At 35.8% G+C, this 135503-nt stretch overlaps 1 protein-coding gene across 1 annotated transcript; it reads right to left on the bottom strand.

Annotated features, from left to right (window-relative positions):
• Window positions 1-17983: 17983 nt before the first annotated feature.
• On the bottom strand, window positions 17984-85856 carry LOC120767758. Its single transcript, XM_040093988.1, has 4 exons — window positions 85708-85856; window positions 72934-73576; window positions 25073-25281; window positions 17984-18127 (listed from the first exon to the last, which is right to left on the bottom strand). Exons 2-4 carry the CDS (start codon window positions 73190-73192, stop codon window positions 17984-17986), a joined length of 612 nt encoding a protein of 203 aa, XP_039949922.1. The 5' UTR covers window positions 73193-73576; window positions 85708-85856.
• Window positions 85857-135503: the final 49647 nt, after the last annotated feature.

Genomic DNA, 135503 nt, shown 5'->3' with positions numbered 1-135503 from the left:
TATCGATGAAAAATAATGCGAATAATTAAGGCATTCGTATGATAATTATACTGCCCCACATCGAAAAAATTAACAAACAATATCACAGTCGACCAAAAATAATTTGCCAGCGATTGTAATCCGCGGTGGTATGCATTTGTTTTTAAAATTTAAATATTCAAAAATCTCAACAGCAGTAACAATAACAAATAAATTATTTCATAAAATCAGTTATGGATATAAAACAATAAAATTATTAAAATCTTTTGAACTAAATAAAGGGCTAGCTTATTTTCATACACGAGTATACTAATTATGTATTTGTATACCCTGAACAGGGTATATTAAGCTTGTCACAAAGTTTGTAACACCCAGAAGGAATCGTCGGAGACCCTATAAAGTATATATATAAATGATCAGTATGTCGAGCTGAGTCGATTTAGCCATGTTCATCTCTCTGTCCGTCTGTCTGCCTGTATATATACGAACTAGTCCCTCAGTTTTTAAGATATCGTTTTGAAATTTTGCAAACGTCATTTTCTCTTCAAGAAGCTGCTCATTTGTCGGAACGGCTGATATCGGACCACTATAACATATAGCTGCCATACAAACTGAACGATCGGAATCAAATGCTTGTATGGAAAACTTTCACATTTGACAAGATATATTCACGAAATTTGGTATATATTATTTTCTAAAGCAACAATGTAATCTCCGAAGAAATTGTTTGTTTTAATAATACGAGTGTATATGATGAATATTACAAAAAATAAAATAGACTGCACTAAAGCTTTTTAATTTAAATTTCGCGAGAAAACCCATTTGTCGAGCTATTTTTTTTCTAAGTTGGTATTACTGTCAGTGAAAGCTGTGCCAAATGTCATATCAAAATAATCATTGGTGTTTAGTGTATGCTTTTCTTCTGAAGTACATAAAGTGCATTCGGCGATTTTTATGATGAGTGAAATTATTCAACAAAGAAGTTCCAGAAAATTTTGTGTGCGGAAACAAATTTCTTGGTTTTGATTAGTACAAATTATTCAGAGAGGACGCATTGACGACAAAGCACATACAGGACGTCCTTCAATATTCACTGATGATCAACACGTCAATAAAATAATTGAATTGGTGATTGAGAACACTGATAGACACATAATTTGTGCATTGAAAATTCTTAGATGTTTCTAATGCAGTTTGATACCCTGAAGGCAAATCTGAAAACAGAATTTCTCTATCACCCACAGATATTCTGTTACCTGCGGCTTTAGATTTTACAATACATAAAATTTCATTAAATTGCATCGTCTCATATTTTCATACGATTAGGAATTCATCCGGTTTAGACCGATTCTGCGTTACTAGTGAACCTCTAGTTGATCCCAAAACCTTTGCATCTTAAATTGGGTTTAATGAAGAATTTAGTTAAGGCAATGAACAGAAATGGAAGAGGGTTCTTGTATCTGAAACAAAAATTTCTAAGAGTCAGTAAAGCAAAAATTAAGGAGGGCATATTTGTGGGTCCGCCAATTAGAGAACTAATGAAAGATAAAAACAATTGAGGAAATGCTCAATGAAAGTGGAATTCCTTTAAAATCGTTGTTAAAAATTTTCTTGGAAACTATAAGCTGACAAGTACAAAGATCTTGTGACTGAACTACTTACTGTCTATAAAAAAATCGGTTGCAGCATGTCCCTTAAATTCACTTTCTGAACTCCCATCCGAAATTTTTTCCCCGAAAATTTAGGGGCCGAAAGTGACGAACATGGGGAGCGGTTCCACCAAGACATTTCTGCTCTGGAGAAACGGTTTCAAGGCAAGTGGAGTGCCAGTTTGCTTGTCGATTACTGCTGGACATTGTTAAGGGATACTCCGAAAACAAAATATCGCCGAAAAACATCGACGTAACATTTTAAGGTACTCATTGGTTAATAAAATAATATAAAAATTATATATCTATCGCTGTTTTTTTTTAAACCGAAAAAAACAATAGGTGATAGAAGAAATCTGTAGATTTTTATTTACCAGTAGAATCGTCGATTAAAAACCAGAAATCCTATTGGCATCGTTGGATTATCGAAAAGATCATTTGGGCTTAAGAAAAATCACAATTACAATTAACGACAGCTAAAGGGCGAGATTTAATTCAGGCAGCTCAAAAATAGGGGTGTGCATTTTTTTTATAGATGTAATAGACCTCTTTATAACATGGATGATATCTCGAAATTTCATCGAAATAGAAGGTGGATTAGATCTAAGCTCTGATCACTCCCCATAATATTTAACGCAAAGTGAAACAGTTATTAAAAGAGATCTTAGTTTGAAGCTATACAATAAAAATACGGACTGGACTTCTTTCAAACAAATACTTCATATTAAAATTAAATATCCGAAAATCATCACAATTGAACACCTAGAATGAGAAGCTGACACATTTACGAAAGAAATTCATCAAGCAGCTTGGTATAATACTCCGGAGATAAAGCGGAAAATTATAGGTTCAAATTACCCTAAAGAAATAAAAATTATACTAATTAAGATAGGAAAGTTACGACGGAAATGGCAACAAACATGCTCACCACTTTACAAACCCAACCTTATTAAGGAAACAACAGAATTAAAACGAGAAGTTGCACATGTTGAGAATGAGTCAATTAATAAATGTTTATCTTAACTATCCACTGAAAAAAAGATGATTACTCATTTTGGAAAAGTATAAATTATGAAACGTCCAACAAACCGTGATAAAGCTAATGCATTTGCTAAACATCTAGCTGAAACCTTTCATCCAAACGAGAATAGTGAATTCGCGTTCTTCAGTAGTATTCAACAGGATCATGCAACAACCCCAGCAATTAACATTTGCGAACTTAAAAGTGAAATAAAAAGCGTAAAGTTAAGAAAGCAGATGAATTCGATCTCATAACAGCTGAAGTGTTCAATCAGTTACCATACAAATGTTTACTAAAGCTTAGTTATCTTTTCACCACAGCAATCCGTCTAACACATTTTTCAAGCCATTGAAAAGTTGCTGAAGTTGTTATGGTTCCTCAGCCTTCCTTTTAGTAACTATGTGTTCAGTTTGTATGGAAGCTATGCGCTATAGTAATTCGATCTGAACAATTTTTTCGGAGATTATGTTAACACCTTAAGCAGTAATCCATGTCAAATTTCGTGAAGATACCACGTCAAATGCGAAAGTTTTCCATACAAGCCCTTGATTCCCATCGTTCGGTTTGTAATGGCAGGTATATGCTATAGTGAGCCGATCTGAACAATTTCTTCCGATATTACCTTATTTCTATGAACAATAACTCATACCAAGTTTCGTGAAGATATATCGTCAAATGAGGAAGTTTCCCATGCAAGCATTTGATTCCGATCCTGTAGTTTGTATGGCAGCTATATGCTATAGTTAACCGATCTGAACAATTTTTCGGAGATTACACTGTTGCTTTAGAAAATAATCTTCATTAAACTTCGTGAAGATACATTGTCAAATGCAAAAGTTTTCCATACCAGCACTAGATTCCGATCGTTCAGTTTGTATGGCAGCTATATGTTATAGTGGTCTGATTTCGGCAGTTCCGGCAAGTGAGCAGCTTCTTGAAGAGAAAATGAAGTTTACAAAATTTCAAAACGATATCTTAAAAAGTGAGGGACTAGTTCGAATATATACAGACGGACAGACAGACGGACATTGCTAAATCGACTCAGATCAACATATGTACTGATCATTTATATAATGGGTTGTCAAAAAAGTCTTGCGGTATTTTTATTGAATTTTTTTTTTTATTGAAATTGAAATGAATTTTTGATGACTCATGCCCAGCTCTTGACCGATGCTACGGCTGCTACTATGCCGGTTTCTTTCGACCAATTCAGCGATTTTTTCGCAATTTTCGACGACAGGTCTTCCGGAGCGTGGCACATCTTCGACCACCTCTACACCAGAACGAAAACGTTGAAACCATCGTTGTGCGGTGGAAATGGAAACTGTATCGGGTCCATAAACTGCAAAATTTTATTGGCGGCTTGAGATGCATTTTTGCCTTTATCGTAGTAGTACTGTAAAATATGGCGTATTTTCTCTTAACGACTTAAAAGAAACGACAATCAATCAAACACGTGTTAGCGCGTGAAATGTGCTTTCCAAAAAGGTATAGCGACGAATAAAACTAGAACTACGCGCTTTCAGCGCAAATACCGCAAGACTGTTTTAACAACCCATTATATACTATATAGGGTCTCCGACGCTTCCTTCTGGGTAATACAAACTTCGTGATAAACTTAGTATATCCTGTTCAGGGTATAAAAACTACGCCAAACCTGCAACATGCAATCAACTCTGTAATAAGTTGGACTAAAAAATGGAGAACAAAACTAAACGGTGGCAAATCGGTTCATGTAAATTTTACAAACAAAAACATCACTTATCAACCTATAAATATTTTAGATGTCTGCACACCATATGCAAATACAGCCAAATATCTTGGCATCACACTCAATGCTAGACTACGTTGGAAAGAGCTAATTATAATAAGAGGGATTGAACTTAATCTGAAATTGTCGAAAATGAAATGGCTAATTGATGGTCAAACCTGTCCATACACAACAAATTACTTCTTTATAAACAAATAATCAAGCTGGAAAGGTCATATGGTGCGCAACTATGGGTATGTGACAATGATTGCAGTATTAACATACAAGGTTTTCAAAACAAGGTGCTAAGAGGTATTTTGAATGCTCCTTGATACTACAAAAATGGTGGTATTAATCGAGACCTAAGGGTAAATACAGTCACCGAAGAAATAAGAAGTCAGGCAGATGCCCTCTAAAAAAGGCTTAATGCACATATGAACGAGGAGGCAAGAAATCTTCTCTCAGATACATGTCTCTCTAGTCGATTATTTTGAAAAAAATAATTGGAAGCAAAAATTTAAAGGAATTAATTATATACCATGTTTATAAGAATTTAATAACTATTTTCAATGTAATTTGTTTTTAAGTTATTCAAATTAAACTGCTCGTTAGTTTTTAAAACTGAAGTTGTAGTGATATCAAACATTGTTAAAGTCTTAAAAATGTTTGTAATAAAAAAATGTAGAAAGTTTTCGTCGATTATCGAGGTGTGTTGCACTCCAAAGCCTTTCCGACCGGCCAAACTGTCAGCAAGGACTACTATTTGAGTGCTATGCGTCATTTGAGCGAAGATAATCAATGATTTTTCCAGAAATATGGGCTGACAACTTTTGGTTTTTGCTCCACGGTAATGTCGCATACCGCATTGATTCTTCGTGAGTTTATCGCCAAATTTTTCAACCAATATCGTGCCGCAACCTCCGCAATCCCTCCTGATTTAGCTAAGTAGAATTTCTGGCTATTCAGCAGACTCAAACGACCGCTGCGGGGAAACCGTTTTGAGTCAATTGATGACATTAAGCTTTGAGGAGAACGACTCGGAGAATAAATTAAGAATTTTAAATTATGAACAAAGTGGTAATATATAAGTTTATAAGTCAATATATGAGTTTAGAGGAATTAGAGCGAAAATCATAAAATATATACAGATAGACGGGTTGACGGACCGACATGGCTAAATTGACTCAGCTCATCACGCCGATCATTTATATGTACATATATATATTAAAGAATCTTCGATGTTTCCTTCTGGATGTTATAAACTTTGTGAATAACATAAGAAAGTAACGAGTAAACTTGCTAAGTTCTTTCAAACTGAACTATAATGATAGGAAGACTACAATTGATTAACTTATGACATTGTTTGAAATATTGTAAGGCAAAATGGGAAGATAAGAAGCTCTTAATCCTCGGTGAGAACAACAGACAAACGTTAATACTGTCTGTCCTACAAGAGATACTTTAGATTCGGTCGAAATTAATAAAAAGTACTGTTTTCGAGAATAAGAGTACTACTAGTATAAATATGTACATATGTTTTCATGCTTGTCGCTTGATATGGTGCAGTTATATTATTGGTGGTGACATTGAACTACCCTTTAGCGGATATTATTATGGTTTAAAAGTTAATAAATATAAATGTCAGCCTCTCAGTGTTTGACGAGGCTCGCCGAAAAATATATAAATATATTCGCCAAAGATTTGAAGACGAATTGTAGTAGTAACAGATTCCCTTAATAAAGAGTGATCTCAAATAATGAAGTATTCCATCAAGAGTTTATTTTGTTTTCAAATGTAAAACTGGGCACCAGATATGGCGAAAGCTTAATATAATAAAGTTAAGTACTTTAACTTAAACTTTTGGTATAACATGTTTCTGCAAATGCCGCAGGGTTATTCTATATTATTTGGGAATGAAAAGTTTGACAAGTGTGCACAACGAGTTTTATTATTTATATGTTACCAATAAATTAGATATTTATTAGCATACAAATTTGTCCAAAATATCAGAAAGTTAAATTGAAAATTTCTTACATTTCCGAAACTTTCCGCGAAATTTTCATAAAAAGTAAAATTATTCTTTTCACTCACTTCAAATTTTACGCCTAAAAGCATGCAATGCAGAGTATACTCAGAAGCAAGTAAATTCCTCGAATTATAACGGTTCAATAACAAATGCACACATACTCATTTTCGGATACAAGTGACAGGCGGTTGAGTAAAAGGTATTTATTTTCAAGTACATCATGCATATATATTTGTAGCTTTAGGCTATTTATATTAGACATGCAAAATCAATCGAAGAAAGGACTAGCAATTTATGAAGAAGCCGAAGACAGAGCTGGGGGACATATCCATCATTTCTATGTGGCATTCCATTAAAAACCAAAACCCTTTTCCTTCACTTTTATTATGTATTTGTATCTTATGAAAATTGGACAAATATGCAAATCAGACGGACAAATGCCTAAAATATAGGAACAGCTTTTTTACTTACAAAAACAAATTACAAGCAAAAAGTTTTTGTTTTTCTATCTTAGAAAAATATGGAAATAGCAAAACAATGAATTTTACATATACCCAGCAAAGGTTGCTCGCCCATATTTGTGAATAAATATGACAACCTACTCTTTTTTATGATTGGCCTCGAGGATATTAAACCACTTTATACTTTCATACGTAGACGTGCATATACTCACCGAAAGGATAAAGTTCTTTATATGGGAATGCAGGAGGCAAATGCTGTAGTATAAAATATGCAAAGGCAAAAATTATCCGAAACAAAAGTCGTCAATTGCAGCAGTAAAGTAGCTTGAAACGACAAACAACCAAGAGTTAGGTAAGTCAACGAGTTTTTTTTGGCAAATTTTGTGTTACTTGCTTCTAGCTGGTGGTGCAAAATTAATAATTAATGATTGTAAAACTTTTGGAATCCAGCAGTATTACCCTTTTGATTGAAATGAACATTTTAGTATTCAATTTTCATAGCAAATAATGAAAATTTCCTGCAGCATCTTAAAAACTGTGCTTCCAGTGGAGTATGATGAAGTATAATAATAATACATAATTATAATAATGACAATGCTAGCAGTTAGAATATTGTTCTATGAGAGGTAGATACTAATATCGGACTAAAAATGTCAATAATTAACATTATCAATGGACTCATCATGATCTTCAATCTGAACAGTAACTTCTTGTTTCTCAAATGCTAAATAGTCTGATTAATGTAAAAGAAATTTTTAATTTCTGATTGGAAATGAACTTAGGTGCTTATATCTTGAACAAAGTACAAAATTTGTTACACCCAAAGTGAGACGTCGGAGATCCTGCGATATAGTATGTATATAAATTATCAGCATACGAGCTGAGTCGATTTAGCCATATCCGTATATCCGGACCAGTCCAACCCTTTTTGAGACATGAATCTGAAATTTTGAACACGTCGGTTTCTACATGAGCTGAGCATTTGCCTAAGCCGTCGATATGTCATACAAACAGAACAATCATTATTAATGTCCTTTCATTAATGAAGCCTATATATTATACTTGTAGTTCCTGGAGAACTGAAGTTAATGTGTTTTCTTTTTTTACTTCAAACTCTCTTGAAAATGTATTCAAGTCAATAAGTCCAATTTTCGATCACTTTTAGCAGAAATTGGGGTCATTTGCTTGGGTGTATCTGCGTTTTCACATAACAGCACCAGCGTTTCTAAATAAGAAGATCTTAGGTTTCACGCCAAAAGCTCATGAAGCTAAGTAATGCTCCCCAAAAGTTTTCTTCAATAAATTGACTGTTTCGTTGGCTACATCAACATTCTCTAATAACTCCCTATACTCATAGAAAGCACCAAACTTTTTGAGTATGTAACGGCGCCTCGACAACTTTGTTGTATAAAACAGAATTTGGGTTCAAAATTCAGATGAGTTGTTGAAAAAAAGAATGAGCGAATTCCTGGAATTTCTCAACTAAAAGAAGAAACTATAGTCAAATAAGCTTACAAAGAATGTTAATACAGTAAATCTTAATATAAGAACTAAGCGAACTAACCGAGAATGTTAGTACAATTAGCTTAACGATTAGGACTAAGAAAACTGACAAGCAATGTTAATATAGTCAGTCTTAAGATTCGATTCAATAAATGAAGAAGTAATAGTTCAAGCTCTCTATTTCAACGCCGTTTCTGGCGCAGTCAATGGAACTTTGTTTTAAGACAAAGCGCACTTTAAGCAAAATTAAATAATTTTTTTTGTAACAAAATTACGATAGTTGTAGTGAATAAAAAAGTTAGTGAAACTTTTTGTATAGTGCGTTCAAGAAAATAATGTCCAAAATTGGAAAAAAAAGTTAAACATGGGCAAAGTTAACTTGTAAATAGTTGACAAAAGTGATTCCATAGAAACCAGAACATAATGGGTTCAGCGGAGTTTGCCCAAATCATAATGGGATAGGAGGTGATTAATAACATGCAGCAGCAGCAGGTACAGTTGCAGCAGCAAATGCAACAACAACAAGAGCAGCTACACAGCCAGTAGCTACTTAACCAGCAGTCGCAACAGCTCATTCTTATTGACGATAAAGGTATACGAGTAAGGCAGTAAATTAAAAACTAAGTGGCGATGCAGAAAGATGCATCCAACAACTGACATACAACAGCAACTGGGCGAAGGTAAAGCAGTGTTTAAAACTTAGGTACCGACCGGAGGAAAGTTATCGTAATCAATTAAACGAAGGTGGTACCTTATCCTAAATGTATAATAGCTTTTCAAAAAAGAAGTTATAAGGCTATTTCATATTATCATAGGAGAATATACTATATAATCAAATAATATGAAAGAAAGAAATAATCAAATTACTCAAACCAATAATAATTATAGTAGCTATAACCATCAGAACTCAGTCAGAGTAGACGCTATCGAAACCAAAGTATTAGAGAAAAAAGTAATAAAGTTTCCATCTATACAATAATTGTCACACTAGGCCAATTCACACATGAGTGTTGCTCATAGATACAGGTTCGGATACGAGTTTAATTAAGCCAAATATTTTAAATAAATATTTTCCTAAACAAAAGCTTTCAACACTCCTTTGGTACAAAACAATACGGATAAATGTTATCAATCGAGTGACGCATAGAATAATTACTCCCATATCTGAGGAAGTTAATGCTTCAAGTGTCTTATCGTGGAAGGTAATGGACTTTGACAGCAAAAACTACGAAACTATAAAAGTCCAACATTATCTAATTCCTCTTAAAGCTAAGATTTATGCAGAGAATATGTTTATTAATATATTAGGAATTGAGAGAGTTAGTTCGAAGAAAAAGTAGGAAATTCGAGCAATCGAATTCAGGAACATGGAATTTAACACACGAAATTAAACATACAATTATTTCGACACATTATAGACCTATCTTTTCGAAGATATTTATAAGAATTAAGCGAACTAGCACAGAATTTTAGTACAGGTAGCTTTACGATTAGGAGTAAGAAAACTAACAAACAATACCTATTAATATAGTCAGTCATAAGATTTCATTCAATAAATGAATAAGTAAAAGCTCAAGTTTTCTATTTCAACACCGTTTCTCGCGCAAAACATCGCCTGAACTTGGGTAATAAATTTGCATGATTTGCAAACGTTCTTTCGGCGTTAGTCCGTTCTTTTTAAAATTGCAACTTGAACCGAGTATGAATCACAGTAACAGTAATAGGTATCCTATCAAGGACCGACTCCGAAAAAAGCACTGTTTCATGGAAAACCATGCCTATTGAAAATCAACATATATTTATAAACATAAGAGGCATGGCTAACTAAACACGGTGATCTACATATATAATTAAGATAAATTAACCCAATAGATAAATGTGTTGTTTATTTGGAAGTTATGTTATTTATAAAGTGGGCTGAAAAGTCTGTGCCATTTCAATAAGAGATGTACAAATGAAGCCCTATAGTTTGTAGTTACACCGAACCTCTAAAAGACACGCATGTAAATTAATTGCTACCCGCTCAATATACAGTGAGTTATAGCATCTTGAGTCATTTTGGATGATTGAAAAATAAGGGTTGCTATTGAAAAGTTGGAAATTAGCGTTCCTGCGTCAGATCCATTATAATTGACAGGATATTTAGCCGACCCACGTCCACTTTCTAAACTATGGAGACTAGCTTTTTCCAGTCTCCAAATGGTATGTATATAGTGGTATGACTATTTAAACTTAGTTGAAATTAAAATACATATTTCCTAATTTTTCCGCAACTAAATTTCAGACATACATACACATATACATACACAAAACAATAACCGATCATCGATGTAACAAAACTTCAGCATGTAGGTGTTCATTGTTATTAAACATTTTGCATATTAGGTGAACCAAGCACCAACTGACTGTAGATTTTTTCACTCCTCAACTGTTTTCGACTCACTTTTAGCATAGTACACTTGCTTCCGTTCTCATCCTAACACATATAGAATAGGAGCGTATAAAAATGTATACTATGTACATATATAAATGCATAATTTGGTTTGGGTGAGAGGGGAAAACAGATTAAAGCGTTGAACTTTATGGCCAATATGCATAGTTGTTGGATGTTGTCACCGCAGCAGCGTTTGTCTGCGGAGAATGTGAATATCATACCTTGCGAATCGGTGGAAAAGATAAACAAAAAGAAAAACACAGCTCGAAGGGTGTTTAGAGGAGTCCACTTATCTTGCGTCACGCTGAGTTTGCGGTTAAATCGCAGCCCTCAATTCGGGAAAAGCAGAGAAGTTGTTGCTAAATAATACTGAGGCAGTGGCTGTAAAGCATCCAAGCACGAGCACCGTCGAAAAAGTATTTATACGAATGCATATGTATATATAGTATAGTTGGAAATGTGATATGTTATATTATCCTGTGGTATTTTAAATATTGCCTTACTTAAGCTTAACGCTCTCCACGCACACCGAATATTGACGCTCCGGGGCGCACACTTTATTCCACTTGCAATTGTATTCATAATATACTGGAGATACGCGAGATGTATAGAAGTGATTCCACTCTCTGATATACTTGTACAAACAAATATGCGCTACTGTGGTATGTTTTAAAGGTGGCGAAATGTATGGATATCGCCTCAGTGTGAATTTTAAAAATGTGGAGGTGAAATTTTGCGCAAAAACGACAGTCCCTTTGAGAAACAAATTCATTATTATTTTTTTGATCACTATATAGATTACTTACAATGCCAGCAGCTTAATAAAGATAATACTTATTTTCGAAGTTCTAAGACAAAAATAAAAAAAAGATTGGTCATGGTTTCAAATATTTGTCAGAAAATCATTATGCGTTGCGATATTCCTAAATTCTTAACTTATGGAACGCAATACTTACAAAAGCTCCAAAAAAGGATTTAAGCGATATAATACTGTCAGTGATATAATCGAAGGTCGGTAACAAGTACTTTTCCTTTCCTTTGTTCAAATGATATTCCTTTCATCAAATCCGAAGAATTTATTCAAAATATAAAATCATTATATCTTCTCTAGAGTCTAGATTTTAGTCAAGTCTTGTATTGGATTTTAAGTGGGCATCCTTTTAAAATATATCTACATTATTTTCTCAGATATTCACCAACTGTTTACCTTATCAATTCGATATTGGTACGAATTGAGTTCAGGTGGCAACCGTCGTTTTCCCTACTGGTAAGCTTATAAACAAAACCAACTTCACTTATAAGTGCTATGTATTGGTGAGCACAAACATATGCACTCATATTTTTGCTAATGCATGGGAGCGGGCAAACACAGATGTGTACTTGTATATTTGTTAATATTTGATAATTTATGAGGTCAAATAAGTGCAATTTGGCTGCGTTTATACGAAGGAACATACTCACAGCATAACAAACAAAAAATACCAAACATGAGAATGAGTAAACATACAAAGAAGATTGCATTAAAGTAATCTGCACAAAAATTATATGCAGTATAAATTTTAGGAATGTCAAGCTGTTTAATAAAAGCGTTTTATTCTCTTAATTTTGTAATTGTGAAAACGTTCAGTTTTACATGAAAACCAAGGCTTTTGAAACTTCAGGTATGCTGCTGCAGTTTTAATTCCGGCTTTCAAGGTTACTTAGTATGCTACTGTATCTTAATATATAATCTTTATATATGAAAATCACGTAGCACGTTGTTTGTCCGCGGTGGACGCCTTAACTACTGAACCGATTTTAAATTTTGACTGCTCAGCATGTGCAATTTGATCCAACTTGAGAGACAGGATAGCTTACATCTCAACTTATAATCACAATATTATATTATTGCAAATTATTTGTATATTATTTGTCTATTATTTGACAGTCACTGTTATTTGTTAGCGCCAAAAGATTCTAACAGATGGCGCTATGTTAAAAATGCAAACGTTTTATATAAGCTAAAATTTAATAGCATAATCACTAATTATTTCAATATTTAAATACAAAATAAATTTAGGTTATACCTCAGTTTCAGCAATACGTAGTTATTATGCTATTAAATTTGTGTTTTTAACTTAGTGCCATCTATTGAATACTTACTCAATCCAGCCAACAGTTAACGTCATCTGTTAGAATATTTTGGAGCTAACGGATAATTGTGACTGACAAATAATAGACAAAGAATTTGAAATAAAATAATATTGCGATTATAAATTGAGATGTGAGCTATCCTATCAATAGAAAATTAATTTGGAATAAAATATTCAATTATTCTTACTTTTTCAATTTTTAGTGTTAGCATAACCGGGCATAAGTACCACAAGACTGAAGTATAAATTAAATTCTTTTATAGTGAAGATAATACAGTGAAATTATACTAGCTTTTGAATTATTAGTGCTTGATTGTTTAATTAAAATATGTACATGTAAGTATTATCATATAGTTATATTACAAAATTTGCTATGCATCAAATCACAATGTATGATATATGTATTGTGAATGTAACTAAGGCTCCAGGACATATGTAACTGAATTTGGTTATCGAGCTATTTATTTTCCGCTTGCTTCTCATGTTATTGATTTATTTATTAATGATAGTTATTTGATTTACAAAAATTTATTTACCAATTTGCAGATAATGTAACGAGAAATTAATGATGCTATCTCCAAAAATTGATTAATATACTACTGTGATCAAACTGAAAGCGGAATTTGGTCCATTCCAACGAATTTCGAGTACCTATGCACTTGGAAAAGTCCTCCGTCGTGATGGCCATCAGAGGCTGCTTCAAATCAGCTTTTATATCCTCAATTGAGTCAAAACGGTGTCCTCGGAGTAGTCATGTGAATTAGCTGAATAGCCAGAAGTTACACGAAGGAAAATCAGGCGAATGCGGTGACGTGACGGTGACGGCACGATATTAGTTGAAAATGTGGCGAAATGATCACGAATACCCAATACAGTATGAGATGGTGCATCTTTGTTCAATAAATTCAGACATAGTAAAAATCGAAGAATTCACTTTTAGAGCCTTACAAAACGACGGGTATCTCAAGTACGAATGAATATTTTGACGTGAAATTTAGCATAGGTGTCATTAACAGTACTACCAACTTACCGATTCAAAAAACAGGCGAAGTAAAAATTTAAAATTCACCTTCAATTTGATCACAGTAATATATATGAAAAAATTATAAAAAGCTCCCATAATTTTTTAATAATTGTGCAAATATTTTTATTTTCATTATTTTTATTCAACTTATATTAAAATTTATTTTGCACTCCTCATTTCAATGTGTTTTAATAGCATGTTTTCGAGTTTTTTAATATTTAAGTGTTGTAATTATTATTTTTAGTCGAATGCCCCCGAAAAAATGTAACCTCAACAACGCGCGAAGCAGAGAGGCACGACGCAAGCGTGTTGAAAGAGCATTAAACTGCCAAATAATTGATGCACTGTTCTTGAGGAAAAAAATGAATTGAGTCAGAGTATTTTTCCGAATATAGAGAGTAATTACTTGAATCATAACTGGCTCAGTGGGCTGGCTATTTTGGCAGCAAAAAATGTTGAAGTTGACGAAAGTAACTTCCAAATACAACAGATGTTACCAGGCGATCTGATATCTTTTAAATCAATTTATACTGTTCTTAATGAAAATAAAAGTGTAAGTTTTCCAATTGAATTTTTAAATTCACTAGATATACTCGGAATGCAAAAACATAATTTTCTATTAAAGAATGGTTCACCTATTTTTCTCCTGCGTAATTTGAGTAGACTTCGTTTATGCAATGGTGCGAGTTTGGCTATCAAAAAGATCACCTGCTATCAAAAAGATCTTGAAGGAACCATATTATCTGGAAAGTTTAAAGGTGAAGTGGTCCTGTTGCCACGTATTCCAATGATACCACCGGATTTTGTGATACCCTTTAGAAGGATACAATTTCCAGTTCGTTTAGCTTTTGCAATGACGATAAATAAATCTCAAGGCTAAACAATGTCCATTTGTGGTTTAGATTTGGAAAATCCATATTTTTCTCATGGTCAACTATATGTTGCATGTTCACGTGTAGGAAAGCCGTTGAATCTCTTCTTGTTAGCTAAATACGGATTAACCAAAAATATTGTGCCTCAATTAGAGCTAAATTAAATTGAGACTAAATATATTGATAATTCAATATTGTTCTTAAAGATTTAAAACTATTTGTTAGAAATTTAAATAAAAAAAATTTTATTAAATTAATTATTTTGTATTAACTCTTGCCAGATTCAATAGTATGAACATTTTGTTCAATCTTATTAAAAGTACTTCCCTTTCAAATTCCAATCCAGTGGATTCATATACCAGCTTTAACGCTTCCGTCTTCGTTCGTACATAATAATTTCATTACAATGGTTGTCAAAAAAGTCTTGCGGTATTTTCGCTAGTTGGCGCTGAAAGCGCGTAGTTCTAGTTTTATTCGTCGCATCGGGTCATGCTATACCTTTTTGAAAAGCTCGTTTCACGCGCTAACACGTGTTTGATTGATTGTCGTTTTTTTCAGACGTTCGTGAGTTATAGCGTGGCAAACATGGAGCAAAATAAAGAGAAAATACGGCATATTTTACAGTACTACTACGATAAAGGCAAAAATGCATCTCAAGCCGCCAATAAAATTTGTGCAGTTTATGGACCCGATACAGTTTCCATTTCCACCGCACAACGATGGTTTCAACGTTTTCGTTCTGGTGTAGAGGTGGTCGAAGATGCGCCACTCTCCGGAAGGAAAATTGCGATAAAATCGCTGAATTGGTCGAAAGAGACCGGCAGTAGCAGCCGTAGCATCGGTCAAGAGCTGGGCATGAGTCATCAAAAATTCATTTCAATTTCAATAAAAAAAAAAAAAATTCAATAAAAATACCGCAAGACTTTTTTGACAACCCAATATTAAGGGGGTAACTGTTCCCCGTGAAGAGTTAACTACAATGTAATATAACAAAAAATTTAGCCACAGCAACACGTGGCCGGGTCTGCTAGTAAGTCTATAAATCTTAATATTTGTTTAGTTGAGGTAATTTAAAAGATGTCAGAAATAATTGAATAAGCGCCTTTAGTAGTAATTTGAGAAAGATACAGTTTTATACATCGTTTTAAAAGCTCCAGTCTTAAAATCTTACATAATATCAGTCTAATCTACAAACACTACGTTTAAAGGAAAGCAAAATGTGAATGAAAACTTTTTTTTGCTAACAGAAATAAGATCTTAGTGACTCTCATTAATCACTTCGTATTATTTATGATTCATGTGTATAAATAATCTTACGAAATGGTTCTCAAGTGCTACGAAAGTCACGTCTTTGTAATATTAACACTGATCTACAGTGGTTTTGTTGTCCTAGATTTATGATCGCTTTCAGATATTATTGATTTAAATCTTTACTTTCATTATGAACTACAAAACTCAGAAAATAAAAAAACAGAATCCCATATATTTCTACTCGTAATAGTTTTCTTATGAAAAATATAAATGCATAGAAGTACACAGAGAAACAGATATTGAAAACATGTGTTATATCTAATTAAACGCTTTTTATTAGCTTTTTCTATATGTTTCCTGTTAATAATCTCTTTCTAAGGATCGGCAATAATCGGCAATAACGAACGATCTCATCAGGCCTCTTACTTCCCTTCCCACACATTTAGTTTCATATATATTGACAGTTTCTTCAAAGTTTGGTGCTCTATGGTTATCTAGGAAAATTTTGGCTAACAACACTAAACTTTTCCAAGCTTCATTGTTATTGATGGCATGCAAACTACATACTTTTGAAATGCACAAAGGGATTTTCATTGAATGAAATTTGAATTTTAGTAAACTTTAGGTTCGATATTTCTAAGTCTGCTTTAATATACCTTCCGCATAATTTTTCACACATCTTTGGTTAATAGTCTGAGGGTAAGGATCACGCATTTGTATTCGCGAAAAAGGAGTGCAGAACTCTAATCATGACTGCGCAATACATTTTATTACTAATAATCCGATAACTGATTCATGTAATGTATAAGAAACGCAAATATCAATAATTCAATATTGTCATGAATAAATTCTGAATCTTAACACTTGAAACCACTAAGATTTGCTAAGACATCCAGGGAAACAAAAGCAACTTTTTTTTTGTTTTTTGAATTGTGTAATATGCTGTTAATTGCCCGAGCTACACGGCATTCTCTGATCGGGAAGTTGCATTACTGAATATTCATTAAACCAGTTTGTAAAAAGTAAAAGTAATATCACTTTGTTTACGTGACCTTATCATTATATCTGTTTACACTTTACGAATTTTTTTTTGAAGTTTATTAGAGAGTAATAAAGTTAAAGTAATAATCAAGTTTGACCACGAAATTACCAAATCGAGAAGTTAAGTTAGAATAATAAAAAAGTTCCACTACATTTAAATTACTGAAAAATTGTTTCTTAACACTTTTGCGGTTTTCGTTTACGAATATGAAATGTAGAAATTCTCTTCGGTTGCATGCTGTTCTGCTCAGACGCTTATTTGAGTTCTACCTCTGCGCTGCGTCTTTATAAATAATTTTGACGCTTAATTAACATTTAAATAGACTTTAGCTGCCTTATTAGTGCATGCGCTCAATTTTCTCCCTACAGCTTTAAAACGCTGAGCGAGTGGAAATTCTACTAACTCTTAATTGGTCACATTTCTGGTTGAATGTTATTTTAGTTGGACGGGTTCGCTGTGGCCGCCATTGTTTCGTCGCGTTGCTGCTGCATTTTTGTATGCAAACGGTGCAGAATGCAGTACTTATATACATATATACGAAGAGTATATATCTTCTCCTAAAATTTAAAATAACATAAGATCACTTTTCATAAACATTCAGGCGAAGATAGAATCCATTTAAAATAAAAACTATTCTCATTTAAACAAAATTTAAATTTTCTTTCTAACTTCGTTATATCGATTCAAGGGGCTTTAAAATCTGGTAAATATATATATGTAATAATAATAATAATAGTGAATCGTAATAAAAAAAATCAATTTTGAATTTTTGAAGATACGTTATTTTGCATTTCAGCTGACGCGGTTTCAGTAGTCAATATAAAATGATAAGCAGCCTGCTACTTACTGACAACGGTCATCGTCTCGGATTCGGAAACAGTGTTGAATGCTGGTGCTTCACCGGAAACTTCGCATTTGTAGACTCCTGTCGACATTAGTGTGACGCGCCGCAGTGTCACTTTTGTATCTGTTGAATTGCGAACCTTAAAAGAACCAAATCAAAGCAGACAATGTTAAAACAATGTTATTAGTGTACTTTTTAAAGAACAAAGATTTAGCCAGTTTTCTAAACGGCATTGCCCGTGAATACATTTTCGTTGTCAGTGCTATCGGAAAGGTAGAGAATGCCTATTATGTTTCCGTGCATAATGAGGGAGTCACTGTAGAAATATGTTTAGAATTATCTTCTTAACTCTGATTACTTTCAGAAATGGGAGATTTATCTTTGCAATATTCAGGGCGCTCTTTTAAGAGATGACTGGGATCAGGCATACATACTTTATGCTTCATAAGATGAGGGATGAGCATGTAGAAACTAATATCCGCAAATTGGAAGTTTGCTTACGGCCGGATTACAAGAGGGCAGAAATCACATTGGGATTATCTAAATTAAAATTATAAATAGCTTTCGCAATTTATAGTACCAACTGATTAGATATAAACGAGTATAATGGTCAAACAAATCGAGAAGATTTTAGTACATAGAGTACATCGGGTATTGATTGCTAGATTTAGCTAAGAATTTTATTAAAAAATAACTGATTAGGTTTAAGTACTATTTTTACAGCAAAAAAAAAATTAAATTTTTTGGTTGCGGTAAACAATAGGCTTACAGTTTTCAAGTTCCTCTAAGAACGCTCCTCGAAGGCAGGAGCCAAAATGAGGATGGGCCAAACATCCAACATATAATTGGTATTTATTTTGGAAAAATTATGTTTTCTTCTATATTTGACTTAGCTTGGATTTTCACCCACACTACAAGTGGCTAAACTACAGTGAAAGAGACTAACACAACCCCTTATACAAACAAGAGCTAATGAGATAAAAACGGTTGAACTTTTTTATTTCATCGACTATTTTCGCGCTCTTGGAGTAATTTCAAACCTGGAGAATGCTGACGCAGCATGACTTGGCATCGAAATAATTTGTTTACTTCGTTGTGCACAAACTTTGGTTGAAAACGGTGGAGGAAAAAGTTGGTCATGCTAAGAAAAAGTTTGAAGTGGCAGAGCAGCAAAGTGAATGTTTGCAAAAAGAAAGCGAGTCAGTCATGCAATTAAATTTGCGTTAGTGAAATAAAGATTAATGTATTTTGAATTTTCCACTAAAATTTCATTATTCAATCGGATGTGGAAAAACGCGTTGCCACCAAAAAATACTAGCGATGGTGAAAGAACTCAACCAACTGTTGTGGCATTGAAATAGGTGGGAGTAGCAATGGGAGTGAGAAAAAGTTTACTTTCAAAGAATTATCGGTGCGTACTTTTAAGTAGCGTTATTGAATAAAGAAGTTTGTCATAAGAATTAAGTTATTGATGGTTTGTCATTTCAAAAAAAAGTTCTATATATTTTAGATAGAAAGCTTATCGAAAAATAAACAAAATTCGATAAACTATTCTTGACGCCGTTCAGGATAATCGCCGAAACATCTATTTTGTTTTGTTTTTGTTCGTAAAACCTCTAACATGACTACTTAACTGTACCTATTTCTTAAGAAGCATACAAGCATGTGAGTGCGAAATTATGCAAAGGCAAGGAGTTGTCGTTTGTATGCGTTGCCTCCTCCATATTTTTTGCCATTCTGCATCGCGAACTGCACTTACAGACTTAGAGATGCATTCATGCATATACATACATATGTATGTGATCAGATTTCTTCGCTTAGAAATTATTGTAATTGCAAAAGTTTGTGACTGTGGGGATTTAGTGTACGTAATGCCTGTTTGTGGCATTGGTGATCGCCTTTCCAAAGCTGTTAGTCAACCTCTCATTTCTTGCTTCTTTAAGCCAGATGTCTTCACATTTACTAGTGTATGTTTGCTCCATTTTCGTGCAACTGTTTGCAAAGAAACATTTAGAAATAATAAGTATTACTAAATGATGCATTTCCTCTACTCTCTTTAACATTAGCTTTTAAAGAACATTTCAGACATGAAAAGGCTTCTTATGAGTGCCATCACGCGGTCGAATGCCTTCTAATATTTGTAGGAAGCTTCATTTGTTAGATAACATCAAATCGCACTTTACATTTTCGGCGAAGTGTATACCTACATACTTTTTATATTACATAATATATATTTGCTCGGCAGGGCTTATTTTGACTATAATAGCTGTAATCGCTGGCAAAACAAACCTATTTCATTTTAGTTATTGTTAAAATTATTTCAAATTTTTAAAATGCCAGAAAAGATTTTCTTTTCAATTTAAAAACGAACGGTTTAATGACTAAAGCCATCAGTTTACTTGTCCTCAGGATTATAAATTACCGAAAAATGCCGTAATTGTACTATTCAAGTTATACTACTCGATCTGTAATGATTATAGCCTACAATTGTACCTAATTTGCATATCCAAGATCTAATACCTCTTTTGTCTATTGAATGCTTCGGTATATCCTTGGTAATCGATGAGCTTAATTCCACTTGAACCCCAAAAATACTGACTAAAATTTTGCTGTTTGGCCTTGAATCACTTTTAGTGGACAACCACCATTAAGTAAGCCACCGATTCCACTCAGGAGGGATTTCTACTACTTGACGCAGAAAATGATTAGTACCAGAATGCTTACTGAAAGTTTGATATGCGTCGCCTGCCAAACCTTTTGCTGTTAAAAATTCGTGAATGAGGTCCTATTGTTCTTTTGAGATATTTTTGATGGTAACAAATGAACCTAATTAAAAATTGCGGTGATTGAAAAAAATCGTGATTTTTCGAGTAGTATCTTTAATATTGTTAAAATCGGGCCATAACAATACGAAACATGTGGACCCAAATGCTGTATACAATCCTCGTATTCATACCGGTAGACCGCATATATCTAATATAAAAATTTCAAACCTCCGGTAGCCCTTTTGGTGAATATATCGGACAATATCTGAGATACCTTGCGAAATAAATTAACGTATAGCACTGGAGACTATAGTATATTGCCGAAAATGTATGAATATGTCCATGAATTATCCCAACTCCCATATACTACCTACATACATGATTAAATAATCATAAATAATGAGACAGTAGGCGGAGCAAAAGGCCTTTATAAGACAATTGGTTAGGTACCGACCACGTTTGAGTGAAATTATACATGTATTCTATCGTGTATATAATCATGTATAGTATCATGAATTACCTAAGCAATTTCTTTTAAATTTGGAGCGTAACATTATCCTAAAATACCAACGTTAAATCTCGAAAGCGGGTGAAGTTGGACGCATCCACGCCTACTTCTCATAAATAAAAAAATTTGAACTGAACTTTTTTTGTTATATCAAAATAATAATTTGATTAGAATCGGGTGAATACATATCCTAGCTTCCATGTATATAAATATAGTTACATCTGTAAATCTATGAGATATCTGAACCATCTCTATGCCTGCCCATATACTTGTACATATCTGATATAACAATTTCAAATATCCGGTATATCCGGTTGTCTTTATACAGCATATATCAAAATCAGGCATAGTGGAAGGAAATTAAAACTAAATAAATTGCCGTAATGAGTTAGTCTATTTTCAGATGCTTGCTAATTTGTGATTCCATACTTTTAACTGAGCGCTGTGTCTATGCGTTCGGGCATATTATATTACCATCACATCCCGCAATTACTCTATCTATGAGCTGTCATATAAATATATTATTATTATTATTGCCACGAAGCTTGTAACACCTAGAAGGAAGCGTCGGAGATCCTATAAAGTATATATATAAATGATCAGTATGTTGAGCTGAGTCGATTTAGCAATGCCCGTCTGTCTGTCTGTCCGTCTGTTTGTATACAAGTATATACGAACTAGTCCCTCAGTTTTTAAGACATCGTTTTGAAATTTTGCAAACGTCAATTTCTCTTCAAGAAACTGCTCATTTGTCGGAACTGCCGATATCGGATCACTATAACATATAGCTGCTAAACAAACTGAATGATAGGAATCAAATGCTTTCATGGTTAACTTTTGCATTTGACAAGATATATTCACGAAATTTGGTATAGATTACTTACTAAGGCAACAATATAATATCCGAAGAAATTGTTCAGATCGGTTAACTATAGCATATAGCTGCCAAACAAACTGAATGATCGGAATCAAATGCTTGCATGGGAAACTTCCTCATTTGACGTGGTATGTTCACGAAATTTTACATGGATTACTTCTTAAGGTAATAATATAATCTCCGAAAAATTGTTCAGAATTAATTACTAAAACATATAGCTTCCATACAAACTCAGCACATAATTCTGAAAGAAATGCACCTGTGAAGGCTATATTAGCTTCGGTGCAGCCGAAATTAACGTTTTTTCTTGTTACTCATACGTTTTGTCACCTGAACTCGCGGGTTTCTATTTTCCTTTTTAGAGGTGTTCGTGGTATGCCTGCTGTTGTTGAAGAATGATTTCCTGTAATTTCTTTCTTTTAATTCTTCAGCTATCTTGGTATCCAAGCTGACAAATGATATTGTAATGCTAGGCGCTCATCCGTCCTTGAATTCGCAACACCTTTCCAATTTCCAATCTTGAAGATGTCTTCAAAATTTAGTGCCAAGTATATATTTTCATACTCTTGAAATAATTTGCCGTGATGAGTTAATCTATATATGTATATGTATGTGTATATAATATAGTATAGACGAGTTCAAATCTGTTCGTCCCCGCCCACTCTCTAAATAACGGCACTGTTAAAAACTACTAAAAGCGCTTTAAATCAGATAAATTAAATATTACTAATGAGTTGGAATGAGAGGAAAGAGCCTTAGACCAATACGTGACATTGCTCTCAGATTCCAAACAGTGACAAAATGGGCGCATTCGCACTACAACCACGCTTACTTCCCATATAATACAATTTTAAAGTACTTTTGATTCTTTCACTTTCCTGTGTACAAATCATGAAGCAAATATTATAACGGAATGAAACTTTGTACGAATAATGCTTTTAAGAATGTCATCTTATACGTGTATTTCAGTATCTGTAGTTGACAAGTTGTAGTTGTATGGGATTCACAATTAAACTTCAGAGAAAATTCTGCATCTCTGTATGCAAAAAATGGGGATTTACCCCTTATATACCTAATATAAAGAACTTTTGAAATTCCGTATATTACTCATAAAAGTGTAACTTTCTGCCTAACATGAATACAATTGGGTGAAAACTTGTATGTGAGGTACTTTATGAAACCCATGGACAATTTTGATTGAATGTACTCGTATGACTGGCAACAATAGATAAAACGGGTCAATATTCCCTCAACTTCCATATTTTTGTAAAGGCATTGCTCTCACTTTGATTCTTGCAAGTTGCAAGAGTATTAAATATTCTGTTTACCCGAACTTATCCGTTTCTTACTTGTTCTAAAAACGATTTATCTTTGTGGCTAAAATGCATAAAATCGGGTGAAAATTTGCCCATGACCTCGTATAACTTACAAACTCTATGCACCTAGAGGTATTTCCGTGGCTTTGCGCCTGGCAGGTTGAAAGACCATGGAATGTTCGGTTGCAACCGATTTTAGCCCTCATTATCAGCGTATTACTACTTGTGAAAAATGTTTATATTAAACTCATAAAACTCATAGTAAAGAAGTATTTGTACAGTAAAATTCTACGTTAAATGGAACGAGAACAGAAAAACATATTAACTAAGCCATTCTAAATAAACCGAACTCCTTTATTTTTTAGGAAAAAGTACAATTGTACATATAAGTATATTAGTTTATTTCATCTTTATCTATATGTATTACCGAAGCGTCGATTTTTCTTGTTCACTGCACTAAAATATATTAAGGAAACTTTTCGCTTTTACTGCCACGAACTGTTGCACTTTTTTAAGAAATCATCATTAACATAATCATTATTGTGTGGCAACATTAATCATTGTCGGACGGACGGTGCGAAAAAATGGCAGCAGAAAAATTACCAAAGAACTTGTTTATGTAAGTGCCTGGAACCCACTTTGGTATGCACATATATTATATGTGAAAATGTGTGTTTCGCCTTTCGAGTGGCACGTACACTTTCAGCAGACCGCAAAAAGCAAAAAGGTACCGCAATATTCTCCCCCTAGAGTTTATGAGCTGACTGCCTGCACGGCTGTCGGCCGCTCGTGGTGGCGCAAAAGTCATGTTTCTTATTGGTCATTATTATAGCGGTGTGTAAAACCATTGCAATAAATTGCAATAAAACTGAAATTAAATTTTTTATTAACCTACTATTTGCAGTATGTGGAATATGGAATGCGGCTGAGTGTTCGATTATTTGATTCTCCGTGTGGTGCATGTTCCATTCATGCTTTATTCAGCTAGCTAAAGGCAATCGCTAAGGACACCGGGGACCGAAAGCACAACAGGCACGTTCCTTACTGCCATCGATTTAAATTGCCAAAGCGCAATGTGAGAAAACTTTTCTGCAGCAATATTAAACGAATACAAATGACATAGACAGGGTTGGTGCCTTAAATAAGTGTACATATAAGAAAATGAAATTAAGAAGATTCAAATGACGCTGCTACGAAAGTTAGCTAGTAACTCGCGAAAGTGGTTATAAATATCTTGGAGCTTTCATGTGACAGATAATATAATTTTGACTCATGTACTTGAAGAGTAGCCTTAGAATAATAAAGAAAATGTGTTATTATAAGAAACCATTCAAATCAATTTTGTATTTTAATTAGTTTGGTCCTAAGCTAATAATTTTGAAAGGAAATTTCTGTTGAATGTATTTTAAAACAGTAGTATTTACCCAATCTTCAAAAGCATGCTTTACTTAATTTTGCTCTTACAATAAATAAGCGCGCTTTCATGCATACATACACTTATTCATATATGTATGTATACTACATGTATTTTACAAGTGTATACAACTTCTTTAAATATTTATATTCCCTTTTCTTCAGTTTTTCAGTATCAATATCCTTCAAGTGAGTGAGTACTTACATCCACATTGACACCGGGCAATGGAAATGCTTGTCCTGGCGGTTTATCGCGCGGCACATAACGGTAGAACTCATGCCCATCCTTGTACCACTTCACCGAGTACAATGACTCGCCGTCCAAATTGTAGCGGCAGCCGAGTACCGCGCTTTTGAAACGCATTATATGATTGGGTATTTTCACTTCCGTCATTGTGAGCGAGTTGGATATGTCTGGAAGAAAGAAAAATATTAAAATATTAATTGTATCCAAGATATTTTTAAGAAGATTTCATTCCTTACATTACTTCTGTAATTAAATAGGAAAGTGTAAGTAAATATATATTTTATGTAGAAAATAAAAGCGTTAAAAGGATGACAAATTACAAAGAAAAAAATATGTATCTGTTTTCTCGCTAGCGTTTTTGATGAGCTGCATCCAAATGCTTCAAAAGCGGCTACCACCGAAAACAATGTTACAAAAATACACGCTCTCATATTGATAGACAGTTGATAGAAGAAACATTAGGCATCAGATACCGACTGCTTCATTTATAACGAAATAGGCTACGAACTGGTGTTCCAGTTTATGGTGGGTCTATAAGAATTTTGTCTTTCGATAAAATTCAAAATCGTAATTTGCGAATTTGGTTTGCTCAAAATCTTAGGAGATCTCTTTAATGAGCGCCGACAAACAAATGTTAGATTCAAATATTTTCCACAATTAGATCAGATCAATGGCTGTCTCCGGATCGAAAAACTACCAACCAGATCGATCATGTTGTGATAGACGGAAGACACGTCTCAAGTGTTCTACAGGTGCGTACGCTCCGAGGTCCTAACATCGACTCGGACCACTACCTTGTTGCAGTCAAGATTCGCATCCGCTTCTGTGCAGCAAAAAGAACACGTCAACAAACACAAGGAAGATTCGACGTCGAGAAGCTGCATTCACAACAGACGGCCGAACGGTTTTCTACTCGGCTTGCACTCCTGCTCTCTGAGAGAACTCGTCAACAACTCAGTAAATGGGAACTGTGGGACGGCATTTCAAACTCCTTACGTACAGCTGCTACCGAAACCATTGGTTTTCGCAAAAGTGCAAAAGAACAGCTGGTACGACGAGGAGTGCCGTGTCGCAGCGGAGAGAAAACAGGCTGCCTACCTCGCAACGTTACGATCGACCACAACACGTGCGGGATGGGGGTAGATACCGAGAGTTGAAGAAGGAAGCGATTACGCATTTGTGAGACAGAAGAAGAAAGAGGCCGAAATGCGTGAGTACGAAGAGCGATAAGCTGGCCGACAGGGGTAATGCTCGAAAATTCTACGAAAAAATGCGGCGGCTTACAGAAGGTTTCAAGACCGGAGCATACTCTTGTAGAACCCGCAAAGGTGATTTAGTCACTGATGCCCAGAGCATACTTAAATTATGGAGGGAACACTTCTCCAGCCTGCTGAATGGCAGTGAACGCACAACGACAGGAGAAGGAGAACCCGATTCCCCATTCGATGACGATGGAGCAGACGTTCCATTACCCGACCATGAAGAAGTTCGAATAGCAATTCCCCGCCTGAAGAACAACAAAGCGGCAGGGGCCGACGGATTGCTGGCCGAGCTATTCAAACACGGCGGCGAAGAACTGATAAGGAGCATGCATCAGCTTCTTTGTAAAATATGGTCGGACGAAAGCATGCCCAACGATTGGAATTTAAGTGTGCTATGCCCAATCCATAAGAAAGGTGACCCCACAATCTGCGCCAACTACCGTGGGATTAGTCTCCTCAACATCGCATATAAGGTTCTATCGAGCGTATTGTGTGAAAGATTAAAGCCCACCGTCAACAAACTGATTGGACCTTATCAGTGTGGCTTCAGACCTGGAAAATCAACAACCGACCAGATATTCACCATGCGCCAAATCTTGGAAAAGACCCGTGAAAGGAGAATCGACACACACCACCTCTTCGTCGATTTCAAAGCTGCTTTCGAGAGCACGAAAAGGAGCTGCCTTTATGCCGCGATGTCTGAATTTGGTATCCCCCCGCAAAACTAATACGGCTGTGTAAACTGACGTTGAGCAACACCAAAAGCTCCGTCAGAATCGGGAAGGACCTCTCCTAGCCGTTCGATACCAAACGAGGTTTCAGACAAGGCGATTCCCTATCGTGTGACTTCTTCAACCTGCTTCTGGAGAAAATAGTTCGAGCTGCAGAACTTAATAGAGAAGGTACCATCTTTTATAAGAGTGTACAGCTGCTGGCGTATGCCGATGATATTGATATTGATATAGCATAGAAGAAAATGGGTCTGGCAGTGAACGAGGGCAAGACGAAATATCTCCTGTCATCAAACAAACAGTCGTCGCACTCGCGACTTGGCACTCACGTCACTGTTGACAGTCATAACTTTGAAGTTGTAGATAATTTCGTCTATCTTGGAACCAGCGTAAACACCACCAACAATGTCAGCCTAGAAATCCAACGCAGGATAACTCTTGCCAACAGGTGCTACTTCGGACTGAGTAGGTAATTGAGAAGCAAAGTCCTCTCTTGACAAACAAAAACCAAACTCTATAAGTCACTCGTAATTCCCGTCCTGCTGTATGATGCAGAGTCTTGGACGATGTCAATAACGGATGAGTCGACGTTACGAGTTTTCGAGAGAAAAGTTCTGCGAAAGATTTATGGTCCTTTGCGCGTTAGCCACGGCGAATACCGCATTCGATGGAACGATGAGCTGTATGAGATATACGACGACATCGACATAGTTCAGCGAATTAAAAGACAGCGGCTACGCTGGCTAGGTCATGTTGTCCGGATGGACGAAAACACTCCAGCTCTGAAAGTATTCGACGCTGTACCCGCCGGGGGAAGCAGAGGAAGAGGAAGACGTCCACTCCGTTGGAAGGACCAAGTGGAGAAGGACCTGGCTTCGCTTGGAATACCCAATTTGCGCCACGTAGCGAAAAGAAGAAACGACTGGCGCGCTGTTGTTAACTCGGCTATAATCGCTTAAGCGGTTTCTACGCCAATTAAGAAGAAGATCATTTTATACTTGAGACCTAAACGATGCGATGAACGCTCTGTATAATTAGACATTGACACCTAGAAGACACCAGGTAATCTTACCTTCACTAGAAACACCAGAAATTTTATGGCACCTTTACTCATTTACAAAAATTATATGGTATTTGTTGTCATAAACAAAGCTTTCAAGCTAAGCAGAGTTGCATATTCATGACTGCAGTTTGCCACATTTTCAAGCTTTCAAGCTTAGCGTATATTTCAGCAAACCAGAGTAAAGGAACCAGGGTGTCGGCTTTTATTTACACCAACACACTATAAGCGACGACGCAGCTACAAAGTAGGCACCCAGATGCATAATTCAGCAAGATTGCGACAATGCTTAGACAAAGCAAATAAGTCGTCACACCTCTAGACACGAGCGCCGGACTTGCAAGTTTCAAAAAAAGAAGGCCAAATGGAAAGGTTGCAGAAACTACCAAACTGCGACGAAGTCTAAGCGCACATCCGTCGCAAACACACACATGCAAACGCGCTTGTAGAGATACACACCCATGTACACATACATCTTTAATGCTGTATTGACTGTCAGCCAGAGTGCAATAACAAAAGGTCATTAGTAGTAGTGGTGGTAAACGGGGCGGCTGCACAAACAATGGACATTTAAGCCCGGATGAAATATCATTAACTCTAGCAGAGCCTTGCCATTGTGCCACAGCCAAGCTGAGATGAATGAAGTATGCCTACAACTCTATCAACGCCGCCGAAGCTTACATGGCAGCAGTCACTGCAGCACAAAAATAAAAGTGTAGAATAGCAAAGCGTTTGCTCAGCAAGGCGAAATTACATGGAAGAGTACCGCGATAGAAGGTGAATTCAGTGCACATGTCGTAGGGATAAACCCACACACACACACGCATGAACTTGAATGCAAATAAGTGTTTGCATGTACTGCGTCAACTTCGTAATTGCGTGAGTTGTTGTTGTTGCTGCATCCGTGTGCGAACGTATGACATCAAAAGATAAACTTATGCCGGTGCGCACCTTTCGCTGGCAAAACAAATTATGCCCGCCAGTGTGGCATATTTCAGCAGAAGACAGTGCGACGTACAATCATATGCGAGTGTGTAGTGCACATCTAAGACACGTTGTTTATTTGAACTTTACAAGCAGTGTAAGTTATGTGACAGCCGATGTGTCATTTGCGTGCATTAGCGTGCGCTTGAAAGTTTATCCTTTCGTCCTCTTTAAAAGCAGCACAAAAGCAACAATCTGATTCTGCAGCTGCAGTAGGAACAACGTAGGACTTAGTGCTGGTGGCACAGAAGAATAGAGATTAACTATTGCAGCTGTTATCTGTAATGTAATCGTGTGCGCACATAAGAGCATGTAAAGTTAAGAAAGATTATACAGAAATTTGAAAAATTGGTTGAGAGATAAAATTTTTTAAATTTTTACCTACATACTTTTCGATTATTTGTAAAGTCTATAAATAATGGAGATAGTCAATTTCCGGATTTCCGACTTTTTCAAACATCCGGTCTTACAAAATGACGATCTTGAAAAATATAAGGTTTTAAAACCTAATTAGCATCATTGTAACAGTTGAAGCATAGGGGAATAAAAATAGCTCAGCAAACTTTTAGTTAAATTAGCATCTATTTAAGTGATGTGAACAAAGCTCGGCCCTAAACATACATACTTAGCTACAGTTTAACAAAGTCGCACTCGGAAAACAACCACGTTTGTTGCTGATAGAACGCAATATTGATTATCGTCACTTTTAGTTTCATAATAAAAAAAGAATCATCGAAGTTAACTATGCTGACTATATATTTGACAACTCTCGTCAGAAAATGTTCGAAATATATCCGTACCCATGGAGTTGATTTTCTACCGAAAGTTTCGATCGTATGCATGATATTAAATGATTTCCTTGTCACAATTGAATATAAAAATGAATAAAGGTGATAATGCCTTCTCTGAGTCTAGTTGTAACATAGTATGTTCATAACCATTTTCATCTTTATATTAGGTTGTCAAATATCTCCCTTCCGCTTTTTTGTTCTTTATTCAATGCTTTCTAAAAAGTGTTATAGTGATCGGATTAAGTTCGAATATGCGCCGTTTCGTTCAATAATCTGTTTCCATCTAGATGGCAACTTCAAAATACCCCCCTGATAGAAGCCCCCTCCTTATTTGCGAAGAACTCGGACAGCCACTTTTCACAAGCCTCATTTGAGTTCAACTTTACACAATGGCGTTCGCCATGGACAGGAACAGGAGGTAATCACTTGGCGCTATGTCCGGGCCATCCGAACTCACGTAGCTTCTGACGAGTCACCAACGAAGTTTGTGGTCTGGCGTTGTCCCGGTGGAACACTACACCCTTCCTATTGGCCAGTTCTGGACGCTTCTGGTCGATCGCCTGCTTTAAGCGGTCCAGTTGTTCACAGCAGATGGTAGAATTAAGCCTCTGCCCATATGGGAGCAGCCCATAGCATATGATTCCCTTCCAATCCCATCAAATATACAGCAAAACCTTCCTGACTGTCAATCCCGGCTTGGCCACTGCTTAGGACGATTCACCGGCTTTCGACCACGACCGTTTTCGCCTGATATTGTCGCATGTGTTCCATTTTTCATCGCCAGTCACCATCCGCTTCAAAAATGCGTCGAGTTCGTTCCATTTCAGTAGCATACCGCAGGCGTTGATTCGGTCCAGAAAGTTTTTTTGCGTCAAATCGTGCGTATCCAGCCTTCTGCTGATGGCTTAAAATGGTTTGGTGATTAACTCCCATCTTCTGGGCGATATCACGAGATGCCACATGCCGGTCTAACTCGATGTTTTCCATGATTTGATCGGTATTCGTCGTCACAGGTCTTCCGCCGACTGGCTTATCCATGGTGTCGTTTTCACCTGCTCTGAACCGTCGAAACCATTTCTCCGCAGTTCGAAGTGATAGAGTACCATCCCTAACCATTAATCTCACGGAACGTTTCTTTTAACTTTAAAATAGCGCGAATTTCGGCGTTAGTGAAATCTATTCTTACACGTCTATAGCTGTTGAACGCAATATCCAAACTAATCATTCATAGCGGCGTTTTGTAGATTATGTCAAGACATTTCAAAGATGAGTAGTGTTGCCAAATACGAGCTCTGTAGCGCTTTATACATAACCGCGAAATTCAAAAGACAAAAAGGCGGAAGGGAGATATTTGACAACCTAATATTTGACTTTACACTATATATATAGGTATCACTCAGTGTAAAATATGTCTTAACCCGATTATAGCAGCAATTAATTATCTCCCTCGCCCGCTTATACGTAATGTAAAATTTTCGAACTTCCGATTAGCTAATTGAAATTAGAAATAATCTTTTCCTAAGGAATGGATAAAATCGGGTGTATGCAGATGGTAGAGAGATTGCAATAGAGCTCAATATCTCTCGTGAGACACGTTCTTGCTCGTCCCGATAAAGCTGCATTTTTTCAATAAGAGTACGGTAAACATGACTCTTTTGACATGATTGATTATGCGAATCCCGATCCCATCCACGGTATTCCCCAGATTAGGTTCGGTGTGATTTATTATTTTTCCTTGAACTGAAATTACCGCTCCGTGGGACTCATTTTCAGACAATCGAAGAGATAAAACAAAATTCGCTGAAAGAACTGACCATCCCAAATGCTTATGAAAAGTATTTCGAGGACTGGAAAAATAGTTGGCATAAGTATATTACATCTACTGGGGATTATTTTGAAGGCGACCAAATAAGTATTGCTGAAAAATTAAATATTTGGCGTTATATGTACAATTTCCAAGCATTTTTATGATGTCGGATAGTATAAGTGCACATGCAAACTTGTTATCGAGTATACTTAAGTAATGCCAAAAGTTAATGCAATCAGTCCAGACCAGCTTTTGGTTGAAATCGTCCTCATATATCAGACATATTATATTTGACCTTATTCGTTGAGTTTATTTCACATAATGAAATCGGTTCATGCATTATCTTATCTATCATTTATTCAACCGCTCAATAAAATTAGGCATGAAGGAGAGAATTGTCAGGCTCGAGTTGCTGGATTCGAGTTATCCACGAGAAGCAACACTAAAATATGGTGAAAGCTTCGCTGTTTTGCTGTCACAAGATCCCTATAACTCAAAGTATATCTCGAGAACTCTTCGACCTCAGCAACCTTTCCTTGCCTTTTCCTAGTTGTAGGGGTAATTTCAGACCACTGCTTTATCTTATGATTTGATTGATCACCTTTACAGCAGTTGGGGTCTCACGAAGAACTTCACTTAGCAACTCAAATGCAATCACTATCTTGAAGAATGGAGATAAGATTTCTTTTTTATCGATTTTCAATGTCCTTTTGAAACTCGGCTTTAAATGTTATGTTATTACTATAAGATACATACCTAGTTGCCTGTTTACACGATTCCTTGTCTTTACGTTTTTTACTGCAAATAATGAGCATGCTAAAGGCTTTATCTAAAAAGTATGCAGAAAATTTCGCGTACAAAAACCGTAAATTATTTCAGACGCTTGGATATTTAAAAACTTGTATTTCTACAGTGATTGCTTACACAAGACTCGTAGCTTCATAAATTCAACTTAAACATTCCTTTTCAATGTGTATGGAATTCGCATCAATGCATGTGTGGAACAAGCACTTATTTGTATATGAGTGTGTGGTTATGTGGCTTCTTAGTACTTTCACTTTTTTACTAGTATGACGGCGTCAACACTTTGCCCGCCTTGTCTACCGTTTATTTGTTCGGTTGCCTTTTGCTTGCGCTTTTCACCGTCTTTACTGACGTGCATGGCGTGCGGGTGTTTGTACTGCCGCGGGGCAATCATGGCGGCAAAACTGTTGAACAATGAAGTCAAGGGAAGAAAACAAGCCAACGATCTAGCATTATTTCCCCTACATATTTATGAAGAACGACGCGTATGTGTGCTGCAGCAGCGCCCTGTGGCAGCAACTATGTAGAAAATCAATTTCGTTCTTCATTTGCAGCTGGCAATTTGCATAATAAGGTCGTTTGGCGCAATTTACATGTGAATGTAATAAATTCTCTCTGCGTGCGGGTGTGCATGCATGAAACAGTGAGTGCATGTGGGTGTGTATGCCTCAAAACACCGGTTGCAATCACGCAGTTGTTGCACACAAACATAGTGGAATTTGTGTTATTGTTATTATTTTATAATTGCACACATATGCATTTGTATATGTAGATCTATATGTGAAAAGGAGAATGTACACACAATATATACCTATGTACATATATGTATGTATAAGTAAGTACATACATATGTATGTGCATGGGTGATAAGATTGGCTTTCCGTCGCCTTCGAAGTTCGCTTTCGCATAAATGATTCGTTTGCATTTGTTGCTACAATTTCGGATCTGATAAAACGATCAGACGATCTCGGGGCTAAATTAATTAAAATGTTCAACTCTTTTTCTCTTTGATTTACTTTTAATATTTCCTTAATATCATTACATATTACACTTCACATATGCCACCTTTTCGACAGAGTTTGCTTTACAGGGTCCAGCACTCGAAGTGTAACCAATTAAATAATCCATAAATTCGGTCTGGAAAATTATTTTTATTTATTTTAAAGTACAAAATGTGTGAAAATAATCATAAATTCAGGACCAATTCACTTTTGTTCGATATGACCATTTTTTGCCTTAACTATGGCTTTGAGACGGTCAAAAAACGAATCGCAAGCTGCTCGAATGTGACTTGGCGGTGTTTTGTCCCACTCACGGACAATGGCTTTCTTTAGCATCTCGAGACTGGTGTATTTTTTACTTCGGACTTTGCTCTCCAAAATGGCCCAGACAGAATAGTCCATTGGATTCGCATCTGGTGAATTCGAGAGCCATTGTGTGGTCGTAATGAAGTTCGGAAAGTTTTTTTTCAGCTAATCTTGGTTCACTCGCGCTTTGTGAGACGGTTCTGAGTCTTGTTGAAACGTCCATGGCTTGCGACCGAAATGTTTGTTTGCCCACGTCGTCAAAACAGCCTCCAGAACACTTTCCCGATAATATTTCGTATTCATTTTGACGCCAGGCTCGATGAAAACAATTGGAGAGCACCAATCTGCGGTGACAGCGGCCCAAACCATTATTTGTGGCGGGTGCTGCCTCCTGGTGGCCAACCGATGACTTAGATTCTCATATGAACGGTCGGTAAAGTAAACCCTATCGATTTGAGAGTTTACGAATTACTCAATTGGAAAAATTTTTTCGTCAGTAAACACAATGTTCGGAATTTGACCGCTTTCGGCCAAGCGAAGTAATTGCTTCGCTCTCTCAAGTCTTACTTGTTGCTGCTTCGGTGTGAGATCATGGGCCTTTTGGAACTTGTAAGGCTTGACCTTGAGCTAATTTTTCAATATGCGTCGGATGCTGCGGTCGGATATTTTCAGTTCTTTAGCCATTTGATTGAAACTTCGTCGTGGATTTCGCTCAAGTCGCTTCTTCACTTTCCGAACCATCTCACGTGACTTTACAGTCGTTTGATGACCACCTCCATGGAGTTTTGCGATGCTACCAGTATCATTGTAACGAGTGATGGTGCGATAAACAAAAACTTTATTCACATTAAGGTGTTTGAGCTCACGAACAATTGCTGGCTTTGAGTTTTCAGCTAAATATAAAGCAATCACACTATTACGTTTGAATTCCAAACGCTTTTGTACACTTGTGAATAATACTCCGAACTGTCATTTAGCAAATTTATAAACAGCTCATTCCAGTGCGACAGCTGCGCGAACGGTCTGAAGTCGGTTACACTTCGAGTGCCAGTACTATTAGGCTTTGAATGTGTCAAAAACAAATAAATACTTTTAGAAACAACCTTTCGAAAGTTGTAACCGACTTCTTGAAAGTTGCTTCGTATTAATGGTGACACTACTCCGGGACTCACTTGTTTATTTCTTATGGTTTGGCGGCAAATTAAGATTCTCTGTATCTTCGTAACACAGCATTACTAACATTTCCGCTTCATCAACTTTTGATTAGTAATTTATAACAGTATCACTCCGAACTCATGGATAGGTAGGTTAGGTTAAAAGGTCCACACTGTTAAAACCGTCAAAAAGCTACAATACTTGGACAGTTGAAAAAAGCGTCATATGATGAAATGTAAAACTGCTTTAGGTACATATACTCGTATTAATCATTAACCATAGTTCGGCAAAGCGCTTCGAGCCTACTCCCAAAATTTATTGAAGTAATCGTAATGTTTCAGATTCAGAAGTGGTTTAGCGGCTCCTCTAATGGTTTTAGTGGGATAGACAATTGGAACATCCTTCGCTTTCTTCTGTCTAGGGCTGCTATGCAGACTCTGTGTTCCTCTGTTTTTTTACATATCACGGCACTCGCGGAAACAGTTCAAAGTGAAAAAGTGAATTGGAGAAAAAAACAAACAAATCTGCAAATAAATAATTAAGAATAAGAAATGTAAAAAGTCAGACAAGAGTAATGAAAAATTCCTTTACAAAGAACATAACTGTGAAGAAAAGAGTTGTTGGCACAAGATAAGTAAAGTCTGTGCTCCGGCTGCAAGTTGGTTGTGCAGGAGTTTTGTAGAAGAAGCAATTTCATGCATCGTTTGATTTTCATTCGGGTTTAATTTGTGCTGTTTTGCGCTTTTGCCTTCATTACTTTAGTTTTCTACAAAATGCCGCCTTGCCATCTGCTCATCTTCTATGTCTCTCCTCAAATATACTATACATCTACATACATACATATATAGTACATACATATTAGAGCTCCCACTCCCGGGCTCCCGAAATCCCGGGATCCCGGACTTAAAACTCCTCCTGGGATTTAAAATTAATTTCCCGGGATATTCGGGATTTTTGTTTAAACATTATTTTTTCATAAACAAAGTTGTGTTTACAATAGATGAACATTGCCAAAAAACAATTAGTAAGAATTTAGTACTTTACAACACTGTTTGATCAAAGTTACAGCACTGGTTTTTGTTGAGAATCGCGATATCGATTTAAAAATAATCGAAAATGAAAAGGAAAAAACGTTGAAGGAAAGGTTGCAAGAAACTGTCAAAGAATCTCGCGTTTTAAAAAGAGATGTCTCATTATCAGTAGAGGAAGCGGTACCAAAGGAAATAAATTTACTTCTTGGGGGTGGCGGGCTTGGCAGCAATCTGGAGGTTGCTTGTAATTTTTTAAAGACAATACCACCAACTAGTGTCGAATGCGAGCGTTGTTTTTCAGTGTCTGGAAGCCTTTGCACTAAAATCAGATCTAGTTTAAACGATGAAACAATGGATGCGCTTGTATTTTTAAAATACTATTTAAAATTAGTTCCTACAGAAATCGATCTGTGATTTTTATTATTTGTTTTTTGACAAAAAAATATATGTATATATAATACCAAATACATAGGTATATTTTTAATTTAATTCATGTAACTGATTCGAAATAAAAAGTGAATTATATATTTTTTTCAATTTATAAGAAATAATAATTATTATTAAATAATAATTTTTTTATTATAAAGAACCCAAGAACATGGGCATACTTAATTGAATCTATGTAACTGATTGAAAATAAAAAAAAAATAATTTAATTTTTTTAAATTTATAAGCAATAAATAGCAATTTTTATTTTCTCCCGTTTTTCCCGGGAATCCCGGGAAATGAAATTTCGATATCCCGAAATCCCGGGAATTCGAAAACATTCCGGGAGTGGGAGCTCTAATACATATACATGGTGGCGTGTAAACCCATTATGTTCTTATGACTTTGCAAATTGTATTATAATATGTATGTTTGTGTGTTGTGCAATACTCCTTTCCCAGCTGGCATTTGAATATATTTAATTCTTCTTTGCCATAGCAAACTATTTCACTACTACTTTATTTGTTTGACACACACGTATACATTTTTATTAGTGAATTTGTTTTGGAATATTTCTTCATAGCGCCTTTGAAAATGGAAATATTTATTTTTTTCTTGACTGCCTTGGCAAAAATTGCCAAGAAGTTAGAATTGATGAAAATTTACAAAATAAAATTATATGAAGCGCATGGTAATGTGTACGCTCCTTCACCTAATAAAATCCGGTGTTTTGTGATTTCTTCTCCATGTACATGCACGTACATATGTATATAAATGTATGTTTAGCGCAATTGTTGGTGCTGTTCATGTGTTGCTTTTGCCTACAGCTGCTGAAGTCGTTGGTATGTATGTATGTACATATTTATACAATGTTGCTAGCTTGTGTGGTGCTTGAATCCTTGAATTCTTGTTGTGTTCATTGTTGGTGTCAAAGCCGGTGTTTATTTGTTTTAAATTGCTTCAACTGCTGCACACACTCCCGCAATTGTATACTTCAGCATTCGTCGGTCTATTCATTGTTTTTGTTCAGTTTCAGCAACACAACTTTGGTTACATACAGTTTGTAATATGTATGTGTATATGATACGGGCATCTATTGTATTTACATATTTCTCCTCCGTTTTGTTCTCTGGTCTGCCTAAGCCTTTTTGTCAAATTGCCTGGAATTTTATGAACTTAATTCTTTATTTTTGCAATGGTAATTTTTCGAGTTGGTAATGCCGGCTTAAGTGCCACTTTAAAATGCTATGAAATAGTAGTGAAATAGCAAAAAAGTATTCATTTCAGCCATAACATAAAACCTAATGAACGGAAAATAAGAGCAAACTTGTGTATTGGCGAAATTGTTAACTTTAAAATCTTCTTCGAGGCTTAAAATCAAATTTTTTCACTTTTCTAAGTGATATTTTTTGTAAAGCTATAAACTAGCCTCTCAGCATTTATTAATAATTAATTACTTTGTTAAAAATTCAAATAACAAAAAATTCAGTTTAATAGCAATAAATGTTTAAGTGTTCTGGCCGATCTGGTCGTCTGACATTCAAATCGTATTTTAAAAATATTCAAACATTTCGCCAACCCTTAATGGTGGAGCATATTTCTGGGTGAGAAACAATATGCTTCATCGAGAACAACAATGGACAAATTCAGTCGTCGTAACCTATGATGATTGAAGAACCACGAAAATGGTAGTGAAAGTGCTATGGAAAATGGACAATATATAGTAATGGACCCTCGCTCCGATATGTGTAAATAAATGAATTCCGTTCCTTACTGTGGTGAAAAAAGTAAGACTTTTTAATTAAAAATTCGTGCGAAAACACACTCGTCGCAATATTTTTTTTTAGGTTGGTATGAATGTCATTGACATCTGCACCAAATATCACATCAAAACAATCATTAGTGTTTAGAATTCTCCTTGTATTTCTGAAGTACATAATACGATTTTTACGATAAGTGAAACTTTTCAATAAGGACGTTCCATTCAATTTTGTGTCCCGAAACATATTTCTCGTGCTTAAACATTCAGAATTTTGGAAAAGACCTTCCGTGACAATTGTTTGCCACGAGCAAGTGTTTTTGATTAGTACAAATTATTCAAAGAGGATCGAGAACGCTTTGGCTACAACCACGTCTAGGACGGCCATCAACATGAACTGATGATCAACACGTAACTAAAATAAAGTAATTGGTACTTCAGAATCGACGATTAGCAGTCAAGGATCCTACTGGCATTTTTGAAATATCGGAAAGATCAGTGAAAACCATTTTGAAAGATCAACTGGGCATAAAAAAGTGAAATCACGATTAATTAAAAAAATCTTAGGACCGGGAAACAGAAGATTAATTGGTCGAGTATCGTGGCAAAAGTGAGCCGAAGCCGAAAGAACCACGTCAAAGCAAGTAAAAAGGTTAAGCTCACAGTTTTATAAGATTATTGAAATGTCGTGCACTCCGAATTCCTTCCGGCCGGCCAAACTCTGGACAAGGAATACTATTTGGGTGTTATTCGTCGTATGCACTAATCTGTTTGTAAAAACAAGCTGGCAACTCTTGGTTTTGCATCATGATAATGCACCGTCGCATACCTCATTGATTTTTGAGTGAGTTTTTCGCCAAATTTTCAATCAATATCGTCCTACAACCACTGTATTCGCCTTATTTAGCTCCGTGTGATTTCTGGCTGTTCAACAAACTCAAATGGACGCTACGGAAATTGTCTTTAACCACGATTTCGAGGATGAGAAAAAACGTTGGCACAAGTGTATTGGTGCCAAGAGGTTATTTTTTTGAGGGAGACGGCATAGATTTTGAGGAATGAATAAAGAATTTTAAAAATATGACCAATGTCTCACTATTTGTTGCTCATAGTAGTATAACCTTAAACCGGTCAGTTCGCTTAGAGAGAGGAATATCTCAATAAAGAAGAGGATATATTTTGAGATTATAAAATTCTAAAATGAATTATTTAGTTCTACTTTATTTTAGTAAAATGGGTGGGTTACTAGCAAAGTTCGAAAACGGTGTTACTAGAGAGAAGCAGGTCTATTGCAATGTATGATATTAATACATGTAGTTTTAGTACTGTGCGGTGAGTTCTAATCCATGAGTGGTAATAAAACTTTATTCCTTTGCACTTTCTCAAAATCTTACTGGCATTTTATCATTCAATGATTTAAAATCTACTCCGCTTTAAATTTGAACTTGTTCATACTTTTCATATATTTCCAACTCGCATTATTTTATAATCTTATGATGTTTCAATCCTCAAGACAGATTTTTAACAGACTAAGTGAATAATTTAAGTCTCAGTTACTCTCTATTCGCCTCATCTGGTTAACAGTTCTTAAAGTCAACTAAGAAGCCTTAGTAAAATGCTTGAAATAAAGAAGAACTTTTTTAGCCTCCTATTTTTTTACAATATTCTAGAAAAGGTTTACTTTTCTGAATGCCCATTTATTTCAACATTCATAAAATTTGCCTCTGGAATCATTTGTCGTATCCGCTTGTTCTGTTGTTAGATCTCTCAAGATTAAAGAAAAAATTATAATTGATTTAATTATCCTTCAAAATTCCGCTTAAACAAAGCACCATTTGAAACGAAAAATATGGCTTGTTTGTTAACTCGCTTAAAATTTGGGCAAACCTTCTTTAATTGCGTTAAAACACAGTTCCATTAAACGTTTAGCAAATCTGTATAGCAATAAAAGAGCAGCGCCAAAATATGCTAGAAGTGTTGAGCAAATATGTGTACATCCAGGCATGTCCAGGTATACACACATACAAATATGCATTGTAATTACCGTAAACTGGCAGTATCAACTAGCGGGGAAACAGCGCAACACTAAATAACTGTATACACACGACACCACAAAGAGTTTTAACGATTTTCGGTGCCACTTCGGGCGCTAACTACAACAGCAACAACACCGCGCTGAAGGTGCATATACAACCAAATGGTAAAAGTGGAAAAGGGGGTGGAGGGAACAGAAGAACACACACGGCAAGAAGCTTTCACCACTACCTAAAGACTAGAAAATAATGCAACCGTTTTGTTAGCTACAAATAACTGGCACAGAACGGCAGCAACAACGCGTGGCAAAGCCTGAAACAACGGAAGCAAAATAATAACAACAATAATAATGAGAATTTATGATGATGTTCGTGGAGTATGTAGGTGACTAAGGGCGTTATGTATGCGGATGGAGGAATAAGGAGCGAAGTGTGTCGCCCGCGTCGTGTGTAGATGTATGTGTGTGGTGCGACAACAGCTCAGTTACGCTCATAAAACGGCAAAACTGAAAAGTTGGCGACATGTGTGGCTTATATTGCCAAAGTGGCACGCTGGGTAGCTGCGCTAGTTGCACTACTAAATGTCAGTCAACATGTGGAAAAGTGTCATTACACGCCAACAACGCCGGGCGATTTGATCAGCTGTGCATGATGTAGTTACCACCGCACACACCCACACACAGCGCGTCAAGCTGACTGACTGGCCGCCTCATGTTCCACATGTTGCTGCATGAGTATAAAGGAGTTGCGTTGTTGTATGGCAACAAGCGTGACGCTGGGCGGAGTTGACTTGCATATTTTCATAGCAAAAATTTATTACCTTCATACGTTATCGACTGCATATGTAAATTTGTACTTACGCTTGTTGCTAAGTGTTTATTGCATGTTGTTATATGCAGTTTTTATGTAAATAAACTATTTTACTGTTGTAAAAAGTATGTATAGAGCAATATTTTGTATGGTAAAATTTAACTGGGAAACAGGGCTCTATTTAATACAGTTCAGGTGATGAACACACTTGGTTAAAGTAAACCTTGCTGTAAAATTAAAAAGATATCAGGCAAATATATAGAATTGCAATAGTGTGCCTTAGTGCAAATTGGAGATTTTAATTCCTGACAATATATTTTGGTTAACAAACAGAATAAATATTTGTGAGCCCTCAAATAATCACAGTTGAATACACCCCTCTGTTGAGATGACCAATACTCCTAGTTATGGATCAAGAACATAGTTGCATATTGAAAAAGAGCTTGGAGTCTACCAAAAGTTTATTAAGATGCCTAATATCAACTCTATTCTATTAAATAAGTTCTTTGAAAGTATGGCAATAGAGATGCTTCAACCTAAATCTGGCAAAAACTATACAGTGAAGGAGAAAATGGCAAGATGGTCATGTCTATCTTCCCCCTGCCTCAACCAAAATCTTTCGTGTGAGTGCCAATAGGACAGTGTCTAGTTAGGACATATATAATTGCAGCGATGTAAGCCTTGCTCGTATTAAAAAGTCTTTTTACGCTTCACTTTGAGGGAAAAAGTTTTTGCAACCCATCAGTGCTGGTTGCGGACCAACGCCAGAACGCACGATGACAGAGGATGCCGGCTTATTCCCTTCGCGTTGGGATTTGGGTAAGGGTTCAATTTCTTCCAAGCTCACTGTTTTTATAGTTTCTAATGATGCTGTGGCAAAAAAATCTATTATGTTAGTAGCTTGATGCTACTGCTAGTGAGGAAATGCATTCCCTGACTCGATCTAACCTTACTGTCAGCGACCTCAAGGCCTGTATAGAAACTCTGCTACCGGAATGCACGGTCACCTCCATGAAAGAAGTCGCACTTCGGAAAAGTACATATATTGCTACCTTAACAGCAGCCACTTCCGCTTGAAATACACCACAGTAGTCTGGCGGTGAGATGCCCGAGTTCATTAAGAGCTCCAGACAGATGATCAATTATTTTCAATTTCTAAATGTGTATACCTTATATAAATTTCTCAAGTGTTTATTTAAGTGTACTATTTGTACACAACGCGGCAAACGTTTCTTTCCGGGTCGAAAAAAGTTATACTAATATACAAAATCGCTGATTTACTTACTAAGTACTAAGAGTTTATTACCTTTGAAAATATATCCCTAAAGTTTTTATTTGAAGCTGCTCACCCCTTATTGATGTTATGATGATTTGAGATAACAATTTCTTAAATGTTTTTAGTGTTGTGCACTTATTAGGAGAACCATCCTAATATTCACAGCATACTTTTAGGTACCAAACTTACCTTCCGGATTAAGGAGACTACTGGAAACGCCATTACAATAGCTTCAATACAAACTGGCTTTTCTGTATTATTCTCGTTCAGACTTCTATCTTTAACAACTATGTATATAACTCTTGAATTTTGCTTGGGTATGTTACAGCTAGGTAAACAGTAAGCAGGCAACATTTACAGTCAACTGAAAAGTTAAATGCTTAAAAATATTTTTTTACATTTCTTTATTCAATTTTTCCTAATTAAGAAATTTTCTGTTTTTGTAGATGATTGCCGTCCTTTCGTTACGATGAAAAAATAGTTTTTGACTTAAACATCATTACATTTTTCAAATATATATTTATGTTATAGAGAACTTGTAATTTGTTTTTTATAATCCTTGCGAATAAAATTTTTATTTAATTAGATCAAAGATAGTCCTTTATATAAAACTACCTCAAGCATAAAAAGTAAAATACATTTGAATGCTGTAGTAACAATTTGGCAAACCATTGCTAATGTATACCCCTTGCTGAATAATGAAGTCAAGTTTTCAAATGTGACATTATTTACGATTCTCTTCGATGAAAATGTTGCTGACAGTGCCAAGTAAAATGCTTTCTTAAGCTAACGCAAATATGCCGGAAGCTTGTAAATAAACATAAGAGTCGATAAGTTGCAACAAGATTATGTAATTTTATTTTTTTCTTGTGGATTACACAATAAGGACACGTGTATAATATATTGTGTATATACATACATACGCTGTATGTCTACGAACGCTTCGGTATGGCTGTGTTTGGCGAAAAAATTGTGCTGATACGAAAGTAGTGAAAGTTGGCAACGACATTCAATAAAATAACTGAAAAGTTGCGACATATTTCTTGGCAGCAGCTTGGTACCTTTTCTTCACAAACAACTTTCGACATATTATTTTCAATTCAGCGCTACTGTAGCTACCAGTTGACCTTTGGTAAAAATAACGTTTGGGAAAAATAAGAAAATTAACGAAGCTTTTGTCAGCAAAAAAATATGTTAAGTGTAAGTAATTGCATAAGTAAGTTTATTGCTACAAAAGCGTAAAATTAAAAACTACTTAAATAATTAAAAACCAAGAAAAACAATTTATTTATTTTTTATATTTTTTTTTAACTATATTATCTATACACGCCTCATGTAAAAGATAAATAATATTTAAGCTAAATTAAAACCTTGAAAATTTTTAAATTTACGAACCATTTTACTTCTTAAGCTCTATGCATAAACAAAAGGATACCAATAAAATATTCGTAGCATCAGAATGGATAACAAAAACCGAATGCGAAAATAAAATCGCTTGCAGAAGCAAATGCAGCAGCTGCGTTTATAGCTCATCAATTTTAAGTATTTATGAAAGCAGACATACGTCTATCCCACACACACACCTACAGCTTTCAATATTTATGCAACATCAACACAGAAGCACGCACCCTTCTCTAGTTGAGTTGGAGTCCTGAGTGAAACGACTGTAAGTCTATAAGTCAAACATAGTAATGCCTGTTTTCAATATTTATTTTTTCTTTTTGCCAGAAAAATGGGCGAAACGAAATCACTGTGGGTGGAGCACAAACCAAACACCACCTCACGCCTTCACCAAATCAGTACAGAATTGATCAATGCAGATGCTCATAAAACGTAATAAAAAGCAAATGCGAAAAAAAATATGACAAACAAACCGAAAAACAAAAGAAAGTACAAATAAATCGGACGCCTCTGATGAAGCATATAAAATACACTGATATGCATATAAATATAAAAGCGCCAAAATGGAATTATTAACACCGAGCTGTGCAGCGGTGCAAACGGTCACGGCTATATTTGGGGTCGTTGTAAATAAAACAAAATTTATGCCAGCGTTGATTTGGTCATAAAAAGCAAAACAATAGTAGTTTCCTGCTCTCATTCCAGCGGTGCTGGTCTTTAAGCAGCAAAGCTAAGTAAATTGTGGACCTACATTGCGTATACGAAACCTTCATTGCATGGAAAGCATCATTGCCTTGATATCCAGGCGATTTCAGGAAACTTTGTTTGGTTCTATACATAAGTACTCCGTGCTATGTTTGTACATTAAAGTATAAAAAACATTATATCGTATATAATATGTTGATTTTTATACTCTCACTTGAGCCGGAAGCTGACTGGCGTGTGCATAATATCTGTAAGTTCAGCCACAACATTCTCTTTAAGCTTAGTGTTTCTCTACTGGCGTTGACAATAATTTGCACCGATAAAAGAACCCATTGCTTTTTATGCACTGAAAGAAGTGCCTCATGTACTCTTATAGCTTTTGCACAACTACGTCATAGTCGCAATTCAAAAAAATATTCGTTAAGTTGGAAAAAATAAAAGACAAGAGCATAGTGCAGTTCTTATTAAAAATACACAAGTGGGTATAAGTTTTATGTTCGCTGACATCAAACGAAATCATATCATTAATACACTAGTAGCTTGTGGGAGCCAATGAAATATATACTGTAAATATAGTTCTGTATATATCACTCTTTTCAACCTATTTCATATCTAGCAAAACAGTTATTCATTACACAACAAAAAAGCTGTTTGGATTTTTTCAACTGATTTTTGTGTATTTAGATATTCTGAGGACTCAAAAATTTTTTAAAAAATTCCAGAACGTCAGGTTTTTTTGCAAAACGCAAATTTCATTATAAAAAGGCCTTTTTGGGCTAACTTGAAGTCATAAATAAATGAATACAATTTTATTTTGATTACTGTTTTTAAATGTATACAGGTCATAATTATCATTACTTTTTAAATAAAGAACAACTTGTTCCAGGTAAATTAACAAACATAAACATGTTATAACCTAAAAGTAGGCGCTCCGAAAGTATTGAAAGTGGCGCGGTAAAAACGTGTAAACTCATCATTGCTTTATACATAGATCTTCAATATAGTGTCTGTGCGGAAGTGTGTGAATTCGTCTGACAGTTTAATATTACGGACTTTGTAAAAAAAGTATACTTCCCGTATTTTGGCTTTAAATTTGGATATCAGAATAAAGTTTGGGCACCTCATTAAGTCTGCAAATGATGTGTTGAAGGCCTTTGAAATTGGTTAAAGGGCAAGAAAAAAGCTTTCCGATATGCAACTCCTATGGTATGGCGTGAACAGAAGAACCATAGTGATGACTTTTACTTTTGGTCGTGTAATGTGAAAGGGTATAATTTAAAACAGAAGCAGTCAATTTCATATCCCAATATTCAATCAGCTATTCGTCCTATCCCTCATGGTGACAATCACCATCTACCTTGGAAGTGATTCTATCCCAGTAACAAGGCCCCTTCTACCTTGGAAGAGATTCTAAATTCTGACGAAGACGGTGCTGTACTTGAACCCGATGACAAGTCCAGTTTTGAATTTGAAGATGACAGCAGTTCGGAATTGTTTTCCCAGGGCGAGCTAAATGATTTGGTAAGAGACTTGAATCTTCCCAAAAACGCTACCGAGCTTCTTGTATCAAGGCTAAAAGGCAAGGACCTACTTTTGCCGGGTATGTCTTCATCATGGAAAAGACACCGAAGAGACTGTGTTGGTTTATTATACCAATGTTGAAGGTTTGATGAATGTATTTAAGATCTCATACGACCCATCATAGTGACGTATTTTCATATGGCAAGTGTACGGTGATTTCAAAATATTGAGCATGTTGCTCGGACAACAATCTGGGCTTACCAAATTCACTTGCTTTGTGTGTGGGATAGTAGAGATCGAGCAAATCACTATATCAAAAAGTGTTGGTCTCCAAGGGAGCTTAAAGTTGGCGAAAAAAATATCCTGCACTAAGCGTTAGTGCCTCCTCATAGAGTGCTTCTACCACAACTTCACATAAAGTCGGGATTGATGAAGCAAATTGTAAAGTCACTTTCAAGAGATCGAAATTCCTTCAAATACCCTAAGTACCTTAGTTTCCAGGTCTCTCAGAGGCATAGTTGAAGTAATGTGCTTTCTAAAGCTTATGGCTGATCAACAGTTCATCACAACCATGACTGATCCTAAGAGAGAAGGGTGGATTGCTTTTAAAGAGGTCAAAAGAAATTTTGAGGCAATAAAAAAGACCGTAACTACAGACAAATCGCCAAAGGAATGTTAAAAGAATTTTCAGCTTTAGATTGCTTAATGAGATCAAAAGTACATTTTTTTTCAATACCGCCTTGATTACTTTCCAGAAAATTTAGGAGATGTGACTGAAGCGCAAGGTGAACGATTTTACCAAGATATTAAGGAAAAGGAAAAAAGATAACAGGGAAAATGGAGCGTCTCAATGATGGCAGACTACTGTTGGACGCTTAGGAGAGACCTTGCAGATGGAAAAATAAATGTGGAAGGTGTTTAGTAATCTATGTAATTTAAATAAAAAAACAAGAAAAATATATGTTATAGTGGACCGATATCAGTAGTTCCGACAAATGGGCAGCTTCTTGAAGAGAAAATGACGTTTGCAAAATTTCAAAATGATATCTTAAAAACTAAAGTACTAGTTCGTATATATACAGACAGACAGACGGACAGACAGACGGATATGGCTAAATCGACTCAGCTCGACATACTGACATTTATATATATACTTTAAAGGGTCTCCGATCCTTATTTCTGGGTGTTACAAACTTCGTGACAAACTTAATATACCCTGTTCAGGGTATAATAAATTTCGTTATGCAATTATCTTTTATCTTTTATATTAAGATGTCATTTTCAGATTCAACACACGCAAAAATAAGAATTATGCAAAAAACAGCTTTAAATTTTTTTTTTTCAGATTGGTATTATTATTGACTAAGGTTTAATGTTTATTTTAGGTTTAAGTAAGAAAAGTTAAGCTTAGCTCAAATATGCACAGATGTTTTCAAAACTTGTGGCCTTCCTGTGGAACAATTTCAAGGATAAGAAATAAGTAATTGAAGGCGAAGAAAAAACTAAGATGATACTTTTGGAAATCAAGTAAATTGAAATTTATCACGCAATTTGTTGATTGGTTGATGCAAATAGACGCTGCATAAATGTTTGTTGAGTACAAAATAAAAACAAGAAAAATTTATTAAAATTAAATATAAATAAATTTCGTTGAGTAATGAAGAGCCATCCTAGCTGAAAAACAGCTTAATTCTAATGACCCTTTAGTGCACTGCAAAATATTTGAATCAAACTTGAAAAACTACAAAACATACTTATACAGGCTTGTAAAGGCACCTTTCGAGGTTTCCTACTGATTTAAGGAAAAAACACACTTCAAACTCAATGGGGAATGTTTATAATCATTCGAAAGAACAGTCTTTGACATTTATTTCTTTAAGATTATCTCTTTCAAATATTATCACTACGTCTCAGATAGTCTATCCATTCGATGACTCGTTCGAGCATTTTGACTGATAACTGGCGAATGGCACACGTGATGTTTTGCTGCAAGGTCTGAATCGAAGCGAGATTTTCCTCTTGAAACTTTGACTTTACACTGAGAAAAAAAGTGCGCTTTACAATTAAATGTGAACACTTTTAAATTTTATTTAAAGAGTCTCAGTCTATAGGTTCTTTATGGGGAGCACAAAAAAAAATATTTTGTAAAAGTGCTAATTTTAAGTTTTTTAATTGTTTACTTTTAATTTAAAAGTTAAAATTTTTGTTTTTAATGTAAAATTCTTAAATTTAAAAATGTTAACTTTATTTTATAATGACAAACTTTATATTTTAAAGTAAAATATATTATTTATAATGTAATCACTTTTAAAATTGTATTAAAAGTGAATCCATTTAATTTAAAAATTTTGAAAGTTTAAAAATAAAATTATAACGTTTATTTTGAAAGTGTTAAATTTAAAATGTAAAGTGATCAATTTGCAGAAAAGTGTTAACGTTTAAAGTGTTCATTTTATAAATCAAAGTGGCACTTTCTATTTAAAAGTGTTCACTTTGACATTTAAGAATTTAGAAGTGTAAACAAGATACAAGAATGATCAGTCAGGGTAAAATTACACCGGAAAACGACTTGCTGCGAATTTTTGGCAACGATAGCCAAACTAATGAGCAGGGTGATTTAACGTACACGTGTGTTGAGGAAGATACGGATCTCATTAATATGCTAAAGGAGTTTGATCTGGAAACACTTTTTCTTGGCCTAAAAAGTAAGTAAAAATTCTTCGGCAATAAGTGTTAATATTGCATTATTATTAGAGTTCCTTAGATGCTGGAATAACTTTTCGAAGCTTAAAATATTTGTCGGAAGAAGACATTGCGGAAGCAGTAAAAAATATTGGTCTTCGAGCAGAGTTTAGAGTAAAGTTGTTTTTCTGTCAAGTCAAAGGTAAATACATATAATATTAATTTTGAAGCTTATTTGCGACGTTAAGCACGTAATAGATACATGTACCATTTCAATATTACTACGTTTATAATTTAGCAAACTTATTTTTTCAGTTTGGAATAGAAGACGAAACGTTGAGCCAGATTTCAAAAGTTGTTGGTTGGCTAGAAAAAAACCATCACAAAGATTCACCTTGATCTTCAAATAATTCAATAAGAAACGCATTTGGATCACTGGTAAGAATATACAGTAAAAGGTTTTGTATTAAATTTTATGATAAATTTCATTGCAGCCCCTTTCAACATTTTTAAACGATAACTCAGCCGGAAAACAACTTATTCAATATTATGAGGAATGGGCATGTTTTACGATTATGCAACGCGATGCCCTCATTAAAACAATTTTAGAAGATGTCATGTTAACAAAGACAAAACTTAGACCAGAACACTTTGCTAGTGTTGTGGAAGAAATAATTGGTTTATTTCCAAATGAAAAAGAGTCCCAGGTATTATTAAAAACGATATATTTAAAAGAACATATTGTAAACTGATTTCTTTCAGTATTATTACTACATTCCTCGTCAAAGAAAAAAAACCATCACGCAAGCTCTATTCCAAATATTTTAATTTAAAGACAAAGATTAGAAAGAGTAGTCCATCTGCGCAAGGATCTCTTTCGAGTGAAGTATGTGATCCATTAGTAGACGAAAATGTTGAGGTTGACGAAACGCTGTCGTTATGTTTAAAAACTTCGCTTCAAAAAGATGTCAATAATTGGGATGAGGTTATTGACAAATGCCAAAAAACATTTACATTTCGGAAGAAGGATTTGGCAAAACTTTCGAATTCTGATTTTCTGCAGGAGTGGCCAATTTTAAAAGATTCCAGAGCACCATTTCTGGTATTTAAAAAGAACTTTAACACAAAATTCAAGGATATAAAAATTTTTATATTTTTTTAGATTCATCTAGATTTCAATTTGATTTATCCACCAAAAGATAATCTTTTAAAAACAAAGTGGGATAATTTTAAAACCAAGATAGTGAACTACTACTATGCCAACATACGGAATCAGCAATCAATAGATCTTTTGAACCAAGCAAAAACGACGAAAAAAATTGGTAAGTTGTTGTTAAATTAATAAAATAACACTAAATAATTTTTTTTTTAGATTTTCAAGAATACATTTTTACAATTCTTCTCAATTCAGTTCTGCTGCCTTCAGCAAGATTTAGTGTAGATGGAAATAAAAAAAAGAAAGTCACCATTAAAGATGCTAATGAAAGCTTCGTATTGCAGTTAACAACAATTAGCGATTACTCAATACGAATAAAAGAAATTATCGGTAAATATTTTTATAATAAATTGACTGTACAGCCGATTATAATTGTGGTAGGAGACTCTGAGGACGATCTTAAAACCTTTTTCATTTACTTTGACAAAACTTTGTACAAACTAAATTCTTTTATTGAAAGTTTGGATATATATTTAAAATCTTTCACGTGTTTAATCTTAAATATCCTAAGATCTGCAAAATGCCATGGATGTTTATCCAAAAGATTTTTATGAATTAGATTCAAAATTTGATTTAAAAAGTTCAAATCTTACTTCATTGTCAACACACATGAATGAAAAAAATTAAATTTTGTAAATTTTTCGATTGTAATAGTGTATAAATGTTTCAGATGTTTTCAGTTATTTAAAAGTGTTGATGTGCTAATAAGACATTTACAACACATGCATTTATTGTCAAATAGAGATAAACTTTAATGCGAACAAAATAAATGTAAGCAAATTTTTTCTAACTTTAGTTCTCTAAAGTGACATCTGTTAACACATAAGAATATAATTTACACTTTACAAACACCAACAGAGTTACCCGCCACATCCTCCGGAATTAGGTTAGATGAACCCATTTTATCAGATGAACCTATCATAGTAACAACGCCAGACACAAGTTCACAATTTCATATAAGAGAACAAACCATAACGGATTTAAAAAATAAGCTTTTAGTAAGCTTTATGTCTGCAACTATATTCAAAAAGTGCCATGCCAAGAAAAGATGTTTTAAATACACAAAGCATGGTATCAGATTTACTAGGAACAGTTTCTGCTACAATCAGAAATGTTATTTCAAATTCAAACAGTAACTTATTACCCGAACTACAAAACGATATTGACTGTATTCTACGTTCTATGTTATCCTATTGAAATTATTAAATTTGATGCACATTTTCAAACTTACGAAACTGGTATAAAACAAAATTGCCTTAAACTGATTAACATATCACATTTCACAAGCCTGCCTATGAATTTACATCAAATTAACAATGGAAAGACATATGCAAGATTAAAAAAAGATATATTAATATAATGGTTTATTTTTTAATTTTAAATTAAATTATTTTATTTAATGAATTTTAAATGAGTTATAAATAAGTTATTTCATAGATATAAAATAAATTTAAATTTAAATATGTTGGAATAAAAAAAATGTGAATTAAAAACAATTAAAATAGTGTGTTTTCTTTAAAGTTTATAGTGAAAGCTTTTAAATTGCATTTGAAAGTGTTCACTCTCAAAATAAAAGCTAAAGCTTTTAATTTGAGGTTGAATGTGTTAACTTTTAATTTAAATACAAACATTTTTAAATTGGGTTAAAAGTGTGAACTTTAAAATCAAAAGTGTTTATATTGTATTCGAGAATGCGCATATTAAAATGTAAAGTTTTCACTTTAATATTCAAAGTGCTAACATTAATAATTTACATTTTAAAGTGTTAACTTTAAGATTAAGTATTTTTCAATACGGCTGGTTTTAATACATAAACATTTTTAATTTTAAAGTTTCTTGTACTGGATTTAAAGTGACTTTAAAGTGTTTCTTTTCTGAGTGTACATATCCCCACAGGAAGAAGTCTAATCGGACGACTTAAAACGTGAAATTACCTGCTCACTGTCTTCCCCAAAAATCTATTGATTGATGCGATGTGTGTGAAGTGGTTACGAGTTTCAATTTCAGGCATCTAATAGTCGATCATCATGGCGCGATAACATTGACAATTACGTTCTTACCGGCATCATTCTTGAAGAAATATATATCGATGATTCCACCGGCCCACAAACCACAACAAACCTTTTTTTTCTGGATGAAATGACAGCTCTTGAATCTTTTTAGTTTACTCTTCGTCCCAAATGCGGCAATATTGTTTACATACCCATTGAGCCAGAACTCATTGAACAAAAAAAAAACGTCGGATCTTCTTGGAACTTTTCAAGAGCCTATAGAGCGAAGCGATGGCGCTGGGAAAGTCTAGCGGCTTAATTTCTTGCACAAGCTGTATTTTTGTTTCTATATGTCAGTCCGAGTTGCTGCGGCGCTGAATCGCTCTACGCGCTCTCGGTGTACACTCTCAGCTACGACTCAAGATAGGTGATGGTGTTGCGAATAGTACACTCAGTAGGCCGATTATGTTGACCATACGTTGAGCGAACCTCGCAAAGCATATTCTTTATAGAAGGTGAATTATCATAATTAAGTTGTAAACGGTGTTTAGGCGTAAGTCTTTAAATTATGAAATGTCAAACAATACTGAACAAAAATAGCGTCAGAGCTTGACATGACTCAGGCGTGATATGTCAAAAAATTCTATTGGAAAAAGTACCTCTACTTAGATCAACCGTTAGTACAGATTCTGCAATCCTTATTAATTAAAAGTGTATGAAAGTAACGTTTATGCGAGTCACCGAGTTTTCTAATGCAATCCTCGAGAGCATATTATCTCATATCTAATATTTTTCATAATCGGTGGCGACTTCCTCGATTGAGATTTTATATTTCTACCAACTAAAGATTTTGTCATTTTAGTCACACTAGAGCAGTATCGATAAGAACTGTTAATCAACCTCCGTTCTACTTAAAATCATGTGCAGTGCCTTATAAGTATGTAGTATAAGTGATATATATGTATATATATATATATATATGTATACTTCATGCAGACATACAGTAATTGTTGGAATGGGAGTGTTTTCGTCTTCGTACGCCTTTAATAGAAATTCAATGAAATATTTATGCGCACCATTTACGTTCATTGTAGAGTCATTTATCTAAATTAATCCTAATAACTCATCGCACTTGAGCACAATTACACCAATACCAACGTGGCCATACAAATGTGCAAATGCCTAGCTAAGCTACAAAAGAAAGCGAAACGGCAGAACAAACGCTTGAATAAGATTTGCAAGTAAGCAGGCAAGTGTATGTGTGTGTGCGTGTAACACACACTCATGTCTGCTTAGGCATATATACACAAGTTACATAGTATGAGTGTATGTGCATTTGCTCAATTACACATAATGCTGAAGAACATAAAATTTGCGCAAAACACACGCAGACACACCACCACACACACAAAACGCGCAAAAAAGGCGAACAAAGTAGAAAAACAATCAGTGAGTTTGATTGATTGGAATCAATTTCCCGCCAAAGCCAGATGAATGGGTTTGCGCGCATGCTGGGAGGTCGCAGCGTCTGGGTGTGAGCTTAGAAACGGGCGTGAACGCGGTAAAAAGTATGCTTTATTGTACTCATAACGCAACGGCGTGAAGCGGGGAATTTCGAAAATGAGTGCAGTATACGAAATGAAAGAAAGAGGGGCATCAGAAGCATTTGCAAGCAGAGCAAATGAATATAAACAACGGCTACTGCAAACAAAACATACACGCACCTACAAATGGTTATGTAAGCATTTATGCTGCATAAACATTTACACACACTTATATGAGGCGATGTGAGCCCTTGAAACCGTGACGTATCGCTCGGTGAAAGTGATGTTGCTGTCTGTATTGAAGCGCATCAGAAGTAGATACCAATTTTTTGTCAGCGTGTGAAGGGCTTGGAAAATGTGTAATAAAATCGTGCAGCAAACAGAATCTGTACGCATACAAATTACGCTTAAAATGTGTGCAAAAGCTGAATAAATGACTTTTTGTACGTTTGTGATTTTTATCAGTTGATCAAACATGTAATAGATATGCTTGTGTGCGTGCTGCAAATATGTGCACACATACAAGCGAAATACTTTCACTGAGTTTCAATGGCAATACCCGCAAACACAATACTATACAACGCGCATGAGTAACTAGCTGTCGTACGTGGCGTATACGCAATAAATATTCATATTATTATTCCGAAAAGAAGCAGCGACAGTGCGCAAACCGTTTTTTCGCACGATGCCTCAGATTTCGTGTTTATTGAAAACAGTCCAATTTAATGCTTACACGTTTTCACGTCTTTCATGAACTCTTATTTCAAATAAAATTATATAAGTGTACTTTAAAGTCTTACGCAGCTCATGATCAACACCTCATCACTGGCAATGACGGCAACACCATCGGTAGCAGCAACAAACCGATGCTTATCACACACTTGTAAATTACACTAAAAACCTATTAAGTGGGATTATCGGTTAAATGACGTATATATGTGTATATATGTATATGCATGGGCATGGGCAACCGCACACATCGCACGCATTTTGCCTGCGAGTGCTCGCATGAGCAAATACAAATATTGGTTTTGGGTTTAGGGTTATTGTAAAATCATCTCATCGATTATCGCTCGAATCCAGCAACCTTGGCAAGTGGACTTAGGAAGGTTTTTTTTACTGCTCATTGCCTTTCCTCGATGGGCTTAGGAGGGCGTAAGGTCAAGAAAACTACTGGCGTTAACGCTTAGCTTGGGATGTATGTGTGTGCGGGTTGTGTGTAAACTTTTGAAATGTATGAGTAGATGTGTACATCAGTATGAAATTATATATATAACCACTTACTTTTATTAGTGTATATTTATACGTAAATATGTCACAATAACTATAAGTATATGTCTATGCATATAAGAAAAGCAATATTAGCATCAGTTGCCTTTATGTTTGGTTACTATTTCTCAATTCAACAAACTTTTCTTGTTTAAATACTCATATGTATCTATATCCTTACAACTCGCTCATGCACTTATGAGGAATTAAGGAATTATCCCTTTCTCTCTTCTGTATATCTTCTTTAGCGTTCGCCAGCCACCGCACGTCATCAGTTCGCCACAAACCACTAAAATGGACATAGAGCCAATCAAATGTCAAACATATGGTACATTCAAAACTATACACACATTTATTAATATTCTTGAAGGCAAAGGTCTGTAGATAGTACTTGTGCTCTAAATGTGGTTACCGTGTGGAGAAATTATCGGTTTGATACGAATTGTGGCTGCGTGGTAGCTTGTAACGAAAGCGAACCAATGGGAAATGAACTAGGAACTAGTTAAAGAGAGACAAACAATTATAAAAATATTTCATTTTATAATTATATTTAAATGTTTTAGATATTTGGTTATTCACAGAGGATGTGTCCTCTATTAAGTCGGCCGATTGAGTTTGTTATAGAAAATTAAATTAACCCTAATTAGTAAATTCTAACCATGAATAACTTCACTTAGAAAAATATACCCAAATAGTGGACATCTGTGTTTGAAGTAGTCGTTTAGTTCAATACATTAAATTGCATATCGTTGAACCCTTCATTACTAATCAGAAAAGTTTTCGTATTTGGGGAACTGAAAATTCATTCGAGACCCACATAAGATTATCGCATGTTCAAAGCATTACTACAATCATAATTAGTTTAGTATATTGGTTTCTGTTTTCAAAAAGAAAATGCGGCATTTCAGAAGGCGAATTAAACTATTTAGTGTACAAAGGTTGCAGAAACAACTTATGTCAAAAAGTGGTGAAATTGCCTCTTCTAAAGATCTGCACAGTTGACTTCTGTGAAAATGAAGGGTATAAGCCGAAATTATTATGAGTATTCGGACCAACTCAATTTGCAATATATATAGTATAACATACAATATGGGCCGAGAAAGTTCTGCTACAACAACGCCGTCTAGAGTAGTATATTTGAAATATTTATACTTGGAGCTTTAGCTCACATATTAGTAGCCTAAAAATCAGCTCCACTATATAAGTAAAGCTGAGTTGTAGGCATTGCATATTTACTCTGCTTTGACTGCCAGATCAAATGGAGTAGAGATTTGTGGTCAATCAAAAGCTCTTCTTACTTAAAATTCTCAGGCCCGTATATAATATCTAAGAAGATATATGGAATAAAATTTCTTTTTCATTAAAACAAATTGCTTTTCGCCATATCTTATCTAATATGAATTCCTGATACCTATCTACATGTATATCTGGTACACAATAAGTTCATATACTTATTTAAGATTTCAACGTCGGTATGAATTCACCAAACAACTCCACCTTACAAAGTATGAACGCATTCACCAAAAATTTCTGTGGACTGAAGTAAAGAAAATAACATACAAAAGAAAAATAAATACAAAGACTTAATAGAGGAATATGTTGTAAACGTCGTTGGAATTTGAAGTATGCCAAAGCAGATGACAGTAGTGAAAATATTTTTGTATACGAAGAAGAGCCACCACATATCGACAAAAACACAACATACCATATATGTATATACATATGTACATAATTCAGTGTCCAAGCATATCTTCGTACATGTAAAACCACACAAAAGCACGCATTCCTTCATTTGCACACACACGCCCATTGCATGTGGTAAATATGTATGTTTAAAAGTTTTCCGTTTGTATTGGGTGGTTGGAATATGTGTGTTTAAGAATGTGACGGAAACACAGATTATCCGACACTGTTGGCTGTTGTGGAACAATGGTGTATTAAAATATAGAATTGCTGTTTGGTCGAATAAAAAAATAAAGTGAGACAAGGAGGACAGTTTGACCGGCAAATAAGTTTAATAATTATGTACGAAAGGAATGATTCAATTAAAACTTTTAAAATACGTAAAAAGAATTATATGAAAAAGTTTTAGGTTCAATATCAGAAGTTTGACAGTGTATATTTAGTTCAATTAATCTAAAACTTGAATTACAGAGGCTTTCTTCATTACAGCAAAATTACTTTGAATTCAGTTCAAAAATATTCAGTCTCTAATATATCCTTAAATATAAAAAAAATGCCCTGACCCGGAAGGAAACATCATATGCCCTGGAAAGTACAGAAAATGCTGAAATGCAAAAAACGCACCTGTGAAGAATATACATATTTGGTGCAGCCGAAGTTAATTTTTTTCTTTTTTCTTAAGCATCTTAATTTTTCTGAAATTTTTGCCAAATTTTAACTGAAGCATGATTTATGGTTCGTCAATTTAATTTTCAACAATTTACCATACGAAAATTCCGAAATTCAATACTCAGTGCTAGCGAAGCATTAGTTCTGTGCAAGCTTACTCACTGAGTAGTCATTGGAAACTATAAATTACATCAATATTTACGTTTTTGACTATTTACCTTTCCTATTGTCCTTGCAGCAGCTGCTTGCAGCATGCACATGGAAAATATCATTTATCATATTTCAAATATCCTGCTCATTTTTCAAAGATACCAAATGATGCTATTGTCACTTCCAGTTACTAGAGTCATCATTTTACCAACCATATGTACATATTAATAAACCCTTTCTTGATATATATGTTTTCTTATGGCCGTCACTAGAGGGCGTCACTGAGTAAGTGTGATGGTGATGGCCCCGAAAGTGAATATGAAACTGATCAAAATCACACTTAAATCGATTTATCTTTTGTAAGGGCATGAAAATCTAACTGATTGATGGGCCATATCCGCGTAGCTACACACACCCCCAAAAACCAGCCATCCATTGTTGTTTACATTTCATGCCACTAGCGCAGATAGTACGGGGCGTATACGTAACGTCTCAATAAGCGCACTTACTACTCTTTGTACATACATATGTATATACAAACATATAAGGATGGCGGCGAGTGAGCAGCAAAGGTTCGACAGTTTGCCGTCATTTTGATGGAGTATTTTACTAATTTTGTAATTTGTTTATTAAATCTAGCGCAAACACTTACGACGGGGCAGATACGAAATATTTTCTTTGCGACCTGTAAGCCAAGTGGCCAATATAAAACACTCGAGGTTAAAGGAAGTGACGATCTAAGCAAATAAATAAGTGTGTCAGCGCAGTGCTGCTGCAAACAGCAGAAGCAGCAACAACAGCCACACCGACACCAGCACGTACAGAAGAAACAATAAAATCTATCAGCAAACACTTAAGGCGTCTTGTTAGACAACCAACCAACCAAAGAACCAGCCAAACAAGCAAGTGGGCAGCACATTCAGCAACCCACAACTACATGCCTCTTGTACTAGCAGGAGAGAGGGAACGCACACACGTGTCCCTAAGTATTTGTAGTAAGCATTGAAGATTACGGGAGCGTAGTTTTGCATGGTTGTGTTCGTAGTAAATGCTGAAGATAACGGAAGCGTTGTTGCGTTTGCCGTTGTTGCCTTTCACACGCAAGCTCTCGTGGCAACTATCGGGCTGTCAGTACGGCTGGTAGACAACGAGTCAACAGTGTAGGCTTCTCTTTGTTTGTTCGTCATTCCGGGCCTAACCCAATTTCAAGTGAGGATTATTTTTATAATCTAATAAAGGGCCCCACACCGACATGTGAATGAAGCAAACAAAGCGTACTCCCTTTAAGATATAAGGCAACTGGTATATGATAAAAAAGTGTTAAATGTTTTGTTGCACACATACAAGTATATAGCAATGTGTTTACATGGAACCGCATAAATGTTTGTACAATACCGAATAGTTAAGGTAGTGAGGAAAACAAATATACGCACAACCCTAGCATTATGAAAAATTTGAAAACGGAATCTGGTTTATATAGAGTGCCCACCACTCTTCATTCTTGACTACTCACGTGTGCCTAGCATTTACATTGTTTATACCTCTGTGAGCGTAAACCTATGGATATCTTTGGATGAAAATATTAAAATTAACCGCCAATTACTTAACTAACAGTTAAATTATTGTAAAATTGCTGTGTTTTCAATTCAGCGTATTAAGTTTTATGATTAATAAATTATTCTTCATAGCAGATATTGCCTACTCAAAGTTTTGACAATTTTGTTGCAACGAATTCTTGTTTAAAGAATTTTATAAATCATCAGCGTAACAAGCTGAGTTGATATAGCCATGTCCGCCCATCTATCCGTTCCTCTGCCCGTCTGTATGTATACAAGCGAAGTTGTCTCTAAGTTTTGGAAATATCGATCTGAAATTTTGCATTCCTCATCGCACCAAATCGAAGCAGTGATATCGGACCACTATAATATATAACCAACATACAATCTGACGGATCGGAATCAAGTTTCTGTAGGGAAGACTTTGTAATTTGACAAGATATTTTTTGTATTTGTGCAAGGAAATGAGGAGCAACCGAAATGAACGATTTTCCTTCTTTTTAAAACTTTTCTATGATTGCAATTGCTCATGGTTTTAAATAAATATTTATGGTTAAAATCTTCGGAAGTCGATCTTTATTGTATATTTTTGATCAGTTCAAATTTTCAAAGTGTAAAATAAATATTTCAGAAGTAGCGATCAAAGACAAAATGTCATTCGAGTTGAATGCAGTGGGTAACACCAAAAAAGAAGACAACAAAAGTTTTCATCTTTTAACTCAGACCTATAGATCAGCTGTTGCTTGACGAAAAAAAGTTTAGTCACTTCAGCTGAGATCATTTTAAACGATTTTTTCAGAGATTGCACCATTCTCTAAGACAATATTCCATGCCTAACTTCTTTTAGATACAGTATGGTAGTAGACATGAGACAATCGTGACAAGCAGAATACAGGCATAAGATAGTACCTCTTCAGATGAAAAGCTTGTCCATACAGGATTCCGAACGTTTAGTTTTTGGCAAATGGTCCAATACCGGCGATTCCGAATGATGAGCACTTTTTTGGGGAGAAAAGGACGTGTGCAAAATTGAAATCAGTACATTGTTGAGCTGGGTTATCAGGATTCGAGACGTCGTCGCCAGGTTTCTATATAAGGAGAAATACTTAATTTACCTTTGAGCCTTGGCATTCGTGGTTGTATACGAAGATTGGGATAACACCAACGCAAACACAATCTCTATCCATTAGTCAGCCGTAGGATCAGATCCACGTCTCGGTAAATTTTATAGTAATTGTATGATAGTTTTTCATATTAATCGGAAAGTATTTTACTGCTCAGCATGCAAAAACTCATAATTTCTGTTATGCAAAATTTGTATTCCGTTGTAGAAATTCATTAAAACACATATTGTTTGGAAGTGGTTGGGAAGTTTTGGCTTGCTGGGTAAGAGAAGGTAACCTATCACTTCACTCATCAATGAAACTGCTTACCTGTTTTACACAATTGAGTGCTGAGCATGTTATCGAACTACATATATGTATATACTAAATATTTCGCACATAGACAGTAAAGTTGCACTTCGAGAGACACCAGCTCCTGCTAAGATATGTAGTATGTGATCTTATAGTAAGTTATCTGTGTGCGTGTGTGTGTAACTACCTTTACTACAAGTAAATATAATATTACTAAGGGTGTGTACGCCGCAAAGCCAACTGTAAATGCTACAGTAGTCAAGAGCTCGGAGGAAAATGAACACACAAAATAACGGAAAATGCGAGCATCTAAGTAATAGAACCATGCTCATGAAGTTATTGGCAGCGACAAACCGAGCGGCAGGGTATGGAGTATAGGTTTGCGAAAGGATAAATAAGAAGTGTCATCGCATTATCGGCTCTTATCAATCACCGCAAATTCCTTACGTGCACGGCAATAACAGACAGATAACTGAATATCAGGGTGAGACGAAGAGGGGCCAACTTTTTCGTTTTGCACCACACTGCCGCTGTAGTGCTTGTCATTCTCATATACATACCTTGCAGGGCAGTAGTTTTTGTCTTTACTTTTCTTTACTTTTTTTCGAAAATGCTGTACCCGCATTTCGAGTGTGAAATTGCAAGAGTGCTTTGTAATGGAAGTGTTTTGCGATGTACTTGTTAACAGGTGCAGAATTGAGATCTGCGCATGTTGGTAAGTTCTTGAAAATGGTCGAGAGCAATTTCATTGATTGACATATTTTTCCTTTGTAAAACACAGAACCAGAAAACAGTACTTAATTTATTGTTTGTGATCCATGTCGTTGTGATGGAGTTGGCAGTTTTGCAGATTTAGGTTTGATTAAGGTTATCATAACATGAAACAAAAATTCCAAAAAAGTATAGCTAAAATGGAAACAACCTTTTAAGCAAGCAAATAAGGAAAAATACTAAAAAGTGTGTGTTTTTAATTATGCTAAGTAGGACTTAGAGGTTAAGATATGGAAATAACATAAATCGAGTAGATAAAGATTTATTTGCAGCTGATTTATATTATATACTATAGTAAATTATATAATTTTCTAGTACTTAAAAGAACAGCCAATGTTCCAAGTTCAAGTTGTTCCTGATCATATTTCCGATTGTGATTTTCAACTCATCATTCAAAATGGACTCTGCTCATCAATACTGAAATGTTTTCTCAGAAGTGAAACACTTTTAACCAGCCCTTGACAGATATAAATATTTGGAGATATTTACTTCAAAAAACAGAAAGAAAACATTTTTTCACGGCTAACATAATTTGGACCTTTAGCAGAACTTTTGTTCATTTGAGTTATTTGTTTGACTCGATTATTTTCTATGCTGCAAAGAAAAACATTTTTCCCATAGACTTAAATTTTCGAAATACGAAAACTCAGAAGTACGTAAAATCACAAGTAAATATAAATTATGACCATAATCAATATAAAATGTTTTTTATTTTTTTATTGTTGTACAAAGTTGCCGCAATTAGTGAGTCCATATTTATTTAACTTAGCAGTTGTTGTTTGCAATTTACATGCAGCTGTGCAGAACAGAAAGAAAACGTCCTTCTTAGAACATACATTATTTGGATAAACAGTATAAAAAGACACGCTCGAAGAGGTACACATTTCTTTCTAATTTGAGAGTTGTAGGTCATTGAGTTGCCCTCAAAAGGTGGCAACGGCAAATGCTTAAGTGAAGCGTGTAAAGCGTGGGCGATTTTCTTCGTTGCTTATGCTCGGCTGATTTTTGAGACACTACGTAGAGTGGGCCACTAATAACTTTACGAACTCCACTTGCATGCTGGAGAAGAATCTGTTAAGGTGTGTATGAAGTATTTCAATTGCTATTGTGTAATTTTTCCGAAAATATTCCCCCTCGCTTTTCCTTCTTTTGTTTAAAACACAATAAGCAAGTGCGCGTGTGTAGTCGCGTTGGTGTGGGTAGTGAATACATTTCCATTTTTTATTTTGCTTTGATTAAAATGCGCGTGTTTAATGGATCGTGTAGCTTTCATGATTGATAGATGTCGGCAAATTTGTTGTGGCAGTCACAGTGACGCATTGTTGGCATGCTTGGTGCCATGCTTTGCTTAGCTGTTCGAAATAATTGTAAGCTACAGTAAAATTTGAAGCCATTCAATTTCACTTTTCCTCGTTCCACCTTTTACCTTGGTCCACTTGTTGTTTTGGCTTTTCGATTCGTTGTTTTCGGCATTATCTTTCTGCACCGAACGGTTTCTTTAATGTGTTCGTAATGATTTATAAAAATTCAACGCTAATGGAGAGCACTCTAAGGCGCTTGAGTTTTTCTTTCATTTAGCTAACGTTCGAATGTAGCGGTTCACTTTCCTTTGCTTTTGTGTTTATTTTATTGATTCTGACAAATATTTGTAAAGTGTGCCACTCATTTGTCATGCAATTATGTTAATTGAAGGGATTTTGACCGCAGCTAACAGTATGAAGGATGAGCCGCTTGTGTCTTTAGTTGAATGATGCAGACCAACGAGTTCGGCCGGGTTATCGAGAGGAACCGGAGAAAGAAAACAACATTTACTTAAGTGTACGTATGTACTTAAAAACTCACGACTCACTTGGCGCGTCGGCGAGGAAATGGGGTCCGTGTATGAATTATTGAGCAATAGTAATTATACTCTCGCAACAAAGTTGCTAAGGAGAGTATTATATGTAGTTTTGTTCACATAACGGTTGTTTGTAAGTCCTAAAACTAAAAGAGTCAGATATAGGGTTATATATACCAAAGTGATCAGGGTGACGAGTACAGTTGAAATCCGGATGTCTGTCTGTCCGTCTGTCCGTCCGTCCGTGCAAGCTGTAACTTGAGTAAAAATTGAGATATCATGATGAAACTTGGTACACGTATTTCTTGGCTCCATAAGAAGGTTAAGTTCGAAAATGGGCAAAATCGGACTATAAAGTGTCATAACTAAGCCATAAATAAAGATATTAAAGTGAAATTTGGCACAAAGGATCGCATTAGGGAGATGCATATTTGGGCGTAATTTGTTTGGAAAAGTGGGCGTGGCCCCGCCCTCTACTAAGTTTTTTGTACATATCTCGGAAACTACTATAGCTATGTCAACCTATAGAGTCGTTTCCTTCAGGCATTTCCATATACAGTTCAAAAATGGAAGAAATCGGATAATAACCTCGCCCACCTCCCATACAAAGGTTATGTTGAAAATCACTAAAAGTGTGTTAACCGACTAACAAAAAACGTCAAAAACACTAAATTTTACGGAAGAATTTGCAGAAGGAAGCTGCACCCAGGCTTTGTTTAAAAATTAAAAATGGGCGTGGCGTTGCCCACTTATAGACCAAAAACCATATCTCAGGAATTACTATACCGATTTCAATGGAATTCGGTATATAATATTTTCTTAACACCTTGATGACATGTACGAAATATGGGTGAAATCGGTTCACAACCACGCCCTCTTCCAATATAACGCTATTTTGAATTTCATCTGATGCCTTCTATGTATAATATATACATTAGGAACCAATGATGATAGCGGAATAAAACTTTACACAAATACGGTATTTGAAAAATATGTAAATGACGGATAATGAAATCTCGATTATCACTTTATCATGCGAGAGTATAAAATGTTCGGTGACACTCGAACTTAGCCCTTCCTTACTTGTTTTTTCTTGAATTTATACATATATGTTAGCGTAATTGCACTGATCTACTATTTTTTGTATGATGAACAAAAAACAAAATATTGTCACATATTATTACTAACCCCAATAACTGTAGCGAAAAATGTATAAATAGTAAATGAGCTATTAAGGCCAAAATTGCTAACATAGAACGAAACGGAAATTCATGATATTCGACAAGAACAACGTTTCCATAATTTAATATGTTAGATCACGCTCTCTTATTGAACTTATACTAACTCATGTATAGATAAGCGACTTCAATTCATCATAAAGCTGCTAATGCAAGTGTTTTGATTTTGAGCTAATGATGCAAACCTATAACCCTTAAAAAAGAAAACATGACAACATGTCTTCTCTTGCTTATGGAAATATTTCCAATCTTAAACCGTGGACCCCAATTAAACAAGGAGTGGCTTAAACTGATCCCTACAATTAATGAAAATTTTGTTTAATTCGTGTCAGAGGAGACATGCGATTTTACAGAAAGTTCTTTAAACTGTTCTCGACTAGTGGGACGGGAGGCCAACAACGGCTACCCTACTGTGCATTCGAATCAGTTTTAACATTATCACGAAGAATCTCAACGAAATTAATAGTGAGGAAAAGCCGGTTTGAAGTCAATGGTTTCAAAGTGAAAATCTTTTAACTGAATTCTCCATATTTTACAAATATGTATGTTCATGTACATTGTATAAGTTATCAGCTAAACACCAAGTAAACGAATCACCAAAAACTTTGAGTGCAATTATATCAAGTTTTATCTAACTGGTGGCATTCATTTATAACTCTAAATGTGTAACTCAAAAAATGGTTTTCTACTTAGAAATAAAAAAATGGGAAGAACAGTACTCATTTTGAGGGTTCAACTAGTTCACGAGTTAAATTAAATACCAAGAAGAGATAATCTTCGTTCTTCTACTTCTTCTACAATTTCTACAATCAATGGATCTTACGACAATTATGGACCCCTTTTAGGTTAGCTCAACAGCTGTAATTCAAACATCTAATAAGACGTATAGAAATTAACAGTAAGACAAAGAATATTCATTGATTTTTATTACCATTTCGGTCACTTCAGCAGTTTTATTTTTGAATTTAGGAAGCTTATACACTGAAACACTCTTTAAGACAACTATGCCTTATATTACCAGCCCCTACCTTTAGACAAGTATAACATGTGTCTAATATGGACTTCGTGCACGTAAAGCCCCCACACACAAACGCGCCTGTCAGATGGCGCAGTGATTGTTTTCCTGGCTTTTGCCGAAAGCAATTCTAATTTTACGCTTTTAATATGCAGAGTCGCATGTCAACAGCATGTACATACATATATACAATATACGCGTGGGTTTGTAAACTTGCAAGGATGGGCATGTTAGCAGGAAGTTATAAGTATACACTTCGCGAAAGAAAATACCAAAGTAACAACAAGCATCGAATTTGCTTGAGCACGAATGTGGTGTTCAAAACCGAAAATGAGACTCAAGAGGTTAAAAGTTAGAGTGTGCCGCATGTGATTTTGCGTGAGTTTTTTAGCAATCAGAAAACCGAAGCAAAAATAATTGTATGGATGAGCAGTCACAGCTCCATTCTTGCTTTTTTCATTTCTTTCACTTCTTTCTGCAATGGCAACACGTGTCAATTCGGCATACATGGCAAATGAGATATCAAAAGATTTCCATACATAGAACGAGCGCTCGGTTTTTGCTACAGGCGAATTAGTAAACGCATGGAATAAAGGGGATAAGCAAAGATCAAATCAAGGCATGGAATTAAAAATTTGCGAATTTCCTTATAGTCATTTGTAAAATTGCCACTTTTTTTGTGAAAAGCTGATTAAATTAAAATAATAAATTAAACGTTTTTGGCCAAATCTTTGCACACAAGCAACTATGCTCTTATCTTCTCGACCTGACTGAAAACATTTTATGCAACCGATAAGCGCTGATTTTATCCAAGGTAGCTTCACCAATTCCCACAGTCAACATTCGGACTGCAGACAGATTCTTTGCCAAATTTTTTGGAATTATCCAAATTCAAAAACGAACCAATTCGAAAATCGAATACATATAGCCCGCGAAAATTCAAAATTCGCTTTATTTTTGGTCAAACTTCGTAATTGAACTCTGAATTGCTATTGCACCCACTGTGTTTCAGAATTTGGTTACCACCACGTCACCTGTTCTTAAAAATCAGAAGAGAAATTTGAGGCAATGTTGATACTAAAACAACAGTTCGAAAAGTTAGAAGAAGAAAGTAAGTCGGAAATACAAATAGCAAACTTCACTACAACAGCCTACATTGGCTACCCACGTGTAATTACGCAATCAGCTTGTGACGAAAGTTTGCCTGTAATTAATACTTTTTGCGTAAATTCTGCTTGACGGCTTTACAACTGCAAAACCCGAAAATGCAACAACAATACTTTCTTATTTGAGCTGAATGGCGTGTTACTGTCGTCTGCAGCTATTGCCAATGCTGCCACGCCAACTCTTTTTCGTGCCGCGTCAACATTTAATTTAAGTTTGTTGTAAAATTTTATTTGCTATTTACCATTCCATTGCAAAATGTCATAACCCCACTTTCTAACGCTAACTACTACGCAACCATGCGGAAGTGCCACTGACAGTCTCGTTAGAAGCAATCAGTAGTTCGTCGACGAAAGCGTTCTAAACTCGCTAAACAGCTAACTGGCGGTAGCGGCTGCGGGGCACCAAACTTAATGGATGCTTATTAATAGGGTAATTTGTATGCCACGCTGGTACGCATCTCTGCCAGCTTACGGTTTACGCTAATCTTATACCCGTTTGTCTGCTTACTACAACGTTTTCCGATTTCCTGTCTGCTCATTACGCTTAAGCGGCAGAACGCTTATCAGCCTACCAGCACCTATCAAGTATTTTTGTGTCACATGCGTATATTGGAATCCGTTGCAACCGAATTGTTAATGCGACATTGTTATTGTTATCAAGCAGACTGTGTTATTTTCAGAAAGCATCGCTGAAATTTTTTATGGCATTCTTTGTCTTTTGTTCATTCTGTCACACCTCCCACACACGCGGCTGCATAGTGGTCTACATGGCGTATACGCAACCTTTAGTATTTATCCTTGTAATCAGCTAAATTCATGGCATACTTTGGCAGCACAAAATGTGTTCGTACCATTCTTTTGCTGCTCTTTAATTGTGTGTGTACTTAGCGAAGAAATAAAGAGAGAAATAAAAACACACATGCGAAATCTTTCCTTGGCCTGCCCAACCGGCAAACGCGTTGTATATCATGGATATATGGTAAAGCTTGTGTGTAGACGCTTGCTGACACATGTGTCTGTGTCTCTTACAGCCACTTTACGCAGTCTGCTGAGCCTGTTGCGAATTCGCCGTCTCGCACCCTCCTGCTAGCTTGCCTGTTTACTTAAGAAACTCTTTTGGTATGCTTTGAGCGAAAATCATTGTAACTAAATTATTTTGACATTAATTATTTACCAGCACTCCAGTGGAGCGTATACCAACGCATATTTATTATCAAGCATACTTGGGTATGTATGTGGGTGTGCGCTTATATGTAAATACATTTCAGTGTGTCCTCTTTGTTGCCGGCTTATTTGCCTTATTTATTTGCAGGTTGTTTGAGTTACGCGTGGAAAGCGGCACTTCAGTGCCTTTGTTTGCCATTAGCATGTGCGTTCGTGCCTGCGACGCGGCAAAATTTTGTAGCTGAATCGCTGGTTGGTTTATATAAGGCTTGTTGTTGTTTTTTTTTTTGCTGCTTTGATATTTTGTGTGTTTATTTGCTTCGGCAATATTTTGTGTGTACTGCAGATTTAAGTCGTTAATGCAATTAGTTAATTTGTTATCGTGTGTTTGTTGTATGTTCACATATTCATGTATTTTACTTTCGACTAAAACGTTTTTTTTGGCTAAGGCACGTGCGAATCGTGGAAAATTAAGAGATTTCTTAAATGGTAATGAATAAGAATTATTAATATTTTTTTTTAACTCTAGGTGACGTGCTGGATTTACATAGCAGCAAAGTCATTTCATACTCTTTTAAATTACCCTGTTGTACCTATTTACGACTGTGTTTTTAATACTTAATGGACTCTTATGAGGTTTGTTATATGATGTTGATATTCTTGACCCAAATTAGAATAGATTTAGGTTAATAGGAGAAATCTCTATTTTAGAATCTTTAGAAATGACATTAAGTTCAAGCATTAGATACTGAAATATTAACGCTATGATAGATTCTACGAAGCAACGATGCTTGGCAAGCTTTTGTACTGATTTTAATGTGGTGAAGGGCGAATAAATATTTTTTACCCTTAAATAAATTTGAAATAAGAGACACACAGTAGAGACCGGAAACATATAAGAAGTGGAATAAACCCCTTTAGTCTAAAAACTTTTCTTAACTCTGTCTCTGACTGAGTTTCAAAAAATTTTCAGGCACTTGAGATGACTCTCACTGGATGACAACGATTGGGTGAACTTCCGATAGGACTAGGGTGTATAAGGATGCAACCAAGTTTCAAATTTTTTCTGAAAGCGATGTATGACTTCCATATTTGATAGTATTTAATTAGTGACAGATTGTACTTTGAACGCTTGCGTTTTTATTGATGTGAACATTGAGAGCTTTGGCCGAATTAATATTTTTCAAAGGTTATATTTTTTTATTCAAAGTAGTTTCCTTGTGCTTCGATACAGTGCTTAGCCCGGTCAATATTAGCATTTCAAATGAGTGTTTAAGGTAATTTTTCGGAATGCTCTTGAGAATATCGGTCGTCGCCTTTTGGATAGCTGAAATGTCCTGAAACCAGTGACCTTTCATGGGCAAATGAAGTTTTCCAAATAGGTAAAAATCACAGGGTGCCAGATCAGGTGAGTAGCGTGAGTGATTAATGGTTAATATGGAGTTTTTTGGTAAAAAATGAAGGGCAAGCGTCGACCTATGACACGGCGCATTATCGTGCAACAGGCGCAGGACCCTGCCTCACGGTATTGTGGTCGAGCACGACGAATGCGTGACAAAAGACGCTTCGTAACACCAAGGTAAAACACAGCATTGATCGTTTGGCCAGGTGGGACGAACTCTCGGTGTACAATACCCTCAAAATCGTAAAAACAAAGCAGCATTGTCTTTATTTTTGACTTCTGAAGACGACCGACTTCTGATCGTCACAGAGGTCCTCACGACCTTCTTGGAATCGCTTAAACCACTCATGCACATTACTACGGGATAGGCACTGATCACCATAAAATTTTTGCATCATTTGAAATGTTTCAGTAAACGTTTTCCCAAGTTTAAAACAAAATTTAATATTTGCTCTTTGTTCATAATGCATTTTACGACCGATGACCAAAAGCTGCTGTCACTTTTTGATCGATAACATCGATTTTAGTTATCCAATTATCTTAAAATTTTTACGAAATGTCAACAAGAGATCAAACTTTTTATTTCATATACCCACCAATAGGTATCGCCACCAGAAACAGTTATATTTAAAAAGTTCTGTTTCTTTTGTGACAGACCTTTTATATATATTATTTGTAGTTCCCTGCTTTTAATATTGAAAATTCAACTGGTTGCATTATTATACCACAAAATCATTAAAAGGTTTAATCGTTCTAAATGTTTAGTGTATCAATTTAAATACTCAGAAATGCTTGTTTACTGATTATTTTATTATAACAGCGCAATATCTATAAAAATGGAATTTTGATGCGTTCTATCACTGGAATAATTATAATCTTTTTTAAGAGGAAGGATGAATTTCCTACACATATTATGGTTTTTTCCATATTCTAAGACTTTGTATATATTAGTAAAAACATTTATTTGGAAAGGAACTACAACAGAACTACGGGAGTTCTTCTCATAAAAGACGGTATAGCGGTGAGCACGATATCTCTGAACTGCATCCTCCGAAATAAAAAAAAGTAATGTAAAATCTAGTAAAGAAAATCGAAGAAATAATCTAAATAATATTTTTTGACAAATGGCGGTTTCTCTAAAAAAAATTCGATTTTTGGCCAAAAGTGCGACTTTAAATTGTTTAAACACAAAATATTTATCGGTAAGAGAAAATCGTAGGTTAATTACTAAAAAATATATTTAAGAAGCTCGTGTTAAGGTTTGAGATTAATCGGTATAGCCGTTATCGAGAAAACCGCAATTAAAATTTGGAACATTTTGCACTTCCAAGAAATCTGAAACACCTTTTTGAATTTGCGTATAACTTCGAAAATATTCATCAGAATGATACTATGTAATTGTGTTCATTAAAATAATAATACAAAAAGTAAACCCATTTTTTGAAAATTCTACAAAAAAAAAATTTATATTTTAACTTTGACAGTAATTTGTTACTTGAGGCATTCACAATAGCCAAACTGTCTTAAATTTGTAAAAACTTGGTAACATTGAAGAAACGAGATGGGCGAATTCTATGGAGCCTTTGAGCGATGTCAAAAGTACAAAACATGGTGAGTGTTCTTGCAGACAGACCCTTAAAACTTTATAGTGAGAGGATACTTGGGGAACACTCCTTTTCGGACCACCGATAAACTTACATGAGCTGAAAAAACATATTCCTAGAATTCCACCATTTTTACCCAAAAACAAGGAGGACATAGACATCCGCGTTAGCTTGTATAAAAACAAGTAGTAAGAGAAGTGTTAGGCGCCCCTAGTGGTCTCCCGAACTTAAAAAATTACGGAAGGTTTGGATGAAGCAGTCTAATTTAGCTAAATTGTCCCACGGCGAAGAAAATTGGGATAAATATTAAAACCTCCTAAAGTCATACAAAAAAGACATTAGAAAAGAAAAAAGGTCTTGGAAGTCTTTTTGTAATGCTATCAAGAATACGGCGGATGTACCTCGACTTAAAAAAGTAATGGCGTAATCATTGCATAACATTGAAAACATTCATTAGCCACATCACAGCTGGATCCAGTGAGATATCGGATAGCCAACCGGGGGGAAATCACAGAAGTCACCTGGGGTCTCGTTAAGGTTAGTGAAAGAATGCCTTGATCCCTTAGTGTTTCTAACACCATATTTCACGATAAACCTGCTATGCGTTCGAGGGCATAGTGATATCATTGGTAACTGTGAAGCAAATGAGCTAACCAAAACAGGCACCAACCTTCAACAAACATACTATAAATTTAGCTAAGTCTCGGTGAAGTCAATCCTTAGCGCTTATAATCAAGCATTTGTCTAGTCTAACCAAATTATCATTTGCATACTCTTGCCCGAGAAGACTATGGTAGCTAAGTTGTGTAAAAAAATCTATATATTTAAAAGAAAGTTTTGTTAGTTACACCATTTATAACTCAAGAACGGCTGAACCGATTTAGCTGAAAAATGGTGGGGAGGTGGCTTAGGACCAGAGTAAGGACACAGGATACTTTTTATCTTTTAAAATTCAATACAATTCAAAAGTACAAAAATTATATTTTAAATCATAAGCGCTTGTTCTAAATTCATGTAAGAATCATTTGAAAATGATTGGTTCACCAAAAATGCAAGATCTTCTTAACTAATAGTCAAAATCTTAATAATAGAAATCATATAGAAGGTATTAGTATGTATCAGCCACAGTAAAACATGGACGGGTCATATAGTAAATAAATAAAACTAAGATAAAACCCAACGGAAATGAAAGATAAATACACAAATGTTAGAAAAAATATTTCACGGTGCTCTGAGTTCGGTAAAAGGAATAAGAGGGAAAGGTTAGTTTTTTAAGCTTAAAAATTGGTTATCTCGATTTCTGGCAAAACTACGAGTTCCATTGCAGAAAGTTATCTGGCAATATTGTAGGTAAAGAAAAGGTCTTTAAGTTTATTTACAAACCTTTTTATTTAATTTCATCATTTGCGTTAAATATACGAAAAACCAAGATTTTTGGTTTATCTTATTTTTATTTATAGAAATGTTTCTTTCACGAAATTTATTTAAAACTTACCTTTTAATTTTCCAACACACTGTAATTTTTTATTAAATCTATTTATTATTTCTCTCATATTTACTTAGTACCGGAAGAAACATAATTCTTAATCAGAGCATATCACGCCCAAATTTCGGATTTTTTTCAAAATGTGAATAGGCTTTTTCACTGCTGAAATCTCTTTTTTCTGATGGTATTAAAATATATATACATTACTATTACAAATTTTCTCAGAAAAGGCAAAAAAGACTAATATTTCTTCGAAATTTGCTGGAAAATAAAAATAATAAATATAATTTTTGTATTGGCTGAAAAGCTTATTAACTCCCTCAGGGGAAAATGGTATGTTAATAAAGGTTTTGAGCGGTCGATTATTACAACAAACACTATTTAAATATTTTGCGTAAAATTATTAGTGAATTTTTACTTTATATGTATAGGCGCTACTTGAATTAAATATTTTATATTTAAAATAGCTTGCATTATTTTTAACTTAGTAGAAAAAAAATAAAAAAAAAATACTAAATTGTGCGCTTGCAATTTTAATTTTATCAATTTAATTTTAAGGAAGAGTTTCTGCACAGAAGTCACAAAGTTGCGCTAAAGAAAAACGGAAGACATCGGTAAAAACAAGTGAATGTCAAGCGAAACTTCCTGCGATTACAACAAAGTTTCTGTAGTCTTCAAATTCACAGTTATGTATATTTCTGCAAGACAAACAGCTTTCTGCAGTAAGGTGTGGTAGCAAATTGAACAATTTATAGAAGAAAAAAATTGGTGTGTTTAATATAGTATATAGTCACTTATCCAATGACAATTACATACATATATCGAGGTATTCAATAGTGTTATTTTGCTAATGAAAGGTCGACCACTCCGAATTTGTAAGATCTTTACTTGGAGCACTTTATATGTGTATTTATAATAATATTATTTTTCCTCTAATAATTAATTGAAATCAATGTTCTTAAACTTTGGTTGCTTGATCACCACACTTCCTTCTTCAACTTGTTGTTCGTAATATTTCTCACTGATTTGTGCCTCATATTAATTTTATTGCAATTATTAATCATACTTCTTTTAAACGAATAATAACAATTTACTCACCGATTAAGAACAATATCGCAGAGATAATAAACCATAGCTGATATTGGTGATGCGGCTGTTGTGTGTAACAACTGAGGTGTTGCTGATGATGTTCTTGATATTGACTATACTGTTGATGTGCGCATTTTGGCTTTTGTAACTGTTGTTGCCTGCACTGATACGGTCGACTCTGATAATGTTCATGAGGATGATGCTGCTGTGGATGTTGTTGTTGATGATGCATATGCCGTTGCTGCTGATGATGCTGTTCACAACTCATGTTTCTGCTCACTTTGCTGCCTTACAGACCCACACGTACACTGACACACCTTTTCCACTAGCACATGTGCGTATAATTAATACATAACACTACTTTTGACGCACTTACGTACATGTTCATGCTACATGCACTTATACATGTATGAATGTATTTGTGTCAGTGATTGTATGCGTGTGCTTGTGTTGTGGCACAATAACAAATTTGTGAATAAATTAGTCCTGCTACATTTGCTTGTTGAGGAGCAACAATTAATTTCACTCGATGATGTCCTTTGGTAAGTACACACTTAACTGTATAATAAACATAATTGTATGTAGGTCCTTCCGCTTATGTGTACTTAAGTGCTCGTATTAAGTTGTTGTGCACATTTGTTATTAATAATCACTTAGTAATAAAAAAGTATTTAATTATCGCATATAATAAGTTGTGGTATTCGAGCAGCACAGCAGCGAGGGAAAGGCTGGCAGCGTGAAAAGCAAAAGGCCAGGCGACAAATCGCTTAAGCATGAACCCAAGCACAAATATGCGCGCGCTGAAGAGCAAGAGCATGAACATTCGTATAATAGAAAACATATAATTAATTAATCACTACTTATTTGTATGCGTGGATTTGTTTGTATTTGTGTGGCAATAAGTTTTTAGCATCTAGCTTTTATGACTAATGCCAAGAGGTTAAATAAATATATATATTTTGTTTACACATATTTGTACAAGTATAAACAGTTATACGATATATTAGCCTATCCGCTTGTGCTAACACTTAATGGCGAAACGTCTTGTCACAGTGAATAGCTCAGTATCTTAGCGAGCGTTAGCTATATGAAATGTATACGAGGGCATTTTGATAATAACTTGGGTTCACCATTTGATATCATGACTAGCGGAGGAGATATTTAATGTTTCGTAGTTAATTTCTGTAGAAAATAAATGAAGCTGGACTGCGGTAGAGAATAATATCAATCTGAGACTTACTTCTTTTCATTTTTCAGAGCGTTTTATCATATTTACGCTCAACAAGAAGGAGTTGTTTCATGAGAGTCAACAAAACTTGAATCCAATGATACACACTAGAGACAACGGAGCAGTTGAAATGTTCGCAAGTCTCCGACGAAAGTGATGACTATCCCTACCCTAACCTTAGAAGAGATTTCCAACTTTTCAGGGAATTCAAAATGTATGATGCACATCAGCCTGAGAAAAGGCTTACCTAGTCCGGATTATTAGGCTAATTTGACGGCAAACGAAAACGCCACAATTTGGCGATGGATAAAATCTTTTCCCACCATAATAATGTGCCGGATTGACAAAACTAGATTACGAACTGCTATCCTATCGACAATCACCTGAATTTGCCCTGTAAAGCTTCTCTTTCTTTTGTAGCTTAAAAATCACTCGCCAGGTAGAAATTTCAGTCGAAGACCTCTAGAAAATGTATTTTTCAGACGACTTAAAGGAGCTTTGGAATCATATATCAACTTGAAAGTTGACAGTATTATAATTATTAAACAACCCCCGTATATATGGTAGTAGTTCTTGCAGGTTGCATCCATAAATTCTGCAGCCTTTTACGACGAGCTGAGATTAATTATGCCACACGCCTTACAAGGCGTTCTGCTAGCCAGCTGCTAACTCGCGCCATAAAATCAATATGTACGAATGGCAACAACAACAAAATCAGCATTAGCTATGTAAATTATGGTGCATAAATTCATGAATGTGAATCCCAATTTAGCGGCATCAGCAATGTTCGCCGTATAAATTCGCCAGCGCCAGCGCCAGCTTACACTGCTTGCATTGCACAGCGACATTGCAGGCAGCACTCGAGCATTTTGCTCGCTCGCTTTCATTTCACAACCTTATTCATCTTTGCGGTCACATGCTTTGCAGCTTGTTCCTTGCTTGTAGTCTTCGAATGCAACAACCGTACTTTCAACAAATCTGCTCTCGCATGCCGCTGCTTCTACATGGACGCTCAACGCCGCATTCTCTTTTGCTGCATTTCGTCGGTTCAACCCTCGCAATTAATCGTCATTAGAACATCGGTTGGCGGATGACGGACGGCGCTGAATTGTCGGCAACTCCTATTAGTAATAGCTCAGTCCTACTAGCGTCTCCACGCAAAATGCTATCCTTTCAACACCCGCACACACACCCACTTACCCACGCTATCGTGAATACAGCCCTCTAACACAGTTGTTGGCGGTCAACCGCTCAGTTAAATGGTGATTGCCACGACACATAAATTTTTATTCCATTGCTGCACGGCCAACGAACCGTACAGCCTTTGAAGCTACTGACCTGACCAATTTAGGCAGTCAAGTGGCCATTTACTCGTGCCAGTCGGCACGCGCTGTCCGACTCGTCAAAAATCATAAATTTCACTTAATTGAACATAAATTGTTAATACACATTTAGTATCGATGCCTGTATTTGTGTATGTGTGCGTGTACATATACATATATATAGTTATATATAAGTAAATATGTACATTTCATTAATGTCGTAAACGTTCGGACTATCGCCGTTATTGCTACTCAATACGAGTAGATACTGACTGCTTGCGTTTATGAGTGGTTTAATTTTTTATCACCATTTTAGCTCAACAGTATTGTCCTTTTTGTCATGGCTTTGTGACGTTTGGAAAATTGTTGTTGCATAATTGTATATTTTATTCGTACACATATGTTATTAAGGTATATATGTATATATAAACCCTTAGTTATATATGGGCCATTCCATCAATTGGCGACATGGTTTTGTACCCGTGGTTCTCCGATTTTGACGAAACTTTAGAATATCATAATATAGACCAAAATAAGAATATCTATTAACTTTTTAGTGGTCAAAGTTGCTTCATTGTTTTTTGGCGCGCAATTCAAATTGAGATTAAACAAAAAAATGACAATTTCTTTTATTTTTTAACGACCTCAAAATTGAGTGAAAAAAATTTTGCAGTTATCCAATTTTATGTAAAAAAATCTCAGCTTTCTGATAAAAATATTTTCAAAATCCAAAAAAATTTTCAAAGTCCAAAAAAACATTTTTTTTCCAAAAATCCCGTTTTTTGTGCTTTTCCCCCAATTTTTTTTTTCAAAATTGACTTTTTCATTCGATTCCTCGTTCAATTTTACATAAGAATCAGTGTTCAAAAATATGGGACTCTGATCCCATGAACAGCAAAAAAAATTCAAAGTTGTCGCTCAAAATCCAAAAAAAAAACGACTTTTTCCAAAAATCCCATTTTTTGTACTTTTACACCAACTTCTTTTCAAAATTGACTTTCCCATTCGATTCCTCGTTAAATTTTACATAAGAATCAGTGTTCAAAAGTATGGGACTCTGATCCCATGAACAGCAAAAAAAATGCAAAGTTGTCGCTATACGGCGCATATTTTTATGAATGAAGACACTGATTTCTTCATTAATTCAAGTCTAAGAATACAATTTACATGTTTACCTCCTTCACACAACCTTCTAAGCGAACAGACTGCGCCGTATAGCGACAACTTTGCATTTTTTTTGCTGTTCATGGGATCAGAGTCCCATATTTTTGAACACTGATTCTTATGTAAAATTGAACAAGGAATCAATTGAAAAAGTCGATTTTGAAAAAAAATTGGGGGAAAAGCACAAAAAACGGGATTTTTGGAAAAAAATGCTTTTTTTTGGATTTTTAAAATTTTTTTGGATTTTGAAAATATTTTTATCAGAAAGCTGAGATTTTTTTACATAAAATTGGATAACTGCAAAATTTTTTTCACTCAATTTTGAGGTCGTTAAAAAATAAAAGAAATTGTCATTTTTTTTGTTTGATCTCAATTTGAATTGCGCGCCAAAAAAACAATGGAGCAACTTTGACCACTAAAAAGTTTACAGATATTTTTATTTTGGTCTATATTATAATATTCTAAAGTTTCTTTAAAATCGGAGAAATACGGGTACAAAACCATGTCGCCAATTGATGGAATGGCCCATATGTATATTTTCGGGTAATAGCAAAGTATAAAAAACAATATGTATTAATGTGGAACACAGCGTCAAAATGCTACTACTTGAATTTCTATGATTATATGCTATAGCCCCTCTGGAAGTAATCTTTTATTATTAACTAGAGGACCCGTCCACGCTTTACTGTGGCTGACACATGAATAATACTACTACTCTACCTCTATCATCTATATGAGTTCTATTAGTTGGATTATAACTATTAGTTAATGAAATATAGATTTTTGTGAAGCAACTTGTGTTAGTTTACAAAAAAATGGATCATAAACATTTCGTGTGTTAATAAAGCATTGTTGTTTGGGGGAAAATACTGTTGAAATTGGGCTCAGCACCAGGGAAATCAACCGCTGAAAAGAGATTTGCTAAGTTGGAAAGAGGCGAAATGAGCACCAAGGACAATCAGCAATTCATTGTATATTCGTTTAGATTATAAACTTGGGAGGCACCCACTTTGCGCAGAGCTTTCGCCTCATTACTGCCTGTGGCCCGCAGGCTGTAAATTTGGAGTAAAACAATTCCTCTTTTCTTACACCATGAAAATTTCTTACTATCTTTGGAATATCTAAATTCATACACTACATTTTTACTTATTTATTTTATTTTTACAACAATTATTACATAATATCTTTACATACAACGTTAACAGCTTTCTTGTCATTAGGCAATACAAACATTTTTACTCTAGATGTTATTCTTGAAAGAGCGACATATAGTTGGCCATGTGAAAAACAGTCAACGCTGAAATCTAAGCTTGCAACGCTGAAGGTTTGACACTCAATTTTTGAAAGAATCAATATATGTATTTCTTATCTACTTGTTCGTTAGTTATATATTGTCTTATAACTTAATGTCAGGATAGACATTGTTGACTAACTCTTGAGTGTTGTCTATCCAAACAGAAAGAGTTTTTAGGTCAATCCTTCTCCAAAGGCCAAAGGTTGAATCTTTTTCTTCTTCTTATTCAAAAAATATGGTTAATTTATTTATTATTTTCACTCATTTTTAAACAGCTTTAACTATTTTTCCTCTTGCCCGAGTTAAATTTTTTTTGGTTGAATGAAGCTTAAAACCTCACCTATCCAACACTATATGGTATGACACAATGTGATTTGTGAGTGGGAGCACTGGATATTTACGACTTTTATTGACACAATACGAAAAGGCTTTTTCGACTACCCAATATGAAACACGTAAGGAAGGCCTAATTTACGGTATAACACAGATATAATACTCTTGCAACTTACCAGGATTAAGTCCAAGGAAATACCTTTAAGTACATAAGGTTTGTTAGTTAAAAGGGACTAAGGCAAATTTTCTCCTGATTTTATTCATTCTAAGCACAAAGCTGCACCGTCATTGGAAAACCGCACTCTCTTAATTTTATTAAAATAGCTCACATATTGGCGATATTTTCAATAAAAAGTCGACTATACCTGTAGGCACTGGGGTCCGCATATTCGGAACATAGATGCTCGAACAGTTTTCGTTCGATTTTTGATCATACTACATATTCGTGCAAGCTGGAAATTATTATGTTGATTGCTTCTTGATTTGTCGACTGGAAATTGAATAAATTAAATAAAATTTAAAATTTTGATACATAGGAAGTAAGCTCCCATTTTTTCTAACTATTACTCTAAACAAAGGTATGTCAGAGGATAGTTATGAACCGATTTTGGTAAAAATCGGTGGAGTGGATCACGAGATACGTGACTTCATCTAGAAAATGGCGGTGCCATTTGACCAAATTTGACAGTGGCCTGTATAAAGCCCATCCATACAACGTTGGGAGGAGTTTATATTATATCTCTGTATACATACATATATCTGGTATGTACGAACTATAGTTCTATTTTATACCAAGGCGTGTGCCATCATGTTTCATTACAATATCTGAATTTTTATAGACAGACACTCAACCGGACTTGAGCTCGCCTCGTCATTCTTATCATTAGTAAATATATACACACGTGACCACGCAAACCTTACCAAAATTTTCAAGTATTGTGCATATTCGAACACATTTTATAGCGGAACTTTTTGCAGTATTGAACTTTTTTATATAGAAATAAGTTAATGAAAATTAATTAATTAAAAATACTAAAAATTAAAAACAAAACACATTCAACTATAGACAAAATCATTTGAAAGTTAGTGAGCTTTACAAAATGAGCTCGAAATGTAAGAGACTGACATGCGATGAAAAAATAATGTTTTTAATTTTTTGAATTTAATTTCATTTACAATATATTTAAAATTAATATTCTATTAAAATTTTTTTATTTGAAACACGAAGCTTAGTAGGTGTATCATTTCAAAAAACAATAAAATCGGCCGGTTTTGTATAAGCACAGAAAAGCAAATTTTTGTTTTACTCATTAAACGTAATAAATTAGAAACTATAATTATAATTAGTTAATATAATTTAGTTTGCTTAAAAAACATAAAAAATATGTAAGAAAATCGAAGAAGAACGAAGAAGAACGAAAAAGTCCGAGAAAAAATTTAAGAAAGTATAGCGGTAAGGTTTGTGTGTTCACAAGTGTAATTTTTTATCTAACTCGATACGGTTTAGGTGATACAAACAACCGTTAGGTGAAGACAATTATTACACTCCGCTGCAAGAGTATAACAAATACACATTGTGACAAAAAAGTACTCGATATTTTTAAATAAAACACAAAATATTTAATTATTCATCAATATTTATTTTTTCGCCTTCAAAGTAGCGCTTACCAGATGTAATACATTTATCTCAACGATTTTTCCAGTCCTCGAAAAACTTTTCATAAGAGCTTTTTGGGATGGCCTCTAGCTCCTTCAGTGAATTTGTTTTATCACTTCGAGCGACTTAAAACGCGTTCATTCCGATGATTCTTTACTTGTTTGTATATCAAACTTTTAAACCCATCTCTCATATGCAATTATAATGCTCTCCATGAATGTGAGATCGGAATCCGCACGATCAAGCAAGTCAAAAGAAATATGTTTACGGTACTCTTTTTGAAAAAAATTGAGATTTATCGGGACGAGTCGACCAAAATCATGCGAACAGATGTCGTGCCCGCTTGTCATTTCTCTAACTTTTTGCCTGACGATTTTTAAGCACTACATCCTCCAATTTTTTATATTTTCATCAGTTGATGTGGTCGCAGGTCCTCCAGAATGAGGCTTGTCTTCAACGATTAGCTGCTGTAATCAAACTGGTGGACAGATCGCGCTCATATTTGGCAAGTATACCCATTTTTTTGTCACAATATATATAACGAAAGAAAAATCTTGAGGAAGCGTGGCAAAAATTAGAACATGTAATAAGTGGTGTTATTGCTTTTCTAACTAACACCTTAATGAAAGTCTTACAAAAGTCTAACGTTGAATACAGATCCTCCAAGAAACCCTGATTTATGGCATGTTCTGTTGTATATTTTCCGAAAATTTTCATCATCATGACATTTTAGAATAGAAACTTTTTCTAACTCACTTTTACAGTGTTGCGTAACTACTTTCATCATCTGTGAACTACCGCAAATTTTAGGCAAGTAGCCAAGTATCTGCCTTGCATATGTTCAACAATCGACCCAATCAACTGTAATCGTAACCATAATTTTTACTTCCTTGTCAAAAGATTACCGCTTTCACTTTTATGTCCGTTCAGGTGATTACTTTTACGATATTGTTCGCAGTCATGTCTACATGTCACAGCACTTAGAACTTGTCTAGTATTATCACATATTTACGAACGTGAGCTAATGCCGCCTCGATTGGTGCTGAAGTATCAGTTTGAGGTCACACGTTATAAACATAAACAATGATCGATAAAATTAAATATTGCCTACCATTGCAAGCAATTAAATTGACATTAACACAGATAAGCGAAATTGATAGCAGTCGAATTTAATGATACCGACAAAGAGTGGAAAGTGGAAAGGATACCCTTATACAACTGGCATGAGATTTGTGTTATTGAATCGAGGCGCGTGAGCAAATATGTGGCAAGACACTGTCCTAGTTTAGTCTTGGTCGTGCGAAATGTGACATGTAAGAATTTATTGTTTTTGTAGTCAAACAAGTTTTGGGCAGTTAAAACCTATATTTATGCACTTCTACATTCTACATCTTTTTAATACAATTCCTTCAATTTTTACCAACACATAGGGTCCGGTTGAGTAAATATATATACGCTTGTACTTCACTCTTTCGTCATATGTACACACTTCAGCCTTTTTCATGTTGCTTTTCAAAAAGGTCACACTCTCTCGTCAACACGATGACGTGTCCGTTCGTGCGTAAAATACACGAATGCATTTCAAGTACCCATTAAGTGTCCTTGAGTGGAACTCCTCAACAGTCACTGATATCCTGTTGGGCTGTGTTGGATAAATCAAGCAAATCAGCACAAATAGCAAATACTTCTCACGTATGTTTGGGTATGATACACTTCTGTAAGACTTTGAAGTGCAATTAAATGAAAAACGAGTATTTAAAGTCGTTTACTGCTGCTGTTTATGCAGTTGAAGCTCATTATATGGCTTCTTCACTTGTCGGCCACTTGAGTAAACTGTTCAGTTGCTTTGTCAAATGTCTGAAGTTTTAGTTAACTACAAAACAGAGGGTAATAACCACTCGATGAAACTCGTGTTCGTAGAGGGGCGTAATCGGACCGCTGCCACTCCCACAAACCGCAGTTAACCGAAAACCTATAAAGTCCCATAACGAAGGACCAAATTAAGATATAAAGCTAAATATGTAATATAAATATATAAAGATATAAAGCCAGGGACATTAAATTTTATTTTTGAGATGATACATCGCACACTTTTTGGTGAAATCACTTATCTCGGGATACGTCCGACCGATTTCGATTGAATTTAGTTCATGGTATTCCTGTCACATTCCTATGGCACAGTGCGAAAATTTTCGAAATCGGACTACAACCACGCTTTTTCCCATATAACTCAATTTTAAATTCCATTTAATTCTTTCTCTCTTCATTACACAAATCAAGAAGCAATTAATATACCGGAATAAAACTCGGCATGGATAGCGCCTTTAGAGTGTGACCAAAACTGAGAAAATTCTCCTCAGTACCTATAGTTGACTTTTGACCGAAAACATCAGTCAATGTGTATCAAAAATGAGTTAAGTCGGGTCAGTACTTCCATTAGTCCCATATAACTAATATAAAGATTCGAAATTCCGGGTGACTTTGCTCCATATGATTCGTGATTGTATGTAAGTTACCTTAATGAAACCCAAGGAAGTTTGGTTTAGTATGTAGCATAATAATAGTTAATGGACAAAATCGGGTGGATATTACCCCTATCTCTCATACAGCACATATAATGATGTTCGTTTTTCTAACAAACCTCATTTCGAATATGAGTTATGTATAGATAGATAAAATTGTTTGGATTCCGATCATCTAGTTGACATTATACCCCTGAAGGTATTTCCCTGACTTTAATTCCTGCAAGTTGCAAGAGCATAGTGTTCAGTTGCACCCGAACTTAGCCCTTTTTTACTTGTTTAAGTGAGTATTTCTGATGACATATTAATACTTATTCTGCTTTCGGAGGTGGAGATGAGATCAACTAATCAACGATCAACAGTGATCATAAATTCGGTGTCTTTAATTTTGTAATTCGATAGAATTTGAAGAGCAACTTTAGGTAAAACTACCAAAGACAATAAAATATTTATTTGTATTTAATATATTGCACAAGAATTTTTCCTGAAATATCTCTGTGTATGATAAATACAATGATTTTTTGGAATGTTACAATATTGCCCATTTTTCCATTTAAATTTATTTTACGTAATTTCAGCATTTTACACTACTTATGTATGTGTATATAAGTCTTAAAAAAGTACAAAATTTTACTTATATTACCGTTGAATGTGGGTTTGCTTTGAAAGTAGTAGTAGTTCGTCATAATTGAAAAAAGCTCGACAGCCCGTTTTGTTTATGAAATAGTTATTTGCATGCCTTTCTAATTTGTGCATTATGCAGTGTATGTGTAAGTAGATCTTTAGTATTCACCAGCTTAGAAACTATGTAATAAAATAATTTTTGTCTAGGGCACAGTGTACACAACTATGTTGTCTTTATATGGATACAAAAATTTGTTCGGAGTTTGAAATATATATTTTTTAGTTTTGGTGAGAATTATGGTATATAGGGTATCAAATTTATTATACACAATCGTCGTAAGAATAACTGCTATCCTCATTACAAAATGGTATTCGTTTTTCTTGAAAATACAAGGTGATTTCCAAAGTAAACAGGAGGTTTTGAATCTGAATTTTGACTGAACATTTAGGCTTATGAAAGGTGTGTGCACGGTTTGTTCCGCACAAATTGACTGACGACCAAAAATTGCTCAGAATCTAGCATTCGAAGGACGATTATTTGACCACATTTAACCATTAACCACTCCCCGTATTCACCTGATATGGCACAGTGCGACATTTTCCTTTTCGGAAAAATGCATTTGCCCATGAAAGGAAAGACTTAGGGCCATTTAAAAGGCTTGCACCGGCATACTGGCTGCCATACCGGCCAACGAGCTAAAACACTCATTTGACATGCTTTTGGACCGTGCAAAAAGCTGTTTTCAAAAAGAAGGAGACTGGTTTGAATAAAATAAATTGATTTTTTTTAAGTCCTGTTTACTTTGGAACGCACCTTGTACAAACTATTTTGCTGTTTCTTTCTTTTAGTATGGATGATGAGACATTGGGGGCTATTAGCGCATCGATTTGTGATTGATATTATTTTCTGAATAAAAAATAATGACGGACGGATCTCAAAAAATTTAATTTTTTATTGCCTTATTAAATTCTACAACACCTCTGTAATATTGTCCTAAATTTTCAAGTTGATCCGAGTAATAATTCCAGAGATACAGCTTCAAGAACTTATGCGCTGGAAGCTAGCTAGGTTAAGTGAGCCGTCTTTAGACGCGCGTTTCTCGAATGTCTGCTAAAAATCCAATTTTCAGTTTTTTTCCTTCGCCCAAGTACTAAGTTCAGAATTTAACTAAAACACGTATTTCATTAATGATCCTTTAAGGAGATATTCTGCCAACGTGGGCGCATGTTTTTTACGAGTTGTCCCCGGAAACGACGTAGCAATGGCCGAGTTTAAAATTTTTTTTTCAAAAATTTCAGAATTTCTTTGTTACTAGTGTATGTTTGTGACAGTAAATAATTCTAATGTTTAATTTTTTATCTGAGAAAAAAAATTTTTGAAAAAATGCTGTTTTTTACACGAAGACCTACGTAACTTCTTGGTGGATTTTCTCGGAGTGTACTTCCTAGCGAAATAATTGTGATTTATCAAAATTAAAAAATATAATTCAGAGGAATATGATCAATAATCAAACCTATAAAAAGCATGGTAAAATTTTGTATTTTAACTAGACTCTTTATATAAGTAATTATTAAATATATTCAAAATCGACCAACTGGAGTCAACTAACTCAAAATGCTTTCTTTAATCCGCACAATTAAATATAGTTCAATATCGCATAATCATTTGCCATAGTCCCAAAAAAATTTGAATAATGCATATAAAATCAACTTAAAGTATGCTCAAATGACCCTAAAAGTATGCAGCACTTAAAACCATTGTTATTGCACAAAAGGGGAGCACATACTCTCAAGAGGGGTGTGCGCTTTTGCTGCTATTTAATGAGGTTATATATGGTGCGAGTTGCGTCCCAATTGGCCATTCTGCCAAATTAATGTGGCGTACATGTGCGGTTTGCTCACACTTACACCGAAACGCACCTGTAATATGGATTTTCTAACAACTGTTGTTGCAGCAGTTCTGTTATATTTGCTATGTCGCACACACACACACTGATATCATTAGTTTGTTGACACTGCTGCTGCTGTTGTGTTTGTTCCATGTTGATAATTTTTTAAAGTTGTCGAATGACAACCTAAGCTGTCACTACTATTAATTAAAGTCGTCCAACCAACAACCAAAACAATGCGGACAACAACCGCAAACTACACAAAAATATACAACAGCTAAAACAACACACACACACACTAACACTACACCACAATGACAAAGCTAGACAAATGCTGCCAACTTCCAGCGATGGCTCGATCGTTCTACGGCACGTGGCGGTACCGTTAGAAAAAATATATATAAATACGTCCAACAATTGCAAACACACCAACACTCTCTCTTCGATTGCGCTTGGTTGGAATTTTTTCCCATTTAAATTTTTTCGTTCTTTCTTTTGTATAACGTTTTTTTTTGTTTTTATTTTTGCACCTACTTCAATTCACATTTTTCGTAATTTTCTCGGCAAATTCTAGTATGACATTTTGCTTTTGGCACACACAAATTGCCAACTTTATCACTTTTATGCAAATTTTGCACTTTTTAGTTGCCATTAGCGCAATTTGTTGATGTGTCTCGCACTGCCATTGCTCTCATTACACGCCGCCTGCCTTTCGTACTGCTTTATTTTCACATTAACACATTTATTTACATGAGTATATGTGCGAATTTAGCGCTTTCAACTTTCGTGTTACGTGAATATTGCACTTGTAACTTTAGTTAGACGACACATTTACTATTCACCAGAATGGCCTGTGTGCCTTTATTTTCGCGACGAGCGTGACAAAGCAACATGCGAACCGTTAGAAGTATAGATTGTGACTAAAAAAACTTGGGGAACGCTTACAGCGCCACCAAATGTCGTTTGCCTGCACTAATATACCATTTGTTATGGACTTTGAAAGCAACCGAACTCATTTTTGTTGCTCTCCTTCGTCCCATGTCCTTAAATCCGGGAGTAGAGCATGGAAAGCTCAGTTGGTCTGTGCGGAGCGCGAGCTTAACAGAGCGAATAGAGAGCAGTGTTATGAATTTTTCATGAGCGCTAGTATAAGAGAAAAGTGTCCTGGAAGTGACAGTTTCCTAATGAGAGATAGCGAGTGGTGCATGAGAGATTTTATGGGAACTGAGAAGAGAGTAGCTATTGCTAAAAGGCTATAATACTCAGTTATCATTTATGTTAACTTTGAGTATTTGTTGTGGCGTAGGCGTTTTTCTTTAAATTGCAAGTAAATATTTTAATGGTATGATAAATTTTTTTATTTAAGCTAAATTATAAGGGTTACATACGTTATAGACCATTGAATTAAAACATTTAGAAATTACTTTAAAAAAAATGACTTTAAAGAAGGTCCCAATTACTTTTTACATTGGTTTGTAACTATTTTCGAAAATCAGCGCGAGATATATATCCAAAACAACAGAATTCATGTTGAGAAATATTTAAGTTGGCCAAATCCGGCGTCCTAAAAGTAAATTTAAATTCGAGATTTCATAACATAAACCATACAGATAGAAGCCTCATTATACTATAGGAATTTCCAATTCAAGGAAACTAAATTTTATTGCCTGGAAATTTAATTTTGAACACTACAGTATGTTGTGTAATCCTTAGGAACGAAATTCTTAGGTTGTATAGATTAGTAATATTGAATTATCATTTGTAATTCTCATAGTCCCTACAACTCTTCACATAATATTAATATTTGATTCCGAAGTCTCAAAAACTCGCCACTTTTATTAAAATTCGTTTGCCAACTTAAGTTACCACAAATAGAAAAACAAAACAATTTGAATAAGTACACAAACAGTCGAAAATTATATAATCCCAAACACATTACAAGATTTTAATTTCCTAATTTAAACTTATTTAGTTTAAAGAATATAACTTGTATCGCCATATTGAGGGTAAGATCAAAATAGGATTGGGCTCATAAAATTAAGTCAGTTAGTAATGACATATATTATTTTATATAACATCCCAGATATTATGCAAGCTAAAAGTTCCATTATCCTAGAAACCTTGGAAATTTACATCACATTTAAATATTTTCAATCCGAAGAATTTCAATCACTTCTTAATTTATTTCCAATAAAATTGTGCTCTAAGTCATTTTGTTTGAAAAGGCGAAATTTATTTTTTTTCGCCAAAGTTTTCATCACTATTGGTCTATTTTATACCCTTACGTGTTGCTACAAACAGTTGTCCGTATCACCTAAAACTAATCGATATAGGGATCAGGGTGACGAGAAAAGTTGAAATTTGGTTGACCGTCTGTCCGTCTGTCCGTCCGTGCAAGCTGTAACTTGAGTAAAATTTGAGATATCTTGATGCCACCTGTTAGGCGCATTGGTTGACAAAACAGTAAGGACGATTTAGTTGATAGCCATAATCGGATTATTGCCAAGCCCACAAACGTCACTAACCGAAAGCGTATTAAGTATCATAACCAAGCGGTAAATTAGGATATAAAACCTTTATTTGGCACAAGGGATTGCAGTAGCAAGGGGCACCTGAGTGTAAAAAATTTTGAAAACTTGGGCGCGGCACCGCTCTCTAAATAGCTTAATGTACATACATACCTCCTAAACCAGTAAAGCTACAACAACCAAATTCGCCTAGCACAAATATTATAAGAACTCCTATTGACAGTTTGAAAATGTATGAAATCGGATTATAGATATAACGGTACATTTAAAAACTACTAGAAGGGCGATAAATCAATAATTAATTGCACCGGAGACTTAATTTTACCCCCAAGTGGTATGACGGAGCCAGTGTCAAGATTGGACGATGGGCGTGGCACCGCCCACTTTCAGATAAAAACACATATCTCGATATCCATTCGACCTCTTTGAACCAAATACGTTACCAGAACTTATCCCTTCCTTACTTGTTATTTAATAAAATTATAGCCATATCGAGGGTGAGATCTACATACATATATATAAATTTATTGAAGTTTGAAAATCTTTTATTTGATGAATGGAAGATTTGGGAGTATTCAACCGCTGTAAACTATTTTTGATACTACCGCTTTTTATTAAGAGAAAAAGATGATAGCTGAGTTTTAAAAAGATAAAATAATCTCAAGTTTTCACCCTATGTTTCCATTTTATGCACAAAGATGCACCGTTATGAGAAAACACGCTCTTTCATTTGACCAAATTATGGTTACGCTCATCTACGAACTCAATGTTTTGCCATGGAATACGTGTGCCAAGTTTCTTTACGATGTCTCAATTGTCATTTAAGTTATAGAATGCAGAGTGAGACGGACAGACATTTACCCGAAATTCAGGCCCTAAACAGAGCCTTCTCTGTTCTTCCATAAGGTACAATCTTCTATAAGAGTGTACAGCTCCTGGTGTATGCCGATGAAATTGATATCATTGGCCTCAACACCCGCGTCGTTAGTTCTGCTTTGTCCAGAATGGATGAGGCAGCGAAGCAAATGGGTCTAGTGGTGAACGAGGGAAAAACGAAATATCTCCTATCATCAAACAAACAGTCGTCGCACTCGCAACTAGGCTCCCACGTCACTGTTGACAGTCATAACATCGAAGTTGTAGCTAATTTCGTATATTTGGGAACCAGCATAAACAACAACGACAACATCCAACACAGAATAACTCTTACCAACAGGTAGGCAATTGAGAAGTAAATCCCCCTCTCTACGAACAAATACCAAACTCTATAAGTAACTCATTATTCCCGTCCTGCTATAAGGTGCAGAGGCATGCATGATGACAACATCTGATTATTCGGCCTTAGGAGTTTTCGAGATAAAAGTTCTGCGGAAGATGTATGGTCCTTTGCGCGTTGGCCACGGCGAATATCGCATTCGATGGTACGATGAGCTGTATGAGATGTACGACGACATTGACATAGTCCAGCGAATTAAAAGACAGCGGCTAGACGGAAACATCCCAGTTCTGAAAGTCTTCGAAAGCAGAGGGAGAGGAAGACATCCACTCTGTCGGAAAGACCAAGAGGAGGAGGACCTCTTTTCCAAGATTTGGCGCATGGAGAATATCTGGTCGGTTGTGGATTTGTCAGGTCTAAAGCCACACTGATAAGGTCCAATCAGTTTGTTGACGGTGGGCTTTAATCTTTCACACAACACGCTTGATAGAACCTTATACGCAATGTTGAGGAGGCTTATCCCACGGTAGTTGGCGCAGACTGTGGGGTCTTCCTTTTGTGGATTGGGCAGAGCACACTTAAATTCCAATCGTTGGGCATGTTCTCGTCCGACTATATTTTACAAAGGAGCTGATGCAGGATCCTTATCGGTTCTTCGCTGCCGTGTTTGAATAGCTCAGCCGGCAAGCCATCGACCCCCACCACTTTGCTGTTCTTCAGGCGGGTAATTGCTATTCGAACTTCCTCATGGATGGGCATGGGAACGTCTGCTCCATCGTCATCGATTGGCCGATTCGCCTTCTCCTGGCGTTGTACGTTCACTGCCATTCAGCAGGCTGGAGAAGTGTTCCCTAAATAATTTAAGTATGCTCTGGGCATCGGTGACTAGATCACCTTTGCGGGTTCTACAAGAGTATTCTCCGGTCTTGGAACCTTCTGTAAGCCGCCGCATCTTTCCGTAAAATTTTCGAGCATTACCCTTGTCGGCCAGCTTATCAAGCTCTTCGTACTCACGCATTTCGGCCTCTTTCTTTTTCTGTCTGCAAATGCGTTTCGCTTCCCTCTTCAACTCTCGGTATCTATCCCATCTCGCACGTGTTGTGGTCGGTCATAACGTTGCGAGGTAGGCAGCCTGTTTTCTCTCCGCTGCGACATGGCACTCCTCGTCGTACCAGTTGTTCTTTTGCATCTTGCGAAGATCAATGGTTTCGTTTGCAGCTGTACGTAAGAAGTTTGAAATGCCGTCCCACAGTTCCCTTATACTGAGTTGTTGACGAGTTCTCTCAGAGAGCAAGAGTGCAAGCCGAGTTGAAAACCGTTCGGCTGTCTGTTGTGAATGCAGCTTCTCGACGTCGAACCTTCCTTGTGTTTGTTGGCGTGCGTTTTTTGCTGCACAGAAGCGGATGCGAATCTTGACTGCAACAAGGTAGTGGTCCGAGTTGATGTTAGGACCTCGGAGCGTACCCACGTCTTGAACACTGGAGACGTGTCTTCCATCTATCACAACATGATCGATCTGGTTGGTGGCTTTTCGATGCGGAGACAGCCAGGTAGCTTGATGTATCTTCTTGTGCTGGAATCTTGTACCACAGATAACCATATTTCGGGTCTCGGCGAAGTCAATCAGCCTCAACCCATTTGGGAATGTTTCGTCGTGGAGGCTGAATTTACCCACCGTAGTGCCAAAGATACCTTCTTTGCCCACCCTGTCGTTAAAGTCGCCAAGCACGATTTTGACATCGTGGCGGGGGCAGCTCTCATAGGCGCGCTCCAAGCGCTCATAGAAGGCATCTTTGGTCACATCGTCCTTCTCTTCCGTCGGGGCGTGGGCGCAAATCAGTGATATGTTGAAGAACCTCGCTTTGATGCGATTGTGGCTAGACGTTCCTTCACCGGAGTGAATGATAGTACTCGGCGACGGAGTCTCTCTCCCACCACGAATCCCACACCAAATTTGCGCTCCTTCATATGGCCACTGTTGTAAATGCCACAAGGACCCACTCGTCTCTGTCCTTGTCCCATCCATCGCATTTCTTAGACGGCGGTGATGTCAGCCTTTATTTTCGTGAGGACATCAAACAGGTGGGCAGTGGCATCTTCCCAATTAAGGGACCGGACATTCCAGGTGCATGCCCTCAATTCGTAGTCCTTATTTCGTTTGCTGTTCCTCATCAAAATAGGGGTCTCTCATCCGAGGCTTGTTGTTCCTTTTTATTGGGGGTGTTTTTTTACGTCGCGGGTCCCAAACCCAACGCACAACCCTGCGAAGGGGATGTTTCGGCTGAGTCATATGTAAAAGAATCATTTCTGGTCACTCCCAAGTGAATGACGATCAGAAAACTTTCCTCACTTGCGTGAACTTCTACATTTAAATTTCTGAATTTAACTGTAATATTGTAAAAACAGACTCGGAAGAAAAATTGAATACCTTTCACTGAATTGATGCAAAATATTATCGTTATAAGAGCCAGAACTCTCGGAACCCCCTATTCCCCATTCTGATATTTTTTTATTTTCGATTGACTGTGTATCTTATACATATATCATAATATGTCCATATATTTTTGTATTTTACATATTGTTTACGATAAACTGTAGTTTTGTGCCGAAAATGGTTAAAATCCACCAAAAAATTACTCCAGATCCCTTATACGAGATATAATAACTTTCCTTATTTGTGAAAATTTATACAATTACATTCGATAACTTCCTTGATGTTTTGGAGATTTATCTATATTGATATTTCTGGTATTTCAATAATTATTCTGCCAATCAGGGAGGAAACGTATTCTGCAAACTAGATGTCACAAAGATTATATATTTTTTTTGTCTAAAAATGGTTTGACTGACCGGACATTGTCGAATATATAAGTATATATTTAGCAAAGTCATTTTGTAGAACTTAGAGTAAACTATGTTCACCTGAATAGGTGATATTATTTTATATACATACATATACGAAGTGCTTTTGTTGGAACTTCAAAATTCCTCTTACACAGCCTCTTACTATTTGTTTTACACTCATAGCGGCTGCGTAGCCAGCAACCCATTTCACTGGATACACTAATTAGTACAGATTGCAAATTGAATTGGCCTTGACTCCATTGTCAATAAAAAGCACTCTCTTTATACCCCAGTGTATAATGGAATGACGCCAATAAATACATTGTGCCAACGAACCAACACATGCGTACACAAGTATAACAGTAATTTCTTTAATTTGAGCCAGCGCAGTGCATTATGCAAAGTGACCACTCAGCGTCGAAGCAGAATACAACAAATACAAATGCAATTTTTGCTATTTGACGACCACAATGCCGTGTGGACGCGCATATATTTATTCACTTATGTGTGTGTGTTTGTGAACTATGTGCTTGGCGCTAAAGTGGTAGTGCAGTTGTGTAAATTGCCGACCGTCGCTGTGTGTGGACATGTGTATTTGCTTGTTGAACAGGCGCGCACTAAAAAGGAGCTGTCACGCTATCAAAGAGACTACTGCGTGTATTGGCGTAACATTAGTAGCTACATGTGTGTGCGCAGCATGCATGTGCTGCTGTTGTGTTAGTGAGTAGGTATCTGCGATGTCAATAATGCAATGTAAACAGATGATAATGACATTTACACCACACGCACACACATGCACAACACGAAAGCACCGCGTACAGACGCTGGTATGACGGGCTTGAACGTCAGTATTGGAGATGAATGTAAACAGATGTTGAAACGCCTAAAAGCGCACAACAGCACCGATGAGGGCAAATGCAATGACCAGCGAACAATGTGTGGCACATTGGTGCAAATCCCAGCGGTAATGCTAATGACATAATGAGTATGCCATGCTGTGGCAAATGCAACGCGGCTCAGCCTGGCACTCGCTGGCCGTCTGGCTTGATGAACGAATGAGCGAATGGGTCGAGATTGATGTGCATGGATTTGGTCAACCAGTTCCGCACACTCGCATATAACTGCCAGCGCTATGAATTCGTAGTGGCGGCCAAAGCGCTGCGCCCAGCACGCCTTTTGTACGTATAGTATATAATCTGTAAAACACAACAACACAATACTTATACACGGTGTGTATGTACCACGTATTCGTTGCATGCAACACAGAAATTCCGTTGCAAATCCAAATTTCAAAGCATACGCGGTAAATGCCATACATATTGTCCTTACACCGCCATTTCATTTGTCATTGCGGTATGATTTGTAATTAAGTATGAATTTTCCATTTTCTATGCGCTTTGCATGGCGCGCAAAACCGGTTGGCTACACTAAGTTTTACTCCCGCAGCTGTACATTTGCAGCATTGACACCTCGCGAGCCCGCATTGCAGCATGCAACACCCTCCCGCTCTCGGTATATTGATAGCATATGCGCAGCAGCCATAAGTAAATACGGCGCGGATGTGGCGCTTGGCGCGCATTAGTGATTTTTTGTTGTTTATTGTTGGCAATGCATTGCGTCGGCGGAATTTTGCAAATGTTGCTTTCCTGGTGCTTTTGCATATGCATAGCTTCTGTGCGATTTTTGTGTGTGTTTTACAGTGCGAGTAACCGCAAAATGAATGCGGGCGCTCCCATTTCGGCGTTTCAACACTTGCACAAAGTAATTGCTGCGTTTGCGTTAAATTTGAATTTGCCCAAAAATTCGTTGTCTCCCCACGCCTTCGGCTTTGTTCTTACGTTGCGCACACAAACGCAATATATGTATGTGTGTGTATGAAATTTCGGTACGCAATTAGTTGCAACCTCTGCTGTAAACTGCGCAGTACAGTTAAGTTAATGCGCTATTGCTCCGATTCAGTCGGCATATAAATCACGTGGAATTTATATTCTACGATTATTAAGAGGTTTAATTACTTACTCTTGAATCGTGAGGGTGGGACTTTTAAATTCAATATTTGCTGGAAATTTAATAATTTTTTATTAATTTAGCTACTTTTGGTAGTTTTGGTGCGTCTAACTGCAAGAGAACTTTGTCGCCAAGTCCGAACACTAGTGCCATGTTAAGTTTTATATAATAAAAAAATATCTATTCTGTCTATATACATATAGGAAATGCAGAGTATTCTCGATCTTATACTAAACAGCAATAATCCGAATATGTTTTACAGATGCAATATCTAGTCGAAAATAATATTCCCAATAGTGTTCGGAGGGCTTATTTACAATGCACTCACAAGAATTCATCGGGAAAGCAAAACTGAGATGCTTTGTAAATAAGTGATGCACAGAAATGTTTATGCTTGTGCGAATAAAAATGACGCAATTTCCCTATATAAAAGGCATACAGTCATTTATTGGCAGCAACAAAATTCATAATAAATTTAGTGCAGATAACTCCACTATCATGCGAGAGTATAAAATGTTCGGTGACACCCGAACTTAGCTCTTCCTCTACTCTACTCTACTCGTCACTTTGGTATATATAACCCTATATCTGACTCTTTTAGCTTAAGGACTTACAAACAACCGTTATGTGAACAAAACTATAATACTCTCTTTAGCAACTTTGTTGCGAGAGTATAAAAACAAATTAATCAAAGTATTGACCATTGATTTTTACACATTTTAACCACCTTTCCGGCAATTTTTAGATACCATGGCAAAGAAATGTTCGTCTTTTGAAGCAAACCAATCAGACATCCAATTTTAGACTTCTGCATAAGAATCGAAGTGAATGTGTGTCCCATCAATGAAAATAAATGGCAACCGGAAGGGGCCAGTTTTTCTTATTATAGCGACGATTTTCGAATATCTCTTCGTGAATTTTGAAGGTGGGACTTTCCATTACACTTATTGTGTTACTTCATTTTCAGAACATAGTTACATACCGATATGGAAATCTCATTCTATATTGGAGAGTCTAACGTGTGAAGCTCAGACCTGAGTCTTTAAGTATATAATTTTCAAGATAGCGGAGAGAAATGAACACATATATATATTGCACCAGAGAAACGCATTCAAAATAACTTATTTCAATTTACATTAAATGCTCTCATTTACTTAGCCGTTGAGTTGCCTTCCAGTTAGTTTAGGTTGGATTGTGCACGCAATTCTTTCTAGCAATCTACATTTGCTTTGTCTCTAATGCGAATATTCTTTCTGCTATTTTATTTTAACTTTGTTTTAACATCATTTTTCTGTACCTAACGGTTGTTTGTAAATTATAAATATAATTTTGATAACGAGTTATGTGTGTATATCAAATGTAGATCGAAACAAGTAAGGAGGAGCTGAGTTCGAGTATAACCAACCTTTCATACTCTTAAAACTTGCAAGGTCTAAAGTGTTTATGGGATACAGGTACATTTTTCACTAGGTTTTATGCATTCTAAGCATGCATATGCACAGATTGAAAAATATATACGTTATAAAGTCCCCCCGAAAGTTCGAAAATCTTTATATTAGATAAGGGAATTATTGACTCAATCCAACACATTAAATTCACACACAGTCATATTACTATCAGGAAAGGGTTCTTTCCAAATCTTAATTATATATGTTATACATAGGTCGTCATATATTAATACTAAAGATATCTTATACTATAAATCCGTATATTATAAATGTTATCAACCACAGATATAAAGATCCTTGTTTTCTGTTGAAGGGGTTGGAAAAATGTCGACGAAAAGCTGTAAGCGATGTTTTAGGTGAGAGTTATATGCTGTAATGATGCACCCTCTCATGTTCAATTTTACTTCGTTATTTTTCTTACGGCTGGTAAAAAGTTGGTTGTGGTTTCGAAGGGTCAGGCGGTCAGCAGTTTGCTCTGTTCTCGATATTCAAGCAACATTGTAAGAATATCAATGTCAATTAGATCAGTCAAGTCCTTGGTGAAATTGAAAATACCTTACTTTCAGGATGGTATCAATGGTAAATAGTAGCGATTGGTTTCAAACAGTTTAACAAAATATCTCAAACATTCATATATTTGTTAACTGAGATCAACTTGTAGAAATTAACAGTAATCCCGGTTATATGAAGTTCTCTGCAGGCGAAAGGAGCGAAAAAATATTAGAAAATGCAAAACTTTGCATTGTTAAGCCCAATCGAGCATTGGGATATACACACTGGTATCCTACATATGGCAACGAAATATGTAGAACAAGAATCTTTACAACTATTTCCGAAGTCGCCTTGGGGGAGTGCTCTACTGCACACTTTGCTAATACACTTACCATTTTCTAAGAGTGGATGTGGTGGATATAAGTAAAAGTGTCTCCATTTGCTTTACGAAACAAAGAAAGCAGCAACAATTCACGAATAACTAGCAAAAGTCCAATAAAAACAATTTACATTTAAGCCAACAACTAAAACCACTAAACTAAATGGCAACAGATTTGCATTGGATTTGCCAATACAATTTATACAAAACATTTTTACATTGCTTAGTTGCAACACGCAACAGTAACACAAACACACATACCTAGTTGTGGACATGCGTATGTAGGTGTGTTATCTTACATATATATCGAAAAGTTGACAATAACATTTACAAAAGTGGCTTATTCAGAGGTTTTTGGTATTTCTTTAGTTTGCGAAGTTTCTGGGATATGCTTGACGATTTAACTTCTTCGGGATTAATTTGGCAAAATATCCAAATATCCAATTGCATGCGCACAACGTTTGCCTCTAGGATATGAAACTAATCACTGGGAAATATACATATGAGTTTTGTAATCCACCTACCGAAGAGGAAGAATACGAGATATGGATGACTTGCAGTGAATCTGCATTCAAATAGTGATAAAATGTAAAAGTTTACCACTAAATATTCCTGTCTGAAATCTATAATTTATTTAATTTCACCAGTGGTATTACGTAACAATCTAAACAGGAATCATTTGCATATTTTTTTAATTAATTTTAATAATTTTAATTTACATTTTCACCGAAATATGATTATTAAAAATCTCGTAAAATTTCCACACGCAATGTATTTTATTGTGTTGTTCATTTTAATTAAAAAACCATAAAACATCAACTCCATCCGCATCCACCCTTCGCAGGTGCATTCCTTACATAAAATGTAGCTGGGAAATGGTCAAATCGAATTCAGGACACTTAATACATGATCAATTTGAATGAAAGTTTTATACTATATTGCTCCGATCAAAAAAATTTACAATGGAATGTAGATTTTAACACTTTCACTTCAATATAATGGTTTTTGTTTTCATATTAAACGTGTCATAACATGGTAACATTTTGAGGTTGAAAATTAAAACTTTATCTCACTAGAAAGTTACCGGGTCTTAGATTAGACTTCGATGTCAAAAAACATATTTAGCTTACCTGCGGGTCAGCTTAAAAACTTCGTACACATTGGAGTGAAAATTGACATTTGTTCGCTATAAATTCAAACTTTACCAAAAGATACCGAAACAAATCTTCACCTAGAAAGGACTCGGACGGTGCACCTACTTTCTCCTATATCAGAGTCGAAGTGTTTCCGCCCATTGGGACGACAAGACCTAGCCAGCGTAGACGCTGCATTTTCATTCGCTGTACTGTGTCATTGTCGTCGTATATCTCATACAGCTCATCTTTCCATTGAATGCGATATTCGCCGTGGCCAACGCGGAAAGGACCATAAATGATAAATCTTTCGCACAACCTTTCTCCCGAAAACTCGCAACGTCGACTCATCAGCTGTTGTCATCGTCCACGCCTCTGCACCATATAGCAGGACGGGAATTATGAGTAAATTATAGTAAATTATTGTTAATACTGGTTTACTAAAAGTATGAAAGGTAGACTGAATCGGTTCATACCTTTTATCAGGCGCCAATATCAATTATAACTTTCAGTTTTTGCAGTAGCTGTTATATCTACAAACTGAACAATCAAATACATGTCCGTGTTTTGAAAGTTTCTTTGTTTGGCGAGCTATGTATATTCATGAAAGTTGGTCTTTTCAATTTTTATGCCCTGAACAGGACTTGGTATCCCCGCAAAACTAATACGGCTGTGTAAACTGACGTTGAGCAACACGAAAAGCTCCGTCAGGATCTCTTCGAACCTTTCGATACCAAAAGAGGTTTCAGACAAGGCGACTCCCTTTCGTGCGACTTCTTCAACCTGCTGCTGGAGAAAATAATTTGAGCTGCAGAACTTAGTCGAGCAGGTACAATCTTTTATAAGAGTGTACAGCTGCTAGCGTATGCCGATGATATTAATATCATCGGCCTCAACACCCGCGCCGTTAGTTCTGCTTTCTCCAGACTAGACAAGGAAGCAAAGCAAATGGGTCTGGTAGTGAACGAGGGCAAGATGAGACAAAATATCTCCTGTCATCAAACAAACAGTCGTCGCACTCGCGACTTGGCTCTCACGTCATTGTTGACAGTCATAACTTTGAAGTTGTAGATAGTTTCGTATATTTGGGAACCAGCACAAACACCACCAACAATGTCAGCCTGGAAATCCAACGCAGGGTAACTCTTGCCAACATGTGCTACTTCGGACTGAGTAGGCAATTGATAAGCAAAGTCCTCTCTCGAAGAACAAAAAACTAACTCTATAAGTTACTCATAATTCCCGTCATGCTATATGGTGCAGAGGCTTGGACGATGACAACAACTGATGAGTCAACGTTGCGAGTTTTCGAGAGATAAGTTCGGCGAAAGGTTTATGGTCCTTTGCGCATTGGCCACGGCGAATACTTATCGCATTCGATGGAACGATGAGCTGTACGAGATATACGACGACATCGACATAGTTCAGCGAATTAAAAGACAGCGGCTACGCTGGCTAGGTCATGTTGTCCGGATGGACGAAAACACTCCAGCTCTGAAAGTATTCGACGCAGTACCCGCCGGGGGAAGCAAAGGAAGAGGAAGACCTCCACTCCGTTGGAAGAACCAGGTGGAGAAGGACCTGGCTACGCTTGGAATATCCAATTGGCGACAAGTAGCGAAAAGAAGAAACGACAGGCGCGCTGCTGTTAACTCGGCTATAATCGCGTAAGCGGTGTCATCGCCAATTAAGAAGAAGAACAGGGTATATTAAGTTTGTCACGAAGTTTGTAACACCCAGAAGGAAGGGTCGGAGACCTTATAAAGTATATATATAAATTATCAGTTTGTCGAGCTGAATCGATTTAGCCATGCCCGTCTGTCTGTCCGTCTCTCCGTCTGTCTGTATATATACAAACTTCTCCCTCAATTTTTAAGACATCGTTTTGAAACTTTGCAAAGGTCATTTTCTCTTCAAGAAGCTGCTCATTTGTCAGAACTGTCGATATCGAACCACTATAACATATAGCTGCCATATAAACTGAACGATCGGAATCATGTTCTTGTATGGAAAACTTTCAGATTTGACAAGATATATTCACGAAATTTAGTACAGATTATTTTCTAAGGCAACAATATAATCTCCAAAAAAATTGTTCAGCTTCCATCCAAACTGAACACATAGTTACTAACAGAAATGCTCATGTGAAGGGTATTTAGCTTCAGTGCAACCGAAGTTAACGTTTTTTCTTTATTTCACATCAAGTCGAGAATATGGTATCATGTAAATGGCCGCCGTCACAGTTGATTGTCATTTGAGCTCTTTTATGGCATTTTCCATCACTTTGACCAGAACTTCCGGCGATAGGTCCTCACATTCTTGACAGATTTTGTCTTTAAGAGCTGCAAGAGTCTGAGGCTTGTTGAGATAAGCCCGCGACTTCACAAAGCCCCACAAAAAGAAGTCTGGAGCGGTCAAATTAGGTGATCTCTCTGGCCAGTGCAAATCGGCAAGACGGGAGATTAGGCGCCCGGGAAATGCATCCTTAAGTATATCGGTTGTGGCACGAGCAGTGCGTGCCGTTGCACCGTCTTGTTGGAACCACATGTGTTTCAATCCCAATCCTCTGTATGTAGCGCTCACCACTCACAGTAACCGGTTGGCCCGCGACGTCTTCGAAGAAAAAAGGTCCGATGACTCCTCCATCAAATACAGCACACCATACAGTGACTTTGAGCGGGTGTAATGGCTCTTCGTGGGTTACACGCGGATTTTTAGTGCCCTAGAAACGTAAATTTTGCTTATTTACGTACCCGCTAAGATGGAAGTGGGCCTCATCACTCATGATTACTTTTGATGAAAAATCATCTTCCTCTTGGTGGCCTCCTTGGCTTGAACATCAGCAGCTAACAGCTGATGCACCGTCTGGATTTTGTACGGAAACATCTTCAAATCTTGTACCAAAATTCCCTGTAAACACCGTCGATTGATACCCATTTGCGTGGCACGTCGTCTGGTCGATGTCGATGCCGCTTCCACGACATCTTCGGCAACAGCAGCAATATTCTAAACGTCGCAGTGTTTCACCAGTAGGCGTCGGACGGCGACGGAAATCTGCGACGAAATTCACGTTGTGCCAAAGTCACCGACCGATTATTGGTCAAATAAATAGTCACCAATGACCCGCGTTCGGGAGCAGTGTAGCATACCATTGTTTATTTACGTGTATTACGCATGTGTTTACTACACAAATGTCAAAACAGAACTGACATTAGAGGTCAATCGCAAAATTTATTGCATCTTCTGATAGGAGGATAACTTTTGCGCTACTCTGTATATGTATTATATATATGTATATTACGGAATAAAGGAGCAAAATTGTTTTACTTTATGCAATTTCCAGAGTTTCAGATAACTTTGATATAGCAAGAAAGTTTTGGGTATCTAATTTCCACCAGTGCACTTTTTCCTGGACTCACTAACTAATCAACCTATCACTTTAGACGAATATTTATGGAAACAAGTATATTCTGAGGGCATAAGACTTCCACAAATTTCACTTTAACATTCACTAACAATTCAGGGTTTGAAAATTCTTCGCTATTCCCTGCCTATATTCAATGTTTGTATATATGTAGAGATTGGGTTGCTAAGTGTCTTTCTATTTTTCTGTAGCTTTGTATTTTTATGTCGTTTCTCTCTTAGTTCTGAATTCATCCTAAATTTTCGTACTTCAAGTCATTGGCTTTCTTTCGCCGCTAGAGATTTGCACTTCACACTACAAGCATCCAGTCCTCATCGCCACTCATCCTTCTTAAAATATGTACTACATGGTTTGTTAGTCAGTTGGCTCGAGATGCTCGGGACGAAGGACATGATCTGCACATGTTAGCCTGCTAAAGAATACAGTTGCGGCGCTAAATATTATTTCACCTCCTATTACCTTTCGGAAAACATATGACGTTTGAAATGACATTTGAATTAAAAATTGATTCTAGTAGTCGAATGTAAGAACTCATAAAAAGTACTATTGGTTTCAAGAAAGCATCGTTATTCATCTCTTTTAAGGTGGCGTGCAATATTTTCCAAGCACACATTCTCCATCGGAATGCACATTTTTACATTAGTTGACTGTTATGTACTGCTATGCATATTTATATATATATATATATGCGATTACACCAAACTATATACATATGTATACTTATGTGGTGGTTAGAGTCATCCGTCTTGTGTGCCGCATGCTAAGGAGAATTTATCATGTCTGAGGAGCTGCTGATGCCTCTGCTTTTGGCTTTGCAGCTGGCTTTTATATTCACTCCTGTTCACTTGTTGTATTTGTTGCTTCTTCGGTCGTTGGTTCCTGCCGCACACACAACCCATAAGACGAAATATGCGGTTTTTGTCGCTTAGCATTTTAAGTGCTACAAGCTTATTTTGTGGCAAAGCGAAAGCCAATAATTCGATGAGAAAATTCCCCATGCTACATAAGAAAAAACAAATACGAACAAATATAAGGACTCAGAAGGTTTAAAGCTTGAAATTTAAACAGCATGTCGCGAATATTTAGGCCAATTCAAATGCATGTTGCATGCCACAGTTCTTTTTTCTTATGTTGCATACGGCATTTGACTGCATGCATAGTACGACACATAACCACGTTCGTTTGAACGCGTGCTCGCGTTGTTGTTTTTGGGTTACTTAAGGGCATTTAGCTGCCGGCATATGTGGCATATGCGCGCCTTCGTCGTGTTGCACAAAGTCCCAGTCCTTCTTTTGCTTTTGGCTGCGTATCGAAAATGGCAGAAAAATACAATGAGAAAAGCGCACCTTTTAAGCACTTTTAGTTGCATTACACTCACTGCACCGTTATTAGAAAACATTGCAGCAGCTGTGGCACCGCAGACTCCTTTGTTGCAGCAGCCTTTGTTGAGGCACAATAAATATCTTAACGCAACCTAAAAGTGCTGGCCGCCCAACGCGTACCGCACACACCACATCTGTTTTCCTTCACGGCATAAAAGTGCTGGCATTTCGTGGTTGGCCGCACTATTGGGCCACATCAGCTGACACCTTTTAAGGCATTAACAGTGTGTTCGAAAACATTCTATCAGCAAATGCTTTTGAACAAAGCAAAAAAAAGAAACAAAATGTAATCGCTTTTAGTTTCCTTATGTGCCTGAAGAATAAGTAGGTGTACTCCCCGCGTTTCTCTCCCTCATGTGCGGCAGGTTTTTGTTCTCTGACCTTTTGCCTCGTCGCTCCGCTCCCCGGCTGCGCATGCGCTAAGCCGTGAATTAGATTTAAGGTACTTCACATGTTTCTTGCGAACATAATGTGTGGTGTGAAAGGTCATTTGTTCCAAATTCTACGCTTGGTTCACACTGCAGTGCCGCACATACAGTTCACACGCCCATTTACTTACTTTCGCTGCTGTTCACTGCGGCGCTTTAATGCCTTTTGTGGAATGTGTGTTACTTCAAGCTGTGTTAAGAGCTTGCTGCACACCGTTGCTTACCTCGGTGCATTTGTATTACTTTTATGTTGGCGTTTTAATGGATGAACATGCTCGCCTATATTCAAGAGCATGTTTTTCCTTTGTTCGTTTCCTTTCTTAGTCACTTCGTGTGTTGCCTTAAAAAGTAAGACAAAGGGACAATTTCATTAGAAGCAGCTTCATTTTGTTTCGACTCATGAGCAGTGGGCTTATATTTTTAGTTCTAATTAACACTAGGCATATAGACTTGCCTTGCATTCTATAAGGGATTGTCGTATTTCCGGCGTACATATAATGTATAAAATTTCTAAGTAAACAGCGACAACGAACTCTGTAAAGTGTACGTATATTAATACTCAAGGCATAATTTAATAAAAAAAGAAAGTAGAAGGAAATATTCTACTCTTGTAGGCCGAACTTCAGTTAAGTCCCAATCACAAGGACTGCTTAAAAATTAGTTCCATTGAGTCTTTTGTTTCCTGAAAAGCAGCTGAAAAATCAACCGGAAAACGCCTTAAGTCTTCCTGAAATTAATTACTTAATACAAACTCAACCAAACATATGCAAATATGTATCGATCATCGTATCGGGTCCTTTCAAAGAGACGCTGCAAAATTAAACCGATAGGGACAGCAAACGAGGCCATGTTTTCCCCGCTTTTCTGACATTTCTCTTCAGCAAGGTTTGTCATTTCATCAAGAAAAGATATATGAGGTGTGTTCAAAAAGTATCGCGAATTTTGTGTTTTTTCAAAAATTATTTCTTTATTCATGAATATCTATTTTGTCAAAAGCAAACGAGGCCATGTTTTCCCCGCTTTTCTGACATTTCTCTTCAGCAAGGTTTGTCATTTCATCAAGGAAAGATATATGAGGTGTGTTCAAAAAGTATCGCGAATTTTGTGTTTTTTCAAAAATTATTTCTTTATTCATGAATATCTATTTTGTCCTCTTCAAAGTAATCCCTATGAGATATTATACACTTATGCCAACGGTTTTTCCAATCTTCGAAGCACTTCAAAAAATCAATTTTTTAATCTTCTTCAGCTCCTCCTTCGATGCCGTCTTTATCTTGTCAAGAGAAGCGTAACGTCGTCCTTTCATAGGCCTCTTCAGTTTAGGGAACAAGAAAAAGTCACAGGGGGCCAGATCTGGGGAATACGGTGGCTGCGGCATCATTAGTGTGTTGTTTTTGGCCAAAAAGTCGCGCACAAGCAACGATGTGTGAGCAGGGGCGTTATCGTGGTGCAAAAGCCAATTCTTGTTCTTCCACAAATCCGGGCGTTTCTGGCGGATTGCTTCGCGCAAATTTCGCATAACTTGCAGGTAATATTCCTTATTGACAGTTCTTTCCTGTGGCAATAACTCATGATGCACCAAGCCCCTGCAATCGAAGAAAACTATCAGCAAACTGTCGCGATACTTTTTGAACACACCTCGTAAGTATGATCCAATAACGAGTCGAAATTATTAAAATTTACTGCCGAAATTCGGGGTAAGTGACCTCAACTTTAAGAGCGCTACGTCCAATTTCTGGTCATCATAATCGTCCTGTCAGATCAATAATTGAGAGTTTGGTGAATACATGGTATCCATAGTACAAGATGTTCCTGTGCCAGTGAGACAAAGAAGTGAACGTAGTGTCGAGAATTTTGCTGCTCTTAGCGTATCAATTGAGGAAGACCCAAATCAGTCTATCACACGTCAAGCGTTGGCCATCTCTGTGACGTCGTTGTGTCAAATTTTGCGAAAATAACTTGGTCTACATTCCTACAGGATCAAATTGACGCAAGGACTGAAACCGCTTGATAGCCAGAATCGCCATATTTTCGTGAATTGGTCTGAGCAACTTCTTGAAAATTATCTGGATTTTTATCGAAAAATCATCTATAGCGATGTTGTTCATTTCTGGCTGAATAGCTTCATCAATAAGCAAAATTAGCGTTATTGGTCAGGCAGTAATCCACAAGTACTCCATGAGTCACCATAGCATCCCGAAAAAATTTCGGTTTGGTGTGGTATATGGGCCGGCGGCGTTCTTCCGTGATGATTAAGACCGACACGTTACTGTGAGTGGGAGTCGCTGCTACCGCTCAATGATAACCCAATAGTTTAGGCCCGAATTGGATGATATGGACTTGGACAATATGTGGTTCCAACAGGACGGCGCCACAAGCCACACAACCAATGTCAAAATCGAATTTATTGAAAACGTATTAGTTCACAAAATGGCCTTGTCAATTAGCCGCCTCGGTCGTGCGATTTGACTGATGAACTTCGTATGAATATCGAACTGCAGCAATATCGGGCGATTTATGCTTGAAGACCGTCGGAGATTGAGTTCAGCGTGAACTTATGAAAGCGCGACCGTGGTGGCCATGCAAATCGAGTTTCATATATTATACAAGTATAATGCCATTTCACACGAATAAAAAATTTTAATCATATCTAAAACCGTCTTTGTTTGATTGAAAAAGTCCTCTCTTTGACGTCTATATATTTAGTCGTGTCATGTACGAACTGTACGATCACAATTAAATTTGTTCGATCTAACTAAAAAATACATACATATGGTACGAATTTATTCTAGACGCGCTTCCTCAAAAATTTACTATATATCAACATTTCAGACTCCCAACTGTAGTTTTTACATGTTTACTACCCCGAAAGCAACTTCAACTTTAAAACTTGTCATTGCTTTATATTGAATATAGATCGATATAATAAACCTTAAAATATTTATTAAAATTCCATTAAATACACATATAGGTAGTGCATAATACAATAGTCATAATGCAATAGTCACAAATCCCACGGTTGGCCTTCATAGAGTTTTTTTCTCTATAAAATATTAACACTCAAATTTTCTAATGCTGAAATTCAAAACCATTTTTTTAATAAACAAGAGCAAGCAAACAAGTGAAACAATGATATTCTGCGAATTCAATACAAATTTAATCTTCATAGGCTTTGATTTGACTCACTACTTGGATGCAGATATATTGTAGTTGCATCAACTAACAGCTGTGTGCCGAATTTTCGATAGTTTACATATTTCATTTTTCATTTCAACGGAAAAAGTATAAAATATTGACGAGGTCATTTATAATACATATTTTCCATTATTACTCTGCAGAGATGACAGGCAGGCGCACGTTGTTTTAAAACTGTTATATTTTTTTTAACGGTGCACAAATATTTTCTAAAGGTAGCTTGCACAAATACAATAAATACGCTGAGGAATATGTATGAACACTTGTATACAATAAAAAAGAACTTGAAGGAAAAAAATGAAGTAAAAAATAGTTTATGGGAGCATACAACAATGGGCGATACATACAAGCGTTTAAATTGTGTCTGTGCATTTTAAAATACATAAAAATACCGTATCAGCAGAATAGCAAAAAATTTGATATCTTTGCATGAAACAATTTGAAATATATTGTAAAATCAGAAATCTGAAAGCTTGAAAATAATAAACGGCAATACTAGTAAATATACATACATACAAACTAAATATGAATAAGCATTACACAGTGTTGGCGAAAACTATATCCTAACTATATCTATGTTAAATAAAATGTGTGTTTATCGGGTAATTAATCTGGAAGATCCGATGAACTATATACATAAAAGAAGTCAAAAGATTGTCATGTAATGAGATTATAGAAATAGAGAATTATTGCACCTACGAAATACGTTGATAATATCATATTGGCCTGAAAAGATCGAGATAGTTCACAGAATGATATACCGAAACAACGGACTGATACGTACAGTATACAAAGATATTTAACAGAATGAAAAGTTCCTATGAACTAATGAAATATTGCCACTTAGATGGTGGTATCATCGAGATAATGATTATTAATACATCTCTAACCACCTTTCAAGGTAACGGCATGATGTTTTGAAGTATTAACTCATTCCTGTGATTTCAAGCCACATCTTTTAAAATTTTCAAAAAGACCTTGTTAATATGAAAATTACAAAAACTGCAGATTTTGAATGTGCATTTAAAACAAAAATAAAATGTTTTTTTTTACAATTTAGGAAGCTTATTCCCTTTTTTTAAAATACAAGTAGATATATTATAGCACATAAGTTTTGAGAGCGAATTTTTTACTACTGTAAACCATATCAGGTGAAAGTTTTAAAGTTAAATCAAAATAATCAGAATTATTTTATTTTAATGTAAGTGAATATATATAATATATATAACCTTACAATATATACAAAAAGTTTGTTTCTTCTTTAAAAAAAACTGCTGCAGCAAACAACATACGAGTGAGGTGATTTAGTTAGTTTAGCCAGTACTGTATATATACCATATACATACGTATATGTACAATTATGTATTTGTGTCAAAAATGTTGCATATTCTCCAAGGTATATATAAGGGGGTTAAATGAAGAATTCGTAATACTAAAATGCAACGAAATGTCACAAAACAAAAATTGTAACTTTACAAATCAGCAAACCTTCAGTTATCGTTTTACTGAAGATTACTTAAGCACCGTTTAAGCGACATAACAGTATTGCTGTGTGTGTTTAGACATGTCTTCTGTTTGTGAAGGCTTTATAGTAGTTGGTGTAAGAATTGGACGATGGGCGTGGTACCACCATGGTGAAATAATATTCGGGACCAGCCAGATCGATTTCAACCTAATTTGGTGCGTGACATTTTTCTTACGATGCTATGTGACAGTGTAAAAATGGGCAAAAATTTGACTAAACCCACGACAAATAGTCGAAGGAAATTGATCAATGGTGAATATAAACAACACATTATTTTCATCGCAATGGGTATTCAGATCATTATGTTCAATCTGTTAATTAAATACAAAACGAATATTGACACAATGGAACATAGAGAGAGGCAGTGAGCTTAATAAAAATGGATCATAGTTTGCAGGAAGGGTAAGTGAATAAGTGCACTGTCTGTACTACACATCAGCTCCAGTTTTAGACTTCCTGACTACTTTCAAGCCGTGGTGGCTGCCATAAAGGAAGCAGGAGTTCCAATGGTTCGTGGTTCTAACCAATTACTCTACAATCGGGATTTATGCAGCAAGAATGGCCAACTGCATCAGCTGTTTGGCAAAATGTGAGATAGGATCATTTCAATACTATATCTATGTCTAAGTTTAGACGGCCAGCTGAAATAGTGGGAATAGAAACAAGAGACCTAAGTAATTTGTTAGAAATTCTGGGCGTTTTCCGATAACTGATATTCATCTACAGAGTTTTTCGTCTGGCCTCACAAAGGACCGCAATAAAACTGTTATATCACTAACCAATTGCCCACAACCTATGAAATATTTAATATACTTGTCTTTTGAAGGTTCAACATACCCAAAAAACAATTTGATTTATATCTAATAGCTCAAATGGCTCTTTCTCATAGTAATGATGTGAGTTTTTCAGAAATAAAGTTGGGATCTTAAACTCATTCTATATAAGTAACTTGATACCCTTAATACGAAGATATTTTGTGTCAAAGTGTATCCCCGCAGCTAAGCATGATGTACATGTAGTAATCTAGATAAATATGTTATCATTAGTTTGGGCCAATAAACTTCCAACACTTTGCGAACAAAATAACATCAAACATCTGTTTTATTTTCCAATAACGGGTTATATAAAGGCTAACTATCTTGCGGAATTGCAGACCCATATTACTACACGAGTATGTATGAAGTTGCCTAGCATTCAAGCAACCTGGAAAAGGATCTTAAGTCCATTTAATAACAGTGCGTAGGTTGAATTCATCTCATAATCGAATGTGTAAATTTGCCATTAACATTGAGGCATGAAGGTCTTTTGTATAAGATTAAAAACATTCTACCTTTAGAATTGTATAAAACATTGGAGTCTTATTTAAAAAATAGACAATTTATGGTAAAAGTGGGAGATTTCATATCTGACGAACGACAGATAAGGGCTGGTGTACCCCAGGGCAGTGTTTTAGGCCCAACTCTATACATCATAAATACTGCAGATCTTCCTTCAGCTAATAATATATTGACCTCAACTTTTGCGGATGACACAGCTTTAGTGAGCCGTAATAAATGCCACATAATAGCATCAAGAATATTAGCCGAGCTCTTAAGGTCTGTCGAAGAGTGGCTAGCCAACTGGCGTATAAATGTGAATGAACAAAAATGCAAGCATGTTACGTTTTCACTAAGACCTAAAATGTGTCCGGCAGTAAAAATGAACAATATTTTAGTACCCCAAGTCAACGAAGTAACTTATCTTGGTATTCATCTAGATAGAAGACTTACATCTAGAAAACACATATCTAGTAAAATAACTTGCACGAAGATAAGAGCTGCAAATTTAAATTGGCTTTTAAATAAAAACTCCAAACTTAGCCTAGACAACAAAGTGCTTTTATATAATGCGGTCATAAAGCCGATTTGGATGTATGGCATTCAACTGTGGGGTACGACCTGTGCAACTAATATTGATATAATGCAAAGGTTCCAATCAAAAATGCTTAGAACAATCACGTGTTCACCATGGTACATGCGTAATGAAAATATCCATAAAGACCTAGGTATTTCTATGGTAAAGAAAGAAGTAGAAGACAGCAGAACTAAATATATATCTAAACTCCGAGATCACCCAAACCCTTTGGCTAATGCTTCGGTACATTCCTGCGATCAAACACGCCTTAAAAGAAGAGATATGCCTGCGTACTAAGGAGCAACGTATCACCAAAACAGCTCAAACACTTGCTTGAGCTTGTCTAGTTTTTAAATAGATTTAAGATTTTATAACTTATTGTTAGGCTTTTAAAATAAATAGCAGATTCAATAAATAATAAGATATTGCAAAAAAAAAAAACATTGAGACTGAGTGCACAAGAATTCATCTATTCAAGTTTTATATAAACATGTGTATATTGTTGTAAGTATTCATATCTACTACATATATAAATTTGTGTGCTGCTTAAACGTGTTCAATTAGATTTATTATAAACTTCCCAAATATTTCCGATATGTTCACAAGCACCGTTCCACCATACACCCTCTCCACCAGCGTATTCACCTGCCTTTAAAGTTGATGACTTCCACGTCTGTCCTTTTATCGGTGTAAGTGCCACTTCACACCAAAGCCGCAGCGCTACTTTATGTGAGTTTTTATTTCCCGCTCGCCGCGTGTTAATTCCTGCTGATAAATTAATACCAGACACACACAGATACGCACACAAAGGCATAAATGCTTTTGCACACTCACGCAAATGGCTTAGCGTTGCGCACACCCACAGCCGCACATTTTATTGCTGTTGTATACACAGTTGTGTTCAGGAAAATAGTAGCGCAACAGCTTATTATATTTAAAGATCTTTCCTAATGTTTTCTAATACGATATCATACGATATTCAAAAATCTGCGCCCAACCATACTCAAAAATTATATTCGAGAAGGAGTTCCCCTAAAGTAACTCCTTTGAGAAAGAAGCATGTGGCTGCAAGAATAAAGTCTGCAAAAGAATATTTTAATAGACGATCTACAAAATGGCAGGATGTAATGTGAACCAAAGAGATAAATGATTCTTTTCTGTTTGAGTAAGAGCGATAAGAAAGTAGGTCCGTCCACTACCAAACACATAATAATATTCAAGGTACACTACCAACTTTCGAAACATTGTGATCTGAGTATTAATATGTGGATTGTTGGTTTATATATTTGGTAAAAAACTGCTTGGACCGAATAGGGTACGTAAATCTATTGAAATATGTTACCTTCCTTAGGCTCTAATTCCTATGAGGCGTTATCAGAATCTAACAGTCTCCATGCAAAGTCGGCGTATGGATACCATATATTAAAAAAATTACCAAAGTGCCTAATTTGTGAACAGTTTTCGTGGGCAGACCATTTTTTCAGTTTATGCATTTACTCGTATATTGGGAGAAAAAATTATATACGTAGAAATTGCTGAAAATTACTTTAAAATGTTATTCAATTTTTTAGCTAGAAACCTACCACTATTACTTTCATGAACACAGCTATTTGTATACATATGTAGATACATATAATGAAACATTTACATTGATGTAAGTCTCTTTATTTATAATGCTTTAAGTGCACGAATAAATGTGCGTGTGTACATATGTATGTACATATGCCTGTATTACAAAAAACGGCTTACTCACAACTTTAATAAGCTGCATACTGTATACATGTATAAACATATTCTCTATCGGTATATATATCAAAGTGCGATTGTGTGTGTTGGCTAGCGTGGCTCAGAGTAAATGAGCTCTTCGCCGTTGGGTCGCCATTGCGGGGATTTACTTCTGAAATTAACGCGCGCACTCTCTTTCGTGACTCCGGTGAAATTAGTCACCGACGCTTGTTCGCTTCACAGTCCGTTACTTGTTTTGTGGCAAACTCGCTAAAATTTTCACAGCACGCGATATGAAAATGCAAAAAAGTCAAGTTTACGACCCTCATATATTGAGGTATTAGCATCACATGCAGCAGCATTAGACATAGAATTTGACCAGCGTGTGTCACCCACGAGCTGGAATGCCTACTGGTTGGTGGTTAATTCCGCTGTATTTGCAACATATGCTCATTTGTGGACTTTTATTGAAATTATTCGCTGGGCTTTTGTGTTGGGCAACAGTAAAATTCTCATTACGTAGGTGTTTTTTACGATTGTTGTAAAATTAAATGGAAATTCGTGTCCGGCGTGACATATGCCCATATCGGTCCTTTATGTCCTTCAATGGGATTGAAGTGCTGCTACTATATAGGGTTGCAATAATTGCGCATTACTTTTCGAAAGAAATTAACATTTTGGCTTAACATTAGTTGTTAGTCTTTTAGTTGTGCGCGAAATTTAGCGTTTTATTTAGAATCAAATTAAACAATACTAGCACATTTATATTAGATGATTATGCAAGAGGCCAAAACGGGACCATACATTAAGTAATACAAAGAGTGGTAGCAATTAAGCTCGACTAGTTGGTAAGCTTTATCATATAAATAAATCCATAATCAAAACTTAAAATCCACATAGTCATTGTAGCGTGATGAATTGAAACTGAGAGATATGCACGTTTTACTCAGAAACATTTTTGTTCTGTTAATAAAATCAGCAGATCTAAAGTTGATCTGATATATGGAACAAACTAGTTTCCAGTTTTAATAGTTTCGTATCGATCAAAAATTTTTTTCAGCTCTGTGGTAATGTAAGGTTGTTTACATCGTATTCTGTATTCATTTAGAGTTATCTTAGTGCAATTTTTTGATTTAATTGAACCTTTCTAACAAAACTGGGAGCAAGGATTTTATATACATAATGAGCAGCCATCTTAGTAACTAAAGCTCTTCTTCTTACAAAGACCCTCTGTAAAAAATAAACGCAAAACTATAGATTTCCGAAATAATTTGATGTTGTAATCTTGATGTTTTTAATAAACTTGTATATAACCTAGAGGTATATTAATTTAACTGGACAGTCACAGAAACCGATAATAGCGATAAACAGGTATTTTACTTATGCTTTCACTATCTACTTTTACGAAACTATTGAGTTTAGTGTCAGTCATCTCTTATGTTTTTATTCGAGCAAATATGCCTCAACAACATAATGAAATATACATATATACGAACGTCTTTACCGAGGATCGCATGATGTATTAGTAGTTATTTGTCACTTTTTAGTTTGATGATTCTTAAAAGCGTTCTTTTTTGTTTTTTTTTTTAACCACATCTATTTTTCACCTTTTAATTTAATACACGAAAAAGGCTTGTTCTTTTTACCCGTTTAAATCATATTAATTATTTAGCCACAAGTATTGTTTTTCTTTCTTTAAGGATATGTTTGTGTAAATTTGGTCACCAATTTTTAGCACAGAAGTTTGATGATTTAAGCTGAATAGTTTTAGGGGCATTCTTTTTTTATTAACTGCAAGTACCTACATAACAACCCATTGATTTTTTTGTCCGTGGCATTCAGTCTCAGTGAAAAAAGTTACAAACAGCAAACATTTAAGTGAAAATAATAAAAACGTTATAAAGTCAGAAAGAGCAATTGGTGTCTGGGTCCTTGAAAAGAAAAATCCAAATATCGACTCTTTTTGGGCATAAGATTAAGGTATTTAATTTGTTGCTACTTGTGGAATATTTCATCCGATACATGGTATCCATATGTGTTTGATCTGTATATTGGCAGTGAAAGTGAAAACGTTACAATAGACCACAACACGTGCGGGATATATACCGAAAGTTGAAGAGGGAAGAGAGACACATTTGCAGATAGAAAAAGAAAGAGGCTGAAATGCGTGAGTATGAAGAGCTTGATAAGCTGGCCGACAGGTGTAATGCTCGAAAATTCTACGAAGAAATGCGGTTTCAATACCGGAAGGTTCCAATACCGGAGAATACTCTTGTAGAACCCCCAATGGTGATCTAGTCACCGATGCCCAGAGCATATTTAAATTATGGAGGGAACACTTCTCCAGCCTGCTGAATGGCAATAAATGCACAACACCAGGAGAAGGAGAACCCGATTTCCCATTCGATGACGATGGAGCAGACGTTCCATTGCCCAACCATGAAGAAGTTCGAATAGCAATTACCCGCCTGAAGAACAACCAAGCGGCGTGGGCCGACGGATTGCCGGCCCAGCTATTCAAACACGAAGGCGAAGAACTGATAAGGAGCATGTATCAGCTTCTTTATAAAATATGGTCGGACGAAAGTATGCCCAACGATTGGAATTTAAGTGTGCTATACCTAATCTACAAAATGGAGACCCCACAATCTGCGCCAACTACCGTGGCATAAGTCTCCTCAACATCGCGTATAAGGTTCTATCGAGCGTTTTGTGTGAAAGATTAAAGCCCACCGTCAACAAACTGATTGGACCTTATCAGTGTGGCTTTAGACCTGGCAAATCAACAACCGACCAGATATAATTTTGTCTATCTTGGAACCAGTGTAAACACCACCAATAATGTCAGCCTGGAAGTCCAACGCAGGATAACTCTTGCCAACAGGTGCTACTTCGGACTGAGTAGACAATTGAGAAGTAAAGTCCTCTCTCGACGAACGAAAACCAAACTCTATTATGAGTTGCATTCGATCTTCCCTATTCGCTGGCTATCGAAAATCGAATGTCAAATTCGTATTATGAGCTATGCAACCCTGTCGAAATTTTCGTTGAGCATCGAAATGGCTGTCGAACAGAATTTACCTATCGACAGCGTAGCGTAGTGAATGGAAATTTGTGAAAATGTAGGTTTTTTGCGTTTATTTATTGCTTTATTGTAACAAATAATTAATTTATACTATTTTTGTTAATTTTATGCAGGTGGAAAGTCGTGAGCACTAAACAGCAATTGGAAAAACTGGTAGCTTTAATGGAAGAAAATCCACAATTTGCAAGAAGGATTTGCACCAAAGTTCAGGCGGCAACAAAATGGGAGGGATTTGCTTTGGAGCTAAACTGTTTGGGTCCACCAACTAGACCAGCGGCAAAGTGGATGAAGGTTCATAAAGTTGTTCTGTGTTTTTTGTGGAAATACATTTTTATTTAGACATTGTAGGTATGGGCTGATATGAAGTCAAAGACAAAGAAAAAACTGTCGCAAAACAAAGCGGAGTACAGAGCAATAGGCGGATGTACTAACAAGCTGCCGGGATTTTCTAATACTGAAGAGAGTATTATTGGCTTACTCGAGTTTGATGCCTGCATAAACCCGCCGGGAGCCGAATTTGGTCTGGATGTAAGTGGCGATGTTGAACCACAACTTTCAGCTCCACCAAATCTCACCCCACATCCTCAGGCTGAAAACTCTGAAAAAAGTGAAGTGGAGTTTCATTCTGAGGCTCACGAGCTTCCAGCACGCAAACAGCGGCCAATTAAAAAATGCAACAAGGCAGAGAGGCTGAGGTTACTGGACTCCCAGACAAATGCCCAGAAACAGTACTACGAAGAAATGGTCTCCACTTTAGGGGTCATACGAAAATGTGCTCAAAAAAAAGTGGAATACCAAAAGAAACAGTATGAACTAGACAAAAACGCAACAGAGGTAATGCTACAGCTGAAAAGGGAAAAATTGCGGGTTTACAAAGAAGAAGTCTTAAAAAGCCAGCAAGATCGCGGATCAAAACTGCAGTTAAAACTTGCAATTTTAGAGCTAAAAAAAATCCTTTAAATAATTCTTAACTTTTATGTTTAGATCTAAGTTTAAGTGCCTTAAAGAGACTGAATTAATATTTTTTGTTTTTATATTGCTATTTAAAGAATGTATATACTTCTAAGTAGAATAGGTAAATGAATTATGTGATATTTTTTGTCAAAGAGTAATTTTTATTACGTAGATAAACATGAACAATGAATTCCATAATAAATATTTTGAATAAATAAACTTCTAATTTATTTTTTTTAATTATATCTAAAACGTTCTTAATATACGATTTCTAATTGCTGCTGCTTCCGAGTCGTTATCAGATTCAACTTCAATGACTCCACCATGACTGTCGTTTGTCTCATTATCAAATTCTTCAGGAGAAATTTCGACTTTATAAAATATGCAAATGTTGTGTAAAGCTGCACAAACATTAATAATTTGTATCGCCTTTTTTGGAGAATAGTGGAGAGCTCTTGCTTGTAACAAACATCTGAATCTATTTTTCAACACTCCAATAGTGCGCTCTACTATATTTCTTGCTCTCGAATGTTGTGTGTTGTATCTGCTTTCTGGAGTTCCTTCTTCAGAATTTCTATAAGGTGTCATCAAATAAGTTCTTAGAGTGTATCCAGCGTCTCCTATTCAGAAAAAAAATTATTCTAAAAAATATAACGTTTTGCTTTTTTAGTCAAACATATATGTACCAAGTAGCCAAGTATTGCGAAGACCATTTTCGACTTTCTGTTCTAAATATGCTTTCAATGCTGACATGTTGAAAATCATTGAATCATGCGTTGCCCCGGATCCTTTGCATTTATATACCGTATGTTCATTGTATGATCACAAAACTGTAATTAATATAAAAGCCAAAAATGCTCAACTACAAATTTACGATAAACTTGTATGCATACTTACAATCATAGCATTATTGCTAAAGAATCCTTTTCTGTTGTAATATAAATGCTGCAACTCCTTTTTGGGAGCCACAATTTTGATGTGTGTACCATCAACACAACCGATTACCCCAGGAAATCTGGTATTACTATAAAAATGTGATTTTGCTTGTTGCATTTCAGCATCGGTATAATTGAATTTTATCCATCTTTGGCAAATGAAATTCTTCAGGGCATCGAGTACCTCAGATAGTACCACAGACACCGTGGGCTGTGCAAGTCCAAGCATGTTTTCATTCCCTATACTAAGTTGATACGATCCCTGTGCACAAAATCGTAAAGCTGTTGCCAATTTTAGTATATTGGGAATAGATTTCGCTCGTGTGCATCGCTGTAGCATCTCCTCTGTAGCGGACAGCAAATCAACAAACGCCTCTTTCGACAAACGGAAGTTTTTTATAAATCTACAAAGAAAATTTCTTAAATGTTGAACATGTAGAAACCTCTAACAAATAGCATTGTACTTACGTAGCGGAATCCAATTCCAAAGGGTTGGAAGCGTCCCTTAGCTTCTTTCTCTTTCTAGCCAATTCCAGTAAGCTTTCATCCTCCTCTGAAGAATCGCCAAACCACAACTCAGTCGTAGTCATATTTTATTTTAACTTTTATTTATATTTTCTTTATTTATAAAATATTTGTTAGTTTTACTTTCACATTTCGTAAACAAAACGCTTTTAGTTTTTACACCATCTGACAGATGTACTTATACTATCGTGAACATTCAAAATGATGCAATTCACAATAACGCCAATCTTCATCGAATGAGCGTCGTAATACCAAACGCAAATTCGTTCGACCAGCATTTTCGATCATTGTCGAAGATCGAATGCAACTCATAATAGGGGCCTATAAGTCACTCATTATTCCCGTTCTGCTATATGGTGCAGTGGCCTGGACGATGACAACTGATGAGTCAACGTTGCGAGTTTTCGAGAGAAAAGTTCTGCGAAAGATTTATGGCCCTTTACGCGTAAGCCACTGCGAGTATCGCATTCGATGGAACGATGAGCTGTATGAGATATATGACGACATTGACTTAGTTCAGCGAATTAAAAGAGAGCGGCTACGCTGGCTAGGTCATGTTGTCCAAATGGATGAAAACACTCCAGCTTTGAAAGTATTCGACGCTGTACCCGCCGGGGGAAGCAGAGAAAGAGGAATACTCTACTCTACTCTGTTGGAAAGACCAAGTGGAGAAGGACATGACTTCGCTTGGCATTTTCAATTGACGCCACGTTGCGAAAAGAAGAAAGGCTGGCGCGCTGTTGTTAACTCGGCTATAGCCCCGTATGCGGTTTCTACGACAGTAAAGAGGTGTATTATATGGGAAGCTCGGTAACACACACACAAATATGGTGGAAGTTGATCGGATACTTCCCGAGAAGCAGGATTTCATTTACAGGTAGCCCATCTTTATTTTTTTTACAATTTTTCCTCTACCAGACGTTTTTTCAAATTTTGGTAAAAATGTGCGTCTTATTAAATAGTTGAATTGTACAAACGCAACAAATCTTTCGTTCAAGACCTTGTAAATTATATTTCGAAAATGTAAAAAAATTTATTAAAGTGGGTTGAATAATTCTTTAGAAATCGTGACAACCGATTTTGAAAACACATTTTCGAGAAAAACGCATTTAATGTTTTAAGTGGCCTAACACATAGTTGGCTAGGTTTTAGTTAGCCTCAACCTTCTCAGGCGCTATGAAGAAGCGCTTTGAAAGCTGTCGGATCCTTAGTTTGTGAATTATACCATTTTGAGTGAAATTGAAATTGAATTGAATTTTCGAAAAATTGTTTTGTTTGAAGCAGTAAAACCCATGTAAGCTCTTAAAGTCACCATTTTTTTTGCCATTTTGGCAACTCACCACTACTGAAAAAGTCAAAGCGGAGGATAGTCGGATGGCCATTTACACGCAGAATATGTCGAGGCTAAAGAGAACTGAAGGTACTCTTCCTGACAGTGAACTTTTCATTAACCTTCCGCAGAACGGTGCTCCATATGCGTACTAACGTCAACATAACTGGATGTATCCAAGTACATATGTGTTTCGCTTCGAGAATAACATGAGTTACTTTTTATACCTTGTGGAATTTCAGCTGAAGATGTCAGTTGTATGGTGCTTGTTAAAATAGGCGACATAACTCTTGTTCAGAAATAAAATGGCGAATGAAAGAAACAACTAAAACTGGATTTCTAAATAAATTTGAGTTCTTCGTTTTAATTTCAGAAACCCAATTCATAAATACTTTGTTATCACGAAGGAAATTTTGAAAACACGGTGTTTAAATTTAATACATTAATTAATTTCGACTCCGAAAGTCGACGTATTTTATATCAAAGTCGTTAATTCCAATATTATATTTGCTGAATGTCAGTGCCACGAGGAGCTAGTAAATCTAAGAGAAAGTTTATATAAAAACTCAAATCTTACAATCTATACAATACATTATGAATTTGACTGTCGACTGAGTTATACTTTTGAAGCATTTTATGAAAGATCAAGGGACACCTAATCGTATAGTTATAGTGATTAAAATAGTACTAAAAGATACCAAGGCCTGATTGAATTTCTGTATTAGAGCACTAGATATTATGTCAAGATTTTGTTTTCCAGACGTTTTCGTCGAAGAGATATTTCTAAGACTATGTAAAATATATTTTCCGGTATTCCTTTAAGCTCTACAAAGAGAGTATACAGAAGTAACACAAAGTTTCTCCCAAAAAAAATAACTAATTTCTACAAAATAGTGTTGCTAACAAAATTTCTTCCAAATAAACAAAATTTGGAGCAGCTATTCGACTCAAAAAATTAATACCAATTTAGCATCAGGTGGCTATAATACGAAAATAACTGTGTATTAAACATATAGTTTTATTATGATTGCTCTTTCCTTTATCACCATTGAGTATGGTTTCAAGCAATTGCAGAAAAATTTCTTACCGCACAGAAAAAAATACTTTCATACTTTCTAAGAATAAATAATAAAAGCATTTCGAATGAAACTCTGTAAAAATTACTCCACCGAAGGAACAACAGTAAGATACGTACATACAACCCCATTACGACTACATTTATATGTATGTAACTGCCCATTTTGTGCAAGTAGGTACTTGTATACTAACGCAACGTGCTGCACTAAGTAAAATGAGATTATTCACATGACTTGCTAAGCCAATACCTTACAATAGTCGAGATGGTTTATAAAAAAAAATTTTATCAGATTCGTAAAATTGTGATCCAAATTGGAGTTCCCTCTATCAAACTTTGTGCGAATATTTTATTTCACAACTTTAAGCAATTTGTGCACCTTATATATCGGATGATATCTACATTACTTTTTAGCAACCAATTTTTTTTTAAATTACTCCAGATGAGATCACTTCTCAAGGAAAAGTGCCAGCTGTTTTATTTTTTCAAAACCTTTCCTTTGTCGAATACTAGATGTTATTTTTCAAGGGAATTTAGCTCCTCCTTACTTGTTAACGTCAAAAAGCGCAAACGAAGAGCTCAAAATGAGCCAAGCTAACTGCAAGAAATTTATAATGGCTACTTACAAGTTTCATGGAAGCATGCATATGCAAATCACTTTGAAAATAAATTCAGTGCAATACCTGCTGGGAAACTAAATATCTCCGGACTGCTATGGTTGCAGCCGTTTTTATTTCGCAATCAATATTTTAATGCATACAAAGAATAATGAAGCATTTTCCTTGGTATAATCCTGGAATATTTTTCTTATTAATTTCTCCCTAATATCGAATTTTCGCAAATTCTGGATTTAATAAAGCAGCAGATTTGGCAGTTAGATTAGATTATCGTTTGATCCTTGCGACAAAGATCACGAAAGATACCACTTGGACAGCTGAGAAGGACGGTTCTTTGTGATGTGCAGAATTTTAAGTGTGGGTTAATAGACCCTCATATATTGTAAGCACTTTAAACTAAATCACTAAGTATTTTGCTAAGGCGGCTAATATAACTGAATTTCTATTAGCTAAGGTATGACTATCGAGGTGTAGGAACCCCAAAGGAAGTGATTCGATGTTCCCCTGCCTTCCTCCATACTTTAAAAATACTCGTTGGCTAGTATTCAGTTAGAACTCCTACAATTGCGGCAAGATGAACTAAGAGCTTACGTTTCACTTTTGAAGAATATCGCAACCGCACCGCTGTTGATTCACCAACACTTACCGAGTTCACGGGAGATCCAAAGCTTCAGCACTAGAACGCCCAGAAAAGGGTTTCAACTTCTGGACAAGATATTAGACTGGCTGGTCTGAAATTTTCCTGCAAAGTTTTCATTGACATTCCTAGCAGCACCACCAACAAAACAGCAACCGACGGATTGCTTTACTCGGACCTGCAAAATAGTATGATTGCCAGTGTACGCATGCATGCACTTACTTAAGCATACATGCACGGGAGCTGAATTGCTCAGGTAAGAGCAGTTTGCATCCAACTTACATACATATGGTCATTCCCATACATATACCCTTAAGTAAGACCTTCGAAGCTAAGTATACATGGCTATACAACACACACATATTTTGGTGAATAGCTGCCAAAATTGGTTTTGATATTGCCTTTCCCATTGCATTGGAGTTAGTCCATTTAATTTCAATACAAATGCACACGTTGTGTTCAGACTCAAGTTAGAAACCTTTGGCAATTTGTTTGTGCCTTTTGATGGGAGAAAGCAAACCTCGGCAGTTAATACATGCGCATTAGAATATGCAAAAGATCACTTATTTTGGAGTAGTCGATAAAAAGTAAACACTGGAAAAAATATATGCTGCACAAATACATACACAATGTATGTAAGTTTTATTCTTGATTTTAAGGTGAACAGTATTTTTGAAACTTAGCTCAAACAAGTTAGGAAGGGCTTTGTTTGGGTGTAACCGAACATCTGATACTCTTGCAATTTGCAAGAATCAAAGCCAGGGAAATAGCGTAAGGTGCAAAAGGTCAGCCAGAGGATCGCAACCAAGCAATTATAAATATATACATAGCTCATACACTGACCACAATATGCAAATTTTTGAGATAAAGCTATATTATATCGAATTGTATATGCTTAGTTAATTTTGACGAAAGTTTGAAGATCTTATGTTAGGTATACAGCAGATAGTATTGGAACGATTTTATCTATTTTTTTATACTCTCGCAACAATGTTGCTAAGGAGAGTATTATAGTTTTGTTCACATAACGGTTGTTTGTAAGTCCTAAAACTAAAAGAGTCAGATATAGAGTTATATATACCAAAGTGATCAGGGTGACGAGTAGAGTCGAAATCCGGATGTCTGTCTGTCCGTCCGTCCGTCTGTCCGTCCGTCCGTGCAAGCTGTAACTTGAGTAAAAATTGAGATATCATGATGAAACTTGCTACACTCATTTATTGGCTTCATAAGAAGGTTAAGTTCGCAGATGGGCAAAATCGGGCTACCGCCACGCCCACAAAATGGCGGAAACCGAAAACCTATAAAGTGGCATAACTAAGCCATAAATAAAGATATTAAAGTGAAATTTGGCACAAAGGATCGCATTAGGGAGGGGCATATTTGCACGTAATGTTTTTGGGAAAGTGGGCGTGGCCCCGCCCCCTAATAAGTTTTTTGTACATATCTCGGAAACTACTATAGCTATGTCAACTAAACTCTACAGAGCCGTTTTTTTAAGGCATTTCCATATACAGTTCAAAAATGGAAGAAATCGGATAATAACCACGCCCACCTCCATACAAAGGTTATATTGAAAATCACTAAAAGTGCGTTAACCGACTAACAAAAAACGTCAGAAACACTAAATTTTACGGAAGAAATTGCAGAAGGAAGCTGCACCCAGGCTTTTTTAAAAATTGAAAATGGGCGTGGCCTCGCCCACTTATGGACCAAAAACCATATCTCAGGAACTACTAGACCGATTTCAATGAAATTCGGTATATAATATTTTCTTAACACCCTGATGACATGTTCACAACCACGCCTTCTTCCAATATAACGCTATTTTGAATTCCATCTGTTGCCTTCTCTGTATAATATCTAGTACATTAGGGACCAATGATGACAGCGGAATAAAACTTTACAAAAATACGGTATTTGAAAAATATATAAATGACGTATAATGAAATCTCGATTATCACTTTATCATGCGAGAGTATAAAATGTTCGGTGACACCCGAAATTAGCCCTTCCTTACTTGTTTTATACTAGAGACAATAAAAAGGCCATAGGCTAATAAAATGCTCTCAAGGTTTTATCAAAGTTTCTCACATACAATCACTAAACATATATATGGAGTAAAGTCATCCGGGTGTTCGATAATCCTAATAAGTTTTTCGCGGGCTAGGTCAAGTTTTCGTCCAAGTTTATCCATTTTAGGCACAAAAATACATCGTTATAAGAAAACACTCTCTCTCAATGTTGTTAAGACAACTCATATATTCACTGATATATTCGGTGTATCGGCACCCGGAAGTCCGAAAATCTTTATATTAGGTATTTGGCGGCTAAGAGAAACCAGATTCAACTCATTTGCAACGTATATTGGAGAGAGAGTCCAATTCTGAAAGTAGTATGTCTGTACCTTCAGAAAAGGATTATCTCTGAAATATACAGAAACAAACAGAAAAAATGGTTTTTTCGGCAAAATCAATTTATTTTATTCAAAATAGTCTCCTTCGGCTTCAATATAGCTTTTTGCACTTTCCAAAAGCATGTCGAACGAGTGTTTTAGCTCGTTGGTCGGTATGGCCGCCAGTATGCCGCTGCAAACCTTTTGAATGGCCTCTAGTACGTCTATATAACGCTTTCCTTTCATGGGCAAATGCAATTCTCCAAAAAGGAAGGAGTCGGCCGGTGCCATATCAGGTGAATACGAGGAGTGGTTAATGGTTAAAATGTGATTTTTGGTCAAGTAATCGGTCACAAGCGGCAATCGATGACGGTCGGCGCATTATGGTGCAACAAACACCAATATGGCGCACCAAACGCTTCAAAACTCCAAGGCCGAATACCGCATTAACGTTTTGGCCGGGTGAAACAAATTCTTTGTGGACAATACCCCTGGAATCATAAAAGCAAATCAGCATTGTCTTCACTTTTGACTTCCCCATGCGCGATTTTTTGGGTATCGGCTCGTCCGGTGACTTCCATTCAGCACTCTGGCGTTTCGTTTCGGGATCATATTGCAGACACCACGTTTTGCCACCAGTCACAATATTGCAAAGGAAGTTTCTGTCATTTTTGACCTCTTTAATGATATCCTTCGAATGTTGGATTCTGAGCAATTTTTGGTCGTCAGTCAATTTGTGCGGAACAAACCGTGCGCACACCTTTCCTAAGCCCAAATGTTCAGTCAAAATGCGATAAATCGATGTTTTGAAAATGTTCAATTCTATTTTCATGAATTTCAATGTCAGGCGAAATCTGATTTTTGATGAATTCACGCACAGTTTCGATGGAATTTCCGGTGATCACAGATTTTGATCGGCCCACATGTTGATCTTCATTTGTGTCCTCACGATCACTTTAAAAACGTTGAAACCACTCGTACACTCTGCTACGGGATAGGCAAACATCGCCACAAGCTTGTTTTATCAATTGAAACGTTTCGGTAAAAGTTTTACCAATTTTAAACAAAATTTAATGTTGGGTCTTTGTTGGAAGCTCATTTTCGCACCGAAAACACGAACATACTGACACTTAAAATGCAGTAACTTCCAATCTATGAAATGTCATGAAATTCTTACCAGGTAATCGATAAAGATAGCAGATTCCAACGCACCAGTCGACATATAGATGGCACCACCAGGGGGCGCTAGATTCAAAAAGTCCTGTTTACTTTGGAGCCCACCTTGTAATTATACTTGGATCTCACATATTGACCGATGTTTTCGGTAAAAAGTCAACTATAAGCGCTGAGTCCACATATTCAGTACGTTGGGACTTAAACAGTTTTGATTCGATTTACGCTATTTTTAGACATAAAGTGTCTCATCTTATCCAGTTATACATATAAACTCAATCTTAATGTGTACTATGTGAAGTGAAAGTTTCAATTGGAAATTAGAATTGGGTTATGTCATGGTTGTAGCCTAATTGCGCTCATTTTCACACAGCAACATAGAATAGTTAAGACAATGTCACGTACTTAATTTATTGAAATCGGTGATTTAGTGCGTTTTTAGTTGTTGTAGGAGGGTGTTCTTATAATATTTGTACACGTCCACTTTTTCAAAATTTATTGCAAAGAACACGCATACCAAGTTGCATATCTTAATTCTTCAACTCGTCTCCTAATAAATATATATATATATATATAAATATATCCCTATATCTATCTCGATTAGTTCGAGGTCATCCATACAACCGTTAGGCGAACAAAGCGACTTGTATATATTATGTTCTGTAGCAAAATGTGGTAAAAGTAAGAAAATCGCTGTGTATCGGCTAGTGTTTCGTGTTGATTGCTGAATCCGTCAAATCGAACATAAATATTTGATTCCAGTTAGCTCTTTATATAGGACTTATACTACACATGTAAGTAAACATAACAAAAATTTGGGATATATGTACATACTGTAGATGGGAAATTTATTTAATCGTTGTTTTATTAGTATTTCCTAAGAACAACTTCAGCAATCGCACTTTGGGCGTTCGGTTTGGTATTAAGATGGGCTCTACATTAATTAACTGGAAGAACGCAAAATGGTCACAGAGCTTTACTATAAACTATGCTTTACTTACTTCCTGCCCGTCTGTCATATTTTCCTTGAAAGAAATTTGAGTCGAATGTTCACCGTAACGGCTTAGCTAAGCGCTTACGAAACTCCGAACTCAAGAAGATGTAGTTTTAAGACAGGTTAAAGCAGTGAGAGCATTGTTTGGTCCAGCATTTCGATCTATATATATTGATAAATAAATTATTTTTATAAATTTTTCGAACTTTTATAAAATATATAAAAGTCCACTTATATTCTCCATGAAAATTTCCTCAGTGTTTGTTAGATATACGGATCTCATTTTAAATGGTTCCTAAACAACACTCATTTTTGATTCACATTGGTGCATTTTGTGCATCATGAAGTCCTTCGTGTTGTTAATGCAAAGTGAAACAAAAAGTGTGTATACCAGGACATATTTACGTACTGTACCAAAGCTAGGTAAACTTATGTATCGATGCGCGAATGTGTGTAACCAGCTCGCTTTCAGTTTCGTCAGTTCAAGTCAGTTTAACGTCTTTTTTTCAAACCGATAGTGAAATTAGGTAGCAAAGTTATCATACCAACACATGAGAAGTGGCCGAAATACGTATACGAGTATAAGGTGTTTCTTTCGAGTATCTGCGAATGACAGCTGTCAAACAAAACATATAATGTTGACTTTCAATATAATACACATTAGCCTAAATTTATTGCCAATCATTATAATCAGTCACTCAGATGGTAAATGTTACCAGCATAACCAACTGCAAGTGAAATCTGGGTGGGACGAAGCTTTGGTGATTGCAATATATCAAGAATTTGGACTGTTTATTGGCTAGCTAGGTTATACTACCTTTTTGGGAATCGTTATGGTACCTGCTGACAAACCAGATACTTCTGTATTCAGGACAATCACTCGGAGGCCCAAAAACGACGAACCACTTCCAGGATGGTCATCAAAATCAACTGATGATCAACATGGTACTTGAGCATCGACGATTAATAGTCAAGGATCCTTCTGGCATCGTTGGAATATCGAAAGGAGCAGTGAAAACAATTGTGAAAGATAATTTGGCACTAAGAAAAGTTAAAGTATAATTGGTTCCAAAATTACTAAATTTTTTTCGAAAAACAACGTCGCGTTAACTGTTAGTGGCAATGAATCTTAGATCTATGCTCAATCGGCCGAAAATCGTTGCAAAGGTAAGTCGAAGCCGAAGCTGAAAAAAACAAGTCAAAGCAGATCAAAAGTCAAGGTTATGTTCACAGTTGTCTGCGATCATCGAGGTAGTGTGGTTCACTCCAAATTCCTTACGACCGTCGAAACTGTCACCAAGTAATACTAGTTGAGTGTTATTCGTCGTTTGCGCGAAGCTATTCGTAAAAAGAGGCCGGAACTATAATGCACCGTCGCATACTGCATTGATTCTTGAGAGCTTTTCGTTAATTTGAAATAAAAATTCTATACTTCTAAAAAAACTCCTAATACTTATACATATACATATACCTATATCTATGTTCATATCAGCTCTCCAAACCACATCTGTGTAGCGAACATAGCGGTATTCAGGCGGTTAAATGTCTAATAGCAATACGGTTACTGCTAGCTAGTAGAAGAAAGGTGAGCTCTTGGTAGTTTCCGCATGTTTGTGTCTACGAATTGGGTCGTGTGCGTATGGGTGCTTTGTGTGCACTTTTGAACAAACTTTGGTCCGAAAAAGTGAGATTAGCCAGAATAAATGTGCACAGGTAAAAGTAATAAAAGCGACCACAAAAAGTGAAAGAGAAATTTACAAATGTCATAATAGTTGTAACGACCAATACATATGTACAAACGAGTAAGCGGAAGTGAAGCGTTTGGTAGCAGCTAAGCTTGTGTTGACCGGAATTTGGGTAAATTGCACTTGTAGAAAATGCATTTTGAGAAGAGGAGCTGATTTTATCTGTACATAACACATGATACATATATACAATTTTATATACAATGGAATTTTATGGAGCGATGTTAAGTTGGATATTGCCAAGAAAAATTTTAAAAATTCTGAGGAACTTTGGACTAGAATCGAGTAAACCTGGTAAGTAATTTCACAAAGCAGGTGCCAGAAGTCAGTGGAGATTTTGATCCGACGATGTCAAACTATTTTCAAAAATTGTGGATACACTACAAAGTATTAACGTTGTGAGCAATAACAATTAAAACATTTTCAATATTTTTTTTTCTCTCCACATATGCGGCCTAGTGTTCTATATTTATGTACAGACCAAAATACGCATTGGAAACTCAACAACTTTCTTTTTAAAGAACTATTGGAAAAATATTTTTAAGTTTTTGTACATAACTCACTTTTTCCTCAATTTACGCTATGCTAATTGAAAGAATCTAATGGTTTTCTGTTTCTATTAATAATAAATAATGTTTTATTAAACGCTCAAAGTGTGCTATTTCTCTGTCCATTACTGTATATACATACAAATTTGTACAGGTGTGTATACATATATGTGTAAGTAGTGAATGCAGGTGCCGAGGAGGTTTGCTCTTTCATACAATTTCGGCTTATATATTGTGCGAAAGCAAAACTTTTTGTTGTTGTTTGTGTGTTTTTACGTTTTTGTGTATTCATTAAAAACTTCACCTATAGCAGATTTGCAGGAATAATAAAAAATTCTGTAAACTGATACATATAAATAATATATACGTATATAGAACTTTGCTCTGCCGCCAAACGAAAATTTTCTGTGTGTTTGCGGTTTGACATATTTGTGACCGAAAATTTATTTGTAGTCAGAATTATTTCGGCAATTTATGGGACCTACATTTGTTTGTATGCACCTACGTAAACATATAGAGTAAACATATTTGCAAAAGGAATGAGATGCATGTGAATATTCTTCCATATGCTCAGAAGATCTATGCGTATTTATGAATTCAAAACTTTAAGTTGCTGTTTATCAGCTTAGTATTAGCTGTTTATGAACTAAGCACCCATGATAAAGCGTATACAAAGTTGCGCCCTATTCGCAATCAAAATATCAAAGAACGGAAGATCCATAACATCTGAAAACCAATCCCCGGACTTTGCGTAATAAAATGGAGCATCTTATGTTTGAAGATCTTCCGCACGCATACTAAAATTAATTTTTTTCGGATCAGTACAAGCGGATAAAGTCGCATGAGCTAACTTCATCTTGGTGGGGGTTTCTCTTAAAGTCGCCAGTATATATCAATCAAATTTTTACTATCAAAGCCGAAAATGACTGTCAATACCCGTAGCACAAGTTATGTGAAGTCGATCTTTTCAAAATTCTCATTAAATTTTTTAGATTTCTGATCGGGACTGAAAATTTACCAAATATTTGCCACTAGACAACCTCAGTATGTTTCATGGACTATATTTAATCTATCAATAAAATAATATTTCATCAGTGAAAATATTGTTTTATTCTCATTATCTCCATCTAAGTAATGTATTTGTTATAATGGACCTGCATAATTTCGGCTTGATAATGTGAAGGCTATTAATCTATTAAAGCTAATGTAGTTTTCAAATCTGGAAATAATGTCTTATGGAAACTCCAAACTGAGTTTGCTCCATAGAATAGAAGAGTTAGTGGACCAATAACAAGAGAACGCTTGAATAAATTACAAAGAGCTTTGACAGCATTAGAGTTTGTCTTGGCACTGGAAGATACGAATAGAGTGTTTTTGTTTGTAGCACGGTCTTGCGAACAGTTCAAAGAATATTCCACCTATATTGTATAATTCAAGAATTTCCTTTCTAAAGTTTGCCGCATATAACAAGCAAGTGTAACTGTTTTTTACTTCTTCTCCTTCTTTATTGGCGTAGACACCGCTTACGCGATTACAGCAATTTAACAACAGTGCGCAGGCGTTTCTTCTTTTAACAAGGTGGTGTCAATTGGAAATGCCAAGCGAAGCTAGATCCTTCTCCACCTGGTCCTTCCAACAGAGTGGAGGTATTCCTCTTCCTCTGCTTACCCGGCGGGTACAGCGTCGAATACTTTCAGGGCTGGAGTGTTTTTCTCCATTCGGACGACATGACCTAGCCAGCGTAGCCGTTGTCTTTTAATTCGCTGAGCTATGTCAATGTCGTCGTATATCTCATACAGCTCATCGTTCCATCGAATGTGATATTCGCCGTGGCTAACGCGCAAAGGACCATAAATCTTTCGCAGAACTTTTCTCTCGAAAACTCGCAACGTCGACTCATCAGTTGTTGTCATCGTCCAAGCCTCTGCACCATATAGCAGGACGGGAATTAAGAGAGAATTATATATCTAGTTTGGTTTTTGTTCATTGAGAAAGAAATTTATTCTCAATTGCCTACTCAGTCCGAAGTAGCACCTGTTGGCAAGAGTTATCCTGTGTTGTATTTCCAGGCTGACATTGTTGGTGGTGCTTACACTGGTTCCAAGATAGACGAAAGTATCTATAATTTCGAAGTCAACAGTGACGTGAGAGCCAAGTCGCGAGTGCGACGACTATTTTGTTGATGACAGCCATCGTTCACTGCCAGATCCATTTGCTTTGCTTCCTTGTCCAGTTTGTAGGATGGAGTCATGTGTAGAAGTTCACGCAAGTGATGAAAGTTCTCTGATCGCCATTCATTTGGGAGTGGCCAGTAACGATTCTTTTACATATGGCTCCAGCAGCTCACGACTTCCGGTCTTTGTCCAAGTATCTTCTGGGTAGCCTATGAACATCCCTTTGAAGGCGAGCTAAAATGAGAAGCCGAAACATCCCCTCCGCAGGGTAGTGCGCTGGGTTTGGGACTCGCCACTTAAAAAACGCACACAAATGAGTGACCCCCCTTTTGATGACCACCGTGGAAAACGAATTAAGGAACTATTTTTTACTTATGCACGCAAAATTCAAAATTAAAGAACTTCGTTAAGGATCTAATAAAATTAATAATACAACAGTAACAAACGGGTGTTTATGAAAGTTATTCACACCGAAAAAAACGAATATGAACTTTGTTCATTAGGCGACCTCACGCAAGTTGGTTGCAATATTTATTACAATAAAAGCGGTTGATGTAGGGGAGAAATTAACCCGGGTAGTAAGTAAAGAAGAAGATATGTATTGACGCATATAAATATGGGATTGTAAATGTGGGTATGTAAATCCACATATTTGACAGCATTAAATGACAAAGTTTTTCAATTTGCAGCATAATAAGCAGAGATACGCATGTTATACCAAAACACCGCGTGTTTGCTTGTATGCTATGTTGTTGTGTTGTGTTGGATGTGTGCTTTGGCACACGCATACGACTAAACGTGCAACTTATGAATGGACATTATTCAAAGCTGTCATAAGTGACAGCGCATTGCCGCTACAATGAAATATAGCCACCAACTGCGGCGAAGGTGTGCAAAATGACAGCGGAGTAAATGAGTCAACGTCGCCGCCATCGTCACCGGCAGCAAATATTCAGTGACTAACATGTCAGTCTTGAAATAATCACATGTCATAACTGCACAAACACTGGCGGAAACCTACACACTGGCATTTTAATATGTACTACAGTTAGTTACATGTGAAAAAATTGCTATTGTGTGTGCAAGGTTATATATACACATACATGTGTGTATTTACATGTGTAGTACATTTACATACTAGATATTTCATTAGCGTTAAATAAAGTTTAGGGCGCCTGATTCCGACATAAAAGTTCCACGGCGTAATTTGCAGAAAGTGTAGGGATTGATATAAAAAATTACTATGAATACTCTTAGGGCAATAAATTAGTGTCTAGTAAATCCCTAAGCTAATTGCTGCAATAACTTTTACGAAATATCAATGTTATTAATTTTAATTAGTACGAAACATTTTATGATTTTTTATTATATACCCAGGCCTTATTTTTCATGACAGCATAATTTGTTCAAGTAAAGATTGCTTGTAACAGCTTAAATATTTAAAATACATAGATATTAGGTTATATATATATTTGCATATCACATAAAATATTGGAGCTAAATCACAAAACTTGTTGGTAAATTGCATTTCGCCTTAGCTTGTATTATGATTTCACATTTCTGATTTTAGTTATATTACACAATCTCTTAATTCTACTCAGAAATTTTAGATATTGAAATTCTTATGTATTAGCCACATTTAAGCCACAAGAACATACTTCTAGAGGATGCAACAAGTCGATTTACATATTTTTCAAACATTCTATTAAGGGTGAAAGATTCTCTTTAAATTTGAATAAAATATCTCACCAATTACCACCCTGACTAGGTTGGTGTTGAAGTTAAACATGTCTAAATTTTTACTATAGAGACGAACCCATCTCGTCGCAATAAATGAAACACTCGTTTTATCATTATAATATTTAAGCCATGCACAGTGTAAGTCCTTGATCTATGGCTTCGTTTTCCATTTATTTTGCGCAGGAGATCGCCGCAACAATAGGTACTTGTAGGAAGAAAACCACTTAATCCATTAGCTATATTCCCTCAGAACAAATCCCTAAAGTAACTCTACCTACACTGTAAATCTGAAGGTAACCCCACTCACTCCTCATATAACAGCGCTGCAAAAGACATCTAAAAGTGTGTGATTAATTGGATGCCCAATTCGTGGGGACTTCCACTACTATTTAGATTGTTAATAAAGCACTTACACTCGAGTACCACTTATAAGTTAAAATGCGAATTATTTCGGATACATAGATTAAAGTTTATTTTAGTTTTATTAAGTTGTGATCGTTACAATTAAGTGGATTGTATAAAAAACGGTTCCGAGGGTAACGAAATGATTTGTCGATTTCTTCGTTCGGTTTATAAGATGAACACAGCGCCCGAGATCGGTGACGCAAAGAAAACGTAAGTTGATATGCGCACAGGATCGTTGCGGTAACGCGTCGCAGTGCACAAGCGAATGTCTTGTAGACGAATGTTAAAAAGCGAAAGTTGATGTGCGGCTTGGGTAGATCAAATTGTGTGAGCTTTCCCGTTGTCCATTCCTTTTGTTGATTGGGTTGGGGTGCAGCTGTTGTGTGGGGTGTTGTAGTGTCATCAGCTGTGGTGAATTAAGCTGTTTTATTAAGGTGCGCCAGTTTTCCCAGGTAAAGTGGGGGAGGCTTAACTCATTTAAACAGTGTGATAAATCCATAACTAAATAAGCCAGAGACATACATTATAAGAGCCGCTGTAAAAGTTAGACGATGGGCGTGGCAAAACTCACTTTTGAGTGAAATCACATATCCGGCAACTTCGGGTGCTGTGAGTGACGAACATCAAAAGCAAATTGAGCGAAGGAACACTAACAGGTTATTGTTGAGAAAGACCTTCCAGAAGTCAAATTCTCATGAACATCATAAATATTTTTGCCATATTAAGCAATAATTTCTCTAATTGTTGGTAACGTTTGTACTTTTTTAGAAAATAAATAATTTGATGTCACAAGAAAACCTTACGTGTTATTTTTTTGTTACACCCATACTATATCTCTGTGGTCCTAGGACATTAAAAATTTGAATTGACATTTCATGTGACCAAAAAAGTTAAAACTTTGTTAACCAGTGTTATTATTGTTCTTTTTGTGTATGTAATTTATTTAAGTCAATATATATTCAATAAAGAACTACCTTTCTTCTATAACTACAATGCACCATACTATACATATACATATGATTTGTGAACAAATACAGTTATATAAATATCTGTAGAAAAGTACTTACGTGTTGTTGCTACTCTCACCATTCAATGTTTATGCCTGCTTTGTAATTGTTACATGGTTATTTTTAAATTTTTGTACACACGTATGTTAAACAGGGAAGTTGGTGCGAGTGCTCGGCGTTACTACGCTATTGTTTTGCCACCTGTTCCATACCGGCGACAGTTGCGGCTTCGTGCTTGCTGCGTCATTCGTCGCCATTGTCAGTTGTCAGCGTGTCAACTTACTGTGCGAAAATGTGGTCCCGTGGCCACATTGAACCAGACGCCATGCCATCGACGCTACTTTAGCGCAGTCATTGGTGAGCGAAAGCGTGCACCAAAAAGGTTTGTTGCGTTGGTACAGTTATTTCTGTTATTGACAGCATGTACAGCATGACCTTCATATTTTCCATGTTATTATTGGTATATTGGTTATGCTTTAAACCATATCGTCGCCAACAAGTGCAAGTGAATACAATATGTCGCTCTACATATACAATCACGGAATAAAAAAGGTATCCTGTTACCGATACTGAGGGTAATTTTCATTATCGAAGCACTCCACCGAAGAAATTTCTTTTTCTCATAACTCAGTCTCTCGAAGAAAGTCGGTTTTGTCCAATACCCAATCTTAATTTTATACAGTTGTATAATTAACCAAGCTTTAGGCAATACATTACATGGCCTTCAAAACTTTCATATTAAAAGTATTAAGTTATTGTCTTTATTCGCTAAATTTCCGCCTTATATGAAAAGAACGACATTAAAACTTGCGTAAAATTTTCAGCCGTTTCGAAGACCTTAAAAATCTCGTAAAAGTGTCTCAACTTAAATCGTATTCTCATAGATATACCGCTAAACTATTGAGAGATGGAAACCATCTATTCTGGGTCTAGATAACACCAATCAAATGGTCTTATATTTTTATTGTAGTTATAAGTTAAAGAGCCGCAATACAAATAACGTCAAAGTATATTCATACAGAGTAGTAGAACGATGGACAGTTAACCAAATTTTCTTTAAGGAAGAATAAACCAGAATTGTGGTAGATAATTTTAGTTTTTAATTTTATTTAAAACCTTGCACTGTAATCGAAGTTTGCTTCAAACAAGATCGTGTTGACATCAAAAGCGGACGATCTCCCGTAAGTTTCATATAACCCTAATAACGGTACATCGAAAACTTCTGGTTTGTCTTTTTTTATGCCGCATGACAAATATACTAATTCTGGTCAGAAATCCAAGTTCTTTCAGGAATTAGAAAAATTTATTAAGGAAATTAAAGAGCACTTTATGCCATCGGGGACTACGACACAATTTATTTAGAAATATTCAATCTTGCTACATTCGCACACAGGTGATGACAAATCCAATTTCAACACAAAATTTCGTTAACCCTTTTCTGTAGACTCACCATACTTCCACACATAATTGATAACAAAGGTACTGTTAGGTATTTTAATGGTATTGCTTGAAAAAGCAGGCATCGCCCCAAGTTCCATTTACTCGCAACAATGCAGCGACGTGACAAGTAGAAATTTGCTGTACTTTCGTCGAGCGCCAGCAAAAGCCAAATGATGAGTCAAACGAAGAAGTGAAGTCAAGTTGTGTCAAAAAACAAAAATTGCCCAACATCTACTGTAAGAAGAACCACAGGACTTTAATCCTTTTCAACATTGTCTTGTATTGGCCTGAGGCGAATAATTTGTATCTTCGTGTAGATGCCTTGGAATTATTTAACGTGCGATGGCAGACAGCCGATAATGTCAGCGGTAAAAGGGGATTGATGCCACTGGGTTGATGTGAGGTTGGTGGCGTGCCGCAGCTGCCGATCGGATGGAGTGCTGCTGCCGACGCAGGTTGTGGCCAGACAAAATGGTTAAAATAAGTTACAAATTTCGTTGTACTGTTTTGTTGTATCTTATTTTATGTAGAGTCTAGCGTTTTCATAGCTCTTGGGCATTAGGCGAAGTTTTTTATCGCAGGACTTTTTATGTAGGGTTTTTGCTTGTCAGCAGAAAATTAATATCGACCTTCAGACATGCTGACCTTCTTCAAATGCATTGCAAACATTTTAAGCTATCCTCGTCATTTTGGAGCCCTGCAAATATTTGTTCACCGCTAATACTTTGCTTGCTAGCGGCACAAAAGCGAAAAGTACCGTTGAGTATTTCCATTATTGTATTACATATATGTATGTGAGTATTAGCAGAGTAATATAAATATCCGCACTTATTTGACTTATAAATGATTTCAAGGGTTCGGCAAAAGTCTGTTTCACGGTCAGCTGACGGCGGTTAACAGCGAGTTTAACCTTGACTTAACAACTGTATGCTATCAGTGATAAATAATAGATGAACTTATTTGTTTATATAAATATTACCGCAATCACAAAAAAATGAATAGGGTAAAGTCTTTGAAATATATAACATTTTATCTTGAACAAATCTTTTGTTAACAACTGTTGTATTGCCACATATATAACATAATTTTATACTTTATACTTTATATTGACGAATGCCTAGATTCATGTCCAGTAGAAAATTCTTTGGAAATAAAGGCATGTGAATTATTAAGAAATGTCTGTAAACTGAATAAATTTGGGCGTATGTCAGTTGCCTACTTAGCTTTAATAATATATTTCGCTTGATATCTAAAATACTCAAAAAATGTAACTGAGACACGTTTTGGAGTCAATACACAGTTTATTGAAACTTTGATCTGATTAAATTAATTTTTCGTGGCAAACTACAATACTCTCGGATATTTTCGCAATAAATCAGAGCCTGAAATCATTATATTATTACAGTGGTTCATCGATACGTGATTTATTGATTCAAGACATCTACTAAACATGATCAAATAATTTCTTGCGTTCAATATTATTGAGCTATCTCACCACTTCACTAAACAATGTGAAGATCTTAGAATCAGTCCGAGAAGGTTATATAATTAGGTACATCAAATCAGGTGCATCAAATAACACTAAACAAATAGTTAGAACCGCCTAGTTTTTTTAATATAAAAAAGTCGTACTATTTACTATATATCAGGAGAGATGAGAGATATTTACATATATCATATGATGAATATGATAAATGATTTAAGAAAGCTTGCACTGGTATAGCTTTCCAAATATATGTAAAACCAAGGATTTAATTTCTATTTTAATAAATATATTAAATTATTTCTCTCTAACCTTACTATCGTAACAATGTAAAAGTGAACTAACTACGAAAAGTAACCCATTATGGTTTGGAAAATATTCAATATAAGTCTACAGACTAACCACCAAAACATTCACTTCTGTCTTCGTCGACAATCACTTTTAATTTTTTACAGCCGGTTTCACGAAACTAAACTAATTGAAAAACAATTAATTTCAGTTTCAGCATTTGACTAAATTCGTATTTAAATGGTCTTGTTTTGTTATCTAAATATAAATTAAATACGGTCATTAGCAACTGTGTTTACGTTTTTTATCAGTTGATTTGCAAGTAGTAAAAAATAGATATAATGGGAAAAATGGAATCTGACAACTTTTTAGTAAATATA

The sequence above is a fragment of the Bactrocera tryoni genome, chromosome 2 (assembly GCF_016617805.1).
Source record: "Bactrocera tryoni isolate S06 chromosome 2, CSIRO_BtryS06_freeze2, whole genome shotgun sequence".
NCBI classification, from domain to species: domain Eukaryota; kingdom Metazoa; phylum Arthropoda; class Insecta; order Diptera; family Tephritidae; genus Bactrocera; species Bactrocera tryoni.
This window is presented reverse-complemented; position numbering and strand designations above follow the sequence as displayed.

Coding starts and splice junctions, on each gene's coding strand:
- LOC120767758 (XM_040093988.1), bottom strand. CDS start 73,192: ATGAGTTGTGAACAGCATCATCAGCAGCAACGGCATATGCATCATCAA. Junction 25,282..72,933: donor TGCGATATTGTTCTTAATCG/GTGAGTAAATTG, acceptor TCTTTCTTCCAG/ACATATCCAACTCGCTCACA. Junction 18,128..25,072: donor TGCCCGGTGTCAATGTGGAT/GTAAGTACTCAC, acceptor GGTTCTTTTAAG/GTTCGCAATTCAACAGATAC.